The sequence below is a fragment of the Eubalaena glacialis genome, chromosome 15, assembly GCF_028564815.1.
Source record: "Eubalaena glacialis isolate mEubGla1 chromosome 15, mEubGla1.1.hap2.+ XY, whole genome shotgun sequence".
Taxonomy (NCBI): domain Eukaryota; kingdom Metazoa; phylum Chordata; class Mammalia; order Artiodactyla; family Balaenidae; genus Eubalaena; species Eubalaena glacialis.
In genome coordinates this window covers 85,308,332-85,434,506 of record NC_083730.1, presented here as the reverse complement: position 1 = coordinate 85,434,506, position 126,175 = coordinate 85,308,332, and the positions used below count along the sequence as shown (strand labels likewise).

The window sequence follows — 126,175 nt, the reverse complement described above, 5'->3', positions numbered from 1 at the left end:
GGCTGCACTGCGGAAGTGGATAGAAGGGGCAAGAGTGAGGCAGGGGTTCTGCCCAGGGAGGGAGTATAGTGACATGGAGGGAGGCTGAGGGCAGATCCGCAAAGAATCCAACACCAAGGAGACTAAGCGGAGGCATCAGGGAAGGCGAGGAAAACCAAGGGGGGGTGTGCACTCAGAAGCCAACCGGAGAGTAGTTCACAAATAAGCCAGGGACCACAGGAGATATTAAGAGTGATTATAATGCTGCAGAATTAAAGGGCACTAGTGAGGAAGCTGACAGGTAGCTTAATGGAACAGGATCAAGTCAAGTATTAAACCCAAAGATAGGTGGGAACTTAGCATATGATAAAAGCATTTTAAAATCAGGGGAGAAAGAAATTACTCAAAATGTGTTCTCACAGCAATTGGCCAGCCATTTACAGGAGGCAGGTGGAGGGGAGGGGATGTGGTATTCTAACTTTTCATATTTAAAAAGATGTGTAGCTGTTTGAAATGTAATAGAATCATCAAAAGTGAACAAAATCAGCTACACAAAAGGGATATTCAAGTCACCGTTCTGTTTGTGTTGCACACATTTTGCGTTATGGTAGAAATGCAAAGATAACTGGATGCCCTTTGAAATAACTCAACTGATAACTACACCACACCAGCACCTGGCTGATGCTTGGTTCTTTCTCCCACTCAGACTCCTCCTTGGTGTCAAGACTAGGTTGGAGGGACTTCCCTGGTGGCGCAGTGGTTAAGAATCTGCCTGCCAATGCAGGGGACATGGGTTTGAGCCCTGGTCCGGGAAGATCCCACATGCCATGGAGCAACTAAGCCCGTGCGCCACAACTACTGAGTCGCTCTAGAGCCCGCGAGCCACAACTACTGAAGCCCGCGCACCTAGAGCCCCTGCTCTGCAACAAGAGAAGCATGAGAAGCCCGCGCACCGCAATGAAGAGTAGCCCCACTCGCTGCAACTAGAGAAAAGCCCACGCGCAGCAACAAAGACCCAACGCAGCCAAAAATAAATTAAAAAAATAAAAAAGACTAGGATGGATTTGCAGTGATGATAAGATGATGATGAGAGCCTCTTACTCTCCTTCAAGAATATGTTTCAGCCAGGATTCACTGTGGTTTCTTTCTTAGTAACTGGAGCTACTAAAAAAAGCATGTCAAAATGATGTTAATTTCACCTATCTTTCTCCATGGCAATTTCTTGTGAACCTGCCTCTCTAACCCTCTCTTCCTTCCTTCTCATCACCTAATTCATAATTCTTATAATAAGTTGGTCAAAAGTCTACTGCTTAGGGATGTCACAGAGTTAGGAGAAATGCCCAGTGCCCTGGTATTCAAAAATGTTTTTCTTTGAGTTACACTAAATTGGTGCTGTCTAAGGGAGTGGCCACTAGCCATACGTGGCTATTTAAATTTAAATTAATTAAAATCAAGTGAAATTTAAAATTCAGTCCCTCAGTCGCACTTGCCATTATTCCAGTGCTCAACAGCTACATGTGGCCAATGGCTACCACAGTGCAGATGTAGAACATTTCCACCACCGGAGAAAGTTCTATCGGACAGCACTGCTGACTAAATCTGTGGGATAGAGGAAAAGGTGATATACAGTTGCAAGCAAGTGAGGAAGGTGAGGGCGGTCCCAGTCAGATGGCATCTATTTTTTTGTGTGAAATAGGAGGCAGAGTTGCCTGATGAGAGAGAAAGGGAAGGCAGAGGGGTAGGAGGGTCCATGAGAGTGAAGAAGATTCAAAACAGTTGCTATGGTAACCAGGAGAAGAGAGCCAACAAGGAAAACAGGAATTCCAGGGTGGTGCTGAGAATTAAAGACTATGAATTTGTTATTGCAACAGTCTGCATGACTGAGATTATGATAAGGGCCTTCCCACCTACAGGATCCACCTCCCACCTCCACACCCAGAGACCAACCAGCTCTTGCCAAGTGGTTCAGATAGTTTTAGAGTTTGTAATCACTGATATCTACTACCTTTATTCTGGTCTTCTACATTTGTTCCAGAAACATTGCGAGCAAAGCTACGTCTCTGCCTCGCCTTCCACCTAAGTCACCCTTTTCCTGGGGCTTGTATCCCTTGCCAGCCCCTCAATGCAAGGCAAGAAGCTCCTCTTTTCCCCCTAACTCAACCCAAGCACTAGGAATGTCTTGTTTCACTCAATGTATTCTGGGTGTAATTCCTGTATCCTTCTCATGGGGGCCGGATTCTTTTAATCCCAAGATCATCTCTCCACTCCACTCCATCCAAGCCAAATACACATGCTCTTCTTGGAAACTTTAAAAATCCATTTCCTAGTCAAGAGCTGGTCACTTCAGGTGATAACTGAGGTGTTCTGCAATCCTAAACACAGAGGATGGGGAAGGGTGGGGAAAACTGTCATTCTTCTTCTAATGGTGGATGGGAGAGAGGTGTTTGGGGTTTCTAGAGGACCAGGGACCTATTGTTTTCTCCATCAGTCTTAGCAGGACAGGTATGAAGACAGTATAGAAGGATACGTGGGCTTTCCTGGTGGCGCAGTGGTTAAGAATCTGCCTGCCAATGCAGGGGACATGGGTTCAAGCCCTGGTACAAGAAGATCCCACATGCCGCGGAGCAACTAAGCCCATGCACCACAACTACTGAGCCTGCGTGCCACAACTACTGAAGCCCATGCGCCTAGAGCCCGTGCTCCACAACAAGAGAAGCCACTGCAATGAGAAGCCCGCGCACCACAGCGAAGAGTAGCCCTCGCTCACTGCAACTAAAGAGAGCCCGCGTGCAGCAATGAGGATCCAACGCAGCCATAAATAAATAAATAAATTTTAAAAATGAAAGAAAAGAAGGATATGTACATTGATCCACTGCCGAGCTTTTGCTGGGAGTTAAAAACTATGTCATTTACGGTGTTTTATGTGAAAGTAATAGAATGCTTGAATCAAACTGGCTTAATATGAAATAAATTATTATCTTATATAATAAGATATTGAGAGGGAGGACAAAATTCAGAGCGGGTTGATCTTGTGGCTTGACAACATCATCAAGGACCCAGGTTCTTTCTGTCTCTCTGCACCACCACCTTTGTTGTTGCGTTCATCCTCAGAAAGAAAGATAATCAATTCTTTTGTCTCTTTCATGGGAAAATCTTTCCCAGACCCCCTCTCTTCCCACCTTACTCTACCCTCTAGTACTGGAATTGAGTCACATGCCTGTTCCTTTACTGACAAGGGAGAGGAAATGACCATGACCAACTTGGACCAATCACCTGTGTTCAAGTAGATACTGGGGACTCATCTATCATGTCCACTACTTGGGGACTGGCAAGAAAGTAGCTAAAGTGAGGACCACAGGAACTATGCTGGATAGGGAATGAAGTGGAGGAAGGAGGGTCCTGAGAGGGAGAAAGTAGAAGGGTCTGGGATTCTGGAGTTCAAAGAACTGCTAAGCCTGGAATAACTGAAAGAACAGAGGATACAAGAGTGTGGTCAGAGAAATGTAAGCCTTTGGAGGAAGATTAGTTCCAGGAGAAATTGAGGTCTAGGACATGGTCAAGGGAGGGGGTGGCTCAAGTAGAGTGGAGGTGAAGATCACTGGAATGAGGAGAGACAGGAGCCAAGGGGTCAGGAGTTTGGCCAAGTCTTCGGTCATCCTCATAGTCATCAAAATCATTAGTATGGTGGTAGGAACTGGGATGGGGAGGAAGGATGAGCCAGATGCTAAAGTCCTCTAAGAACAAGGATTGACTGATGAGTAGACATCAGCAGTGAGAAGGTATTGAAGGTGGTACACGTAGATGACTTGAGCCTCAGAGTTTAATCAAGATGAAGGACCATTGATCCGGAAATAGAGTTGAGGACCATGGGGGACACCGTGAGAGTCGGAGAAGGATTTGCATCCTCTGGGGAGGGCTTCAAGGACTGTCAGGGGAGAGCCAAGTTTACGGGGGGCAGGAAGTAGAAGGAACTCTGTATGCTGAGGTCATGACCTGAAAAAGAAAAGAGCATGCCTTCCACTCTTCTCTATTCCGTTCCCACAATTTGCAATGAAACCCAAAGGTGAGCCATATTTGATCCAGAGTATGAGAACTCATACTCCTCACCCACTGGTTAATAATAGAAGCAAGTCCAAAACAACCCTTCCTAAATGTCCATTAATCCCCCGAGCTTATCAGTATCTAGGGGTGTAGCAGACACTCAGCTACTCATTTGAAATCTGCTCTCTTTTTCTTTGTTAAGAGAATCCCCAATTTTGTCCAGGTTTCAAACCTTCAGGAAAGAGAACTCTGTACCCACCTCAGGGGTATCACGTTAATCCCATTCTACCTGTGGGTGACTGGTTTAGGTAGGAACGAACATGAAAGCTAATTATGGCCACCAAAACATGAAAGTTTATTAGAGGTCTTCTAAAGAAAGATGTCATTCCTAAGAGAGAGGCATGAGAAGAAATGGTCTTTCTAATGTGACATGCTCAGGATGGCAGAGCAGAACAATGGAAAAAACTTGTTGGCACCACTGAGTTAAGTAACTCTGGAGCCATCCTACCTTAGGACTTCTTTTCTTAAATATATTGTTTAAACCATTTTAACTGGGCTTTCTTTTACTCATAGCTAAAGCGTTCTGATTTAAGAAGCATTGCTAGGGAACTGCTATAAAGTTCATCAGGAGGCTGGCAGACAATACCTCTGAAGCACAGAACAGGCAGATATGCAATTTATGGGGTAATTAAGGACAGTGGGCTGCATCCTTGAGGTACAGAGACAGCAGGGACTCAACTGCCAAGAGGCAGCCTGCCCAACATCCGGGATGCATCTTAAGTCCAGCACCCTGACAACCTCCCCCCCAACCCCGTCATCTTTTCCTTGATGTCCTTGCCCTGGAATCTCCTGGTCATATTTGAACTCTGGACTATGTTGTCAGAATATGGCTCAGGTATCTGCTACCTTGTATACTCAAAGCCTCAATTCTCTTCACTTTTTTAATTCTCTGTGAGAGTTCTGCCAGCTTCTCCTTTAGACCAATTAACACAAGAGATGCTCTCACTCAAATGACAGATGGGTTGACTACCTCTAACTTTCCAAAAACCAAAAACTTTTCTAAAAATTGTTGTAAAATATACATAACAAATTTTACCATTTTAACCAGTTTTTAAAAAACATTTTATTGAAGTATAGTTGATTTACAATGTTGTGTTACTTTCTGCTGTACAGCAAAGTGATTCAGTTACACATATATATATTCTTTTCCATATTCTTTTCCATTATGGCTTATCACAGGATATTGAATATAGTTCCCTGGGCTATAGAGTAGGACCTTGTTGTTTATCCATCCTATATATACCAGTTCACATCTGCTAATCCCAAATTCCCAATCCTTCCCTCCCCAACATTTTAACCAATTTTAAGTATACAGTTCAGTGGCACTAAGTACATTCACCTTGTTGTACAACCATCACTAACATTTATGTCCAGAACTTTTTTATTATCTCAAACTGAAACTCTGTACCCATTAAACAATAACCCTTCATTCCTTCCCCCCCCCCAGCCCCTGGCAACCACCATTCTACTTTCTGTCTCTATGAGTTTGACTACTCTGGGTACCTCATATAAGTGGAATCATACCATATTTGTCCTTTTGTGTCTGGCTTATTTGATTTAGCATAACGTCTTCTAGGTTCGTCCATGTTGTAACATGTCAGAATTTCACCTCTTCTTGGATTGGAAGAATTAATGTGGTTAAAATGGCCATACTGCCCAAAGCAATCTACAGATTTAATGTGATTCCTATCAAATCACCCATGACATTATTCACAGAACTAGAACAAATAATCCCAAAATTTATATGGAACCATAAAAGACCCAGAATTGCCAAAGCAATCCTAAGGAAGAAGAACAAAGGTGGAGGCATAACCCTCCCAGACTTCAGGCAATACTACAAAGCTATTCAAAGTAATATTCAACAAAATATTCAAAGTAATCAAAACTGTGTGATATTGGCACAAAAACAGACATATGGATCAATGGAACAGAATAGAGAGCCCAGAAACAAACCCACAGTCTATTAATCTTTGACAAAGGAGGCAAGAATATACAATGGAGAAAAGTCAGTCTCTTCAGTAAGCAGTATTGGGAAAACTGGAGAGCCGCATGTAAATCAATGAATTTAGAACACTCCCTCACACCGTACATAAAAATAAACTCCAAATGGCTTAAAGACTTAAATATAAGATATGACACCCTAAAATTCCTAGAAGAGAACGTAGGCAAAAGATTCTCAGACTTAAAATGTAGCAATGTTTCTTAGGTCAATCTCCCAAGGCAATAGAAATAAAGGCAAAAATAAACAAATGGGACCTAATCAAACTTACACATTTTTGCACAGTGAAGGAAATCATAAACAAAATGAAAAGACAACCTACAGAATGGGAGAAAATATTTGCAAATGATGGAGGTTCCTTAAGAAAACTGAAAATAGAGTTACCATATGATCCAGCAATCCCACTCCTGGCATATATCCAGAGAAAACTCTGATTCAAAAAGATACATGCACCCCAATGTTCATAGCAGCACTATTTACAATAGCCAAGACTTGGAAGCAACCTAAATGTCCATTGACAGATGAATGGATAAAGAAGATGTTGTATATATATATTCAATGGAATACTACTTAACCATAAAAAAGAATGAAATAATGCCATTTGCAGCAACATGGATGGACCTAGAGATTATCATATTAAGTGAAGCAAGTCAGACAGAGAAAGACAAATATCATACAATATCACTTATATGTGTAATCTAAAATATGATACAAATGAACTTATTTACAAAATAGAAACAGACTTTCAGACATAGAAAACAAATTTATGCTTACCAAAGTGGAAAGGGGTGGGTATAAATTAGGAGTTTGGGATTAGCATATATAACTTACTATATATAAAATAGATAAACAACAAGGTCCTACTGTATAGCACAGGGAACTATATTCAATATCTTTAACAAACTATAATGGTAAAGAATATACACATACACACATACACACACACACACATACACATATATATATATATGTATAATCTGAATCACTTTGCTGTACACCAGAAACTAACACATGTTGTAAATCAACCATACTTCAATTTAAAAAAAGAATTTTGTTCCTTTTAAAATCTGAATAATTCTCTCTCTCTCTCTCTCTCCATTTAGTTTGTTTCCACCTTTTTGGCTATTGTGAATAGTCCTTCTCTGAACATGGTTGTACAAATTTCTGTTCGTGTCCCTGTTTTCAATTCTTTGGGGTATATAGCCAGAAGTGGAATTGCTAGATCATGGCAATTGTATGTTTAATTTTTTTTAGGAACCAAGTTTTTTGTTTTTTGGTTTTTTTTTAACTTACCAGGATATCCACATGTGCTTGAAAGCTTCCCCTTTTTAACCCCAAAGCTGAATACATCACCCTCAGGAGGGGAAGTACTTTCCTTGTATCAGTGAGTCACCATCTCTCTCATTAAAGCAGAGATAAAAACCATTAGTTTAATTCCAACAGGGCATTCTGTTACAGAGAATAGAGGGGAAAGCAGAATAAAGTTATGCTGAATAGATGGAAATTTAGGACATGAAATGAAAAGCAGAAGCAGGGAGACAGAGAGAAAGCACAGAGGAGCTGAGGGTGGGGCTGAGGCATGAAGACCCACCAGCTCCGAAGGTCCCTAGAGTGACCCCGAACAGAGAATTCCTCACTAATTCTGGAGTCCAAGAACCCTGACCCATTTACAACTTATTGTGGGTTTTTTTTTTCATGAAATCCCATGTTATATATTTCTCTCTGATCATATGCATAATAATTGTGACTAAAAGGAAAAGCCGCTGTCAGTCTCTACACTCACAACACTCCTGACACCAAATATGTGGGTTTTCCACACCAACCAATTTCCCAGCTCTCTGGACACCGAAAGGGTGTCCTATAATTCAATCATGACACTAACTACTTAGAGTTAGCACAGACCCCGCAGGTTAAGGGCTCAGTCCCACAAGACTGCCCCCACTTCAGATGCGAGTCACAAGTAGTGCGTCCCAGGTGTTTGACTTGGCTACAAATTGGGGGTTCTCATGACCCCTTCCTTGGGTTTAGTAATTTACTGTAATGGCTCACAGAACTCAGGGAAACATGTTTATTGGTTTACTGTAAAGGACATAAAAAAGGAGACAAAAGAACAGCCAGGTGAAGAGGTACATAGATAGGGCAAGATCTGGAAGGGGCCCAAGTACAGGAGCTTCTGTCTCCATGGAGTTGGGGTTTGCCACCCTCCCAACACGTGGACATGTTCACCAACCCAGAAGCTCTCCAAGCTCCATAGTACAGGGATTTTTATGGAGGCTTCATCACGTAGGCATGATTGTTATTAGCTCAATATCCAGCCGCTCTTCCCTCCCTGGAGGATGGGGGTGGGACTGAAAGTTCCAAGCCTCTAATCATGGCTTGGTCTTCTTGGTGACCATCCCTATCCTGAACCTGTCCAGGAGCCCACCAAGAGTGGCCTCTTTAGGACAAAAGATGCTCCTATCACCCAGGAAATTCTAAGAAATTCAGGAGCTCTGTGTCAGGAATCAGGGACAAAGACCAAACATTCAAACAAAAGATGCTCCTAGCACCCCTATAACTCAGGAAATTACAAGGGTTTTAGGAGCTCTGTGTCAGGAACCAGGGCCTGAGACCTAATATATATTCTTATTATATCACAGTGACATAGTGTGACTGAGTATTTATGCCTCACCATCAAACAAGTTTAACTAAAATAGTCTCATTCTCTTGGCCCCTGTCAAAATGACAGCAGTGGAATAAATAATGGAGCCAGTGATGTGGCATTCATCAGCGTAGTCTCAGTCTAGCTCAAGAGTTCCAAGCCAAATGGAGAAGCCAGTGGAATGGATAGGAACTGTGATCAGGCCACCAGGCTGGATCTGGATGCATGGAGATGGTGACGTGGAATAGAGCAGGTACAGCAAACAGGAAGTGAGGACCCTAGCTGAGGGCAGGCCAGCAGGCTGAGCTCAGGGTCTCTGGAGGCCCCAGGAAGAAGAGGTGGGGAGAGCACCCTAGTTCTCTTCTGATGGAAGAGGGAGGGCGTGGTGGGAGAGTCCATGATCTGAAGACCTCTGTACTTCTCCCTGCCCATTTCATTGCTCTTATCAAAACTCTCACTGTCCATTTTATCCAGTCAAACTTAATTTCCCTTGTCTGTCTCTTTTTCATTCCCACCCCCATTTCCCTTATGCCTGAACAGCCTCCTACTTACCATCTGCCTGCCCAGGAGCTTGCCTTCCTTTACAACTGCACCTACCACTTAGTTTCTCCAATTAAGTGAAAGTTGAATAATTATACTTCTTTTCCCAAAGCACACCTCTTAAATCCCAAATGTCCCTGTGTTGCCATACATGATGAAAGGTCTCTGACTGACTGACTTTCTTTAAAGGAATTACATGAGATTACTCATTAAAAGCACCATGGCTGGTACATAATAGTGTTCAGCGAATTGCAGCTTTTCATTAATAGTGATATGTTATTAATTATAGTAATAATAATAAGAGGATATAAGCTCCTAGAAGACAAGGAGAGTGGTTGCTCTATGCCCAGGTTCAATAACCCAATATTCAAAGATTGAATTTTAGCAGAGATTATAAATTTTTCTGCCATGCCTAACTTCTAGCTCAACCTGAAATCAGCAGGCCTTCATGTCCCTAACCAGGGCTGATTGGACCAGGATGGGCAACTGCCAAGCAGAGTCAGCACAGTGGCTGGCCAGTGACCAATTGGGATCTCTCTATCAAGAATACAAATTAAGGGGCTTCCTTGGTGGCACAGTGGTTAAGAATCCACCTGCCAATGCAGGGGACACGGGTTGGAGCCCTGGTGCAGGAAGATCCCACATGCCGCGGAGCAGCTAAGCCCATGAGCCACAACTACTGAGCCCGCGTGCCACAGCTACTGAAGCCCACACACCTAGAGCCTGTGCTCCGCAACAAGAGAAGCCACCGCAATGAGAAGCCCACGCACCGCAACAAAGAGTAGCCCCCACTCGCCACAGCTAGAGAAAGCCCGCTCGCAGCAACAAAGACCCAACGCAGCCACAATGAATAAATAAATTAACTTTTTTAAAAAAAGAATATAAATTAAGGGACTTCCCTGGTGGTCCAGTGGCTAAGACTCCACGCTCCCAATGCAGGGGACCCCGGTTCAATCCCTGGTCAGGGAACTAGATCCCACAGGCCACAACTAAGTGTTCACACACCGCAACTAAAGATCCCGTGTGCCACAATTAAAGATCCCACATGCCACAACTAAAAGATCCCGCATGCCGCAGCTAAGACCTGGTGCAGCCAAATAAATAAATAAATATTTTTTAAAAAAAGAATATAAATTAAGAGACAAAGGCATTAAGGGATCAAGTAAAAGGAAGAGCTCTAGGGTGAAAGTCCTCCAGCTCTAACTGTTGTGGTCCCTGGAATCACTCTGATTCTTGCCCTTGCTAAGGCTATAGCTTTTCTAGGAGATTCCATGAGAACTATGTCTTTAATATGAAAATCATTTTCTGGAGCTAATTTGAATAGGTGGTTCTGAGCATATACCACAACTCTGCCACTTCTTTGTGATCTGAAGAAAGTTATTTAACCTCCCTGAGCCTCATTTTCCCCATCTGTAAAAGGGGATGGTAATACCTACTTTATGGTGTCCTGGTGATTAAATGAGGTAGTGCACTCTCATACTAGCATTTATCAAGGATGTACGTCCTTGTTTTTTTCCCTTCTCTGCTCAAAGGTCATTGGAAATGTCCAGATACAGGCACTGTATCAGTTAGGATACAGAGCTCAACTGCATGCAATAGAGACCCCAAATAACAGTAGCCTAAATAAGGTAGAAATTGATTTCTTTCTCACATGCAGTCTGGATGAAAATGGTCCAGGGCTGGTATGGCGGCTCTGAGCAATGAATTCATCAGGGACCCATCTCTAGGGTGTTGCCCTCATCAACATGGTCAAAAATGGCTCCCCATCAGGATCAAATTCCAAATAGAAGGATGGAAGAAGGAGGAAAGGAGAAAGAAAGGGCATGTTCCTCCCTTCAAGGGCGTGGCCTGTCACTGCCACTTGCAGCTCATTGGTCAGAACTTAGTCACGTGGCCACACCTACCTGCAACAGGAGGTAGGAAATGTAGTCCTTATTCTGTTTGACCGTGTTGCTTGCTTAAAATCGGATCAGGAGTTTTCTTACTTTTATTGAGAAAGGAGAATGGATATTGAAGGACAACCAAGAGTTCCTGCCACTGGTACCAATGGAATGGTCCTTTGACCTGGAGCTGAATGAGTAGCCTCTCCCGTATGTGGAAGGAAATCTTTGTCTTCATAGGGGACCTGGACAGCTATAAGGCATGTAATACGGCCCAGCCTGGGAAGAGATCTATAGAGAATTTATTTGCCCAGGTAAATAATGACCTATTTGTGTTTTTCCCAAGGGAATGGGCCCTATCTTGGCACTGATGGGGGTGTCTGAAAGTCAAAGTCTTGGGTGTGGAGTATTGGAGTCTCCGATCAGTTCCTAAGCTGTGTCCTGTAGGAATGTTCTGGGTTCCTTAGGTGATATCAAAGCTCACAGACTCCACAAGATCCAAAAAGTCTTCCCTGATCTGCCAGCTAAAAAAGGTTGCTCTCTCCTTTGAACCCCCATCATACCTGGAGTAGACATCTGTTGGTTTTGTTGTCTGACCTTATTTTCTCTTCTGGTTTTCCTTTGACAGAACCGTGCCTTCTACATTCTCAGATGATTCGGTTCAGGTCAAGCTGTCCCCACCCACAGGCCCCAGGGGTGGATCCAGGACCAGTCTGAGACACTTCGTCATTGCTACTGTGCTCTGTTCAAGAGTGGACATGTGAGTCAGGTCAGTCTGATATGTCTTGGAACTTCGGTTAAAATTACTGAAACAGTGGTGCTCTCTTTTGCTGGAGTTGCTAAGCTGGTAGGATATGGGCCTAAAATTATTGGCAGCCATTTGCCAGCAGGGAATGAAGTCAACTCTGAGAAATCCAGAGGGAAATGATGGAGGGATTCCTGGTGACATTATTTGAACATCTGGATCAAGCCATGCCAGAAGGCCTGACTAGTGTCAGGAGCCAGTAACTTCCCTTTTCTGCTTAAGCCAGTTGAAGCAGACCCTCCTATCACTTTCAACCAAAAGAGTCTTGACTAGTAGAGCCTTTATGTGTACCTTCATAATATGGCTTATCACTTTGAACCTGAGGTTGCAATTATTTCTGAACACGTCTCATGTCTCCTCAAGTATCTTGAAACCAGAATGCCACAGGTACCAGGCACAACCCACGTTTTCAGGGAATGCTTGGTGAATGAATGAATGGATTGATGGATAGACCAAAGGACTGGTGGATGGATGAATAATGGAAAGAAGTAAAATAGTACATGTCCCTCCTGAGCATCAGGCCCCAAAATAGGAGCCTGTGCTTCTCCAGACCTTTCTTACAATCCTTTCCCCATCCTTTTGTTTATTAATTCAGACAACAAATGTTTACTGAACACCTACTATATTCAAGGCTCTGTGCCAGGAGCTGGGAATATGTAGTGTGGTGGTGAAAAGCTCGTGCTTTGGAATCATACAGAACTGGATTTGAACCCCAGCTGTGCCCGTTACTCTCAGTGTGGCCTTGGACAAGTTGATTAACTCCTCTGAACCTCAATGTCTTCATCTGTAAAATGGGCATTGATGGCATCTTCTTCGTAGGGTGGTTGTGAGAGTAATCGAGATAAGGGACTTAAAGTGTTGAATGGTGCAGGTTCATAATAATCATTATTATAATAAAGTTAACACTATATGCCCTTTACAAATGTTAGCTGTTATGCTCTCCCTTTCCAATTTAACTAGCAAAAGAAAGAATATATACATTTATGTATATATATATAGAGAGAGAGAGACAGAGACAGACAAAGAGACAGAAACAGAGAATGACAGAGAGACAGAGACAGAGAGATAGAGAAAGAAAGAGACAGAGACACAGAAAGAGAGAGACAGAAAGAGACAGAGAGGAAAGATCGAACAGCAAAAATAATTTTAAATGTGTTTTTCTTCTCTCTGATAATTGTGGTTTATCTGGGTTTGGGGAAAAAATACTCATCTAAACCAGTGGTTCATTACAGGGGTGATTGTTCACCCCCAGGGGACATTTGGCAATGTCTGGAGACATTTTTCGTTGTCATGATTGAGGGAGTGCTACTGGCATCTAATGGCCAGGGATGCTGCTATTAGATAGCAGCATCCCTGGCCATTAGATAGCAGGGATGCTGCTATTGTGTATCCAACAATACACAGATCAACGCCCACAGCAAAGAACTGTCTGGTCTAAAATGTCAATAGTGCCAAGGCTGAGAAACTCTGGTCTATACCGTGTTGGTGCCTTGGCTGTAAATTCAATTGTAAACTGAAATCAAGGGCCATAATGTAAGACCCATGGTAGGTGCTCAATGAATGTTTGATAACCACATAAGTGAATGAATGATCAAATGAATGATTATATCTTACATTTGTAATTTGGCCAAGTGGCTGGTATATGGCTGGGTCAGAATGGCTGTTCATAAATGGTTATTGACTCGTTCCTGTAAATTTCCCTCCTGAAGAGCCACCTGTGCAGCAGCTGGGAATGATGTCCTCCTGGCTGGGGGACAAGATGGCCTCACGGCATCAGTCTGGGGTTACAATCAGTTGCTGTGGGCAGCCACAGGGCGGCAGAGCGGATGGCGTTTCTCCACATAGTGATGGATTCATTGTCTTCTCTCCTGCCCCTCTTCTCTCAGACTCTCTGCAGAGAAGGCTTTAAAGAGCTGAGCTGAGAGCCTATGGATTTAGCTCTTTAGGAAAAGGAGGAAAAAATGAGCCGAGACTGAAGATTACTGTTAATTTGCTTGAGGATCAAGAGCCCGTTAGAATTAGAGAGGGGGTTGGGTTGGTGGGGCGGGACTCTGGTTCATCACCACACTTTTTCTAATTCATTTATGCAACAAATATTTACAGAGTGCCAGGGACTCTTTGGGGTGAGATAACTAAAGAGATCAAAATCCCTACCCTCTTAGTGTTTATATTCTAAAGAAACAGGATGAACAATAGATACTAATATATAGTATGTGAGAGGGCCATGTGCTCTATTGAGAAAAATCAAACAGGGAAGGAAGATAAGATGTGCTTAGTGTTGAACTTTTTGGTAAAATTGAGGTGAGCTTCACATAACATAAAATTAACCATTTTAAAGTATAGAATTCAGTGGCATTTAGTACATTCTCAGTGTTGTGCAACCACCATCTCTCTCTAGTTCCAAAACATTTTCATCACCCCAAAAGGAAAACCCTTACCCACTAAGCAGTCACTCTCCATTCCCTCCTCCCCCGTTGCCCCTGGCAACTGTCAATCTACCTTCTGTCTCTATGGATTTACCAGCCCCTGGTAACCACTAATTTTCTTTCTGTCTTCATGGATTTACCTATTATGGACATTTCGCATGAATGGAATCATACACTACGTGGTCTTTAGTGACTGGCTTCTTTCATTTAGTGTAATGTTTTCAAGGTTCATCCATGTTTTAAAGTGTATCAGTAGCTCATTCCGTTTTGTGGCCGAGTAATATTTCATTGTGTGGCTATATCACATTCTTTTTTAATTAATTAATTAATTTGTTTTTATTTTTGGCTGTGTTGGGTCTTCGTTGCTGTGTGTGGGCTTTCTCTAGTTGCGGCGAGCGGGGGCTACTCTTCGTTGCCGTGCGTGGGCTTCTCATTGCGGTGGCTTCTCTTGTTGTGGAGTACGGGCTCTAGGCGCGCAGGCTTCAGTAGTTGTGGCTCCTGGGCTCTAGAGCTCAGGCTCAGTAGTTGTGGTGCACGGGTTTAGTTGCTCCACGGCATGTGGGATCTTCCTGGACCAGGGCTCGAACCTGTGTCCCCTGCATTGGCAGGCGGATTCTTAACCACTGCACCACCAGGGAAGTCCCAGAAGATGATTTTTAAGTGAAGACCTTAGGAGGGTGAGGGAGCAAGCCACCAGGACGTCTGGGAAGAGCACTGCACGCAGAGGGAACAGTGAGTGCAAAGGCCCTGAGACAAGTCATTTTCACTTGTCTTTAACTCTATTTTCCTGTCTGCTAATGAGGAAGAATAAGACCATGACGAGAATATCACATAGAATATTGGCAAATTATCAACACCTGGGCTCGCCCACATACTTGAGCAAGATACAGTTGACCCTTCAACAACACAGGGGTTAGGGGCATCGACCGTCCTCGTAGCTGAAAATCCGAGTATATACGGAGTCAACCCTCCATATCTGTGGTTTGTCCACATCTTCAGATTCAATCAACTATGCATCATGAAGTACTGTAGTATTTACTATTGAAAAAAATCTTTGTGGAAGTGCATCAAGGCAGTTCAAACCCATGTTTATCAACGGTCAACTGTACTTCTCATAGCTTCAATCTGCTCACCTGTAAAATAGGGATAATAATTGCTATCTACCTCGCAGTGTTCTCTCAAGAATTAAATTAAATATATATCCAGCCAGGGCCTGGCACATAGTAGGGCTCAGAAATGTGTTTGACCATAATTCAAAAAGACACATGCACCCTAATGTTCATTGCAGCACTATTTACAATAGCCAGGTCATGGAAGCAACCTAAATGCCCATCAACAGACGAATGGATAAAGAAGATGTGGTACATATATACAATGGAATATTACTCAGCCATAAAAAGGAACGAAATTGAGTCATTTGTTGAGACGTGGATGGATCTAGAGACTGTCATACAGAGTGAAGTAAGTCAGAAAGAGAAAAACAAATATCGTATATTAACGCATGTATGTGGAACCTAGAAAAATGGTACAGATGAACCGGTTTGCAGGGCAGAAGTTGAGACACAGATGTAGAGAACAAACGTATGGACACCAATGGGGAAAACCGCGGTGGGGTGGGGATGGTGGTGTGCTGAATTGGACGATTGGGATTGACATGTATACACTGATGTGTATAAAATTGATGACTGATTTAAAAAAAAAAACAAAATTAATTAACATTAACATTACATTATAAAATAATAAAAAAACAAAACAAAAAAACCCCCACAAGATTACCTTTAATCATGTCTTCAACACAAGTTGCCATGATGTTTTGCTTTGTTTTGTTTTTTGGTGGCAGGTAGAATGTGGGCTTTGGCGTCTCAGGTGAGAGTTGAGATCCTGGTTCCTGTGCTTACTTGCTGTTGGACCTTGGGCAAGAGTCTTAATCTCTCTGAGCTTTAGTTTCCTGGCCTACCTTATAAAGCAGTTTTAAGGATCTGAGATCATTTTTGTGAAGCACCCAGCACCCAACAGGACTCTTAGCCTCAGAGCCGATGGTGGCCACCTTGGTATGAAGAAAAGGATGGGAAGTCCAAGCAGTTTGGGTGGTGAGGGAAGAACAGGAGAGAAAAGTCCCAATCAGACTATCTAGAAAAGCTCGTGAGAACTTAGCAAGAGTGAAGCCATAATGAGTTTCCAACTCTCATTTTTATCCCTTTGGAAAAAGCTAAGAATCAGGAGACCCAAATGTTCTGTCCAAGGCCAGCTCCATGCCCTCGGGCAAGTCCCTTTCCCTCTCTGAGCCTCAGTTTCCTGGGGTCCCTCTCCAAGGACCCTCTCTTCTCTGTATCTACCTGTGCACCGCTAATGACCAGTAGAGGGTAGCGGTGAGCCAACATTCACTGTGGAGTCCGTGTCTGCAAGTCTTGTTTGCCCTCTTGCTATTATCTGACTCGGGGCAAGAAAACTGTGGCGAAATAATGATAGTAGTATGTTTCTCTTTTTCAAAGAGCCTTATTTTATCCTCAGTGCACAGTCAGAATGAGGTCTTGCCCCAGTACACAAATGAGAAAGCAGAACCTCAGAAGCATAAGAAACTTAACAAGACTGCATATAAACAATCAACAGATAATTTTGTTCATACCACATCCTAAATTTAGAACATTCCAATGTTAGGAACAGCATTGCTGTATGTCTTGTCTGCTTAGTATTGATAACCCATTACCTACTTTATGGTTCATGAAGTATTTTCTGATCCTCAATATCAGGGGATTCTCCTCTTGTTCTCCCCAGCTTACAGATGAGAAAACTGAGGCTTCTAGAGGTTATGCCATCTGGCTTAGCATTTTCTTAATCAGCTCCATCTTAGAGGCTGTTTGGTAGACTCCCAGAAATATTAGCTTAACTACAGAACTTGGTGTTTTGCAGCAGTTTTCATATGATGGGACATAGTAGGTTCAAGGCCAGATATTGCTCCTTGTTTTGCAAAAGAAATTAAACTCCTCTCTCTGTCTCAGCATCTGCACAGGTTATCAGCAATTTCATGTAGAACTGGAATAGCTTTAGATCAGCAGTGGTACTCAAAAGGGACTATTAAGTGACACACCTGTCCCCAACTCCAGATGCTGATATCTGCCCTCAACCACCCAGATTATCGCTGTTTTTGATGGTCGTTTTATTTGTATGTGAGTGCAATGTCTTTAAGACATCCCTGGGTTGGTTAAGATGCTGTAACAGAAAGGCACAACTCAAATTAGCTTAAACACTTAAACATTAAGGAAAATTTTACTTCATATAACGAGTAAACTCCAAGGTGGCACGTACAACAACTCAACAAGATTAGCAGAATTATCCTGCCCAAAATGTCAATGGTACTGAGGTTGAGAAACCCTGGGTTAGACTGATCAGTGCAGGGGTTGGGACTGGAGTCTTCTTCCATGAAGCACATGGCAGTGAAGAAGAGGCAGAGGACACCACACAAAACTGGGGTTTGGAGAGTCTGAAAGAGGAAAGAGGGGCTTCTTCACTAAGAAGCTTTTGGGAAGGGAATCGATGACAGTCTCTGTTATAAGCCCTGATGCTGTTAATTTAGCTCCCAGTGAGCTCTCCCTAGCTCACTGTGTGTGCCCTGCTGCTGGGAGTTAGGAGGATATATCAGAATTAACACTTGGTCCTTGCTCTCACCTTGCTTGTAGTCTAGATGTTTAAACCAGACTCACATTACTTCCTTTTCACTATTATCTTTTTTTCCTCAATTGTAGAAAATACTGAAAGGAATAAAGAAAAGCCAGAATCACCCATAACCTATCAAAATAGCTACCACTAACATTTTTTATTATTTTGTTCTAATCTTGACCCTGCTTTCTAATTATTGCAACTCATGTAAATTATCCCCTCATTCATTCATTCAACAGCTATGGAGCTGAGTGCTGGTGTGTGTGGTTCAGATTCTCACTGTACTAGGAGTTCCCAGAAGAACAATTTCATTGTAGCCCAGAATGGTTGAATGGGGAGGTGGGGAGGGGTTGACCTGGGTCTTGAAGTCAATTTGAATGAAGAAAGAGGGTATGAGGGTGGCCTTCCCGTGAGAGGAAGGGAATGTCCCAGGAACAAGGCAGGGGAGGTGGGTGTGGAGAAGGAGACTGGTGCATATTGGGAAGGCTAGAGGAAGGAGTCAGTGGTGGGGGAAGATTCTAGGTGTAATGTAGAGATTTCTTATGAAATTGCAGGGATAATTTTAGGAAGAAGATTCCAGAAGGGCTTAAAAGGATGGCAAGCTTAAAGGTAAACTTGGATGCTACAGGCACCAGGAGATGATCTAAGTGAGTGAAGTAGGAGCAGGTACAAGAAAGAACATAGGCTTCCTGTTCTACACATTCCCCTTCAATAGGTACATGAGACAAAGGAATGTTATTCTACGAAGAACGGCAGCACAAACGTGGTGATAATCAGCAACTGACAATGGCTTCCGGATCACACATGTTAGGGAGCAGTGAGAACTGTGGCAAACAGGTCAGTGCATGTCCCATCTGAAGCAGGAAGCCTCTTCTCAGCTTAAGCCAACCTGCCACATAGTATATCCAGATTTCCAGAAATCCAGACAGTCCCAACAAATGCAATTGAGTCTCACTGGTTTTGATTGGCCTCATCCTGAAATATCTCGATTTTCAAATGTTGGTTCATTCTGCTGGTTTGTTTGTTTAGCGCTCTGTGAGCCAAACACAACTTGCCTATCTGTCAAACTTAGCCCTGGGGATGCTAGTCTGTTGTCCCTTGGGTAGATGCCAAGATGAATCTTAGTTGGAAGGATGAGAGGGTGGCTAGCAGGGAGATGTCCTTACAAAACCAAAGGATGGGCGGAAAGTTTGTGCAGGAGGACCTCCATCTTCTGAAAAGCAATTCCATGAACATTCATTCAATCCTCACATCAACCCTATGAGATAAAGCAGGTTAATTCCATTACATACATGGGGAAACTGAGGCTCAGAGAGTGCCCACGTTCACAAACTACAAACTAGACCCTCAAGACTGCACGCTTTACCTCCTTGCTGATGGTACCCAAGTTAGAGCTGACTTCAAAGTTCACTAAGAAGTTCAAGACATTGCAAGGAAAATGAACCCTTTTGCTTAAAGGATGCCAACCTGGCTTTTTTGCCCACTGCATCTCCAGTGCCTTTATCTCCTTGTCTTAAGGTGAATGTAACTACTGGGCAGCACTTCTCTGATGATGTGGCAGCCATGGATGGAGTGCACCACTCAGAACTCCTTCCTGAGTGTCTGCTTTGAAGAGCATGGTTGACTGACAGCACTAGTTCCCACCCCTCTGGATCCACCAAGTTCACGCCAAGGCCATACCTCCCCGGGCTGCTCCCAGCCAATGACAGAGCACACTGGGAGTGCTAGTGAAGCCCCACTGCTGCCCGACTTGGAATCCCTCTCACAGCTGACTGTGGCCGGGGAACTCCCGTTCAGCATGGCCAAAACTTTCTTAGAACTGTGCTGCTGTCCAAGGCTCTTCCTACCCAATCCTTCTGTCCCCCTCTCCTTCCAAGGTATCAGGCCAGCATCATAGTCTGAACAGTCTCTTGCCTATTCTCACTCCCTTGCCCTTTATCCCTCATAGGCATAAATAAATAAATCCTCAGTAAATCTGCAGATCTGTGCTCGACTTGGTGTCTGCTTCTCAGAGGATGTGAACTAACACAGATGACTTCCATTTTGTGAAATGAGCTAGTGAGGTCTACAATCATCCAAACCCAGAGTCATCTGTTGTCAAGGAAACAGGTTTTCACAATGTAATGGTTAGGCCCATGGGCTTTGGAATCAAAATGACGGAGGTGTGAGCCCTACTTGCCAGTGGTATGACCTTAAGGAAGTTTTATAACCCATCCTACTTCCTCATCTGTTGAAAAAAGTGATTCTCAACCAGAAGCGATTTTGTCCCCCAGGGACATTTGGCAATGTCTAGAGGCATTTTTTTTTTTTTTTTTTTTTAGAGGCATTTTTTGATTGTTACAACTGGAGGAACTGGGGGTGTTGGTTATTGCTACTGATGCCTAGTGGGTGGGGACCAGGGATATTGCAAAATATCCTACAGTGCACAGAGCAGCCCCCCAACACACACACACACACACACACACTCACACACACAGAGCACAGAATGATCCAACCCAAAATGTCCGTAACGCTGAAGCTGAAAAACCCCGTATAAAATGGAGATGGTCATGGTAGCTAACTCAAAAAGCTGTTGTGAGGATCCAGGGGGATCACTTGTTCAATATCTGTCATTTCTACTCCCCCACTCCCTTGTAAACTCCACAAGGGCAGGGAACAGATGATTCTAGGTCAACATTCAGTATCACCAATGACTAGAACATGGAAGGTACTAAGTAAATTATTATGAACTGAAACATTTACCAGATGAGTGCAAATCAACACATGGTAACTATTATTATTATTATTACGACTATTATCATCATCATCATCATCATCATCATCATCATCAACACTGTCTTTCCAGACCCTGGCTCAGTGCATGGGGTGTAATTGGTCCTCAATATTTGTTGAATGAATGAATGAATGTGAAATGAAGGGGTATTTACTCATTAACAACAAATTTATGTGCTTTGGAGAGATATTGGAAACAGGCCCCATCTTTTTTTTTTTTTTTTTTTTGCAAAGAGGAATTTTGTTCGTCAAAGAAATGACTTGAGAGGATTGAGACCTCGGCCAGCCAGAGTAGGGGGCCTGATTCAACGTCATGTAGCGTTTAGGACGCAAATCTTGCTTGGCCTAGGCTAAAAAGGAAAATGGGCCAGGTTTTGTGCGAACTCGCTGTGAAACAAGAGCTGTTTTCAGGGCCCAGGAACACTCTCTGTTCCATGTTTAATTTCTTCCATCTGTCTGGTATCTGACCTCTGCTACCCTCTAAGCCATTGCCACACATTGTCTGCGCACGTTCCCATATAAGGTGATCTCTCTCTCTCTTTCTCTTCCTCTCTTCCCCTCTCCCTCTCTTTCTCAGGGTTGGACTGCAGCAGCACTTCCTCCACCCTGCTCTCCCTCTCGCGGCCTTCCCTGGCAGGCTCTGCTGTGAGGATGGATGGCTGGAGAGCGGGAAGGGGCAGGGGGCTGCCAAAGAATGTGGCAGGTTTATTTTTGTTCGGGCTGCATTCTTTGCCAGGCCTGCAGGCCCCAGCCACTTGGGGATGTCACATGCCGATAAGACAGTCGGGGGTGACTGAGACCTGTGGCTCAAATCTGCAACACCCCAGGTGTGAGACGTCATCACAGAGTGGGGGGTGGGGCAGGGAGTGGGGGAGGCAGGGACCCTGAGGTCATGGGACTCGCCTCTTCCCACTACCTTGTGCCTGATTCCCAGAAAGATGTCTGATCCTTCAGAGAAGCAGTTGCAGGAATTGAGATCTGTAACCACTTAGGCCCATCTCTGGGCAAAACCCAACATCTGCGGCAGGGTAGAGAAGAGCCAGGTATCAGGGTGAAATTATTAGCTATGTGACCTTGGGTAAATTGACTGAGTCCTCTGACTCTCAGTTTCCTTATCTGTCAAAATAACATCAACAAATCTACTCAATACTATTCTAGTATCTTAGTCTAATGTAAACTCTGTGGCAGCAATTATTGTCTATTTTGTTCACTGTTGTCTCACCAGCACACAGTAGGAGCTCAAATGTGTTAAACAAATTAAATGAGATAATTCTTTTAAGTGCTCAGCACCTAACAAATAATAACTCTTACTACCTATTCAACAACAACAGATGTTTATTAAGCACCAATTAGGTGCCAGGCCCTGATAGGTGCTGGGGATATAGCAGTGAACAAGACAGACAAGCCCTCAGAGAGCTTATATTCTCATGGGGGAGATATAATAAAGTAAATTAAGTTCTGAGAGTACTAAGTGCTATGGAAGATATTAAAAAAGGGATGTGGAAGAAGTGTGTTTTTTAAACCTTTTGACTGTGACTCACTGTAAGAAATATGCTTATTGTGTGACCCAGTGAACACCCATGCATGTTCATTAAGCTGAAATGAAACTTTCACAGAACAGTTGTGGTAGATTGTCTGTGAAGATATCTGCCAGCAATTTGGCAAGCATCATTCCTGGTATGCACATGCCACTCCCCAGTCAAGAGGTAGAGTCTAGGGAATTCCCCTGGCAGTCCAGTGGTTAGGACTCTGCACCCGAGAGGGTCTTATGACTTGCTTTGACCAATGGAAATGATCACTGTACTTGTTCTGGGCCTCAGCTTTAAGAGGCCTGGTGGCTTTCACTTTTATGCCCTTAGTACCCAGCTGCCATGTAAAGAAGCTCAGGTTAGACCACTGAGTGATGAGAGACCACAAGGAGAAAGAGAGAGTCCACACGAGGGAGAAATGGCAGCCAGCACTGAGGCCCCAGAAAGGAGGGAAGCCATCTTGGATGTTCCAGCCCCAGACAAGCTCCCAGCCTAACTTAGTCACGTGGTGACCCAGGAGATACCACATGGAGCAGAAAGACTGCCCAGCTGAGCTCACCCACAGACTTGTGGGGGGAAAGGGTTTTTTAAAAAAAAATCTTTATTTATTTATTTATGTAGGCTGCATTGGGTTTTCGCTGCTGCGCGTGGGCTTTCTCTAGTTGTGGCGTGCGGCTTCTCATTGAAGTGGGAGGTGGCTTCACTCGTTGCAGAGAATGGGCTTCAGTAGTTGTAGTACACGGGCTCAGTAGTTGTGGCTCGCGGGCTCTAGAGCGCAGGCTCAGTAGTTGTGGTGCACGGGCTTAGCTGCTCCGCGGCATGTGGGATCTTCCCATTCCAGGGCTCGAACCTGTGTCCTCTGCTTTGGCAGGCAGATTCTTAACCACTGTACCACAAGGGCAGTCCCAAAAGATATTGTTTTTAAGCCAATAAATTTGGAGTGGTTTGAACGCAGCAAAATTTCTGACAAAGAAATATTTACCCTTATTCTGTGTGATATTTTCTATTCCACTTAATTTCAGTTTTTAAAAATGTTACTCAAGATTTACATTAAACTGATTTAAGGATTAAACTGATTTCAGTACCCACTAATGGGCCATAACAGACAGTCTGCAAAGCACAATGATGGAGAATGACTGGTAGGTGTATTACTTTAAGTAACAGCGTCAGGAAAGACCTCCTGACCTCCTCAGATGTTAGATGAGAAGCTAACATCTGAGCTGTGACCTGGATGAGGAGGCGGAGCCAGGCTGGTGAAGATCTGGGGAAAGAGCAGCCAGGCGGAAGGAACAGCAGTGCAAAGGTCTTGAGGCCGGGATGCGTTTGTTGTGTCTGAGCAACTGAATGGAAACCAGTGGTCGGAGGAGTAGAGAGAGAAGGGAAACCTAGAATGAAATCAGACCTTATACCGTGCAGCTCCTGGGACTTCCGCCATAGGGAGCAAACACAGCTTGGAAGACGGGGTGACCTCCTAAGGGCCTGACTGCCCATCATTTTTTTTTTAATTGAGGTGAAATTCACATAACATAAAATTAACCTTTTTAAAGGGAAAATTCAGTGGCATTTGGTACATTCACAGTATTGTGCAACCACTACCTCTGTCTATTTCCAGGTTTCCATTGTCCCCAAAGAAAATCTCATACCCATGAAGCCTTTGCTCCACATTCTCCCACCCCCCCAACCCCCCCAGCCCCTGGCAATCACCAGCTTGCATTCTGTCCTATGGATTTGGCTTTTCTAGATATTTCATATAAATGGAATCAATACAATATGTGGCCTTTTGTGTCTGGCTTCTTTCACTTAAAGTGTTTTCAAGGTTCATCCCTGTTGCAACGTGTATTCGTACTTCATTTCTTTTTATGGCTGAATAATATTCTGCCGTATGTTTATACCACAAATTGTTCAGCCTTCCATCCATTTGCCCGTCATTTTGATTCTATATTCCATCTATAGCACTCTTATAGACCTTGATTTGATGTCATCATCCCAGAAGGGAGAAAAGGTCTTGACAACATGAAGAAGAAGATTTGTGCCCTGATGCTCCTGGCCTTTTCTTGTCCCATCCCATCAACATTTTCCTGCATGATTCTGAGCTTCCTGATGTCCCAAAATGCAGCTCCACTGCTGGTTACCCTTAAATACTCCCCCTGAATTCTATAAATACACCAACACTCAGCTGGAAAAAAAAGAACTTGAAAGGCATCTGAAATGAAAATACACTTTTTTTCCATCATCAGCCAAGTGTTTTCTCTCCATCTTCTTCCTCTTTGATTCCAGGGTAAGCGCTTGGATTTCAAACCACTAGCCCTACCTGGGAAAGAAAAGAGTTTCCTCAGCACAGCCCTTGTAGGCAGAGAAAGCCAGATAGCATGTTAACCCTGGCCCTCCCACATAGAAAATCCCTCTGCCTCACACAGAAAATCACTTTGCCTCAGCGGCCTGATTTATGGTCCTTCTTCCAGACTCCGCTGAGCCATTTTTGAGCCAGTTTAGTGGGTTGGTGTAAATGGCTTTGGGATCAGGGAGACCTGTGTTTGAATCTTGGCTCAGACAGCTGCTAGCTATGTGACCTTGGGCCCTCTATACTCTCCAGGACTCAATTTCCTTAATTACAAAATGGAAAAAGCAATACTGTCCTTGCAGACCTATTGTGAAGATTAAATGAGATGACGTGGGTGTGGGCAGTGTGCAGAAATAGAATTAGACCTAACTCCACGCGATGCCTAGACCTTCAGCTGGAGAACCAGGGAAGCTTAGAGATGTGGCGGTGGTTTGGGTGGCCTCACAGGGCCTTCCTGCCCATCATTTTGACTGTATAATTCAATTTATAATTCAGTCCATCTGCCCCTCCAGATCCCCACTCTGCCATTTTCCCCCTTGGGAGGCCAGTCTGCATGGATGATCTTCAAGGGGTTGCCTGCTCCTTTGGTTCCCTGGTGGGTTTAGCCAACGCGAGGCCAGGCAGGAGATCAGAGAGTGGAAGGAGAGTGAGGTCAAGACTGGCTGTATCTAAAGGCTCCTGTTGGGTAACCTTTTCCATCCAGCTGCTGTGTTGGGCTTCTGGTGCCTGTTCCCTTCTCTGGCTGCTTCAGGTTTAGGGATGCAATGGCTACCTTTGTTGCTGGACCCTTGTTGGTTTCCCTAAACCCTGCCCACACCTTTACACATAGTCCTTTATTAAGCTCTCATCAGTTGTCCAGAATGTGCCATCTTTATCCTGCCAGGAAGCTGACTGATGCAGAGGTCACCCATTTTAGTTCACAACTCAGATTTGCTAGAGGAAGTATATTATTTTATAATCAGCTGAAATCCAACTCTGAGTCCCCATCCTGTCATTACTGAGCATCTCTCCCTCACACACTTCCTGGGGGATGCCAAGTCTCTGGGTTCTTTTGCAGTGACAAGGCCTCAGAGAATCACTTGCAGTCTTCTGCTGATGGCCCATCGTGGTGATTGCTTGGTCACCCACCCATCATCCCAGGCTGCCTGGTCCTTTTAGGTCTAATGGCATTGATGCTTCCATGTCAGACCTGGGACAAGGAAAGCTTCGGCCACACTGGAAGCCACCGGACTGATGGTGTGGCCTCCTCGGGGTATTTCCGCCTTCTCAAGAGCTGCCCCAAACTTATCCACCTGTGATCCTTTCCCAATCTTCTTAGCATCTCTCTACTCTCTTCTTACTCTAATAGGAACTCTCCTCTCCACTCCCCGCTTGAGGACAACCAGCATAAGCTCCTCTAAAGACTTCAGACCTTTACAAAAGACATAAGTACTGTTTCTAATTTCAGCCTATAAAACTCAAGGCAATGCAAATTGCTTCAAGAGGAGGGGAAACAGAAGGAGTACACACATAAATTAACATTTTAATAAATTCTGACACATACGTGAAGTATTTAACAAAGTTCCTGACGTACAGTAAGCACTCAATAAGTGATGCTATAATTATTATTTGAGCCCAGTAAGAATGTTAGGTGCATTCTACATTTCAACCCATAATTATAACCAAAGAACTAATATGAATTGCATATTATTTTGGCTCCTCTACATTACCCATTAATCTCACAAAATCCATTTTAAAAAACCATTTGACAAAAATGTAGTACCAGGCACGCATTTAATAAGACCTCTGGAATCCCATCCATTCAGTTTAACTTTTCACATATTATTTACCTTTTAACCTTTTAGGAAAGCACATTCTGCTACTAAACATACTCACAAGATTAAATTGCCAGAGCAGAGACAATTTAGGATATCTGCAAAGCTCAATTCAGGTTTCTGTTTAAATTTAATTTCTTTCATCTCCAAATAACCTAGATGGCAAAGGCATTAAATGACAATTAATGGATAACGAAATAACCTACTTCTGAATTTGTTCCTATGTCTGGGTCATTTTTCCCAGTTTTAAAAGAATGAGATAAAGTGGGCAGTGTGCAGAGTAGCCCCAGATGGGATAGCATCTTGAACACTGGCATTCGCTGAATACTCATGCGGAATCCAGAAATATCTCATGGTCAGGATGAAAGGTCTAAATTTAATACCAAAAAGAGAAAATTGGCTTGGCTTCCCTGTACTCTGCACAGGAAAGTTCTTATTTGAAAGTTCTGAAATGAGAAGGGGCTGGAGACATTAAGTTCATGCCATCCTCAGATTTTTACAGGGACTTGGAAGGTCTACTGTTATCCCAAGACCTCATTTGGCCCATGATGAAAGTCTGCATTGAAGAAAGATAATTTGTTGGAAGTAAATCAGGGAGAAGTTTCGCACTAATACACAAACTCTCCACAATAAGCAGACTCATTTCTTCCTCTTCTGGTTTTGCTTACCCAACTTTTGAGATTTAACCACCTTCCCTGACCACCTGAATGGGACATCTGTTGTTCTTGTTTGCACAGTGTCTCTACCTCTGGTAAGAAAATCCAGTCCTTTCTTTTGGGAAACCACCCTTACCCAATCAATTACTGTGTCCAGCAGAGTCATAACAATTGATTCAAGAATGATCTGACACATTTCAGACCAATGAGAATTTGCACTGGGAAATTGCTGGAACTATTGAAGCAAAGATTCTACTTTTATTGAGGATGCTATGCTTGAAGAAAGTAAGCCTCTTGCTACTAACAGCCTGTTCAGAGAAAAGTGGGGATGAGAGACAGAAAGATGGAGGGAGAAAGAAAGTTAAGATGACATCACTGAGCTCCTGGATCAAGCCATACCTGAAGGTAGTGATTTCCTTGGACTTCACAATTACATGAAATAGTGACCATTCTCCTTATTTTTTTATCTAGTACTAAACTCAGTCTTGAAAAAACACTTGACCAGGAGTGATTTTTTTTCCCCTCTGAATAACCAGAGCAGAGGTTCACAACTGTGGATGGTCTTTGCAGTATCTACAGGGTTAAATAAGGGAGCTAGAAGGGGCAGCTTCCAGTTTCTCTCTCATCTCCTCCACACTCCTCCCCACCTTCTCCTCCACTGGAGGCTGGTGAACATTTTAAGGATAATACCAAATAACAGCATTTTCTTATCAGAGGGTTTTGGCTGAGAAGCAGATTGGGAATTTTAGTGCTTTGGTAGCAAGGGTAGAGTAGCTTTCAACAACAGTCTGATTTTACAACCAAAAACTGCTAAAGAATCCATATCTTAGGTCCCATAGTCTGCAACCGTGAGCACCCAAGAAGCCAAAATTAACAAGAATTGAAAGGAAAAGACAAATCCAAGGAAGGCCACCCCTCCATTTACCCATGTCCCTGATGTGCATACCCTGCTTACCTGACTTAGCTAATGGAAGTGCTTTATCCATGAGACAGTGGAGGTATGTACATGAATGTTCATAGGAGCACTGTTTATTATAGCCAAAAAGTGGAAACAATCCAAATGTCTATTAATAGATAAATGCATGAACAAAAATCCATACAATGAAATATTATTCTACCATAAAGTGGAATGAAGTACTGATATGTGCTACAACTTGGATGAACCTTGAAAATATTACAACTAAGTGAAAGAAGCCAGACACAAAGAGCCACATATTTTATGATTCCATTTATATGAAATGTCCAGAAAAGGCAAGTCCATAAAGAAGGAAAGCAGATTAATGGTTGCCAGGGGCTGAGAAGTGGTGGTGGGTTTGCTTAATCACATTAAGCAAACTGGGAGATGATGGCTAAAGGGAATGGGGTTTCTTTTTGGGGTAATGAAAATGTTCTTGGATTAGATAGTGGTAATGGTTGCACAACTCTGTAAAGATGCTAAAAGCAACTGAATTGTATATTTTAAATGGGTGGATTGTATGTATGTGGATTATATCTTAATAAGCTATTAAAAAAAAGAGTCAGGGTAGGAGTGGGAATCTTTCAGAGAGGCTGTCTCACATGACTGAGACTTCCCTTCACCTGTTAAAAGTGTCAACTATAGTTCAGCCAAGAGGCATCTTTGGGGGTTTACAAGGAAGACTCAGTAAAGCATCTAAGGAAAAAAAAGCCTTCGTGTGTGTGGCTAAACTTGGGATGTACTCAGCAATGCCTCCACTGTTGTGAAGTTGTTGCTTGATAAGTTCTTCTTGGATACCTCAATGAATCTTTTTATCTTAAATGAGTCAAGGGGTGGTTACAAGTCTTCCTTTGGTCTGTGCGTGGGCCTGATAGATAGGCAGGGACCCAACATGTGCAAGGCTGCTCAATGCCTCTCTTCTTTGCTTCAAGTTGGAATATAAGCTCCTCAGCATATGGATCCCAGGAAGCATGCAGACTGGCTTAAAATTCTTTCCTGTGTTCCAGAGCAATCACATTAAGCATAAAATCAATTCAAGTTTGAGTGCAAAGAGTAGATTCCATTGCTTACTTGAATTTACACATTCTTATAACTGTAATAGCAGCAACAGGCAGAGGAGGAACTAAAAACTACTAGAAAAGCCACTCTTATCTTTGTATAGCTGACATCTGTAGACTATAGAAGGAGCAAATCTAACCATCTCATTTTTTTAAAAAAAGGGGACAAAAAAGGTAAAATATCCTTAGCTCTTCCAGTATCAGGCACTATTCTAATCGCTAAACCCATATCAACTCATGTAATCCTCACATCAACCCTTTTAGGAAGGTATTATTATAGCCACATTTTATAGATGAGGAAATGAAATCTCACGTGAGGCCATACAATGGCAATCCAAGATCCAAATCCAGGGAGCCAGGAGAATCTCCTAACACACCCAATAGGATCAAGTAATTATATAATCCCTTGTTTGCATCTTTTATTGTTTCTCCCAGAGTTATTCAATTTTTCAAGGTTTTAAGTGTTGCCTCCTCCAACTAGTCTTGAGCATCTGTGAGCTGGGACCTGTCTTAGTTTCTCTCCAAGCGCCCTGCAGCCAGCAATGTACCCATCTTGGAATGTTCTGTTCCCTCTGCCCAAAAAACTCTCCCCTTTCTTGTTTGGCTAATTTTTACTGACCCTTAAACATCCCATTGTCCGATGGAACCTCTCCTGACAGTACAATCCCTTCAGCTCCAAATAAACTTGAGACCCTTCGTCTGGACTCTCCCATCATTGGGTCCTTCTTTATAGCATTTGTCATAGTTATATTGGTGTTGCCTGTTCAATTGTCTCTCTTCTTGCATAGACTGTCAGCTCTGTGAGGACAGGGGCCAGGTAATTCCCTGCCCTCCACTGCATCCCCAGCAGCCAGCAAAGAGCAGGGCCTACAGGAGATGCCTAATACGGAATTTTTTTTTTTTGTCTTGCTTTATTTTGTAAGTCTGATGCTAAATCTGTAGTTGGTTTCTTCCAAGATGTTTGAGCAGGCAACTAAGTTTTCAGGGTGTGAGGAATTTCATTTTCTTTTCCTTCTCATTTCTCCATTGCCAGCTGACATCACGGAGTACAGTGGTTTCCACCCTAATAGGGGCAGTTCAAAATACCATTCATCAATTAAACTCTCCGCTGAAGCCAGTTAGTGCAGTCCCGGGATTCTCTCGGCTCCAGTCTTCCTGGCCTCCTCTGTGATCTAGACATGAAGATCTCCGCCCCCCACGCCTACCTCATAGAACGTGAACCGCATGAAAATGTAAGGAGGACTTTATTCATTTCTGCAGGTGCCTAAAAATAGACTCTCAGAAGCCAAAGAGAGCCTTAGGCCATTTCCTTTTTTTTTTTTTTTTTTTAGGCTCTCAGAATATTAAAGAAATTCTGGATGAAAAAAATTAATTCCCAGTACAGGCTATGTGGCCCAATAATGTGACAAAGAAGCTGACATCTATATGATGAATGTGCCTTCTGTTAATCTACAATTCACAGAAGAGACTACAATTGTTCCTACGTGTAACCTAATTTGGAGATACTTATGTCAAAAATCTAAATTTGAAGCCCAGGCCAAATGCTTCCTCAACCCAAATCCCACTGGCCCTGCCTCAAAGATGTCATCACCGATATTTGGTGAAGGAAGGAGGGAAGGAAAGCAGGAAGGAGGGAAGGAGGAAAGAAAGAGCACACGAATTTAACATGGGTGAATAACGAAGAGAGTGTTTTGTAAACTGCAAACTGCAGGACGTTTGGGAAAGTTTATTGCCACGGTAACAACCCCCAACTCTCTAAGCTGTCCGCAGTGGCTCAGAACCTGTGAACCCAGTTTGCAGGTGGGCCCTTCTCCCTCCGCCTTTCGCCTCCAGAGCCTTGGCCACAGAGCACGCGTCCGGTACCTCGCGGAAACGCGCCGACCCTCCCGCCCCCGGAAGTGATGTGTCCACGGCCTAGCAACCGTTGCCAAGGAGCTCGTCTCTAGGAACTCACTAGAGCCCGGATGACTCCTGGGGGGGCAAGTGGTTTCGTGAGGAGAATTTGAGGTAACTTCGCCAAGCCGCGGTCGGAAGCTCCCCCAAACCCCTAAGTAGGAGAGAACTCCTTCCCCTTCCCAGTGCAGCACCTCGAGAACGGAGGGGTAGCAGCAGTTCAACCCCAACATCGGGGGTCGGCCCCTGTGGTGCCTCGCAGTGATCCGGGCGGCTCCCCCCGCGGGATGAACCGCAGGGGAGCCCAGAGCAGCCCTCGCGAGGGTCGGACGTTGGGTCCTCTGTCCGCTCTCGCGAGCCCCGGGGGCCGGACGGGGTGGGGAAGATACTATTTTGGGGAATCTTGGGAGGCTGCTGGTCCAGCGCGTGTGCCAGCCTGGGACCAGGGCAGCGTCGTTTCTGTGCCGAGTTGTGCCAGATAAACGCATGTCCTGGTTTCAGTTCTTCTCCGCCCCCCCCCCCCCTCGGGTTCTTATGTGGGTGAGTGCTTGTGAATTAGTGTGGCGACTTTCCGCTGGAAGAGGGAGAGTGATTGCTTTTGCTAATTTTAGAGCGCAGAGCCCACTGGGCACAGACAACCTACCTGTTCAGTACATCTTTGTCTCCTGGGAACGTTTTACTCGTTTATCCAAGTATTCTGGTTTTGGCAAGGGAAAAAAAGAATATATATGTGTGTGTATATGTTACGTTTTATGTATGTGTAATTTCTACATGTATATAATTTCTAAAGAGTTAAAAATTAGTATATCCGTGTGTGAAGATTGTGACGTGGACTTATACTTAAAATACTTTCAACAGTGGAAAATTTGCATCTCCAGTGTGGATTTTTATTTAATTTATGTAAAGGTTTTCCTTTTATAGCTTAAAGGAAACCTCAAAATTTTAAACCGCATTGGTTATCTTTTCTACCGTCTTTTGGCTTATTTTTCAAAAATAATAATCATTTACTCATAATTTTATCATACTTATGAGGAAATGATAATATTTTTACATTTCAATGTTAGTTCTAAGTATCTAGCTCCACCCACCCACTTTAAAAAACCTATTTCAGAGCAAGGTGCATGCAGCTCCAATGAATGTCTTAAATAAAATAGCATCTCTTCATTTCATGGTTAGGAACTATTAGGGAGCACTGAAGTATTTTTGTCTTTATTTCTTTTTTTAGTAGTTCATTTTTTAATTCATTTTTAAAAATAGCTACTCTAAAAAATTGCCTGTCTGCAAATTTCTACCACTTTTCCCCATACTAAACAAGTGATATCTGTGTGCAAGAAACACTAATAGCCTTGATTAAGCTGTTTCAGCAGTTAAATAATCAGGTAATCAATTTTTTTAAAAGTTATGATCTTGCTCACTGCCACTCTATTCAGGCTTATGCTTATTTTCTGGCCTTGGGCCTGTGAACAAATTCAGTCTAGTGGAAGAAGTCACTGTTTTAGATGCAGTGGATATTCAGAGATAGAATTAGGCACAGATATGTCCTCATGGAATTTACAGTTTAGTAGAGAAGAGAAACTGTACGTAAGTAACTAGTACAAAATAGAAAAGTAACTCCACGAGAGCAGTGCAGATAAAGTGGTCAGCTTGGAGGGCAAATGCTGCTATTCTGATGCAGAACTGGGGGATAGCTTGAGAAAGATTTCCTAGAGGAACTTGGATTTGGAGGGCAGGGCTTGAAACACGGTTAGGATTTGCACCTCTGGAGACGGGGGAAAGGGAGAACAGTCCTAGGCAGAAAAAACAGCATTAACTGAAGGCAGAGATGGAAAAGCTATTTAGGGAGCAGTGCTTATTTCAGTCAGCTGAAGTTTGAAAGGGTGTAAGGTAACAATTGGAAATAATATTGAGAAACTGTAAATTGAGCTAGATCTTAAAGGGTCTCAAAATCCAAGAAGTTTGGACTTTATTTTGTAGGCAATGAGACGCCTACAAAATGATTTGGAATGGGAGAGGCAGAGACTGGAACTACTGAAGGCAAAGGAAATGAAGGCCTTAATTACTCAAGGGTGGCAGAGTTGATGCATCCATGTGTGAAGAGTACCTGGTGGAGGAAACCAAAACAAAACCAAAGAGCGCACCCCCAAGGCTGAAGCTTGCAGCCTCTACCCAGCTTCAGGTGGTTGTGGCCATGTACCTAGTGGGTCCAGGGTTGCCAGATCTGATTTTCCAGAGAAGTTGGTAATTTGGATTAATGTGGGCTGCTAATTAAAAAAAAAAAAAAATTAGAGGCATGTTTACAGGCTAACAAGTTTTTACCTCTAGGTAGAAATTGTGAAACTGAATGGGAGAAATGTTAATGTCGGTGGATTTTGTATTCATTTGTCCACATTAATTCAGTGTTAATTCAGATGATTGCTATGAGATGCATATACAAAAACAGGTCATTAAATATTAACAGTATGTACTGTAGCATTCCTAATAAAGTCTGCATATTCTTTTTCTTTCAACAAAATAACCCTCTTCACAGCATTTTATATGCCATGTAGAATACTTCCCATGCCTACTTCCTATGAACTTAATACTGACTTTCTGTTGACTGTATTTTGTTAATACAGAACTTTTGTTACCAATATTGAGGAATTCTTTTCTGTATTTTTACTCTTTAGTTTAAATTATAAGACCTAATTATGAGTGATCAAATCAAATTCATCGTGGACAATCTCAATAAGGAGCCTTTTGGGAAGAACTATAACTTAATCACATTTGATTCCCTGGAGCCAATGCAACTATTACAAGTTCTCAGTGATGTGCTGGCTGAGATTGACCCAAAGGTAAGAGTTTTCTTTTTCTCTGTGATGAAAAGGGTGGCAAGAAAGCCAGTTTCTGCCACTAAATACCTGTGCGTCTAGGGCAAATTATTTAACCTCTCTGGGCCTAATTTTCCATGCCTGTAAAGCTATAGATAGTAGATGATCTTTAAGGTTTCTTAATAGCTCAAAAACTAAATTATCTACTTGTACCTTATTTGGAAATTATTTGTCTACTTCCAAACATAAATAGATTTGGTCCTGGAATGAGGATGCTTTTACAAAACGTTTTATTGTGTTGCAAGTTGGCTCATGTCTCTCATGCACTGGTCTTTTCCACTGAGACTTTTTTAAGCTCGACCTTCTTAATATGAATCCTGATCCTACTTGTATGTACCCTCACTTGGAATCTGGGGGCCTCCATACTTAATCTGTTTTTGAAGAGACCATTGTGACTGTTATGCTCTAGAAGAACAATTTTGTCAGTGAGTTTAAATATTGTACTTTGTTAGATATACAATAATAACATTTTTTCAATTTCTTTGTTAGCAAGTTGTTGATATCAGAGAGGAGATGCCAGAGCAGACAGCCAAAAGGATGTTGAGCCTTCTTGGTATCCTTAAATACAAACCTCCAGGAAATGCCACGGACATGTAAGAATCTGATCAAGTGTTGCTTTCTTAGAGCTGTGCTTTAATATCCAAACCTTCACAGTCAGTCTTTCTGGCAATACCTGTTTTCCCTAAGTCAGTGGCCTCAGAAAATCACTGAATTTCAAAATAATCTTGAATTCTTAATTTTATTTTGTCATGCACTAGTCTTAAGTGAGTCAGTTCTTTCTCTTAATCAGAAAAGTCAGGCAAATCCATGATTCCATTTTATCATTTATCTGCCATCCTAGACAAAAACGACTTAAACCTGTCCAGTCAATGAAGTGAAGTATTTAGGCTGACTGTACCGGTTAATGGTTCCAAAACAACCTCCCTGTATATTCCAGTGATATATTAAAGGCCTAATTTTATGATTATTGTTAACGTGCAGACTGACTTTAGATTAGCCTTAGTTTTATCTGTTTTAAATAGTCATGGAAAGCAATCAGGAAATTGTAAATTGGATTTTGAGCAAATGTTACCTCTTTTCAAGGTTTACTTTTAAGCCTCTGTGTGTTTATTTTCTTTTTATAGGAGTAACTTTCGTCAGGGTCTGGTGATTGGAAGTAAACCTGTAATTTACCCAGTGCTCCACTGGCTTCTTCAGAGGACTAATGAACTGAAGAAAAGAGCATATTTAGCTCGTTTTTTAATAAAACTTGAGGTACCAAGTGAGTTTCTTCAGGATGAAACCGTGGCTGATACCAATAAACAGGTATACAATATATAAATGGTATTTTTAAGCTATCCGTAGTGGATTTCAAGGTGCACACGTTCAAATATATATTGATCTCACTTTAGTTTATTTGCTGTCTCCGTATTTCCAGTGGCATCAAAAGGTAAAATAGTTATCAACTAATGTTCAGCTGTAATCACTTGTGAAAATATTGACTTTTGCACACAAATACCTTTTTGGTGATAGAGTATGTGGATAGAAAAAAAAACCCTGAAATTTGGATCTTAGAATAATTTATTACTTAAGAATTGTGGTGCTCGCTCCAGCAGCACATATACTAAAAATTGGAACGACACAGAGAAGATTAGCATGGCCCCTGCGCAAGGATGACACGCAAATTCATGAAGCGTTCCATATTTTTTACTCAGCCATAAAAAGAAGAGAAATTGAGTTATTTGTAGTGAGGTGGATGGACCTAGAGTCTGTCATACAGAGTGAAGTAAGTCAGAAAGAGAAAAACAAATACCGTATGCTAACACATATATATGGAATCTAAAAAAAAAAAAAAAGTTATGAAGAACCTAGGGGCAGGACAGGAATAAAGATGCAGACGTAGAGAATGGACTTGAGGACACGGGGAGGGGGAAGGGTAAGCTGGGACAAAGTGAGAGTGGCATGGACATATATACACTACCAAACGTAAAATAGATAGCTAGTGGGAAGCAGCCGCATAGCACAGGGAGATCAGCTCGGTGCTTTGTGACCACCTAGAGGGGTGGGATAGGGAGGGTGGGAGGGAGACGCAAAAGAGAGGAGATATGGGGATATATGTATATGTATAGCTGATTCACTTTGTTATAAAGCAGAAACTAACACACCATTGTAAAGCAATTATACTCCAGTAAAGATGTTTAAAAAATAAATAAATAAATGTGGGTTGAATTAAAAAAAAAAAGAATTATGGGTAGATAGGATCCTGGGCTTGGGACTGCAGAATACTTTGTTGATCAGTTCTGTTACTGTATAATTTGTCATCCAAATCAGAGAGGAAAGGGGTTATCATAATAATTACACTGGAGCAAAAGGTATAAATTGACAGTATGCCAGGTGAATTGGGACATGTGAGCACCTTCAAAGATTGTGTGTAGACAAAGAAGCCAAGCTTATGATCTCAAAGGATGTTCCAATCAGGCAGAAGGTAGAGAAAGGACCAGGAATTCGCAATTTCAGTGTACTTTCCTCTCCAGGGTTTTGGGGTGATACTGGGTTCTGGCCTTAAGGTCTTAAAGCTCTTGACTACTCAGGATTCTGGCTGGTCTGGCTCCTGGTCCTGGGATTTCAAAGCACATTGCTGATCAAAGACTATGGAAAGAAAGAATTTAGGCTTAAGATTTCAAAGAACTTTGATTTAAAAGAAAAAAATTTGCCTCTGTTTAGCATTTGTGCTTTTGTTCTATAGTAGGTATGTAGACCGTTTTGTGCCAGTTTTTTGTGAGTAGTCTGTCAATCTATCTCTCCCAATAGATTATGAGATCTATGAAAACACGTATCATGTCTTATCCATCTTTGTTTTCCTCCAGGGTTTGGTAGGGTTGCTTCTATATGGTATGTGCTCAAAATTTGTATTAATCGAAACAATCAACTAAATGTTTTTTCATCCATATATTTTGTTATTTTTGGGTAGCCATAGCAGTCACTCAAAATAGAGTCAGTATTGATCTCTTAAGACATTTCTAGGGTTGAAAGATTTATGCAAATAATTATGTCAAATGTTACAGTAGATGCCTTGAGAAAAGTACAGCAGAATGAGACCACTGCAGCCCCTACCTTTGAATGTTTTACATAATGTAAGAAATAGAGAGGTGTAAATATGAAATATTATATCCTCCCTACCCTCCCACATCAATAAATTAGATAGAAACCAATTCCTCTGGAGGAAAGTTATTTTATTTTATTTTTTAAATAAATTTATTTTATTTATTTATTTGTCTGTGTTGGGTCTTCGTTGCTGTGCGCAGGCTTTCTCTAGTTGTGGCGAGTGGGGGCTACTCTTCGTTGCGGGGCTCAGGCTTCTCGTTGCAGTGGCTTCTCTTGTTGCAGAGCGCGGGCTCTAGGCACGCGGGCTTCAGTAGTTGTGGCATGCGGGCTCAGTAGCTGTGACTCGCGGGCTCTAGAGCGCAGGCTCGGTACTTGTGGCGCATGGGCTTAGTTACTCCGCGGCACGTGGGATCTTCCCGGACCAGGGTTCAAACCCGTGTCCCCTGCACTGGCAGGCGGATTCTTAACCAGTGCACCACCAGGGACGTCCCTGGAGGAAGGTTATTAATAGGCTTTTACTAAACACGCCCAGCTAATTATTAATAGAAGGATTGATAATAATAAAGACATGTTTGTCCTCGAAGCATGTTTGAAGTATATGTTTAAAATGACTTACACATTTAGCCATTTAGCAGAGAGCCTAATAAAAAATGAACATTGTCTTTCTAAATGAAGAGTTTTAGAATGATTGATTTACAGACTTGCAGAATATGATCAGTCAAGAAAAAATATTATTAATTTTCTGTCATTATCCACAAAAAAACCTATTTTTAAAAAATTTTGGCTAAGAGTTGTGATTTTTTTCATTCATTTAACTACTTTTTATTGAACACCTGTATAGGTTATGCACTATGCTAGGCCCTAGGAATGTAGAAGTCTCCACAAGTAATATGATTCTTATCCTCCTGACTCTCACTGTCTAAAGGAGGGAGACAGACAAGTAACTAGCAATTATAATTTTATATGATATTTACTCTGATATCATGGTACTCTGATATGGAATAGGTACAGGGCTAGAGAAGGCTTCTTTGAGGATAGTGGTGTCTGTGCTGAGATCTGAAGGATTAATAGGAGCTACCCTGGCAAAGGGTGAGGGAGTCATAGAGTATTCTCAGAGGGAATAGGGTGTGTAAAGTGAAGGTGGAATGTTCCAGGGATTGAAAGAAGATCAACAAAGCTAGTGAATAGAGTGTTAGTTAGGGAAGTAACCAGAGAAGTCTTTAGAGGCCAGATTATATACACCAACTTTTTTTGTGTCCTATATAAATGTTTAAGGATATATTTAAATGCTGTTCTATACCGATTAAGTAATCACTTTAAGTTAATAGATAACCTGATTAAGAAAAGCCTACTGGATCTAGTCACTAGTTTATAATTTTTTAACTTGTTCTTTTAGTATGAAGATTTGATGGAAGCCTTTAAAACTTTGCATAAAGAATGTGAGCAGCTCAAGACATCTGGATTTTCTACAGCAGAAATAAGAAGGGTAAAGGAAAAACACATAATAACCATTTTTTTTGTACTTGAATTAAATTCAGTATGAGTCTTAAGATTATGTGGAAACTAGTGATAGCAAATGGCAAATTTTCTTTTGTAGGACCTTTGCTGATTCTTTACTGAAGAAATTAATGAGGCCAGGGTAAATTCATAATTAGTTCTTATGTACTATATAGACCATTACCATGGATTAAAAGCAATTAAAATTTGGGTCTTTATCTAATATATATATATATATATATATGATATAGAAAAAAAAGTATATATGTGTGTGTATTTGGGATCATGCTATACATAATTATTTGTTTTTTTAATCATTACATGTGAATATATTCCCATTGTTATCTTTCTACAGTATGATTTTTCATGACTAAATTAATTAATATTAATTAATTATTAATATTAATTTAATATTCTGTGGTATGGATAGTCTAACAATTTTTGGTGTTTTGTTTTCATTTTTTGCTGTCATAGATAATGCTGTGATTATCTTCTACATAAATTTATTTGGGGGTACCTGTGATTGTTTCCTTAGAATAAATTCCTAGAAGTAGAATTGCTTATTAAAGCATATGAGAATTTTTAGGACTTTTGATGTATGTTACTTAGTGTTCTCCAAAAAATGTCTTTATATTCTTGCTAGGTGTGAAAGTTCTTTCTCTAAACAATTGCTAATTCTCACTTTCATGAATTTTGTATTTTTAGAAATCGCATCTTTACCTTCTCATTCAAACAGGAAACATTAGAAGTTGCTTCCTCAGGGAGGCCTTCCCTGATTCCCTAGATAGATTAGTTCCCCCCAGTTCTTTCTGTTTCATAATACTCATTACACTTATGATTATTTTAATGTCTGTCTTACCAACTGTATTTAAACCCAGTGAGGGCAGGGACCACATCTACGTATCTTGTTCACCACAGTATCCCCAGTGCATATCACAGTGCCCTGCATGTGGTAGGTTCTCAATAAGAGTTTGTTGAATGTATAAGAAATGAAAGATGAACTCACATTTCATGGAAAAGAAAGACCCATAAGTAGAGAGTTATCACAAAGTATGGAATAAGAGTGATGTCCATCTACAGTTCCTCCATTATGTCATGTGAGTAAACTAAAATGATAAAATAACCTAGAGTCTGTGATTTTAATTTTATTAATTATTATCAAAGTATTTTTCAACATATTCTTTGTAAAGAAGTATGATTAAGCAAAAAATAGAAAATAATTCACTCAAAATGCCATGCTCTAGTGATAACTGCTACTGATATTTTAGTGAATATATTTAAACCTTTTTCTTGGTATTGTATTATATATAAATGTTATAATCTGCTTCTTTCAAGTAATGTCATATTATGACTTTTTCTCATGTCATTCAACATTCTTCATAATTTTTAGTGATTTTCATTGTGTTGTGCCATAATTTACTTAATAATCCTCAGACATTTGGGTCATTTCCAAATTTTAGATATAATTGACATCTATGAGAATCTTTATAGATTCCCAGAGGTGAAATTACTGAGCCAGAATGCATACACATTTATTTTAAGACTTTTGATATTGTTCTTCAATATAATGCCACCAGTAGTAACAGTGCCTATTTCCCCAAATCCTGTCAGTACTGAATACCGTATATATTTTTCCTTTTATTATTACTGTGAGAGTTAGCCTATTAGTTTTTTGGGTTAGGAAGGATTTTTTGTTTGTTTTCACTAGAAACTATTGTGGAGCTGGTTAAAAGACATTTTTGAAATCTTTATTTTTAGAAAGGGAATTGGTTAATTGACAAAACCAGATACAAATTTATGTCTTGAAAACACCATAGCCTTAAAAATAATTTTGATGGAAAATTGACAGAATATATAGTTTGGTATTTAACAGAGCAGACGGGATGTCAGCAGCTGTTGTTCATGTTTTTAGACCTGTACGCTTTCCATTATAGAAGATTTTTGAAAAATCATGTGCCCATATTTGGAATCAGAACAAAAATGGTCTGTTTGGCAGCTCTACCTTGCTACTTTGTAACCTGTTTCAGTTGCTTTTCTAGATGAACACCAAGCTACCAAATAAATTACCCTGCATAAAGAACCCTGGGGTGAGGGGTGGGAATAGAAATGCCCTTCATCCAAAAGAGGATCTTTGTTCCTTAATGCTCTGGTTATAAATGATGGAAATGGTAGATGCATAATCATGTAAAAACCTTATCTGAATTCTACAGACAAAATACTTTTTCTTGCTGCGCCGCGGCTGGTTGACAGCGCCGGGTGTGCGGACAGCAGGAGACTCGGAACGAGGGGAGTTCTATAGAAATCCTGCCAAAGAAGATGAAGAAAAACAGAGAAAGATTCTGCAACAGAGAGAGGGAATTTGTGTATGAATTCAAAGTGGGAAGTCAGTGCTTAGAACTGAGGGTGCCTCTCAAATTTCCTGTTCAAGAGAATGCCAGTCATTTACATGGCTGTCTGATGCTGCTGCACAATTTACCATGCTTTATAGAAAAAGATTTAAAAGAAGCTCTGAGCCAGTTTATCGAAGAAGAATCCCTCAAAGATTATGACAGAGATGCTGAAGCAGCCCTGGAAGCTGTGAAGTCCGGTGAAGTAGATTTACATCAGCTGGCAAGTACATGGGCCAAAGCTTATGCGGAGACCACATTAGAGCATGCAAGGCCTGAGGAGCCCAGCTGGGATGAAGATTTCGCAGATGTGTACCATGACCTAATCCATTCTCCTGCCTCTGAAACTCTCCTAAATTTGGAACACAATTACTTTGTTAGTATCTCAGAACTGATTGGCGAAAGAGATGTGGAGCTGAAAAAATTACGAGAGAGACAAGGCATTGAAATGGAAAAAGTGATGCAGGAACTGGGAAAATCACTGACAGATCAAGATGTAAATTCACTGGCTGCTCAGCATTTCGAATCCCAGCAGGACTTGGAAAATAAATGGTCCAATGAATTAAAACAGTCGACTGCCACTCAAAAGCAAGAGTATCAGGAATGGGTGATGAAACTTCATCAAGACCTAAAAAACCCCAAAAACAGCTCTCTCAGTGACGAAATTAAAGTTCAACCAAGTCAGCTCAGAGAATCCACTGAAGCAAATGGAAGGATTTATGAGGAACAGAGAAAGTTAGAAGAAAGTTTTACCATTCACTTAGGAGCCCAGTTGAAGACCATGCATAACCTGAGGTTGCTGAGAGCAGATATGCTGGATTTCTGTAAGCACAAGAGGAGCCACCGAAGCGGTGTGAAGCTCCACCGACTCCAGACAGCACTGTCGCTTTACTCCACGTCCCTCTGTGGCCTGGTGTTGCTAGTGGATAACCGAATCAATTCATATAGTGGTATTAAAAGAGATTTCGCCACAGTTTGCCAAGAATGCACTGACTTTCATTTTCCCCGAATTGAAGATCAGCTGGAGGTTGTCCAGCAGGTGGTACTTTATGCCAGAACCCAGCGCAGGAGCAAGCTGAAAGAATCACACGATTCTGGAAACCGAGATGGAGGAAGTGATGATAAGACTAAGAATGCAGATAGAAGCTATTTAAATATTTTACCTGGAGAATTTTACATTACTCGGCATTCTAATCTCTCAGAAATACATGTTGCTTTCCATCTTTGTGTGGACGACAACGTGAAATCGGGAAACATCACTGCTCGGGACCCTGCCATCATGGGTCTCCGAAACATACTCAAGGTTTGCTGCACCCATGACATCACAACAATAAGTATTCCTCTCCTGCTGGTGCATGATATGTCAGAGGAAATGACTATACCGTGGTGCTTAAGGAGAGCAGAACTTGTGTTTAAGTGTGTCAAAGGTTTCATGATGGAAATGGCTTCATGGGACGGAGGAATTTCTAGGACAGTGCAATTTCTGGTACCACAGAGCATTTCTGAAGAAATGTTTTACCAACTTAGTAACATGCTTCCCCAGATCTTCCGAGTATCATCAACACTCACCCTGACATCCAAGCACTAAACCCCCTAGATTGATATCTGGCAGAAGAGGATGCGTAAACTATCCAGGAACTTGAGATGTGCTGGGATTCTGTCAAGCAAAAGATGCCCAGAAAGAGGACTTGCCACCCAAGCCACGAATCAAATCATGATAAACATCTGTTAAACGTTCCAAAATCCACATGCCGTACAGACTAGTGCTCAGCCCCTTACTTATACAGTTTTTTTTTTCGCACATACACACTGTGTTTTGTTTTTGCAGGAGATGGATGGGCTGACACCGGGCATTGTGGGTGGATGGCCGCGGCAGGGGCAATGGTGATTGCGGTTGCCGGGCACGGGACGCCCTCATACTATGTCATAGTGTTGACGTTCGGTCCAGTGGTCCTCCGCTGTAGCGGCTCCTTTGCTTTGCAGTGAAGGTTGTGTGTTTTTTGCCTCTGAGTCCTTGTGGGATTTTTTTTTTTATTCAAACAGAAAGTCACAGAAATTGTGATCATCCTCATCAGTTCAAAAAAAAAAAAAAATACTTTTTCTTATAACGTCTTCTTGACTACTTTTTAGGATATCAGTGCAATGGAGGAAGAAAAGGATCAGCTCATTAAGAGAGTTGAACGTTTGAAGAAAAGGGTAAGGCAAGAATTAGCACTGTAAGACTTTGGCCCCAAGTCCCAAGGACTTGCAAAGATTTAGGAATGCAAATAAAGATTAAGCAAGGCATGAGTGTACATCGGAGGCTGGAGTCAAATACATCGATGGAAAAGGAATCTCCCTAGGTAGTAGCCCAAAACTTGTTAAGGACCTGGAGTCTGAAACTTTAGTGTCATCTCTAGGGAATACTGTTTACCAAAAGGAAATGATAAGTGGATGTCTGAGTCATGTGATATGCTAATGTCTTTCTTAAACCTGATAGTAACATATACTATTTATTCCCTCACTGTAGGTGGAGACAGTTCAGAATCATCAACGGATGCTTAAAATAGCAAGGCAACTTCGAGTTGAGAAAGAGAGAGAAGAATTTCTTGCACAGCAGAAACAGGAACAAAAGAATCAGGTACCCACATAAAAGTTTTATATTCTCATTGTGAAAGAAATCGTTACTGCTGATCATTCAAATGTAAAGAAGATTTTTTAGAATTGTAGAAGTTCACATTTCCCTTTGTTAACATGATGAAATACTCTTTTTAAGAGTATTGTGTGGCACCAACAGCAAAAACAATACCGTCTTTTGGGTTCTATTCTCTGTAGTTATCTATTACACTATCTTTTGGCCCATGCTTAACTCATGTCGTTCCAGCATTACAGAATATCCATTGTAATGTCAAGCAGTAAGATTAACTGCTAATAAAACTTCTAGAATCTCTAAAGGGTGTCCTGAGATTCTGGGGCTATGAAAAAACATCCATTTTATTCCACTGATCACGGTATTCTTTACACTTTACTCCATGGGCAAATAAGCAGATCTTGAAAAGGCTCAAAATTACCCACACTCCACGTTTTTAGACTTTGCCTTAAAGAAAAAATAATTTGGCCAGAAAGTATTTCTTTTTTTTAAAAATTTATTGATTTTATTTATTTATTTTTGGCTGCATTTGGTCTTCCTTGCTGTGTGCAGGTTTTCTTTAGTTGCGGCGAGCAGGGGCTACTCTTTGCTGCAGTGCGCAGGCTTTTCATTGCAGAGGCTTCTCTTATTGCGGAGCATGGGCTCTAGGCACATGGGCTTCAGTAGTTGCGGCACATGGGCTCAGTGGTTGTGGCTCATGGGCTCTAGAGCACAGGCTCAGTAGTTGTGGCGCATGGGCTTAGTTGCTCCGCGACATGTGGGATCTTCCCGGACCAGGGCTCGAACCTGTGTCCCCTGCACTGGCAGGCGGATTCTTAACCAGTGCGCCACCAGGGAATTCCCAGCCAGAAAGTATTTCTTGTATTTTATTAAAAATCTATCTTAAAACTGAGTAGACTTGTACATTAAAAATATATTTCAAATCAGCTTCATTTCCTACTAAGTGAGCAGTTTAGATGTTTGGCTCTTTTGGAACTTGGCTTGGCATCATAATAATTACCCTGCAGCAGTAAGCTGCATTGCCCACGCCCTGAATGATTACTTAACATCAGTTTCTGATTCCTGAGCCATCATTTCTGAGAATGCTAGCATTCCTTAGAATAAAGAAAACCATGTTTTAACAAGAAAAGCCTGGTGCATGTACTTTTCTAACCAGCATTTTTCCTTGATCACCTAATTCAACAAATAACTAAAGAAAAAATGTCTGAAAGCTTTTCTTTTAAGTTTTACATGAAAAGGTATTGAGCAAACCAATTACATTTTGGGTTTAGCTTAGTAATTTCTTAGTTATTATCATTTGTTCCCTTTACAGCATAATAATTATGTGGAACTTGTATTTTTCATTGCATGTCTATATGAGTGGTAGGTTTCATTAGACTAAGGAAGTAATAGATCTAATTGTATTTTAAAGCTATTTCATGCAGTGCAGAGACTGCAAAGAATACAAAACCAGTTGAAAAGTATGCGCCATGCAGCAGCAGATGCGAAGCCTGAAAGTAAGTGGAAATTATATTATATGATATAGATGATCATATAATATGATATAAGTCATCATATTAGTGAGAATATTAGTTTAAATCAGTAGTCTTCCTTACTAATGGGAACTAATTATCGTCAAGTGATAGCTCAGCATTTTAGGTCATCATTTCCTAGCTAGTAAGTGACAGCCCTGATGAAGACATCCTTAAGTGTTCACCTGTGGTTTTTAAATTCCCTTTCAGTGTTTTGTCAGAGGGTAAACTAATGAAAACCACCATGGAGAGAGGCTCTCTGGTGTGTGAATGTATAAAATACTTAGAATGGATTTTATGAGAATGATGGATGGAAAAAATGTGAATATTGTTTTAGTGCCAGGGCTATAAAGAAAAAGTAAAATGCTGGACCCTTAAAACTGAGTGTTGTTTCATATTTTGGGTTGTGCTAATGACATGGGTATCCCTGGCTCTGTTGGCACATTAGCTTTACATAGAGGATACATTGTTCTGATATCCCAGATTATACCGCCAAACCTATCCTAGGCATTTTTTAAGTGTGCTCATCAGAAGGGAGACCATGTAATTTGGAAGAGCAGTTAAAAGTTCTCATTGGTATTGGAGAAATATTTCAATATAAATATCCAGCTATGGGAAGGTTAATTTATCTTTTTCTAGTATTCTGTGAAATATTATACTCTAAGATATAATATACAGAATGACTGTAATAAAAAAGACAGTCAATAACAGGTGTTGACAAGGATGTAGAGAAATTGGAACCTGCATACTTTGCTGGTGGGAATGTAAAATGATGCATCCACTTTGGAAAACAGTTTGGCAGTTCCTCAAAGTGTTAAACCTAGAATTACCATATGATCTGGCAATTTTATTCTACCCAAGAGAGTTTAAACATATGTCCACACAAAAACTTGTACATAAATGTTCATAGCAGCATTGTTCATAATAGCCAAAAAGTAAAAACAACCCCAGTATCCCTAAACTGATGAATGAATAAACAAACTGTAGCATATCCATACAGTGGAATGTTATTCAACAATAAAAGGAATGAAGTGTTGATACATGCTACAATATGGATGAACCCCAAAAACATCTTAAGTGAAAGAAACTAGTCACAAAAACATATTATGTGATCCCATTTGTATGAAATTTCCAGAATAAGCAAATCCATAGAGATGGAAGTCAAACTGGTGATTGCCTGGGGTTGGGGAACTGTAGGGGAGGACAGCTGTGTTGGTAGGTGGATGATGTGGGGAGGAAGTGACTGCTAGTGGGTATAGAGGCTTCTTTTGAAGCTGATTAAAATGGTCTAAAATTGATTGTCGTAATCGTTACACAATTCTGTGAATATACTAAAAGCCATTGAATTGTACACTTTAAACAGATGAATTTGATGGCTGTGTGGTAAGTTATATCTCAATAAAGCTGTTGAAAGAGATAATACAGTATTTCCTTGATTCTAGACACATGTTCTTTACCATTTTATCTTATACTTTATGTATGCATTTCACATGGTATTTGTAATTTAGTTGATGGTGTCTTATAATTGATGGCATCTTAAAATCAAGGAAATATGGCATATTTAATTGATATTTAAGAAACCAGTATAGTACTCCCTATAAAATGTATGGTTCATACATATTAATTAGTGGCTTTCCATAGAATCTCTGACTCCTCTCAGTCATAAATTCAGATTCAAGCAATACCTGGAAGCTGCCATGCATTTAGTTGTTGGTGTCATTTGATTCTTTATTCACTAGGTTTTCACTTTTTAGGAGAATGTTTAGGACAAAAGAAAGTAATTTTTTAGTGCTTTTTTCCTCCTTATTATTATATATAGTATATCTTTTTAGTATATGTTCTTTGGGTTTGATGTAGGTTCCTTCACATGTTTACTGTAAAAAATTAAGATAAATCTTCAAAAGAAATTCCTTAAATTATAGCCATTTAAAAATTGTATCAATAAGCAATTTGTTTTCATATGTCTATCCTTGCTGAGAAATTTCTAGAACTTAACATTAATAGTGAATTTTTGAAAATGAAGGTAATGTATACAAGAATTGAAAGATTTGGTATGCAGAAAAATTGATTGATCAGTACAGTTTAATACAACTTAAAATGTTAGCCTGAACATGTGTTTTTGCAGTGTCTGTTATCCTCAATTTTATTAGGTTAAATATTTCTTGCTATTATGTTTTAATTCTGGTAACTAAACAGAATATCCAAAGATATTTATAGTATTAGTAATATTTCATTTTTTGTTTGAATTGATAGACTTTGTTTTGCTTTGGCTTTCTGGCCTAAATAGAATTGTTTGGGCCAGGAAATACATAATTATTTAGTAATAAAATGGACAAATAAAGTTGTTCTGTTTTGGGCATCTCTCGAGATGTTGGTTTAAAATAGTAATATAAGCAATATGTTCGTAGATGATGCTAAACAATAAAATCAATTGCGTTGTTACGCAGTAATAGAAATAATTGGCTCAAAACCAATAGTCCATTAATTCAGTGTTTATTGAACATCTGCTACATGTCAGTTACTGTGCTAAGTGCTAGGAATAGAAAGAAAAGCTATTTCTATTAAAGTGCTCACAGTCTAATGGAGAAATGACAAGCAGTGGACAATTATAATGCAGTGTGACAAATACACTGATGGAGCTCAGCACAGGCTCCGATGAGAACAAAGAGGCAAAGAGCACTAAACGCTAACACAGAGTCAAATGGTTTCCTGGAGGTGTGGCAATTGAGTTAAATTAAAGCTGGAGAGGTAGAGGAGTGGAAGACATTCCATGCCAAGGCACAGTGACCTAAAAGAACATAAATGTAGTAGGCTAAGCAAATGATGGAGGAAGAAGTAGAGATAAAAGGGCAGGCTTCTTCTGACTGCTTGTCTTTGAAAAGAAGACGAGGGAGAGAGTGTAAAGAAGACGAGGGAGAGAGTGTGCAAATGATTGAGAAATATAGTACTGTGCATAGATTGAGGCAGGGTAGTGGTCTAGTGATGTTCACATTGCTGGAGAGCCAGTCAGACAAAGGAAGATTGGAAGATTCAGGAGGAAAAGGTGAGAATTGGTAACAACCTTTCCTATGTGCTCCCACTGTGTCCCTGTATTGCACTGAATGTTCTACAGCAATTGCCATAATATGTTAATTGTTGGCATATCTGACTCTGACACAGCTAAACTCCAGGCTAGTCACCAAGTCATAATTGTTCTTTCTATTTTCAGGCCTTAGCACACAGATTACACACAGCCAGCATTCAGTAAACAATCTGTTAAATAGTTGGGAGGTGGGAGTAGAGACCTTAACCCTGCATAGGAAGAAAATTATCTTTTCCACAGGTAGGAGGGAAATCAAGTAAGAAAAAAAAATGGCTGAAAATATAAAAATAAGGTATTATGTGTGCAATGTATGTTTTTTGTGGATGGACAGGGAGTGGGGAGCAGGAAGTTAAGGAGTTCCTGCTTTGTTGACATCTTTCTGGGAAGCAGAGTCTTAAGGATTATATTCATCAGCCTAGGAAAAGAGTAAATTAAACAGATGTTCAGTTGCTTCAGGTATTTAGTTTAATAAGGTCCATCGAAATTTTTTAGTAACAACAAATGGCTTACAAGAAATTTCTATTTGCTTAAATAACATAAGAGTATTTTTAGTATAACAGTGTAATTTGTATTTTTTCAGAGTAACAGCTGTATTATAAAATATTCACTTAAGTTAATTCATCTTTATACTCTACATATTCCTGAGATTTATTATGTAAAAGAAGCTACTCATTCAGTTGTAGTAGGATCAGTGAGACGTTTTCAGAGGGTTTTTAATCAAAATGTTTGCGGAGATCTTAAGTGACCTTATATTTAATTTCACCAGGATTTTCAAAGATAATTTTTTAAAAACTGCATAGAAACGTGTTCACTTTCCAAAGTATAAGTTAAAATTTTTAGGAGAAGAATTTAAAATGTGATGGAAACTCTGTTTTTATGTTTTTTAATAGCTTTACTGAGGTAAAATGGACATACAGTAAACAGCACGTTTAGAGTATACACTTGATAAGTTTTGACATACGTATACACTAGTGAAACTGTCAACCTTAATCAAAATAACAAATATATCCATCACCCCTAAACATTTCCTTGTGCCCCTTTGTAATATCTCACTCCTGCCCCTCTCTGCCTCTCTAACCCACCCCAGGCAACTATTGATCTGCTTTCTGTTACTATAGATTGGTTTGTATTTTCTAGAATTAGAAACTTTTTTTAAATAAGGAAAGTAATATTTAAGAATTTTAAATCTTTAAAAACATTTTAGATTTTGATGTCTTGCATCTCTGATTACATGCACTATGTTTAAGAACTTGAAGGTGGAAAAACTAGTCATCTAATAGTCAAAGAAGCCAGGTTGTAGAGCTAATCGGAAACCATATAGGAATGTCTGCCTAATTATAGTATGATTCAGTAAACACTTTCCTTCCTTTCCCCAGTCCCTAAAAAAAGAGGTGGAAAATTGTAGGGATGAATGGAAAACTCGTGAATTTGCCATTAATAAATTTTTACACATTAATATATGGTTAGCACAGCAGAACTAAAAATAATTTTAAGGCTTTGGCCGAGATTTATTATGCAATCTACGTACGTAGATTACTTAAACCGGAAATCCAGTGTTTTAAAAAGTCAAGCCAGAATTTGTAAATGTGTAATGGAAAGATCTGAAATAAACTTTTTAAAACTCTCAAGGCTGGGAATTTATAACAAAACCATTATTCACTGAAAATCTGTATATGTGTATGTTTGTTCACTCTGCCAGAATAAGAAAACTTAAAAATGTAATTTAAGTTGCCACTTAACTGTAAACTAATACTTTACAAAATCAAAACTACCAAACATGGAAAACTGAAAATGTTTATGAATGTAGATAATTTCTCTTTTTCAGATTTTAACTTATACCTTTAGTAATATCTTCATTGGTTTAAAGCTAAAAATGATAATGTATTACCATTTATGAAGTATTAGAATAGGAATATAAATTGTATCATAAGTACTGCAAAAGAAGAAGAATAAATGACCACTTATAGAAGAAATAACCTGGATTAGATTCCATTTGTGTTGTCATTTGGTTCATGGATTCCTTAAATACTTAGACGACAAAATATGACCCAACAAAATATTTGGCACCGTAAAGGTTATTTTTGCATATTGTGGACTGTAAAAGAATTAGGTGGTAATTTGGAAAGATCATAATCTTACTTTTTCTATAATTTAAATATTCTTCTATGTAAATTGTCCTTCATTATCACTCTAATTAACAGCAAAAAATTTCAGTGGCCAATCTTTTATTGTTCTATACTAGGTATTATACAGAATGCTTTCAATGGATGTGCCCTACTATCCAGGTCTTATGTTTTAAAATGTAGAAAGCATCACTTTACCTACTCTTTTGGGCTGAATATTCATTTATTTTATTTTTATAGGTTTAATGAAGAGGCTAGAGGAGGAGATAAAGTTTAATTCGTATATGGTAACTGAAAAATTTCCTAAAGAATTAGAGAACAAGAAAAAAGAATTGCAGTTTTTACAGAAAGTGGTTTCAGAGCCTGCTATGGGTCATTCTGATCTTCTTGAACTTGAATCTAAAGTAAGTAACAATCATCTTCTTTTTATAAGCTTCCAATTTTATCTCATCCCCAGTCCTGTGAAAATTATGTGAACTGCTTTCTATAGTGTCCTACTCTTGACTCTTAAGTTAACCTGTGCTAAGAGCTGACAGCTCTTATGAGGAGTTGTTCTTTATGAGAAATTATAGCATGTAATGCTGTCACTTAATCCACATGGTGTTATAAAAACCTAGTCAACTGATTAGGAAACTGGGTAACTTGGATATATAAATTAATGTATATGATTGACTCATAAGTTTATATATTCATAATATAATAATTTAGTTGACAATTTTTTAAATATCATAAATGTGATTACTTTTTATTTCCAAGAATAATATTATAGCAATTTTGTATTTAAAGCTAATGTTTTTTATTAGCTTTTTATGCCTGCTTTGGAATTACTAAACTTTCTTGTAATGCTCATTGAAACCTGGTATCATAACATTTTTCTTCCCTAAGAACACTAATCAGAGGTATATTTTTTAAAATAATAATTAAATATCATGAAAATTGATTGAAAGATTTTGACTTTAATGTGCTTAATAGCCACTACAATTAAATACATAATTCTAATGATTTTATTCTTTTAATTTATGTATAGAAATCAGTTGTCCAAGTCAGTTTTGGCTCAGTTTAATGTTATAGGATTAACAGGAAAATTCTAGTTTTTTCAAAGGATAGTTATACTGAAAGCCATGTAATTTTAAAAAATTTATTATAGGACTATATGCTTCTGTTGGCTTTATTCAGTTTTACTACATTTGAGAAAAGCTTAGATTAATGAGTAGGATAAATGACAGCTATTATAGAATCACAGATCATTCATTAGAACAGGAAGGGTTTTTAGATGTCATTCATGTCAACTCTCAGCTGGGTTCGTGAATTCCTTGTACTAAATCCCTGGGGAATGTTAGTCCAGATTTGCTTTATCACTTACAGTTACTTGAAAGTCACAGCCTAGGTGAAGGGATAACTTCAGATTTTTAGAAATCATCTTTTTGATAGTAATATATAAATATTTCATGTAGAATACTTTAGGATAATTTAGATGTGGATGGTTAAATCCATGTAAGTAATCAAATTGTGTAAATATATATCATGAACTGTGAAATGCAAGTTGTCTCTAAAAGTAATCGTAACAGCCCACTCATAATGTTAATGGAGCTGATCCTCCCATCAAATTACTGATAATAACAACTGTAAATTCAAAGCTTTGTTTGGCCAGATGTCCCTTAGTTTGGGTAATCGTAGGCAGAGTTTTAACCTTTTTATTTTCATACTGTTTTAGATAAATGAAATAAACACACAGATCAGTCAGCTGATTGAAAAGAAAATGATGAGAAATGAGCCAATTGAAGGCAAACTGTCACTATATAGGCAACAGGTAAGACCACTCCTTTTGGCTCACGTATTTAGGTCTGTAATCTTGTTGGTGAACATTTTCATTAATACCATGGTCTGTGTTATCGATAGTCTTAAAGTGAGAAGGAAGCAAAGAATAAATGTTCTCCTGTCATTGCTAATCTCCAGATTATAACAAAGAATTTGTGGAAAAGCCACAAAAGACACATGTTCAGGTTTGAAATTCAATATATCTGATAATGCTTAGTTTCCTTAGTGTCTGCCAACTGTGGTGATAGAGCTCTTTGTGGTTATATCTGTGAGTGTGAAATTTGATATTTTATATGAATGCTTACTTTAAGTGATATAAATAAGACTATTTATAATCTTTAATGAACTAAAGGCAATATACTTTTTCAGGTTTAAAGTTAGTTTGAAAAAATATAGAATAAATTGAATTTTAGTGCTAAGGTATTTATCATTTTATCCAGAAGTCATGAGGGTATATATGTTGTTATGTATTTCTACACAGAAGGCTCAAATGACAGCCATGGATTACCTGACAAGAACCTTGGCAAGAAGAGTTTAGTGTGAAGAGCATTCTGTAACCTCAGAAAATACTGAGCTACATAACAAAGCATTATTCAAGGATGCTAGAATTTTTTAGAAACCTTTTTATAATGGAAAAATTTAACCATATACAAAGGTAGAGAAAATAGTTCAGTAAACCCTCGTGTGTCCCTCAGCTATAGCAATCATGGCCATTCTTGTTTCATCTATACCCCCCACCCCAACTGGATTATTTGAAGCAAATCTTAGACTTCATATAATTTCATCTACAAATATCTCAGAACGTATCTTTAAAAAATAAAAACTTTTAAAAAACTTAACATACCACATTTGAAAATTTTATTACTTCCTTAATATTGGCAAATATCCAAACAATGTTCAGATTTCCTTGATTGTCTCTTTTTCTTTCTTTTTTTCCTTTCCTGTTTTTTCCCCCCCCAGTGGCTTTGTTTTAATTAGGATCCATACAGGATTTGTACACTGCATTTGGTTGATATATTTGTCTCTTTTAATCTATAGGCTCTCTTCCCTACTTATTTATCCATTCATTTAATAATTTTCTTGCAGTTTTTTTAATTGAAACTTGTTTATTTATCCTATAGCATTTCCCATAGTTGGTGTTTTACTGATTGCAGCCTGATGGTGTCCTTTTAAAATGTTCCTCTGTTTCCTGTATTTCCTATATATTAGATCTAGAAGCTTGAACAGGTTCTGTTTTGATATTTTTTTTTTTTTGGTCAAGAATATTCTCTAAGTGGTATTTTATACTTTCATTTGGAGGGAATAATGTCTGGTTGTCTCTTTTTTTGTGATTTTTTTGTGCCATTGATTATCAGTGCCTGTCCATTTATTTCATTAAGGATAATAAAATGTTGATACTATGATTCCTTCTTCATTTATTAACGGGACTACTTTTTTTATTGAAATATGGTTGATTTACAATGTTGTGTTAATTTCTGTTGTACAGCAAAGTGAATCAGTTATACATATATACATTCTTTTTTTATATTCTTTTCCATTATGGCTTATCACAGAATATTGAATATAGTTCCCTGTGCTGTACAGTAGGACCTTGTTTTTGTCTTTCTCTTTCTGACTTACTTTACTTAGTATGATAATCTCTAGGTCCGTCCATGTAGTTGCAAATGGCATTATTTCATTCTTTTTTATGGCTGAGTAGTATTCCATTGTATATATGTACCACATCTTTATCCACTCATCTGTCAACGGACATTTAGGTTGTTTCCATGTCTTGGCTACTGTGAATAGTGCTGCTATGAACATAGGGGTGCTTGTGTCTTTTTGAATTATGTTTTTGTCCATATATATGCCCAGGAGTAGGATTGCTGGATCATATGGCAACTCTATTTTCAGTTTTTTGAGGAACCTCCATACTGTTTTCCACAGTGGCTGCACCAATTTAGATTCCGACCAACCGTGTAGGAGGGTTCCCTTCTCTCCACACCCTCTCCAGCATTTGTTATTTGTAGACGTCTTAATGATGGCCATTCTGACTGGTGTGAGGTGGTACCTCATTGTAGTTTTGACTTGCATTTCTCTAATAATTAGCGATGTTGGAGCTGGACTACTTCTGAAAAGAGAAACCTCCTCTCATCAGCTATTTGGTTATCCTGGAGTATAGTTCATATAGGAAAGTCAGGGTGCATGCTTGATTCTTATTTTTATTTTTCAGTTTTCAAAATGAATTGGTTGCCTCTAACATTAAAAATGATTAATTAGGGTTAGTTTTTAATTTTTTTGGTTTCTTATCTATTTAATGTTGTTATGAACCATAGATGTAATGAAATTTAGGTTGCAAACATTTCCCTTAATGATGCTCAAATTGTCCCATTTTTGGCTGGTAGGAGGCTTTTCAAGTTAACTTCTGAGTCCTTTTAAAATACTATTTGTCTTTGATAACATCCTTGCTTTCTGGTATGATTAAGATAGTTTCTAGGCTCATGTTTTACATTTCCTACCCCAGTCTTGGAATTAGACTTTCTTCTATGAGCCTGATATGTTTTAGTAGGAAATGATATTTACAGACCACAATCTGGGTATTAGTACTTCTCATTGCTACTGGGGTGGCCATTGTTTTTAGGTCTTTTTAGTGGACAGAGCTAGGAAGTATTTTTTCTCTTTCTGTCTCATAAAGTACACCATGAGTTCATACTGATCCTTTCAGTTCAGATTCAAGACTACTGGTTTTTTTTGTTTGTTTGTTTGTTTGTTTTTAGTTTATGTAAAAATTTATTTGACCAAAATGTAGAAAAAGTGATAATATTACATATGACACAGTTGCAAGAATCTAAATGAGAAGTGTGGGTTTTATTCAGTTGCACAACTTGCTAGTGTATCTCCTGGATAGTGTAATGCTTAGTGAGGGGCAGAAAATTCGGATAAGCTAGAAGCACAAGGTGATTTTTAGTCAGAATTGTAAGCCTGAGTTGGCCCCCACACTGCTGGGGAATGTGGAATGTTTCAGCTCTGAGATGTTAACTGAGAAAGCAGAAATATAACAAAGCCAAAATCTGCAGCCCTGTCTACAAAATACTCCATATCCAGTTTAATCAGGAGTTTCTTGGTTTTTATTAACTTGGTCCTGAAGAATGAATTAAAATTCGAGGTAAGTAAATCTCCAATTTGCCATTCCCTGGAATATAGAGGAGATGAAGTTAGGCGAATTACTTTTTTATCTCTACTTTGCTGTCAGAGAGGGCCATTCTGCCCAGTATTTGTTTATAGAAAAACAGTTCTTGCTCAATTATTGATGGCGAGCAGTACTTTTGATATGGCTTCTCTGAATAGGAGGGAATTCTACAGTATTCATTCCTGCTCAGTAGATGGCCTCATATCAGAGCAGATAAGCATGGGTCATTATTGGAATAAGACATCAGCTCCTCAGAGAACAACTTTAGAATGAAAGAAACATATAGAAGGCATATCAAGGATCTATCCAGAAAATACTGGGTAATTATTATGACTCTTTTCCAAGCACTCTCATGCTGACTGCTCAGAGGATGTTTGCTTGGCACGGTGGAGTGTGGAAAAGAGCCAGGATGATTAGGTTAATCTCTCTGTGGTTTATGACTTCCCACAGTAAGCCCCACCTCCCCCTTTTTTTGCTCTGGATGGAAAAGACCCACCCATTTTAATATGATGGTCCCTGGCCTCCTGTAGTGTGACCAATGGTAGATATTCTTCAACCTTTTAAATTGACCCATGACTAGACATTGGAATCTGTGCTTTGAAAGTGTAGGGTTGTCTGTTCCACGAACCAAATGCCCTCAAGGACTACTGGGTTTTTACTTCACCTCATCAATCTCCCATTTTCCTCCTTATCCCAAATTGAAAATTCTGGTTCTCAGAAACACCAACATAATTGCATTCATTATTTGCTTCATTCCATTGACACCGACATAGTTCATCATTTGCTTAAATCCATGCATTACATGCAACAGTTTCAAAATAAAAGTACCAATACTACCATCAAAAATACGATTACTGGGCTTCCCTGGTGGCGCAGTGGTTGAGAATCTGCCTGCCAATGCAGGGGACACGGGTTCGAGCCCTGGTCTGGGAAGATCCCACATGCCACGGAGCGACTAGGCCCGTGAGCCACAATTGCTGAGCCTGCGCGTCTGGAGCCTGTGCTCCGCAACAAGAGAGGCCACGATAGTGAGAGGCCCGCGCACGGCGATGAAGAGTGGCCCCCACTTGCCGCAACTAGAGAAAGCCCTCGCACAGAAACGAAGACCCAACACAGCCATAAATAAATTAAAAAAAAAAAAATACAATTACTACTGAAAATTGTTTTTTATTTTGTTTTGTCTTTAGGATATATCCCCCTAGGGTTATATAGTCAAATTACTGTTTTAAAGTTACTGGGAATAATTCTTCTGTATGGTTAGGCCACAAAGGAAACTGGATAAATACATACGGTCTTTTTGATTTTTAGGGATTACTTTTTAGGGATTAATTTGTTTTATAATTATTTAAAATATTTACATGATTCCAAGTCAAAGCTACAAAACAAGAAGTATTTGAAGAAGTTTCTGGCATCTACCTCTGTGCTATCCACTCTATTCTTTCCTTCCCCCATAGGTATTTTTTAATTTTGTAGTTTATTATTCCATTAAAAATAATATTACATATACATATATTCATATACTTCCATCCTCAGAGAAAGAAGAGCATATTATACACTTTTATTCTCCATGCTTTTTTCTTAATATATGCTTGTGAATAGTAGAATAATCTTTATTCCTTTATAACTTTATTGAGATACAGTTTACATGCTGTACAATTCACCCATTTAAAATTTACAATTCAATGGTTTTTAGCATCACAGAGTTGTGCAATCATTACACAATCAATTTTAGAACATTTTTATCACCCCAAAAAGAAACCCCAAAGCCATTAGCAGTCACTTCTCATTTCCCCCAAATCCTACCAAAGACCAAACTATCTCTATAAATTTGCCTATCATGGACATTTCATATAAATGGAATCATACAATATGTGGTCCTTCGTGACTGACTTCTTTTACTTAGTGTAAAGTTTTTAAAGTTCATCCATGATGTAGGATGTATCTGTACATACTTTATTCCTTTTTGTTACTGAATAATATCCCATTGTATGGATATATCACGTTTTGTTTTTCCATTCACCAGTTGATGAGCATTTGGGTTGTCTCTACTTTTTTGGCTATTATGAATAATGCTGGTAGGAGCATTCTTGTACAAGTTTTTGTTTCAAAATAAGTTTTCATTTCTCTTGAGTATACTCCTAGGAGTGCAGTTGTTGGTTCCTATGATAATTCTGTGTTTTACATTTTAAGGAAATGCCAGACTGCTTTCCAAAACAGCTGTACCATTTTACATTCCCACCAACAGTGTAAGAAGGTTCTGATTTCTCCACATTTTTACCAACACTTGTTATTATCTGTCTTTTTTATTATAGCCGTCCTAGTGGATATGCTTATTCCTGTTCACAGACATACTGCATTGAGTGGGTATACCACAGTTTATTCAACCAATCCCCAATTAATGGACATTTGGGTTGTTGCCATTTTTGTGCTATTACAAATCATACTTAAATAAATAGCTTTTTGTTTATGTCTTTGCAATTTTTTGCCAGCGTATCTTTGGGATATAGTCTCAAAAGTGAGATTGCTACATCAAATGATAAATGTAGATGTAAGTTTGCTAAGTATTGCCTAATTCCTCTTCATGGGGGTTTTAGCATTTTACATTCCTATCTGCAGTGTATGAGAGCACCTGTTTCCTTACAGCCTCACCGATAGAGTATGTTGTCAAACTTTAAGATTTTTGCCATCCTTGTAGATGAGAAATGGTATCTTATGATAGTTTTAATTTTTTTTATCTTATCATAAACAAGGTTGAGCATCTTTTCACATGAGTAACAGTCATTTTAATTCTTTTTCTGTGAATTGTCCCTTCCTATCTATACCTATTTTTTTACAGGGTTGTAGGCCTTTTTTTTCTAGTTTTAGAAACTCTTTATATATCAGGAATATTTACTCTTTATCTAGCTTATAAGTGTAACATTTTCCCCAGTTTGGTATTTGCCTTTTTACTTTGTTTATGGTATTATTTTGCCATAGGAAAGTTCTTCATTTTTAGGAAATCAAATTTATTAATTTTTTCACTTATCATTTCAGGTTTCAAGTCATATTTAGGAATGTTTTTCCCTCTTGAAAGTTATGGAGAAATTTACTCAAGTTTCCTTTTTGGAATTCTGTGATTTAATTTTTGTAATTGAATCTTTGATCTGTTTAGAATTTTTCTTTGGTGTATGGTATTTATTGTATATGGCTGTCCAAGTATCCAGTTTTTCCAATACCAGTTGCTAAAAAGTCCATTTTTCCCCTATGGATTTGAGAGTCCTCCTTTGTTTTATTTAAATTTTTTAAATGCTATTGGATCTATTTCTAGATTTTCTGTTGTTCTATTGACCTGTCTGTTTATGTACCCATATTAACTGTTTTAATTATAGAAACTTTATCATCAAGTTCTAATATCTAATAAAAGTAGCCATTTTCATCCCCAGTTGCTTTACTTTTTTAGGGTTTTCCTTACAATTCTTTTTTTTAAAATAAATTTATTTATTTTTGGCTGCATTGGGTCTTTGTTGCTGCATGCAGGCTTTCTCTGGTTGCAGTGAGTGGGGGCTACTCTTAGTTGCGGTGCGCGGGCTTCTCATTGCGGTGGCTTCTCTTGTTGCGGAGCACGGGCTCTAGGCGCGTGGGCTTCAGTAGTTGTGGTATGCAGGCTCAGTAGTTGTGGTGCACAGGCTTAGTTGCTCCGCAGAATGTGGGATCTTCCCGGACCAGGGCTCGAACCTGTGTCCCCTGCATTGGCAGGCGGATTCTTAACCACTGCGCCACCAGGGAAATCCCTTACAATTCTTATTTGTATGTTCTTCCAAATAACTTTTATTATCAATTTGTCTATCTCTAGAAAAAAATCATACTTTTAAAATTATTAGGGTTGCTTTATATTTATCAATTACCTCAGAACTTACATCTTTACAATATTGAGTCTTCCTATCTAAGAACATGGTATGTCTCTCCATTTGTTCAAGTTTATTTTTGTATCTTTCAGGAGTGTTTAATAGTTTTCCTCATAAAATTTTGGAACTTCTCTTGTTAAACTTATGCTTACATATTTAATTTTGGTTTTTGCTTTTATAAATGAGGGCTTTTCTTTCCAAATGTTTTCTGACTGATTTGTCTATGAAAGCTATTGATTTATTTCCTGTAGATTCTTTTGATTTTTTAGGTACATAATCATATACTATGAAAATTCCGATTTTTCCTTTCAGATTCTTGTGCTTCTAATTGCTTTCTCTTGTCTAATGGTGTGTGCAAATACCTTCAACACAGTATTAAATTGTAGTGGAGGTGCTGGGCATTTTTACCTTGTTTCAGACTTTGGCGGGATATACGCTCATATTTCTCTATTAAATAAGATCCTGGTTTGGGCTGAGGTTTATATTTATTTATTTTGTCATGTTGAGGAAGCATACCATCAATTCCTATACAATTCTGGTACTCTAATCATTACTTCTCTTTTTTTTTGGCTGAAACAATTCTATAGAGGGAAACATTCCTTCATCACCTGTCTTTTTTTCATTTTTTAAACAGGGAGGACAATAGAGTTTTTTAAAGGGTTTGCACTAAAGATTTCCCCCTCTTGTCAAATTCGTTTGAGGAAAATATTTGTACTATTTCATTTGAGAAGACAGGTTAGCTAATGTTTTTCTTAGACTAGTACAGCCATGGTTCATTTAAGGAAATCCCCCATGAGTTGCTAACTAATATAAAATGCTGCCATTATGGCTAAGAGCAGCCATCTGGATTGTGTAAATGTTTGCATAATTCTGGTGAGTCAGATGTTTGATTTTGAACCTGCATTTTATTTATTAGATTGCCCCAAATATAATAAATGTTTTAACATTTTATTTTAAAAGTATGGATATTGAATTTAGATAAGAAGACCTGTGTTGTAGTTTTGAGAATAAAGCATTCTCGTTTTCTTCCAATGAAAGGAAACCGACCATGCAGAAAAACAGTAGGCCTAGTGTTAGCTTCTGTACTTACCTAGAAGGTATTTTCATTAGCATTTGAGTGTTACTTAACAAGATTTTAATATTTTTATTACTATCGCATTTCTGTTTCTCTGCTGATATGTCCTATATTTTCAGGGCTTTTGTCTTCCATAATGTTTTTAGGTTGCTATTTAATATACGTTGCAGGGAATTCCCTGGTGGTCCAGTGGTAGGACTCGGCGCTTTCACCACGGGGGCTCAGGTTCGATCCCTGTTCGGGACACTAAGATCCTGCAAGCCGCACAGTGCAGCCAAAAATGTATATAAATGTATTATATATATACAATGCCTACTCATACTAAATATATAACTGGTGATAGTAGATAGTAGGGCAAGGGGTATTGTCAGGAGAAGTCAACCTGATATTGAAAATTTAGCTCAGTAAAATCTAAAAAATACTTAATTTCACAAGATAATAGAAAGTTGATTGTATACCTTATTTTACATTCATATTTAATGCTCAATCAGGCATCCATCATTTCTCGTAAAAAAGAAGCCAAAGCTGAGGAACTTCAGGAGGCAAAGGAGAAGTTAGCCAACCTAGAGAGAGAAGTGTCAGTGAAGACAAATCAGACCCGTGAATTTGATGGCACCGAAGTTTTGAAGGGAGATGAAGTAAGTTGAGGTGTCTAATGGGACAAGGATATGAGTATTGTTTTTGTTTGAAACCATTAATTTTTTTTACTTTTCATTTTGACTGTCAATAATGGGAAGTTAATTTATTTTATGAAGCCTATTTATTTAAAACTGAAAACTCTTTGCAGTAATATTGAGATATTCTTGATATATAATGACGGAGGTTTTAGTGATTTTTATGAGATAATGTTCCAAATTTTCACTTTTTAATTAGGTGGATTTATATTAGATTTATTTATTATAAGTATTAAGTTATAAAGGTGAAACCAAATGAGTAGAAACTGACAGATAAGACAGATATTCATATTTTTTGATAAATATAATTCCATAAAGGGCTGAGAAAGTATCACTAAGTTACTTTGTCAGTAATGTGTAGTTGGCCAGTGGGACTGGCACCATTAAAATGACTTCGTTGTAAATGCTTACAAATTTTAAAAATATAATTATGTCTTACATTGCTATCTACTTTACATTTTGAACAATGCTTTAACAGCTCTTATTTCACTTATCCTTCTGTCAGACTCATGAGATTAGTAGGACAAGTAACATTGTCATTTATAGACGGTTAAACTTAAGCACCAAAAATATAATCCCCATCTCCTTTTCATAAAGGAGCTCTTTCGCGCTTTCTTAGCTCAAGAAAGAGTGAAGGAGCTCTTGAGCTCTTTGTTAGCTCAAGAAAGAGTGAATGACTGAAGCAAAATATCTTGCCTTTAGCTCAGTGCTTTTTTTTTTTTTTTTAGCAAATCAAGTGATAGGTCATTTTTAATTCCTAAACATTGCCTCACTTTACCACCTCTAACAGCTTTTTTTTAATATATTAGGTACTAGCCCTCAGCAAAAGCTACTTTGAAAAGCTGCTCAGGTCCAAACTTCATTTTTAGCTTTGAAAAGTTATTGAATTCATACCGTTACAAATTGGCAATGAACCTTAGCTATGCCAAACACAAATGAATTGTTTCCACAGCACCACTTTTCTCTGGTGCTTCTGATTGTAGCCTCCCAATATGCCTTCTAGCTTATTGGGAAGGTAGTAGAATTCAGAAGTCAACACTTGATTGAAAAATTCCTTTGGCTTTCATAGAAAAGAACGAAATTAGGTCATTTGTAGAGACGTGGATGGATCTAGAGACTGTCATACAGAGTGAAGTAAGTCAGAAAGAGAAAAACAAATATTGTATATTAACGCATATATGTGGAACCTAGAAAAATGGTACAGATGAACCGGTTTGCAGAGCAGAAATTGAGACACAGATGTAGAGAACAAACGTATGGACACCAAGTGGGGAAAGTGGCGGGGGAGGGCATGGTGGGTGGTGGTGGTGGGATGAATTGGGAGATTGGGATTGACATATATACACGAATATGTATAAAATAGATAACTAATAAGAACCTGCAGTATAAAAGAAAAAATTCCTTTGGCTTTTAACATCCACTTCCAGATTGCTTTAAGACATGGGAGTATTTTAAATGATACTTGGAAGCCAACAGAGTGTGCTTCATGATATCCTTGCTATCCAGGAAAAAATATTAATTATGCAGCAGTTTCGCTTTATAAGAGAACATGCTATCTCCTAGCATTTTAATTTTTTCTTAGGAAAATGCTGCCCATTTGACCAGAAATACCAATTGCTATGGCCATATTTGGCATGAATAGTGCTTATAATTCAGTATTAGATATTCCCTCTCTGCAAATGTGACGGAAAAGAACCTAGTGCCAAGCTATTAGCTTTTATCTTTGACGAATTATGGTGAATAGGAAAAGTATCTGATGACAGAAAAAGACACATTTTTTTAAAGGGGAAAAAGATAACTTTGGATATGATGAGGTCAACTTAATTTTTAAACAATGTTTGGTCAGAAACTAGAACAAATCAAGTAAATCATTTGGCAGTCACCTAAAAGAACAGAAGGTATTGGGGAACATTAAGCATAATTTTATAAAGAACAAATCTTGGTAGACCAATTTTGTTTTCTACTCTGATAAAGTGGTAGACCATATGGACAAAAGGGAGGAAGTTTGTTATACTTAAAATTATATAATATAGCTGGACTTCACTGAGGTTTCATTTGGTATCACATGGTAATTACCAAAAAATCGTGTTCTTTACCACCCATCTGTTAATGCAGTTGGTGAGAGGGTATCAAGAAATAGTAGCATGGTGTTTGAAAAGAATATTATGCCCGGAGTCACAAATAGGAGAATGAGGAAAAGGAGGGGTAACCTTTATTGAGGTTTTTATACAAGGCTCTGTGCTAGATGATTGGCAAACATATATTTCTCTTCTTTTTATAAGAGATATTATTGTTATTTCCATTTTACAATTAGTTGAAACTCAGGAAAAGTATAGATTTACACAACTAATAAGTGACCAAGCAGGATCCAGGTCTCTCTCACATGTTCCTATTGACCTTAAGCAAATGACTTCTCCATCCGTAAAACGGGAGAAGTTGCTCTTCATTGTCATTAGGAAGAACACATGAAATAATGGATGTCCAAGCTTCTGAGAAATTCCGAGGTTAGGTCAACATATAACATCTGGCATCCGAAAGTAATCATTCCTGTGGGCCCCGTGTTACTGCATGTGGGAGAAGCAGGATAGTGGAATAGCTAAGAGCGTGGTCTCTAGAACTTGGTTTGAGTGCAGATCCTGGCTTTGTCAGCCTATTAGCTGGGTGACTTTGGCCAGGTTCCTTAACCTCTTTGTATTAAGCTGTAAAATGTGACAGTTATTAGTATATACCGCCTAGAATTATTATTGTGCGGATTAAATGAGTTAATACCTGTAAAGTGCTTAGAATAGCACCAGGCACATACTAAGTGCTCAATAAGTATTAGCTCTTAATATTTTTATGTATTTATTTACCTGGATGAAGAATTTGAAAGTAAGTAATACAGTTTACAGCTTAAAAATTGATATTAGTATTTTCCAGATTGGGAGCAATACAGTAGAAATAAGTATGAAATAGAGATAAAATAATTTGCACAGATTCAAGACGTGAATAGCACTGAGTCATTTTAGCTGCCGTTCACCAAGCAATACCTGTGTGCTCAATCTTGAGCACTTTAAAAACATATCCTTGGGGCTTCCCTGGTGGCACAGTGGTTAAGAATCTGCCTGCCAATCCAGGAAGATCCCACATGCCGTGGAGCACCTAAGCCCGTGCGCCACAACTACTGAGCCTGCGCTCTAGAGCCCGTGAGCCACAACTACTGAGCCCACGTGCCACAACTACTGAAGCCCACGTGCCTAGAGCCTGTGCTCCGCAACAAGAGAAGCCACCGCAATGAGAAGCCCGCGCACCGCAACAAAGAGTAGCCCCCGCTCACCACAACTAGAGAAAGCCCGCACACAGCAACAAGGACCCAACGTGGCCAAAAATAAATAAATCAAATAAATAAATTTATTTTAAAAAAAACAAAAAAAACCCCATATCCTTGGCCTTTCTCACCTTCTGAGATGACCCACACTCTGTGGAGTGTGTTTCTAAGTAAATCTGCTTCTTACCTAAAAAAAATAAAAACAAAAACATATCCTTGGTGCTGGTTGCACAAGTTGCTGGTGCTGTGAATGCATTTAATGCCACAGAACTGTACACTTAAAAATAGTTAAAATGGTAAGTTTTATATTAAGTATATTTAACTACAATAAAACACACATACAACATATGCTAATTCATCCTCTCAAGAAGCCTATGAGGTAAATATTATCTCCATTTTATTATTGAGGAAATAGGCTTAGAGAAATTTAAGTAACTTGCCTGAAGTCACACAGTGAGTTGCAGAGCAAGGATTTGAATCCAAATCTGAATGCCTCAGCAGCTGTGCTCCTAAGTGAATGCTGAGCTATTCTTCAAGGCACTATTAGAATGAGTTAATTTTAAGATTCATATTTGACTCTAAATAGGACCACATTGTAGACAGTCATTAACTGGAAACAAAAGCTTGCTAGAAACTGTATGACAGCCATTTCTTCGGAAATAAACCTTCATTCCTTGGTTATCCATATGTAGATGTTTGATTAATCTTTTCTTGGAAAAATTTAGGAATGTGACTGTGTAAGGATAAATGTAACAAATACTATGCATATAGTAATTTATATTCCTCTGTCATTTTCTCTTTAGAGCTGTGCATTTTGAAGTACATTTTGATGCTTCCTACTGCCATTAAAGTCAATATTCCAGATGTTACATTTTGTCTAAGAATTTTAGCTCTTCTGATTGCAGATGACAAGTGCTACGGGCATTTGTTCTTACTAGACTTTTTCATTTGTGTTCCCTTGATTTTTCTTATTAAAAAAGATGAAGAGTCTAAAAATACTTCTTGCTTTCCTTATACTTTGGTTATCACTTTAACACTGTATTTTCATTGTATTGCCTTGTAGGCAATATACAGGAATAAGCACAGCAAAATCTTATTCTGCCAGACTTCTGACATAGGTAGGAATTTCTCAAACAGTTGAAATTATCTTCTTAGTGATGGAGATTTTCTTGCCAGTCTAGTCTATCTTGATTTCTTTCTCTTCAAACAAGTGTTTGGTACGTGATAAAAAGGTTAAGTTTAGAGACTACAGTTTCTAACATAACTGAAAATCTATAATAATGAATATCTAACTCTCCTTTATATCGTGAAGTTTTCTATATTGGATTTAAATATATAATGAAGTATAAGTCTCATGGAATAGATATTCTCAAAGAATTTTGACTGCCTTCATCGCTGAGAGAAATCACCCCAAAAATGCTATGGAACTTTGATCCTGACCTATTTATTATTCTTATCAATAACTTAGATTAATAATAATAAGTAATGTTTATTATGTAATTACAATGTGCCAGATACCATACTAGGTTTATTATATACATTATCTCATTTATTTCATTGAGGTCTATGAGATAGATATGATTATTATTACTAGTTTTTACAAATAAGGAAACTACGGGACACAGAGGACTTATGCTAACTTATCCAAGGTCACATTGCTAGTAATTAGTGGTACCATGATGTGAATTGCAGTAGTCTGGCTCCAGAACCCTTAATAATTTTCACATGACATGACAGGAAGCTAGAAGGAATAGTCAATCTGAGATGATAGAATTGTGATTCAAAATCATCTTGGTAGTTAAGAGCATTGTGCTTAAGCAAACAAAATGTCATTAATGGGATTATAAATAATAATGTCATAGAATCTGAGTTTTATCTGCAGCTCAAAAATCATCCAATAATAATGCAGCTTTAAAAAACAAGATGTTGGGAATTCCATGGCACTCCAGTGGTTAGGACTCGACGCTCTCACTGCCGGGGCCCAGGGTTCGATTCCTGGTCGGGGAACTAAAATCCCATAAGCTGCGTGGCTTGGCACGCGGCCAAGCCAAATTTAAAATTTTTTTAAAAAATTATACTCTATTAATAAAAATATAATATCCCATTTACGTGAAATTATGCCTGGAATATTATTTTACATTTTGACTTTTTTTTTTTAATAAATTTATTTATTTATTTATTTTGACTGGGTTGCGTCTTCGTTTCTGTGCAAGGGCTTTCTCCAGTTGCGGCGAGCGGGGGCCACTCTTCATTGCGGTGCGCGGGCCTCTCACTGTCGCGGCCTCTCCCGTTGCGAAGCACAGGCTCCAGACGCGCAGGCTCAGTAGTTGTGGCTCACGGGCCTAGCCGCTCCGCGGCATGTGGGATCTTCCCGGACCGGGGCACGAACCCGTGTCCCCTGCATTGGCAAGCGGATTCTTAACCACTGCGCCACCAGGGAAGCCCTGACTTCATGTTTTAAGAAAGACATAGTCAAGCCAGAGTCTAGATGAAGGTGACTAAAACAAATGAAAAGTCTGGAAACATTCACAGAAAGAATTAATTATGAATTAGCTGAGAACAGAAGACTAAAGAAAGACATAATAGAACTGCATTTTAATATCACAAGGATTATGGAAAGGATGGTGTGCAGAAAAGAGTTAACATAGCAAGCCTGAAACTGCTATTCTTAGAAAAACTTGCTTGCAGGATTGGCCCTTGGCTGGCATCTGGGAGCTTGGATTTTAGAATTCCCACCATTCCGTGATAAGAATGGCTCACGTGCCTAAACTGTATGTACAGAGTGTGGTTTATGTTGAACACCTGCTTTCCTTCTTGGAGTCTGGAATTTTGGTATGGGCTAGGCAGAGTATGCCTACGTGACCAGCCCCTAGTAAAAACCCTGGGCGCTGAGTCTCTAATGAGCTTCCCTGGTTGGCAGCCTTTCACACGTATTGTTACAACTCGTTGTTGGAGGAATTAAGGGAGAAGACTCTTGGAAGCTTGCCCCTGGTTTCCTCCTGACTTCACCCCATGTGCCTTTTCCTTTTGCTGGTTTTGCTTTGTACCTTTTCACTGTAATAAAGCATAGCCAAGAATATGACTTTATGCTGAGTCCTGTGAGTTCTCCTAGCAAATCATTGAACCTGGGGATGGTCTTGGGGACCCCTGATACAGATGGATTAGTATTATTCTTGTTTTTGGATGGAATGTTCTTTCTGGATCTATTAAATTCATCTGGTCTAATGTGTCATTAAGGCCAGTGTTTCCTTATTGATTTTCTGTCGAGATGATCTGTCTATTGATGTAGGTGGGTATTAAAGTCCCCTACTGTTATCGTGTTACTGTCAGTTTCTCCCTTTATGTTTGTTAATATTAGCTTTGTGTATTTAGGTGCTCCTATCTTGAATGTATCTATGATTGTTATATCTCCTTGTTGGATTGATCCCTTTACTATTATGTAATGTCCTTCTTCATCTCTTGCTGTAGTCTTTGTTTTAAAATCTATTGTGTCTGATATTAATATTACTACCTCAGCTTTCTTTTTGTTTCCATTTGCATGGAATACCTTTTTCCATCCCCAAATCAAACTGAATTCAACAATACATTAAAAGAATCACACACCATGATCAAGTAGGATTTATTCCAGGGTACAAAAAATAATAATAATAAAATAAAATAGAATAATATTTTAAAAATCAGATTATACAAGTAATATCTGAATACATTTTCATGGTCTGAAAAGCAAACAATACACATAAAACAAAAGTCCCTATTGATTACCTCCTATCCCCATTCCCAGTCCCTTAGACCCTTTTCCAAAGAGAAACCGCTGCCACCAGTTTTGTAAACCCTTTCAGTCCTTTCTCTGGAGATAGATACTGATATAGATAATACCGTTTTGTGAGTTTTAAAAAATATGAATGGTATTATACTGTGTGTATTGTGCAACTTGCTTTTAATAACACGTCTTAGAGATTTTTCCATGTCAGTAAATGAAGAGGCTATTCTCTAGAGGTTAAGAGGATCAGCTCTGAAGCCAGAACACCTATGTGCAGATCTCAGCTCTGCCACCTATTAGCTGTTCAACCTAACAGTTAATTACAGCAGTTACCTAACTGCTCTGTGCCTCAGTTTCCTTATCTATAAAGTGGAGATAATAACAGTACTCACCTCATACGGTGGTTGTGAGGGCTAAATGAGTTAATACAACTAAGCAGTATACAACAGTGGCTGGCTTATAGGAAGCACTTCATAAATACTACCTACAGTTATAATAATAATTATTATCATGTACTTTTAAAATTTTAATTGCTACATTGTGTTCTATAGAATGTATGTACAATTTCTTTATTCCATCCAAGGGCGTACAAGAGGATCTGTTTCCGCTGTTATTTAAAACAGCACTTGATCCTCAATCCTTTAATTTTTTGTCATTCTGACAGTATTTCATTTTAATTTTCATTTTTCTTGATTAAGATTGAACATCTGTCCACATGCATGTTTGGTCACTTATATTTCTTCTGTCGTTTGCCCTTTTATTGTCTTTCTTCATTTTTTTCTAATGGATTGAATGTATTTTCTTTTTTTTTAATTTTTTTTGTGGTACAAGTCACATAATATAAAACATACTATTTTAACCATATTTAACTGTACAGTTCAGTGGCACAAAGTACGCTCACATTTTTGTGCTAATTGAATGTTTTTCCTTATCTGTTTCTCATATTTTTACCTATATTCTGGATTAATCTGGGTAATTGTTTTCTTCTAGTCTGTCATTTGTCTCTTAGCTTTGTATACGCTGTGTTTTGTCACACAGAGGGTTTTCTTCCCTGTTTTTTCCAAACAGCCTTATTGAGATATAATTAACATACAATAAACTGCATATATTTAAAGTACAAGTTGTTTCTGTTGTTCCATGCTATGATAACTGGGGGCTACTGTATTAAATGGCAAATTTATGTTTCTGGTTAGGTATTTAAAAATAACTTTATATAATAAAATAAACAATTATGGTTAGGAGGAAGACTTACATATAAATAATTTTTCTTATCAACTGAAGTGCCAAGACATTTTAAATATTATCAATTTTCTAATGAAAAATTATGTATCTAGATTAGATTATACAGTTCTATTCAGGTTTTCTACACATTTACCAAGTGTCTTTTACATGCCAACTATTAAGTAAATGGTGGTGAAAAAGAGATATGGCCCTGCCATCACAGAGCTTAATGGTTTCTTAGGGGAGTCAGAAATTTAACAAGTGATCTTAAGTGAGCTGTGTGTTAGAACACACATTAACCAAGTGGTATGGGAATACATTTCAGGGTTATGGGGTGTGAGCTGGGAAAATACTAACATGGTATGATTCCTGGGAGAGATGCTACTTCAGCTCTTTCTGTTATCTTAAAATCATACTGATCACAGCGACCTTTTATTGACAACTCAGAGTCATAATTATGAACATTCACTATTATACTGTGCTATAACACTGTTTTTCTATCTCCTCTCACACTGAATCCTGCATAAAGCAAGATATTTCTATGTAAACATTTTTATAACACTTCAAATTATGGAAAACTAAGGTCACTTAATATTAAAATTCTGTCCCAAAATATGAAGCTATCATAGCATGGAACAACAGCAACAATTTGTACTTTAAATATATGCAGTTTATTGTATGTTAATTATATCTCAATAAATCTGGGAAAAAAAGGGAAGAAAACCGTCTGTGTGACAAAACACAGCATATGGTAAATATGATTTTTACCCATTCATAGGCAACAATCTGAGCCTGATGACTGTGTCTCACTTATGGACGAGCAAAGAATAGAGGCTCTACTTCTTGTAGTAGTGCTGCATAGCTACCGGTCTTTACCGTCTTCGTCACCTTGGTACCTCTGAATCTCTGCATTAATTATTTGAAAAGCAAAACAAAAAATTAGCCCCAGTGATGTAGTGCTAGTACCCTTCTCACAGCTGTGATTGAAATGAATGCATGCCTTTTGAGTCTGAAATTTTTTATAGCAACAAATGAACCTTTGGTTAAGGTTCCATTGGCATTTCATGCATTGAAAGGTCACTCCTGGTTTATGGTGTACGGGTTTAGAGTTCGTTACGTTTTCTTCCCAAACCTTACAAGAAGCTCAGCTGTTTTGCAGTTAATGGCTACTTTTAAAATGTGCTTGATCAAATAATATGAATAAGCAGCTTAAGAAAGAGCCAACCATGGGGCTTCCCTGGTGGCGCAGTGGTTGAGAATCTGCCTGCCAATGCAGGGAACACGGGTTCGAGCCCTGGTCTGGGAAGATCCCACATGCCGCGGAGCAACTAGGCCCGTGAGCCACAATTACTGAGCCTGCGCGTGTGGAGCCTGTGCTCCGCAACGGGAGAGGCCGTGATAGTGAGAGGCCCGCGCACCGCGATGAAGAGTGGCCCCCACTTGCCACAATTAGAGAAAGCCCTCGCACAGAAACGAAGACCCAACACAGCCATAAATATAAAGGAAGGAAGAAAGAAAGAAAGAACAGCAAACTTAAAAAAAAAAAAAAAAAAAAAAGAAAGAGCCAACCAATTCATTCTACAGCTACTGACAGAAATCCTAGAGCTAAATTGCAAAGATTATGAAATCTTTTTTAAATACTTCAAAGAGAAGCACAATGAAGATAAGGGGATCCTGGCAAGATTAGCTGCAGCTGTCAGATCCTGAAAAATTAGGAATCAAAGTTTGACACTTGTAATTGAATCATCCACCCTTCTAAGTGAGCCCAGGCAAACCTGTGATATTTTTAGAGCCTTTCAAATCACATTACACTCTTTAGAGTTCACAGCAGGACCTAAGGCCCCTAAAATTTCCCAGGAGATGGAACAAAACAGAATCAAATAAATTTGGCTCAATTCACTGTAATAGAAGTAGGGTATTATATATGCAGTTTAGGTAATCCCACAGTGTTAACCCAAAACGTGAAAACTTTTCATAGAAATTTTTTTTGAGAGTTAACTGCTTGGACAGCAGTTGAAAACCCCATTAGAGATATAGTAACAGCTGTGTGGTGGTGATTTGATTTACAACAGAAGCAGGGAGACCTTGGATGGTATGATTACCTGTGTTTCCCAGATGGATGTTCCTGTACCACAAGTTTCTATTAAGACAGATTTCTACTAGCATATATCATATTGCTTATTATAGACTCTCTCAAGAGAATCAGCAGTTAACTATCCACTACCATATGTAGGTAATTGCATTGTTTATGCTTGGCTTGGTGAGATTTTCTAATTTAAAGTTGAAAACATAATACTAACAGGTTGGAAAAAGGTTTGAATAGTATTTGTATGTCTATATATATTGCACTTGTTATGATGGGTGATTTGAAAAGACTAACATTTTAGCAGAAAACAAAAGTTGCTTTAAAACATTTTTTCTTGCCTTAAAACAAATAGCAACTCTGAGACGAGACTTCAGGGAGTACAAATGATTTATGACATGAAGCGTGACTTAAAAGATGGCCTTTTCAGGTTTTCTGCAAGTCTGAATTCAGACAAAATAGAAACACTGACAAATGGGCAAAAAAAATTATGGCCATTTGGGCATATTCGTTCTACTCTTGAACAGTTGGTGTTATCCATTTCATACCTAACTCTCTTGGGCCTATTTCTGTAGCTTTCTGTGCTTAAAAATCATTTGATGAAATACCTGACAAAGATGTGATTCAGTTAATAAGTGGAAAATGGCATGAATAGTGGACTAACAGGATTTGAGGACAGAAGTATTCATTCTATTCCAGTTTTTCTAACTTTCTGAACTTCGGTGAGTTGTATTAATTTCTCTATAGGTTTCTTCCCTGTAAAAGGGGGAATAGTATTTTTTAAAAAATGGTTCTTTGTGGTTCTTGACAATATAAAGTACTTATTATATAAAGTCTTCACAGCTAATTACTGTGAAAATAGTTTCATACCAGATATTGAGTTGGAAATTTGCAACAGGAGCAGAGATTCTTGTTTCCGCATAAATATCCAGAATGATGTCTGGAATCCAGTAATACATTTGAGTTCCAGATAAGCTTGAAAAGCATTTGTAAATGGTTACATACTTAGGGAAATAAGCTGCCTTGTCCTTTTAAAAAGCTTGCCTGGATCATTACTATTAAAGGTTCTAAAACATAGTAAATGGGTAAAGGAGAAAGAAGATCTGTCAAATACCATTTTGATCACAAAGGAGCTGAGTCTGTAAAATTGGTTCTAAAGTCAGAAGCTAGCACTATTAAAACATTAATCTTACTTATCTCAGCATCTAAAATGATGGCTGCTCTTTCATAAATGACAAATTTAGATTACAAACGTGTATTGGACCAAATGATTAGTAATAACTGCTATAACGGGCCTTCCTGCACAATGGCAATCTTTATAGTTCACTTTCATGACAAATTTGCTTGATTGGCCTGCTATAGTACACTACTGAAAGCTTTTTCCTTGATATTCCAAGGATTTATTGCTTATCTCCTATGCCAGAGTTCCTTTAAAATATTTTTTTTAACTTAACTATTTAAGAAATAAATCTCAAAGAATTCACTCATAACCCTACCTGCCCAACACAACAGCTATTTTTATTTCTTCATTCTCTCCCAATCTTGGTTCATAGACATATATACAAACATTTTACATAGTTGTACTCAGAGTATGCAGATTTGTAGTTTCTTGCAGTAGTGACTGTTCTGTTTTAGTTCTAAAGAGCATTGTGTCACACCTAGACCTTTACTCTTCTGTTTGTTCTAATTACTTGACATTTCCTTGTTTCTTAGTATTTAGAAGGAACAGTAAATTATCTCATTTTCTAGGTACTTTTTAACTGTGTTCAAACAAAATGACAGATATTATTAATCATTATCCATTATTCAATTTTTATAGAACTTTAGTACATTTTATAGATCTTATTTAAAAACCTCCCCAAGGTCACTTTAAGTGGTGGGGTCAGGATTTGAAATCATGTTTCTCTGACTCCAAAGCCCGTGGTCTCAACAACTCTCTGAACTGCTTCTGTGACCCTATTGTAGTGCTCCTAGGACCTTTAATGATTAATTTATAAATTTGTGAATTTTTGCTCAGATAAGTTATTATTACACAGAATTATGAGTAAATTTAATTCTTAATACCCGAAGTCTATTCAAAATAAAATCTATCAGCTGTTAGGTTTTTGTTGGTGATGGGCATTTTTGGGGTGGATTGTTCTTTTAATTATAATTGTTTAGATTAATAAAAATATGTAGTTTAAAAAGTAAAACGGGGGGGCTTCCCTGGTGGCGCAGTGGTTGACAATCTGCCTGCCAATGCCGGGGACACGGGTTCGAGCCCTGGTCTGGGAAGTTCCCACATGCCACGGAGCAACTGGGCCCGTGAGCCACAACTACTGAGCCTCCGCGTCTGGAGCCTGTGCTCCACAGCAAGAGAGGCCGCGATAGTGAGAGGCCCGCGCGCCGTGAAAAGTGGCTCCCGCTCGCCGCAACTAGAGAAAGCCCTCGCACAGAAACGAAGACCCAACACAGCCAAAAATAAATAAATAAATAAATAAACTTAAAAAAAAAAAAAAAAAAAAGTAAAACGGGGGGCTTCCCTGGTGGCGCAGTGGTTAAGAATCTGCCTGCCAATGCAGGGGACACGGGTTCAAGCCCTGGTCCTGGAAGATCCCACATGCCGTGGAGCAACTAAGCCCATGCACCACAACTACTGAGCCTGCACTCTAGAGCCCGCAAGCCACAACTACTGAGCCCACGCACCACAACCACTGAAGCCCGCGCACCTAGAGCCCGTGCTCCGCAACAAGAGAAGCCACTGCAATGAGAAGCCTGCGCACCGCAACAAAGAGTAGCCCCTGCTTGCTGCAACTAGAGAAACCCTGTGCGCAGCAACGAAGACCCAACGCAGCCAAAAATAAATAAATAAAATAAATAAATTTATGAAAAAAAAAAGTAAAACAGTATCAATATTCTTATGTATGTCTCCCAGTGACTATGAGCAAGGGTTATTCCAGGGTAGTGTTCCGTTTCTTACCTTTTTTCACCATATGACACTTAAAGAAAATGGTTATTGTTTAGCATACTGAGGTAAAAGGATAAGGCTGCTTATAGCTGAGGATGACTGGCTTTGGAGTTCTTTATAATATCTTGCACGTCTTGGCACACCCATAATATTTGTGCCACGTGAGTATACTGGAGCATACCCCATTCAGGATGATCTGCTCTGGAACAGTGCTTCTCAAAGTGTGGTCTGAAGACCAGTTCTAGTCTACAAACTGTTAAGTTACTAATCCACAACCATATAAATTAAGAGGAAGCATTTAGAAACATTTATAGTAATTTGATATTGTATAAACGTTTTTGTTATTTTATAAAAGTATCCAGTCTACAAATGGTTAGAAATTTTTAAAAACTGGTCCATCACCATAACTAAGTGTGAGAAACCCTGCTGTTTGTGGGAGTGGAGTTGATGGGGCATGGGATGAACACAGGTCAACTTTAGTAGGTATGCCAAGTTGTCTTCCAATCTATTGTTCTAAATTATGTATTCCTCACTCTCAGTGGTGTATAGGTGTTCTACTTCCTCCACATCTTCAACAATACTTAGTATTGAAGGACTTTTTATTTTTGCTAATTGGGTGGGTATTACGATGGTATCTTATTGTGGTTTTAATTTGCATTACTAATTTGATTACAGATGAGGTCAAATGTCTTTTAATATGCTTATTGGCCATTTTGGATTTTCTTTTCTATGAAGTGACTATTCAAGTATTTTATCCATTTTTCTGTTGGATTATTTGCCTTTCTCTCATTGATTTGTAGGTTTAATTTATGTATTTTTGGATACAAATTCTTTATTGGATTAATGTGTTGTAAATATATTCTCCCAACTTGTGACTTATATTCTTAATCTCTTAATATATATTTTGATGAACAAAAGTTCTCAATTTTAGCAAAGTCAAGTTTATCAACATCTGTTTTCAGTTTGTGCTTTTTTTGTGTTTTGTTTAAGAAATCCTTTACTATCTCAATAATCATAGTAATATTTTCCTATATTCTAGATTTTTAGTTCTGTCTTTCACATATAAGTCTATAATCCAGTTGGAATTGATTTTTATACGTTATGAAGTAAGGGGTCCAATAATTGAATATTCTATTCTTTTTTTTAATTGAAGTATAGTTGTTAGTCTCAGTGTTAGTTTCAGTTGTACAGCAAAGTGATTCAGTTATATATATATTTTTCAGATTCTTTTCCATTATAGGTTATTACAAGATATTAAATATATTTCCCTGTGCTGTACAGTAAATCCATGTTATCTATCTTATATATAGTGGTGTGTACCTGTTAATTCCATAGTCCTAATTTACCGCGCCCCCTTCCCCTTCAGTAACCATAAGTTTGTTTTCTGTGTCTACGAGTCTGTTTCTATTTTGTAAATAAGTTCATTTGTATCATATTTTAGATTCCACATGTAAGTGATATCATATGATATTTGTCTTTCTCTGTCTGACTTACTTAGTATGATAATCTCTAGGTCCATCCATGTTGCTGCAAATGGTAGTATTTTATTCTTTGGTATTCATAGTATTTCATTCTATGGCTGAGTAATATTCCATCGTGTATATATACCACATCTTCTTTATCCATTAATCTGTTGATGGATGCTTAGGTTGCATCCATGTCTTGGCTATTGTAAATACTGCTGCTATGAACATTGGGGTGCATGTGTCTTTTTTTAAATTTTATTTATTTATTTTTGGCTGCATTGGGTCTTCGTTGCTGTGTGTGGGCCCCCTCTAGCTGCAGCGAGTAGGGGAGCTACTCTTCGTTGCGGTGCGTGGGCCTCTCACTACGGTGGCCTCTCCTTTTGCGGAGCATGGGCTCTAGGCGCACGGGCTCAGCAGTTGTGGCTTGCGGGCTCTAGAGCACAGGCTCAGTAGTTGTGGCACACGGGCCTAGCTGCCCCGCGGCATGCGGGATCCTCCCGGACCAGGGCTTGAACCTGTGTCCCCTGCACTGGCAGGCAGACCCTCAACCACTGCGCCACCAGGGAAGCCCCATGTGTCTTTTTGAATCAGAGTTTCCTCTGGATATATACCCAGGAGTGGGATTGCTGGATCATATGGTAACTCTATTTTTAGTTTTTTATACAACCTCCATACTGTTCTCCATAGTGACTGCACCAATTTACATTCCCACCAACAGTGTAGGAGGGTTCCCTTATCTCCACACCCTCTCCAGCATTTATTATTTGTAGACTTTTTGATGATGGCCATTCTGACTGGTGTGAGGTGATACCTCATGTAGTTTTGATTTGCATTTCTCTAATAACGATATTGAGCATCTTTTCATGTGCCTGTTGGCCATCTGTATGTCTTCCTTAGAGAAATGTCTATTTAGGTCTTCTGCCCATTTTGTGATTGGATTTTTGTTTTTTTTAGTATTGAGCTGTATGAGCTGTTTGTATATTTTAGAAATTAAGCCCTTGTCAGCCGCATCATTTGCAGATATTTTCTCCCATTCCGTAGGTTGTCTTTTCATTTTGTTTATGGTTTCTTTTGCTGTGCAAAAGCTTATAAGTTTGATTAGGTCCCATTTGTTTCTTTTACTTCTTTTGCCTTGGGAGACTGAACTAAGAAAACATTGCTACAGTTTACGTCAGAGAATGTTTTGCCTATGTTCTCTTCTAGAAGTTTTACGGTGTCATGTCTTATATTTAAGTCTTTAAGCCATTTTGAGTTTATTTTTGTGTATGGTGTGAGGGCTGGGGTAATACAGCTCTCCAGCTTTCCCAACACCACTTCCTGAAGAGATTGTCCCTTCTCCATTGTATATTCTTGCCTCCTTTGTTAAAGATTAATTGACCATAGGTGTGTGAATTTATTTCTGGACTCTCTATTCTGTTCCACTGATCCATATGTCTTTTTTTGTGCCAACACCATGCTGTTTTGATTACTGTAGCTTTGTAGTATTGTCTGTAGTCTGGGAGGGTTACGCCTCCAGTTTAGTTCTTTTCCTTAGGATTGCTTTGGCAATTCTGGATCCTTTGTAGTTCCATATAAATTTTAGGATTATTTGTTCTAGTTCTGTGAAAAATATCATGGGTAATTTAATAGGGATTGCATTGAATCTGTAGATTGCTTTGGGTAGTATGGCCATTTTAACAATGTTGATTCTTCCAATCCAAGAGCATGGGATATCTTTCCGTTTTTTGGAATCATCTTCAGTTTCCTTTTTCAGTGTTTTATAGTTCTCAGCATATAGCTCTTTCACCTCCTTGGTTAGGTTTATTCCTAGGTCTTTTTTTTTTTTGGATGTGATTTAATTTTATTTTTTTATTTATTTTATTTAATTTTATTTTTTTGGCCATACCACATGGCTTGTAGGATCTTAGTTCCCTGACCTGGGATTGAACCTGGCCCCTTGGCAGTGAAAGCATGGAGTCCTAACCACTGGACTGCCAGGGAATTCCCTTGACGTGATTTTAAACAGAATTTTTTTTTTTTTACTTTCTCTTTCTGATATTTCATTGTTAGTGTCGAGAAATACAACAGATTTCTGTATATTAATCTTGTATTCTGCTACCTTGCTGAATTCACTGATGAGTTCTAATAATTTTTGTGTGAAGTCTTTAGGGTTTTCTATGTAGAGTATCATGTCACCTACATATAATGACAATTTTACCTCCTCCCTTCCAATTTGGATACCTTTTATTTCTTTTTCTTGTCTGATTGCTGTGGCTAAGACTGCCAATACTATGTTGAATAAAAGTGGTGAGAGTGAGCATACTTGTTCCAGAATTTAGTGGGAAGGCTTTCAGCTTTTGGGTGTGGGTTTGTCATAAATGGGTTTATTATGTTGCGATATGTCCCCTTCTATACCCACTTTGGTGAGAATTTTTTATCATGAATGGATATTGAATTTTATCAGATGCTTTTTCTACATCTGTTTAGATGATCATGTGGTTTTTGTCTTTTCTTTTGTTGATGTGGTGTTATCACATTGATTGATTTGCATATGTTGAACCATCCTTGCGTCCCTGGAATGAATCCAACTTGATCATGGTGTATGATCCTTTTTACGTGTTGTTGGATTTGGTTTGCTAATGAGTATTCTATTCTTTTCCCTCAAATTTATCATGCCAGCAATGTACATAAACAAAATCCCTTTGAGATCATCAATAAAGGGTTCCTGAGACCCAAAAGTTTGAAAAATCACTATTACAGATCCACAAGAAAGGCTCCAATTAAAAAATGAGCCAAAGACAGGCATATCATTTAAAAAAATCCACACAAATGCACAATTAACATGGCAAAAAGTGAAGTTCCCTAATAAAGAAATGCAAATAAAATATAAGATACTATTCTGCTTATTAAATTGACAATTATAAACAGTACTATAAATAGCCTTTGAAGGGCAGTTTGGCGGAAGGTATCAAAACCCAATAAAAATAAAAAAATAAAACTAAGTTAAAGGTAAAAAAAAATTTCCTTCTGACCATTTTTGGGAATATGGCCTATAGAAATTATTAAGAATGTGTCTGAAGATTTAGCTTCAATATTTTTATCATGGTTTTTTTTTTCAATAATCTGGAAGTTCAAAAATAACCTAAAATCCAAATGATAGTTAGAAAAAACTTCCAATGGAAGAAAATCATGGATAATGCATTTTTGTCCCTCTAATTCCTCTAATTCAGTCTAAGGTAATAGAACCCTTAGAGTGCTTTGATGGCCACCTATTGCTTAATTTTATGGAACTGTCATTAATCTGACCCCGACTCCCTTTCCCCTAGGTAGTTTGTCCAGTGAATGCCAAATAATAACCAATCGGCATAGAGCACATTGAGTAATCGGTAGGTTTGTTCTTTCACCAAAAACATTTATAGCTTTTAGCTTTTAAAAATAGTTCCAGAGCACAGCAAGATAGAGAAGGGGAAGATTGGCCTAGATAATACAGAGGATAGCAGATGAACAGGATTGATTTCATTTTGGGCACTTTGCCCAGGACACTTTTAATAGAACATATAGTTAGTCTGGGGATTCTGAATCTGTGGTTATGTCAGGCTTACACATTTATTCTTTAAAAGGAAAAATTGCAAGTAGTTAGATTCTAGGTACATTGGTATGACTTAAATTTTTTAAACTGTTTCTGTAATACAGCCATTGATAATTTGCTTTTTGTGGGCTGGATTCCTTAATATTAAAACGAACTCAGTCATGAATAGAAAAATATTTTGAACTTCCTCTAAAACACAATGTGTTCCTCATTTCTTTCAAAGTTTAAGTCAAGTTTAAAAAAGATGTCTAAACTAGGAATTAGAGGGTTATTTTTATGTGAAGAATTTTTAATCTTACTATTTTTAAGGACTTTGTATATTCAGGAATCAATCAAGTCTTTAAGAAAAAAAAAAAAACACCTAAATTTTAGAAATGTTCTCCTTCCTATTTTGCTACCTTACAATTTATAATACTGACCTTAGATTTAGCCTTTAAAATTAGGAGGTAAAATACCGTATGATAATAGAGCTTGCATTGGGATAGTGGCTTTGAGTGAATTTTTTCCTTTTTTCTGTTTTCTAAAATTTCAGTAATACATTCATTACTTTCATTATTTATAAAACTATTTATAACCCCCCCCAATTATCCTTGTAAAGAATTGGGCATTTAAAAGGCTAAGATTATCAAAGAATTTTCTCATATTAGGTAATATGAAGGCTTACTTTTGTTTTGAAGTGATGCGTTTAAGTATAATAAGCCAGATTCTTACCATGGACATTTTTAAAATAATGTAGTTAATAAAAGGTTGGAGCAGAAAAAATTATTTTATGTAGTAAAAATTCTTAGTACTAATGGTACATAAGAGAAAGTGATTTTTTTTATGTGTTATGTTCTGTTTCAGAAATACCAGAAAATTTTCACATTTGCTTCTCATATTGAGAAATACTTTTAATGAGCCAATGCCTTGGGACCTTTACACCTGCTGTTTCCTCTACTTGGAATGCTCTTCCTTGCTTCTTCCTCCTTCCTCTAATGTACTCCTGCTACTTCAGTCTTGGCTTAAATTATTTTTGAGAAACTTGTCAAAACCCACCTCCCTAAAATCCAACCCCACATTTCCTACCTTCATCACAACCCAGTTTAAACTCCTGTTATTTATTCTCAGGTCCCCTTCACTGCTTCATAATGTTCACCGTGGTTGTGAACATCAGTTCAATGTTTATTTCCCCCACTATTCCTTAAGCTTGATGAGGGCAGGACATGCGAGCATCTTGTTTAGAATTGTATTCTCTGCGTCTGGCACAGTGCCTAGTACATAATAGTTAATAAATAGTACTTGTCAAATGAATTCCTTTAAATATTCACTTCACTTGCTTTTCCAAACTCTTGTTGGTATTATTTAATAACGGGGTCTTTCCATTAGAGTAGTTATAACTTTAATATCATTAGTAGGTAAATAGCTGAATTAAGCAACTATGAGTTCCCACTAATTTGGAATATTTTTAGCTTTTTAACATTTGGGATGAGCTTCAGATGCTTCATAGGGTATATGGTCACAGTACCTTTCTTAAATGATAAATAGTAGCTACAAGTGTTGACTATTCTGGTTGGCTATTTTAACCCCAGTAGATCCAGTGCCACCAAAATAGTATAGTACATAAGAGATATCATGATAAGACCCCAACCAGAAATGGTCTTCTACTTTCTTATTCTTCTTTTTTAATATTTATTTATTTATTTATTTTGGCTGCACCGGATCTTAGTTGCAGCACGCAGACTTCTTAGTTGCAACATGAGCACTCTTAGTTGCGACATGCAGACTCTTAGTTGCAGCATGCATGCGGGATCTAGTTCCCTGACCAGGGATCGAACCCCGGCCCCCTGCATTGGGAGCATGGAGTGTTACCCACCGAACCACCAGAGAAGTCCCTTCTTCTTCTTTTTAACCTTTTTACTTTTATAGTGTTGAAGTTTCTGTTTTCCTAATCCTTATTTGTAAAGCCCAAAATAAATAGCTTTTGTATAATGATTTACAGTGTTTAATGGGTCCAAAAAATAAAAACATACACAAAGTATTTTAACTGAACAGTTAGTCTTTCCAACTTTTCTAATAAAACTAAGTTATTATTATATACTTGTGACCCACATGTAGGATGGTAGAAAAGAAAATTTTTCAATACATTGAGGTTATATATGATATTTAGCAACTACTTTTCTACTTATTAAACTACATGTTGTGTTCTTTTACAGTTCAAACGATATGTCAGTAAACTTCGAAGCAAGAGTACAGTTTTCAAAAAGAAGCATCAGATAATAGCTGAATTTAAAGCTGAATTTGGTCTCTTGCAGAGGACAGAAGAACTTCTTAAGCAACGTCACGAAAATATTCAACATCAACTGGTAATACAGTGTTATCTTGGGGTTCTAAAAGTACAAATGCCAGGAGGTTTATAGGTTATAGCTTTTTACTGAGGTCATTGTTTTTATTAGAAAAACCATAAAATTATTCATTTTCTCTGATTAATTACAGAGATGACATAAAAGCCTATTTTTTGTATTTTACTGTAGCAGTAGGCAGTAACTTTTTTATGTGTTCTGACTTTGGGGTAATTAATAGAAGTTGAATTCTATTAAGTAGGTTTTTCTTTTGGTTAGCTAGTTAATATGACCAAAATGATCATACCAAGAGATTGACTATAAAATAGCTTATTTATCGTGGCCTGCTGGGCAGAAATCTAAGCAGCCACTTCCATGGAGCTTTGGAAAGAAGTATCCAGGGAGGGTTCTATATGGAAGTTTGCCTGCAGGCTTGTTCCTTATATATTTGTGCCTTGGTTTTCAGAAAAAAGTTAAACCCAGAGAAATCCCTCTAGCAGCAAAGCTGTTCTCATCGTGGGTACCAGTTCCTCTGAGTTTTCTTGATTTGGCTTTTTTTTTTCTTTTACCCATGGGGAAATAATTTCGTCAGGATGTTGGCTTACCAGCTAGCAATAATCTGGTAGAGGTGAATGAAATTTCAAACAGTTGTAATTAGCTGGCAATATGAACTTTTCTGTCTCATTCTGTTGAATATTGTTTGCTTCTAGGGAACTTAAGATTGAAAATTTACAGTGCATCAAACATAGATTCTAACAGCGCTAAACATAGATTGTAACAGCACTTTTAAAATTGATATGTAGTAATTGCATTATTGCTCACTTTAAAATATTTTCTCATTTTCATTGTGATTTCTTTGACCTATGGTTATTGCTTAAAACCAAACATTTGAGGATTTTCTAGTTACCTTTCTGTTATTGATTTCTAGCTTATTTCCGCTGTAACCAGGAAACATACTCTGTGATTTCAGTCCTTTGAAATTTTTGAATGTTGCATTATGGCCCAGCATGTGGTCTGTTTTGATCATTGTTCCATGTGCAGTTGAGAAGAATATATATTCTGCAGTTGTTGGGGATGGTGTTCCATAAAAGTCAATTCAGTCCAGTATGTTAACCATGCTACTCAAATCTTCCATGTTTCTTTTTTTTTTTTTTTAACATCTTTATTGGAGTATAATTGCTTTACAATGGTATGTTAGTTTCTGCTTTATAACAGAGTGAATCAGCTATACATATACATATATCCCCATATCTCCTCCCTCTTGCGTCTCCCTCCCACCCTCCCTATCCCACCCCTCTAGGTGCTCACAAAGCACGGAGCTAATCTCCCTGTGCTATGCGGCTGCTTCCCACTAGCTATCTATTTTACATTTGGTAGTGTATATATGTCCATGCCACTCTCTCACTTCGTCCCAGCTTACCCTTCCCCCTCCCCATGTCCTCAAGTCCATTCTCTACATCTGCGCCTTTATTCCTGTCCTGCCCCTAGGTTCTTCAGAACCTTTTTTTTTTTTTTTAAGATTCCATATATATGTGTTAGCATACGGTATTTGTTTTTCTCTTTCTGACTTACTTCACTCTGTATGACAGACTCTAGGTCCATCCACCTCACTACAAATAACTCAATTTCGTTTCTTTTTATGGCTGAGTAATATTCCATTGTATATATGTGCCACATCTTCTTTATCCATTCATCTGTCAATGTATACTTAGGTTGCTTCCATGTCCTGGCTATTGTAAATAAAGCTGCAATGAACATTCTGGTACATAACTCTTTTTGAATTATAGTTTTCTCAGGGTATATGCCCAGTAGTCGGATTTCTGGGTCGTATGGTAGTTCTATTTTTAGTTTTTTAAGGCACCTCCATACTGTTCTCCATAGTGGCTGTATCAATTTACATTCCCACCAACAGTGCAAGAGGGCTCCCTTTTCTCCACACCCTCTCAAGCATTTATTGTTTCTAGATTTTTTGATGATGACCATTCTGACTGGTGTGAGGTGATACCTCATTGTAGTTTTGATTTGCATTTCTCTAATGATTAGTGATGTTGAGCATTCTTTCACGTGTTTGTTGGCTATCTGTATATCTTCTTTGGAGAAATGTCTATTTAGGTCTTCTGCCCATTTTTGGATTGGGTTGTTTGTCTTTTTGATATTGAGCTGCATGAGCTGCTTGTAAATTTTGGAGATTAATCCTTTGTCAGTTGCTTCATTTGCAAATATTTTCTCCCTTTCTGAGGGTTGTCTTTTCGTCTTGTTTATGGTTTCCTTTGCTGTGCAAAAGCTTTTAAGTGTCATTAGGTCCCATTTGTTTACTTTTGTTTTTATTTTCATTTCTCTAGGAGGTGGGTCAAAAAGGATCTTGCTGTGATTTATGTCATCGAGTGTTCTGCCTATGTTTTCCTCTAGGAGTTTTATAGTGTCTGGCCTTACATTTTGGTCTTTAATCCATTTTGAGTTTATTTTTGTGTATGGTGTTAAGGAGTGTTCTAATTTCATTCTTTTACATGTAGCTGTCCAGTTTTCCCAGCACCACTTATTGAAGGGGCTGTCTTTTCTCCATTGTATATTCTTGCTTCCTTTATCAAAAATAAGGTGACCATATGTGTGTGGGTTTATCTCTGGGCTTTCTGTCCTGTTCCATTGATCTATATTTCTGTTTTTGTGCCAGTACCATACTGTCTTGATTACTGTAGCTTTGTAGTATAGTCTGAAGTCAGGGAGCCTGATTCCTCCAGCTCCGTTTTTCTTTCTCAAGATTGCTTTGGCTATTCGGGGTCTTTTTGTTTCCATACAAATTGTGAAATTTTTTTGTTGTAGTTCTGTGAAAAATGCCATTGGTAGTTTGATAGGGATTGCATTGAATCTGTAGATTGCTTTGGGTAGTATAGTCACTTTCACAATGTTGATTCTTCCAATCCAAGAACATGGTATATCTCTCCATCTGTTTGTATCATCTTTAATTTCTTTCATCAGTGTCTTATAGTTTTCTGCATACAGGTCTTTTGTCTCCCTAGGTAGGTTTATTCCTAGGTATTTTATTCTTTTTGTTGCAGTGGTAAATGGGAGTGTTTCCTTAATTTCTCTTTCAGATTTTTCATCATTAGTGAATAGGAATGCAAGAGATTCCTGTGCATTAATTTTGTATCCTACTACTTTACCAAATTCATTGATTAGCTCTAGTAGTTTTCTGGTAGCGTCTTTAGGATTCTCTCTGTATAGTATCATGTCATCTGCAAACAGTGACAGCTTTACTTCTTCTTTTCCGATTTGGATTCCTTTTATTTCTTTTTCTTCTCTGATTGCTGTGGCTAAAACTTCCAAAACTGTGTTGAATAATAGTGGAGAGAGTGGACAACCTTGTCTTGTTCCTGATCTTAGTGGAAATAGTTTCAGTTTTTCACCATTGAGAATGATGTTGGCTGTGGGTTTGTCATATATGGCCTTTATTATGTTGAGATAAGTTCCCTCTATGCCTACTTTCTGGAGGGTTTTTATCATAAATGGGTGTTGAATTTTGTCGAAAGCTTTTTCTGCCTCTATTGAGATGATCATATGGTTTTTCTCCTTCAATTTGTTAATATGGTGTATCACATTGATTTATTTGCGTATATTGAAGAATCCTTGCATTCCTGGGATAAACCCCACTTGGTCATGGTGTATGATCCTTTTAATGTGCTGTTGGATTCTGTTTGCTAGTATTTTGTTGAGGATTTTGCATCTATGTTCATCAGTGATACTGGCCTGTAGTTTTCTTTCTTTGTGACATCTTTGTCTAGTTTTGGCATCAGGGTGATGGTGGCCTCGTAGAATGAGTTTGGGAGTGTTCCTCCCTCTGCTATATTTTGGAAGAGTTTGAGAAGGATAGGTGTTAGCTCTTCTCTAAATGTTTGATAGAATTCGCCTGTGAAGCCATCTGGTCCTGGGCTTTTGTTTGTTGGAAGATTTTTAATCACAGTCTAAGTTTCAGTGCTTGTGATTGGTCTGTTTATATTTTCTATTTCTTCCTGGTTCAATCTTGGAAGGTTTTGCTTTTCTAAGAATTTGTCCATTTCCTCCAGGTTGTCCATTTTATTGGCATATAGTTGCTTGTAGTAATCTCTCATGATCCTTTGTATTTCTGCAGTGTCAATTGTTACTTCTCCTTTTTCATTTCTAATTCTATTGATTTGAGTTTTCTCCCTTTTTTTCTTGATGAGTCTGGCTAATGGTTTATCAATTTTGTTTATCTTCTCAAAGGACCAGCTTTTAGTTTTATTGATCTTTGCTATTGTTTCCTTCATTTCTTTTTCATTTATTTCTTATCTGATCTTTATGATTTCTTTCCTTCTGCTAACCTTGGGGGCTTTTTTGTTCTTCTTTCTCTATTTGCTTTAGGTGTAAGGTTAGGTTGTTTATTTGAGATGTTTCTTGTTTCTTGAGGTAGGATTGTATTGCTATAAACTTCCCTCTTAGAACTGCTTTTGCTGCATCCCATAGGTTTTGGGTTGTCATGTATTTCTAGGTATTTTTTGATTTCCTTTTTGATTTCTTCAGTGATCTCTTGGTTATCAAGTAGTGTATCGTTTAGCCTCCATGTATTCATGTTTCTATTTATATTTTCATCTGCTTATTCCATCAGTTATTGAAAAAGATGTTTTAAAATATCTATGATCTTTATCCTTTTAGTTCCATCAGTTTTTGCTTTACATCTTTTCTTTTTTTTGTTGTTTTTTTAAAATTTATTTATTTTTATTTATTTATGGCTGTGTTGGGTCTTTGTTTCTGTGCGAGGGCTTTCTCTTGTTGTGGCAAGCGGGGGCCACTCTTCATCACGGTGCACAGGCCTCTCACTGTCGCGGCCTCTCTTGTTGCAGAGCACAGGCTCCAGACGCGCAGGCTCAGTAATTGTGGCTCATGGGCCCAGTTGCTCCGCGGCATGTGGGGTCTTCCCAGACCAGGGCTCGAACCTGTGTCGCCTGCATTGGCAGGCAGATTCTCAACCACTGTGCCACCAGGGAAGCCCCTGCTTTACATCTTTTCTTAAGCTGGGTTCCTTAGAAGCAGAGCCTGAGAGGGGAATACTTGGTGCAAGTGATTTACTGAGGGAGGGAGTACCTTCAGAAGAAGGGGAATGAGGGAAACAGATGGAGCAGCAGAAAAAAGCCAAGCAAGGATGTATTCCCAACTGAAAACAGCTTCATTTTGATCCCATGAGGAACTTTGGAGCACACATTGCACCATGGAGTTGATTCCACCTTGAGGCAAGGGGGCTGGCCTTTTATACTCCCATATCAGTCAGTCATTGGCTAGGGCATGGTATAACCTCCTAGATGAGGCAGCCCCCATTGGGCTAAGGGCGTGTTCTGGAGAAGGGGGCATCTGTGAGCCATTAGCAGTCAACACTCATTGCAGCTTGCAGATGAGGTTTGAGTAGAGCACCAACAACATCCACTATAAGCCACCCCTTGTACTACTGAGATCTACTTGTTTCTCACATTAAAGTCACTCCATCTTGTTATAGTTTATACAGGATTACAGTTGGTCAAAATTTCTAGGAAAACAGGAGGGTTAGGAGGACAAATTAAAACTCTCTTTGCTTCATTTGATCCCAAGGACATAATTGATACTCAATATCTCCTTCCTCTACCATCCATCCTAGATTCCCCACACCTTTGGCTAGCACCTCCAGTGGTCTATCAGGGGTCCCCAACTCCCAGGCCATGGACCGGTACTGGTCTGCAGGCTGTTAGGAACTGGGCCGCACAGCAGAAGGTCAGCGGTGGGCGAGCCAGCGAAGCTTCATCTGCCGCTCCCTGTCACTGGCATTACCTCCTGAGCCATCCCCCCCACCCCCACCCTCCGCCGTCTGTGGAAAAATTGTCTTCCGCGAACCCGGTCCCTGGTGCCGAAAAGGTTGGGACTGCTGGATGACTTACTTGGTGGGATGACTCAGTCCCTCATCCTTAAGAGGTATGAGATTCTAGTACAATGCCCTTATCAGGCTGTGGTTGCTAAACTTACCCATTTAGTGTTAAAACTGGGCATGAGAGTACCAAGATATGCCCTAATGGATCACCTGAATGCCAAACTTATTCCTATCTGTCCCTCATTATATAGCAGCATCTGTATATCCTTAACATGTTCTGCCAATAAATCGCTCTTTTCTTTGCCTGCTGGTCTGTGGGCATGACGAGCCCAAGTGACAAGATGGTAGGCAGAGCATGAAGTTTAAAGGGCCTCTCAATGTGCCTTCTGGTGGAATCATGTGCCTTATGGAAACCAGAACATTTATACCCACAGAGCCTAAAGTTGTCAAGAAGGGAAGCATAATTCCCTGTGGATGAGTGGGAATTCTGGTGAGTGATAACACTCATACTTTCATCTCATGGTTCCAAGACCCATGTATTTTTGGGTCTTTGGATCTATTTGGAACACAACACCATGTAATGGGCATTGGTTTAAGATATACACTCCATCATGAAGAATAGAACTTATCTTCACAGGCCATCAATTCCAAGCTGGCACCTTAGCTGTACGTTCATAGGGCCCTTCCACTATTCAGTCAGGCCATTAGCTTTCTGGATGGTGTGTGGTACAGTGACTGAATCCTGTGGTCATGTTCCCATCACCATACCTACTTTGCCATAAAGTAGGTCCCTTGGTCTCAGGTGATATTATGTGGGATTCCACATTAGTAGACCAGACATTCTGAGCCTTTGGATAGTGGTGCTGCCTAAAGCACTGTGGGCAAGAAAAGCAAACCCTTACCCAGAATATGGGTCAGTCTCATTCAGGATGAAGTGTTGTTCTTTTCAAGGTAGAAAGAATCTGGTGTTATCAAATTGCCACTAAGGAGATGATCAGTTTCCTCAAGGGATGATTCCATACCCGGAACTCAGGATTGGTCTCTGTTGCTGCCAGCTCAGACACTTGGCAGTAGCATTAGCTAGATGAGCATTAGTGAGAGAGCCCATGTTATTTGGTCCATACTTAGCCTCCATCTCTGCCAACATAGCCATTCTGTTCATGAGCCCATTGTCCACACACTGGGTGGCCAATGACAGAGGCTGGCTGACATCTACTGTCAGCCTTTTTTGGCCTTTTTGGAAAGGCCAAATCATCCTTTCCACTCGGCTGCTGAGTGCCTCTTCTGCTGTGGACATTGTCCAGTGGCCATATACATGTGATGAAAAGATCTTCACACTTAGTGTTAACTCTTATAGCTCTATCCAGATGCCTCTTCCCGAGACCTCCTTGTCCCCAGTCATTGAGTCTTGCTATCTTGCTTCCTCCAGGCCCCTGACCAACAAGCTAAGCCATTTGCCACTGCCCAGAAGATAAAAGATAATCTGGGGTTTTAAGGTTCTCAAGTGAGCCTATCCAGTTATCCCCATTTCAGGCTCAGCACCCTTTCCCTTCCCTGTCAGAGCCCTGACTTTGACATAGGATATATTCAGCCTTCTCTGAAGTTTTGCCAGTCTTACAATTTAAGTCCTGTCCGTGGTTTTCAGCTCTCTCTGCCCCATAGCCACAGGAAATGAGGGTTTCTTTAAAGCTCCTAAGGAGGTTCTCTGACTTATCACTTTGCTTTAAATTACTGATTAATGGATTTGAGCCTGTCATTTGAGCTTAGCAACAGCCACCCCAATTTCGTAGTCCTTATAGTTACTATTTCTTCACGCTTCTCGAACACCAGCAACACTGTACCAGCTAGTATGTTCCTGTGATAGTTCAGGTCCTCCAAGAAGCATACACCCAGATTGGATTAGATGTACAAGAGATTTATTGGAGGAAGCCTTTGTGAAGGGCAAAGGGAATTGAGCAGCAGGCGGCAGGGAAAGCCTTTAGGCTCTAAATGCCTTTAGGCTCTTCTGTGAAGGAAGAAGAAGGAAGGAGGATTGGAGAGGAAGAGCCTTGGGCTGTAAACACAGTTTTAAGGAAGTTTTGGTTGGGATGATGGGGAGTTCCTGAGCCAGTCACCAATTAGAGGAGTTCCCTGTCAGGCAGGAATGGGTCAGCCTCTGGCTGGGAACAGCCTGGGGGAAGCATGGCCTTGGTGTGAACGTGATGGTGGATCCAGAGGGGCAGCAGTTATGGCTGTCAGTCAACTTTGTTCCTCTCAGCAAACTCTCTTGAAGGAGACTCAAGCCATCCATTGTCATGCCCACCATAATCCCTTCCACCTATATTCTGCCCTAGTTCACCAGTCTTAGCAATTGTACTGCTATAACATGCCTAGGACTAACGATACTCTGCTTGCCCCCAATGATAGGGCTGTCAGTTCCATTCACCCGGTGAGTGATCCTACCCTAGAAGCCCATCCTTGTAGTCTGGTCAGGTTCTCTGGAAGCAGAACCTGAAACAAGAATTCTTATCCCTCCCCATATGATTAATTCAGTGAGTGCTCTTAGGAAAAAAGAAGTAAAGGAAACAGGATGAAGCAGGAGGAAAAAGTGGATTCAGTTGGAGTCCAATTTCATTCTGATTGCATAAGGAGCTCTGGAGCATAAATTGCATCACAAAGTTGGTCTCATCTTTAGGCAAGAGGGCTACCCCTTTGGACCCCTGTGTCAGTCAGTAATTTGCTATGGACCCTCTTACTACCACCCAAGAGTGGTGTGATACAGTTCCTGTTAAACCAAGGGTACACTTTGAAGAAGGGGCAGCTGTAAACCATCAAAATACCGACTCTCACAACAGCTAGGGGATGGGTACACTGACACAATAAGCAGATCAGGGCAGAGCACCCACAGTATCCACGGAAAATATCCTGAGATTAGTCCATACAGATTCATTTTAGTTATCTTCCTATTGGCAGTGTTTGACATAGTTCATAACTCCCTCTTCCTGTAAAATTTTTCTTTACTTGTCTTCTAGCACACTGCACTCTCCTTGTTTTTCCCTTACTAACACTCCTATTCCTACTCCATGGCGGATTTCTTCTCATTTCTCCAAAGCCTAGATGTTTGAGTTTCCCAGGCGTAGGCCTTGGATCTCTTCTCTACCCTCACTCCCTTGGTGATCTTATTCTCTTATGGCTTTAAAGACATTGTCTATGCAGACAACTCACAAATTTGTATCTCCAGCCTAGATTGCGTCTCAGATTCCAGTCTTGTGTATGTAACATCTTGAACTCTCTTGGATTTCTACTAGAGATTTCAGATTTTTAACACGTCCAAAACTAAACTTCTGATCTTTACTACTCCCTCACCTGTTCCTCCCAAGTCCTCCTCCTCTCAACAAATGGGCGCTCCATCCTCTCAGTTCTTCAGGCTGAAAACCTTGGAGTCATTCTTTACCCCTCACTTTCCCTCACACCCTACATCTAACCTGTCATAATATCTTGTTGGATCTGTCTTCAAAATATATACAGAACCATTTCTCATCACCTCTGCTGCCCCCACCTGATTCATGCTACTATCATCTCTAACTTGAATTATTGGAATAGTCTTCTAACTGGCGTCTCTGCCCCTACTCTTGCCCCTCTATAGTTTGATCTCAGCACAGATGTTAAAGTTTTCATTTAAAAATTCCTTTACTCTGGGGACTTCCCTGGCGGTCCAGTAGCTAAGACTCCGCACTTCCAATGCAGAGAGCACAGGTTCGATCCCTGGTTGGGGAGCTAAGATCCCACATGCCGCACGGTGCAGCCAAAAAAAAAAAATTCCTTTACTCTGAATCTTCCAACAAGCCTCCCATTTCATTTAAAATAAGTCCAAGCTCTTTCACTAGCCTAAAACATAAGATAACGATATAATTTATCATCTAAACTAGGACACTTTTGAGAATGCAAAAGACAATAGATGTAAGCTGAGACTATTGCAGCAAACCAGCTGAGTCCTGTATGATCCCTCCCCAACCTCCACCTCATTCTCACTCCCATCTAGCTATTTCTTGAAAAGGTCAGGTATGCTCCTGCCTCATGTCTTTTGCACTTGCTGATCCCCTGGGTATCTCTTTGGCTTGCTCCCTCTCTTCCTTTAGGACTTTACTAGGTGTCATCTTCTCAGGAAGACCTTCTCTAACCACCCTGTTTTTTAAGATTCCAACCCCACTCTTACCTCACACTATATGTATTTTACTTGTTTACCTATTGCCCGTTTACTCTCACTAGAAGTTAGCTCTGTTTTGTTCACTGCAGCATATCTGGTGCCTAGAACTGTACTTGGGACATTAAGGTATATAATAAATATTGGATGAGTGAGCAAATATGTACAGTTGATCACTTGAGAATTCATTCATTCACCAAATATTTAGTGAGTGCATCCTGTTTTAGATTCTGTGCCAACTACATAGCATTATTCTAAAGTCTAAAATTATAATTACTTCCTATGCACCTGAAGATACCATAGTAAAACTTAGTATAAGTTTATAACATATAAAGGAACGTAATTATTGTTGAAGTCAATAAAGATTGTTCTTTAGGATTCTAAACTACTTTATTTTATTTACGACTTTATTGTTACCTATTAAATCTATATACTTCTTATGTTTCTATATACTTCTTATGGAATCATCAAGGTTTTGACACCCATTTTGTGGACCCCATTTTTTACACCTATTTTTATTCTTTACTTTTAGCAAACTATTGAGGAGAAAAAGGGTATATCTGGATATAGTTACACCCAAGAAGAGCTAGAAAGAGTATCCGCCCTGAAGAGTGAAGTTGATGAAATGAAAGGACGAACACTGGATGACATGTCTGAAATGGTGATTACACAGGCTTTGTTTATTTATTTGTTTTATTGTCTACCTCTGAGGCAGATATTTTTGTGTTCTGTTTTCAGTGAAACATTCAAATTTTCATTTCTGCACATTGTTTTCTTTACATTCTTTCATCTGTCTTTATCACTCTCTTTTGAATTTTCCATTCTAATGAGGTTGTAAAGAGGTTGTTCAATGTTGTGGTTTTTGAAGTGTGTAAAAGTTACATAGCATTGGGAATTACCTGGCAGTCTAGTGGTTAGGACTCTGTGCTTCCATTGCAGGAGGCATGGGTTCGGTCCCTGGTCAGGGAACTAAGATCCCGCATGCTGCACAGCTCGACCAAAAAAAAAAAAGTTACATGGTATTAAAGAAATATTTAAGATAAAAAACAAGTTTTCCCAAATCATGCTACTTAAATTAATGCAATTATTTCATTTTTGTGTATGTCCTTAGTATCTTTCTGTATTCAGGACTGCTATTCAGCCAGAATGCACGGATACAGCTTCATCAGGCATTAAAATGTTGAAATCTTTCACTACTTATTGGTAAATAGCTGCTGCCCCAAACTCTCAGAGTACCCACCTCCACCTGTCTTGTCCACATTGGTCCCAGAACCCTCTCGATTTCACCACATTCTAACTCCTATAAAGATGAACATTTAGTACAGCAGAGGCCTCCAAGACCCTGTTCATCTCTATGGCTGGTGTCCATTCTGATTGGTCATTACTTATGCCTTTTGGGTTATTAAGTATTTTGAATATCACTTCATCTATGTTTATGTGTATTTTATATAACCTACATAATTATATACTTTTTACATAATACAAAGCTGTATAAAGGCAACTTTGTTATTTGTTTTAGTTATTCAGTGCTAGATTGTAAATATTTTCCCATAATGGTTTGCAGTGTTGATAATTGACATTTTGAACAGTTAAATGATATTCCTTCTTATTGAGGAATCAATACTTACTAAATGACTTCCCCATTGTTTGACATTGAAGTAATTTATAGTTTTTTTCACTCATATATAACACTTCAATAAATATCTTTATGGTATTTTTGTTCTTTTGAATTCTTTTCTTAGATTTCATATATTTTGTTTAAATGACAGGTAAAAAGACTAAATTCTCTAGTATCTGAAAAGAAATCAGCTCTAGCTCCAGTTATAAAAGAACTACGACAATTGCGTCAGAAATGTCAAGTAAGTGAATTTAATTTTGTGATACTTTTTTTTTTTAACATCTTTATTGGAGTATAATTGCTTTACAATGGTGTGTTAGTTTCTACTTTATAACAAAGTGAATCAGCTATACATATACATATATCCCCATATCTCCTCCCTCTTGCGTCTCCCTCCCACCCTCCCTGTCCCACCCCCCTAGGTGGTAATTTTGTGATACTTTTAATACTCTCTCTTGTTCAGATGTATTAGTTAGGTTCCCAAATATTTTACTTGGGTAATTTCTGGAAATAAATTATTATTTTTTATATGATTCTGCAAAAGAGAATAATATTGTGACCTACAACAGTTTTTGTTTAATTTTTGCTGTTTGTTTTGTCATAAATTTTTGGCGGAGGCGGTGGAGAGGAGGAGAGGAAGGAGTTTAAGCTAAAATCACAAGTGCAGCCAAATGAGATTTTTGCTTTAAATCATACTCATGTCAGAGTTATGAAGTCACATTCTTCTGTGGCCAGGTAAAAGTTCAGAGTCTGCCAACGAGTGGTGACAAGTTAATGTTAGATTAATGAACTTGCTTTGCTGGGGAGCAGGGTGGGGGGCAAACCATGATGGCTTAGGATTAAGTGATGAAATACAGTTACATGGAAGCTAATTCCAGGCACTGCTTTAAAGATAAACTGTGAGAAGGTAAATGCCCTCCACAAATCCAGATCAGGTGGCCTTCGCTGTTTGTCATTAACAATTGTTATTTTATCATTCTCCACGTAGTAATTTTAGGTTTGAATGTGAGCTGTACTGCATGTGCCTAAGGATGGAACTATAAAACTCTTCATGAATGCCATCCATCAGAGTCAGAGAAGCAGAGTGAGAAATCTCATGGACTTTAGAATCAGATGGATATTGTTTCCTTTTTTATAGAAAATGCCATGGAGTCTGAGACAGGTTGAGTGACTTATCCAAAGAGAGAAGTAGGAAGTGAGAGAGTTGGGGCTTGACTCTAGCATCTCTAGCATCTTATTTTAAGTCTCCTGCTTATTTCATTATACACTCCTGCTGCCATGAAAGAAATAGAAGAGACAAGTCCCTGTTCTCTGGGGTTCATACTGTCATAGGTGAGATGGAACAAACACATGAGGAAATTAGGAAAAACAAAAGATAACCCAACCTAAGAACAATATAGAAAAAATATAATCAGAATCGTATACTTAACTGGTAAGGAAAAGGGAAGGAAATAAGGGAATGAAATGATTGTCAGGAAAGGAAGATTTCAGAAAGGAGATTTTTGAGCAGGGTTTTCAGATTGAGGACATCAAGGATTGTTTTCATGGGTACTTTCTAAAGAATTGATTTTCTTAATGCTTTTCTTGAGTCAGCAACTTGCAGACAAAAGGGAACACTTATATGTATTTCTGGTAATGGTAAAATTTCTCCCTAATAGTAAAAATAAAATATATAATAAAATAAAATATAGTAAAATAAATCTGTAAATACAGGCATACTTCACTTTATTACATTTTTACAAATTAAAGGTTTGTAGCAACCCTGTGTCAAGTAAGTCTATCGGTGCCATTTTTCCAACAACATTTGCTTACTTCATGTCTCTGTGTCACATTTTGGTAATTCCTGCAATATTTCAAACTTTTTCATTATTATATATTTGTTATGGTAATCTGTGCTCAGTGATCTCTGATGTTACTGTTGCAAAAAGATTGACTTGCTGAAGACTCAGATGGTGGTTAGCATTTTTTAGCAATAAAGTATTTTAAAATATATACATTTTTAGACATAATGCTATTACACACTTAATAGACTACAGTATAGTGTAAACGTAAGTTTTATATGTACTGGGAAACCAAAAAATTCATGTGATTCGCTTTATTGCAATATTCACTTTTTTGCAGTGGTCTGGTGCAGAACCCGCAATATCTCTGAGGTATGCCCGTAGTTCTTTTATTAAGTCCATTTACATTTTAAATGAGGAGTTTTATTGAAAGGATATTTAGAACATTAAAGGAAATACGCTGTTATGGAAATCCAAGGATCAGAACTATAGTCTCTCTGTTTTATTGAAAGGATATTTAGAACATTAAAGGAAATATGCTGTTATGGAAATCCAAGGATCAGAACTATAGTCTCTCTGGAGCAGGTAGAGGTACTATACTTCTCTACCCGAGCATTTTGCTTCAGCGAAGCTTCAGGAACCTTAGCAGGAGCTTGTGGATAATGATGATGAATGTGATAGTAATAGCATTTATCAAGTGCTTTCTGTGTGCCAGGTCCTGTGACATTACTCATTCAGGCCTCGTAACCACCCAGTTAGATAAACCACCCTTTACACAAATGAGCAAATAGAGGCACAGAGGGATAAAGGACTTGCCCAAGGTTACACAGCTGGTAAATGGCAGAGCCAAGTTCTTCATACTCATACTACAGCAATAACGTGACACAGTGAATCACTCTGTATTGGCTTCTCACTGTGCCTGCCACCAGCTGTATGTCTGCCTATGTGCCTTTTCTCCATCTTTTAGTTTCTCCTCATTCTTTGGATTGGCATACTTGTAACCGTAGCTCGCTTATGGCTGCTCATTGTTCATATCTCACACTGTAGCCTTTCTCTCTACATACATGTTGAAGTTTTCACTATAACTGCCCTGTTTTCTCTGCCTTTTCTAATTTAAACTCCTGGGGCAGCTCCTCTCTTTTGGGGGCAGTTTTCCACACCAGACTACCTCAGAGATTACTGGCTATCCTCAGGTCAGACCGAGGATCCATCCTTAGTGTAACCGGCTGTGCTTGTGGGTAAGCATCAGAAGAAAGGAGGGTGATATGGTACTAAATATGGCTGCCTAGAGAATTTTCCCTCTGGAGAGGCTATGGGTACTTTGGGTACTTTACTTCAGGGGTCCCCAACCCCCGGGCTGTGGACTGCTACTGGTCTGTGGCCTGTTAGGAACCAGGCCACAGAGAAGGAGGTGAGCAGCAGGCAAGAGAATGAAGCTTCATCTGCCGCTCTCCATCGCTCCCCATCGCTGGCATTACCGCCGGAACCATCCCCCTCCCTGCCCTGGTCCGTGGAAAAATTGTCTTCCTCGAAACTGGTCCCTGGTGCCAAAAAGGTTGGGGACTGCTGCTTAACATCTTTACTACACCACCCATTATCCTATTATTAACAGCTGAACAGTGTTCATCTTTGCATTTTATCCTTGTCCTCTTATATATACTTTTTCTACATGGTTGGAATGGTAGTATACATTGCATTTAGTTACTTTAAGGTTCTATTCATTAATATATTTCCCTTGTTTGCCATAGTCTTTATAATTATTCTTTTCAACAAATAAAAGTGACATCAAGTGCCTTTTGATAGCCTAAGTTAGAGGGAATGAGGTCCCAAACTAGTGTTGGTGGAAGGAATGGACGAGAAAGAATAGATCTGAATGGTATATGGAAGAACACTAATTATGGACAAGGGAACAGAAGATAGCAAAATAATTTTGAGGTTTGAAACCACTAACAGTGCAGATTAGGGATGAGGAAGAGCTAGTTTTGGTGGCAGCAGTGGGCGAAGAAGAGGAGAAATGATGAATTTCTTATAGACACTTCAAAGTTAATATCCAGCAAGAGTTCAGGAGAAGATATCGGGGCTCAAGTTGAAGTGTGTAATCATCTGCCTAGATGTGATGTTTGATCACAGCTCAGGAGGAGATGCGGTTACCAAAAAGAGCATGGAGTAAGACTAGATGAAGTCTGAGAAGACTTCAGGAAAGACCCTCTTGGGTTTTGGTTTAATACTATATGATGCAAATGAAATTACTTCGTGTACTTAGAGTTTATTTTTATTTTTTGTGTTTGGGAGTTTTTTTTGCCACAACACGCAGCTTGTGGGATCTTAGCTTCCCGACCCTGGGTGGACCCTCGGCAGTGAAAGCACGGAGTCCTAACCACTGGACCACCAGGGAATTCTGTATTTTTGGAGTTAAAAAAAATTTGCTATTAAGGTCCTTACAGTAATATCTACCAGAGTTGTGAGTGTCTGGTTTATAGAACCACGTTTAGAACAATGTAGTTGTTCAATAAATATTTGTGGAATTCATTAACGGAACATTTTTTAAAGTATTTTAAAAATTAAGTATAAATATAAGTGGCGGGCTTCCCTGGTGGCGCAGTGGTTGAGAGTCTGCCTGCCAATGCAGGGGACACGGGTTCGAGCCCTGGTCTGGGAAGATCCCACATGACGCAGAGCAACTGGGCCCGTGAGCCACAATTACTGAGCCTGCGCATCTGGAGCCTGTGCTCCGCAACAAGAGAGGCCGCGATAGTGAGAGGCCCGCGCACCGCGATGAAGAGTGGCCCCCACTTGCTGCAACTGGAGAAAGCCCTCGCACAGAAACGAAGACCCAGCACAGCCATAAATAAATAAATAAAAATAAATATAAATATAAGTGGCAAGAATCTTCTAGAGCTAGAAGCAGACCTCTACAGAATTATATAAATAATTATTATTGAGCCCTCACAGTGTTCTCTTAATGCTTTCTCATTCATGCATTTAATATTCACAATTATAAAATATTTTCAGATTGTCCTTAGATAAGGAAATTGAGGCTTAGAGAAGTCAAATAACTTGTTTAAGATGACTTAAGTGTTGGCACAAGGACTCAAACTGCAGTCTCTGTGAGTTCAAAGCCCTCTTCCTCTATACTGTGCCATTCTGCTCCACACTTGTTAATTCTTTCGAAATATATTGATAATTTATTAGTTCAATAAAAGAACCATTTAATGTATGAAACTAAACTGTGCCATCTGTCAATATTGGGCCATTTAGGGCATATGTCACATAGATTTAGGATAAGCTTTATGCTAAATGTCAGCAGGTGGAAAGCAAAGGGTACCAATTGTGCTAATTATAGGGAGACAATATGGATAGAATGATTTAAGAACATGGGCTAGAGAATCAGGCAGACCCTAGATAACCTTGGGTAGATGACTTCATCTCTATAAACTTCGGTTTCCTCACCTGTAAACTAGTCCCTTCTTAATAGGGTGGTTGTAAAATTAAATAACACATATAAGGTACTTTGCAACAGCAATGACTAATACATAAGGACTTTTTTAAAAGGTATTTATCATTATAACTATTAAAAAATGGTTTTAAAGGAAGGAATACTATTGCTTTTCAACTAAATTGTTTTCTAAGTAAAATCATATACCAAATCTTTAATTCTGTAAAGTCATTTATTATAGGGACTTCCCTGGTGGCGCAATGGTTAGGAATCTGCCTGCCAATGCAGGGAACAGGGGTTCGAGCCCTGGTCCGGGGAGATTCCCACATGCCGCAGAGCAACTAAGCCCATGCACCACAACTACTGAGTCTGTGCTCTAGAGCCCGTGAGCCACAACTACTGAGCCCACGCGCCACAACTACTGAAGCCCACACACCTAGAGCCCGTGCTCCACAACAAGAGAAGCCACAGCAATGAGAAGCCTGCGCACCGCAACAAAGTAGCCCCTGCTCGCTGCAACTAGAGAAAGCCTGCGTGCAGCAACAAAGACCCAACACAGCCAAAAATAAATTAAAAATAAATAAATAAATTAGAAAAAAAGTCATTTATTATAATAATGTAACCAGAACCTGAAGTTCATTTTTATACGATTTAACTAGATTTCTCTGTATGTCAAGTACTTCCTGCCTCTTCCATTACAAAGAAATATAGCTGTCTCACTACTATTCTCAAATAATACAACTCTCCAGTTCTTAACACATTCATCAAGTCAGGGGGCACCTAGGTCCTCTAAGCATTTTCATCTCTGTCTTCTGCCATGTTGAAAAGTAATGGGTACTGAGTTTCAGTTTTAGAACATGAAAAGAGTTCTGGAGATGGATGGTGGTGATGGTTGCACAGCAATGTGAAGGTACTTAATGCCACTGAACTGTACACTTAAAAATGGTTTAAGTGATAATTTTTATTTTATGTATATTTTACCATAATTTAAAAAATCTAAGAGTACAGAACTTGCCCACATTTTCATTAACTTTTTAGTTTTTTTAAATGTTTGAATTCAGTGCAGTTGGTGAGTCCTTGATGCTCATTTTGCTTAGCTCCATGTGTTAATCTCCCACATCCATGTATAGTTCTTTTTTTTTTTTTTTTTTTTGGCTGCGTTGGGTCTTCATTGCTGTGCGCGGGCTTTCTCTAGTTGCGGCGAGCAGGGGCTACTCTTCATTGCGGTGCGCGGGCTTCTCATTGCAGTGGCTTCTCTTGTTGGGGAGCACAGGCCCTAGGCGCGTAGGCTTCAGTAGTTGTGGAGCGCGGGCTCAGTAGTTGTGAATTGCGGGCTCTAGAGCGCAGGCTCAGTAGTTGTGGTGCACAGGCTTAATTGCTCCGCGGCACGTGGAATCTTCCCGGACCAGGGATCGAACCCATGTTCCCTGCATTGGCAGGCAGATTCCTAACCACTGTACCACCAGGGAAGTCCCTATAGTTCTATTTTTACCCAGAAACCTTTTGTAATAAAAAGTATACTGAAAAAAAAGCTGATTCATTGACATTAAGCTGTGCCAAATATTAACTGAAATTCGTAATTGTTCTCTGCTTTGAATAGTGTTTATTTTTAACTTGTGTAAGTATATTTAACACTCAAAACTACACAGATTTATTATCATATTGTTAAAGTGCAGGAGTACTTAAAAATACTTTATACTTCTTGCTTTCATGGACAACTCTCAAATATTTAGGAAATTTTATAGTGAAGTGTTAGTACATTTCCATTCTTTTTATTTGCATTTCGTTATAAATTTGAATGTTCATAACTGTTTGAAAATTGTTTGAAAATCTCAAGACTTTGAAAATCACAACTTATATTTATCTAAATCTTTTATAATTATCTAGAATTAGATAGCATCTTGAAAATCTTCATGTTTGTTTTTTTAGATGCCGTTCCGTAAATTATATGTAATTAAATAACATAATACATATAATTGCTAATATATGGGAAAAAGCTAAAATACTTGTTTTAGAGTATATATACAATGTGGTAATTATTGATTTCATTGAAATATTTCTTGTTGATTGCTTTTTCTTATAGAAGTAAAACCATGCTCTTGGCCAGAATTCAAACTGTAAGGAATTGGTTAAGGGAAAGAGTAGAAATTATTTCTCTCTCTACACCTCACCCCTAGCATACTCCCCAGAAATAATAACTGATAACAGTTCCTTATATATTTTCCAGAAATTTTCTGAAAATTCATGAATGGATAATTATTTATTGGCTACCTGAAGTTTGATCTCCACACCTTTGTTCTACTCTCTAAAAAAAACAAAGGCTTCTTTTTTGGTGGGGTGCCAGAAGTCAACTCTGACTGATATTAATGTTTGCTTCCTTTTGTTTGCATTTGCCTGCTATACTTTTGCCCATCTTTTGCTTTCAGCTTTTAAAAATTTACCTTGTTTTAGGTGTGTCTCTGAATAGATCTTGAACTGTGTTTTGTGTTGTGACATAATCTGAAAGGTTTATTTTAATAAATAAGTTTAGCCAGTTCATATTTATTGATATGCAGAAATATTTGGTCTTTGTGCATTTCATGTTTTGCTTCTGACTTTAAAGCCTATAAAAATAAATTCCTCTGTTCATTCTCTGTGTCTGTGTGTCTCTCTCTCATATTTTCTGTCTCTGGTTTTGCTCTACTGGTTATATCTGTAATGCCACCATTAATCATCCATTTCTGGTGATAGTATGTATTAATCCCCACTATGAGTAGTGATGAAATTGGTATTTTTCCTCTAACTTCTCCTTCCCTCTGCTTTAGCACCTGATTTTGGTCATTTGTATTGTCTTTCTTACTGTTTGCCTTTATACTTGTAATATGCTTATACTATGACTTGATTCATCAGGTTTAAGTTATATCTTTTGACATTCCCCCATCCATCCCCAGCAATTAAAAATTGAGGAAGCTGGCTTATTCATTCTGCCTTCCACCTTCTTTTCCCCTTCCCCTCCCTGCAGGTTTTATGGTATTGTGTCTACATTGTCAGGGCATATAACATTTATGTTCTGTTCTATTACCCTAGTTCCCACTTTTGTCTTTAGTATTATACCTGTACTTGTCAGATTCAGTGCTCGTTAACAATCCTCTCACTGCCCATTTTCCTACTTTTTATTGTCTCTCATTTGTTTTCTAGTAGAGTCCTCAAAGCTTAGTAGAGCAATATTACCTGATGAGTTCTTGCAAATCTAGAGTTTGTTGCCTTAAATATTTCAACAACTGCTTGATTGAGCATAAAAACCCTTACATCATGCTTTCTTTCCTTGAGGATTTTTAAAGTGTAGCTCCACAGTCTTTGAGAGTTAAGTGTGGCCATGGAGAGAGCTGAGGCCAACATAATTTTTTTAGTGACTTGAGCCGGAAAAGAATGTATTTTCCAGTTGTTGAGTGCTGGGTTCTCCATGTGTTTGTCAGATCAAGCTTCTTAAATGTGTTGTTCAAAACTTCCTGGTGAATGGGGACTTGTGGTGTAATGAGTATAGAGTTTCAGTTTTGCAAGGTGAAAAGAGTTCTGGAGATTGCTTGGACAATAATGTGACTGTTTTTAATACAGCTGAACTGTAGCCTTAAAAATGGTTAAAATGGGGCTTCCCTGGTGGCGCAGTGGTTGAGAATCTGCCTGCCAATGCAGGGGACACGGGTTCGAGCCCTGGTCTGGGAAGATCCCGCATGCCGCGGAGCGACTGGGCCCGTGAGCCACAATTGCTGAGCCTGCGCGTCTGGAGCCTGTGCTCCGCAACAAGAGGGGCCGCGATAGTGAGAGGCCCGCGCACCGCGATGAGGAGTGGCCCCCACTTGCCGCAACTGGAAAAAGCCCTCGCACAGAAACGAAGACCCAACACAAGCCATAAATAAATAAATAAATAAAAATTTAAAAAAAAAATGGTTAAAATGGTAAATTTTATGTTATGTGTATTTTACCACAATTTAAAGATTCCTGGTTTTTTAAAAAAAACACTTAAAATTATTCATTTTATCATTATTTTATGACTCTTTATTCCTTGCAGTGCTTTTTGTCTGGGAGCCTTATTTTGTCTGCTATTAACATAAGTGTGGCAGCTTTCTTATGATTGGTGTTGCTTGGTATGTCTTTTTATTTGTTCACTTTCAGCTTTCTATGTCCTTATTTTTGTCCTATGTAAGTCTCATAAATAGCATATAGTTGGATTTTGTGTGGATATAGTTTCTTACATCCAGTTTGAGACTCTTTTTTTAAAAAAATTTTTGTTGGAGTATAGTTGCTTTACAGTGTGAGAATCTGTCTTTTAATTGGTGAGTTTAGTCCCATTTACATTTACTCTTATTGTTGATACATTGGAATTTATTTCTATTATGTACATCCTATGTACTGTGCTTTTCGATGTTTCTTTTCCTCTTTCTGCCCTCCGTTGCATCAATCCTGTTTTCTTTATATTCTTTTTTCCCTTTATTTCCTTTTCTATCTTCATCTATTCTGATATTGTTTACTCTTAAATTTTTAACATATTTTTCCTGCCTAAAGTTAATCAGCCGAACAATTGTTAATCTCCTGAACAATACAGGAACCTCAGAATAATTTAACACCCTCTCCTGCCTTACACATGTGTTGTTATCCTGTGGTATTTTATTTCCATTTTGTTTCTTCATCTCTAAAAGTGGTTGTCATGGTGGTCATTACTGTTATAATTACTACTTCATACAGTCATTTCCTGTTTAGATTTACCCACGTATTTAGCAGTTCTCACCATTGCTTCATGTACTTTATTCCTTACTTCTGGATTCAGTTTCCTTCTTCCTGAAATGAAATTTCCTTGTTTTATTTTTTTTTCTTTTAGTAGTTCTCTCAGTAAAGAATCATTGCCAAAAGTAAACCATCTTTGTTTTTCTTCTTAAATAGTGACTTGGTCAGAAAAAAAAATTATTTTCATTGCTTTCTGCTTTCTCTTGTTGTGTTGAGGGATCTGCTATCGGTTTAATTCTCATTTCTTTTTAGGTAATGTCTTCCCTATATTTAGTTTTAATTTTTGTTGTTATAGTCACTAGTTTGTTTTATTATTTAGATTCCACAGAAAAGTAATATCATACAGTATTTGTCTTTCTCTTTCTGACTTATTTCACTAAGTATAGTACCCTCCAAGTTCATCCACGTTGTTGTAAATGGCAAAATTTCATTCTTTTTAATGGCTGAGTAGTATTCCATTGTATACATATATCTCACATCTTCTTTTTCCATTCATCTCTTGATCGACACCTAGGTTGCTTCCATGTCTTGGCTATTGTAAATAATGCTGCTATGAACATTGGGATGCATATATCTTTTCAAATTAATGTTTTCATTTTCTTTGGATATATACTCAGGAGTGGAATTGCTGGATCATATGGTAATTCTATTTTTAGTTTTTTGAGGACCCTCCATACTGTTTTCCACAGTGGCTGCACCAATTTACATTCTCATCAAAAATGTACAAAGGTTCCCTTTTCTCCACGTCCTTACCAATATTTGTTATTTGTGGTCTTCTTTGATGATAGCCATTCTGACAGGTGTGAGGTGATATCTCATTGTGGGTTTGATTTGTATTTCGCTGATGATTAATGATATTGAGCATCTTTTCATGTTCCTGTTGGCCATCTGTATATTTTCTTTGGAAAAATGTCTTTTCAGGTCTTCTGTCCATTTTTTAACTTTTTTTTTTTTTTGAGTTATATGAGCTGTTTATATATTTTGGATATTAACCTCTTATCAATGATATCATTTGTAAATGTTTTCTCCCATTCAGTAGGTTATCTTCCGTTTTGTCCATGGTTTCCTCTGCTATGCAAAAGCTTTTCAGTTTAATTAGGTCCCATTGGTTTATTTTTGCTTTTGTTTCCTTTGTTTTAGGAGACAGACCCAAAAAATATGGCTGTGATTTAGGTCAAAGAGTGTTCTGCCTATGTTTTCTTCTGGGAGTTTTATGGTTTTTTACATTTAGGTTTTTAATCCATTTTGAGTTTATTTTTCTTATTAGTTTTTTTTTGTTTTAACATCTTTATTGGAGTAAAATTGCTTTACAACAGTGTGTTAGTTTCTGCTGTATAACAAAATAAATCAGCTATACATATACGTATATCCCCATTTCTCCTCCCTCCCACCCTCCCTATCCCACCTCTCTAGGTGGTCACAAAGCACCAAGCTGATCTCCCTGTGCTATGCGGCTGCTTCCCACTAGCTATCTATTTTACATTTGGTAGTGTATATAAGTCCATGCCACTCTCTCACTTCGTCCCAGCTTACTCTTCCCCCTCCCCATGTCCTCAAGTCCATTCCCTACATCTGCATCTTTATTCCTGTCCTGCCCCTAGGTTCTTCACAACCTTTTTTTTTTTTTTTCAGATTCCGTATATATGTGTTAGCATACGGTATTTGTTTTTCTCTTTCTGACTTACTTCACTCTGTATGACAGACTCTAGGTCCATCCACCTCATTACAAATAACTCAATTTCATTTCTTTTTATGGCTGAGTAATATTCCATTATATATATGTGCCACATCTTCTTTATCCATTCATCTGTCGATGGACACTTAAGTTGCTTCCATGTCCTGGCTATTGTAAATAGTGCTGCAATGAACATTGTGGTACATGACTCTTTTTGAATTATGGTTTTCTCAGGGTATATGTCCAGTAGTGGGATTGCTGGGTCATATGGTAGTTCTATTTTTAGTTTTTTAAGGAACCTCCATACTGTTCTCCATAGTGGCTGTATCAATTTACATTCCCGCCAACAGTGCAGGAGGGTTCCCTTTTCCATTTTGAGTTTATTTTTGTACATGGTGTGAGGAAATGTTCCAATTTCATTCCTTTACACGTAGCTGTCCAGTTTTCCCAGCACCACTTATTGCAGAGACTGTCTTTTCTCAATTGTATATTCTTGTCTCCTTTGTCATAGATTAGTTGGCCATAAGTGTGTGGGTTTATTTCTGGGCTCTGTATTCTGTTCCATTGATCTATGTGTCTGTTTTTGTTGCCAGTACCATATTGTTTTGATTACCATAGTTTTGTAGTATAGTCTGAAGTCAGGGAGTATGATACCTCCAGCTCTATTCTACTTTCTGAAGATTGTTTTGGCTATTCAGGGTCTTTTGTGTTTCCATACAAGTTTTAAAATTATTTGTTCTAGTTGTGTGAAAAGTAACATTGGTATTTTGATAGGGATTGCCTTAAATCTGTAGATGGTTTTTTGTTTTTTTTTTTTAATGGTATGTCTTTCTCTCTCATCTGCCTGCAGTATTTTTTAATTCCTCAAATGCATTTTTTTTTTTTTTTACTTTATGGCTGTGTTGGGTCTTCGTTTCTGTGTGAGGGCCTTCTCCAGTTGCGGCAAGCGGGGGCCACTCTTCATCACGGTGCGCGGGCCTCTCACTATCGCGGCCTCTCTTGTTGTGGAGCACAGGCTCCAGACGCGCAGGCTCAGTAGCCGTGGCTCACGGGCCCAGTTGCTCCGCGGCATGTGGGATCCTCCCAGACCAGGGCTCGAACCCGTGTCCCCTGCATTGGCAGGCAGATTCTCAACCACTGCGCCACCAGGGAAGCCCCTGTAGATGGTTTTAATATTTTTATCTTTGTCTTTGGTGTTGTCCAGATTCACTGCCATGATCTAAGTACAGATTTAGTTTTATCTGCTCTGCTGGAATCTGTGCTTTTTTGTCTCCCATTAATTCTGGAAAAATTCTACATGATATCTTCAAATATTCTCTCCCCTGGTCTTTCTAGTCTGTTCTTCAGCAACTCCTGTTAGATATATGCTAGACGTATTTATTCTGTTCCCTGTTGTTTAACCTCATTTTCATATTTTCATCTCTTTGTCTCTCTCTGTGATGAATTTTGGATAATTTCTTCAGCTCTGTTTTCTAGTTCATTATTTTATCTCCTGAGCCAATCTTATGTTTATGTCACCTACTTAGTTTTTAATTTCAGTGACTTTTTTTTTCATTTTTGTCTATTTTTACTCACTGTGCCTTTTTTAGTCTTTTATTTTCAGTTCCTCCTTTATAACTTTAATTATTTTAAGCATATTTATTTAATAGACTTTCTTCTAGTATTCGAAGTTCCTGGAGGTATAGTCCTGCTGTGTGTTTTATATCTTCTGATTCTCACTCATAATGGATTGATTGTTTCTTATATATTTATACTTTTGGATTGTGAGTTTATCTTTAGTAGGGTTTTGTCTCTTGAGTCCTGGCAGCTAAGATGGAGGGTGTGTCTCTCCAGAGTGGTTTTGCTGTTGTTCTGCCAGGTGTTTTAGGAATATCACAAGCTTGGAGCTAATTTTGAGTTAATGTCTCAGCTTGGGAGTTCTTAGACCACGTAGGTGGGGTAAATCCAAATCCCAAACCTGCCTGAGGACAGACTCCTTTTTTCCATCCTCCTCTGAAGTAACATAGCTGCATTTACTGATCAGTTTGGCCATCAAACTCACAAACAAAAAAAGGCTTTCATATACTATAGTATCTTCATCTCATTGACAGGCCCAGCAGCTACCCAAGTACACAGGCTGTGTTGCCCCTTCTCCCACTTGGGGTGTATGTGACTGTCAACCATGAGAGCCTTAGATGTCTGTAGGTCACTTTGATTCACAAAAGCCATGGCTCCTTTTTCCCACCAATCTTTTATACTGTGCTAGTCACCCCAAACCAGATGCAGTCCCACACAGCAGAAGCACCACACAATATTACCCATTTATGTTAACTCTCCAGTTCCCAAGGAAACTGTGCTGTATGAAACCAAGGTCATTCCCAGGCTGGCCTGAATCAATCCAGGCCTGATGTTAACCCTTTATTCACAGGTTTCCAGGTCTTTTGCCCTGCCTGGACATTATAATCATTGTTATCAAGATTGACTCCCAACTCCTTCACCAAGTGTAGCCATAGGCTGTCATCCTGGTTCTAGTCCTGGTAATTCCTTTTACTTCCTTGAGAGTTCAGTTAGCTCTGGATCTGAAAGGATGTTTGCCTTACCTTATCAAGCATTTGTTGATACTTATAGCATTTCCAGGTGTTGGTAGAAGAAGATTTTCAGATTATCTGTTTCAAAATATTATGTTAGAAGAAAGTGTGGAACTACTCAAACAGCCTGAATTCAAATTCTAACACATCTTTCCAGCAATACAATCTTTTGCAAGATACTTGTCCTTGCACAATGTGGGGATATTAATATCTACCTCAAGAGGTTGTTTTGAGACTTAGTTATTGTTAAAGGTAAAGCTCAAACACCCTTAACATGGTTTACAAAGTTCTGATCAGGCCTCTGCCAAAGTCTTCAGCCTCTTCTCACACTTCCCAGATATGCTCCAGTATAATAAACTACTTATATGTCCTAAATTGTCCTTCTCTCTAGTTCCAAGTCCCAGACTTCATACATAGTGTTCCTTTTTTTATGAACATTCTCCTCCTCTTGTCCCTTCTAACTATTCTTACTAATCCTTCGTACCTCAGCTTAGATATCAATTTCTCCAGGAGGTTGTCCGCACTGATCCCCAAGCCTGGGTTAGGTCCAGTGTGCATCCCATGTGCTCCTATAACACCTTGCATTCATCCATCATAGCACTCAGCCTGTTTACTTGTCTGAGCATTACTTGAGGGGAAGGATTTTTGGCTGTTTCGCTCACTGTTTTATCCCCAGCTTCTAACAGAGAGCCTGGCACACAGCTCAATACATGGCAGCTATTGTTTTTATCAGCACCTTCATCTGTCATAATTCTCAAATGTCTGATTGTTGTATAAATAACTCCTAAGTATGCCAAGAAGCTTAGAGTTAAGTTACAAGACTGACAAGGGCATGTATTGTTTCAGAGCTACATTTTAGGCCTTTGTTTTTTACTTATTCAATTAATTACCCTTTTCATACTAGGAATTAACCCAGGAGTGTGATGAAAAGAAATCCCAGTATGATAGCTGTGCAGCTGGCCTTGAAAGCAATCGGTCCAAATTAGAACAGGTAAGAAGACAGTTTTTATTTTAACAACTTAGCAGAAACTGCCTGTATATGCATATTTTCACTACCAATGTCAAAAGATTCCCAAATCTTTACCCTCATCCCCTGAGTCTGTCTCCTAAGCGGCAGAGATTTTTATTTCTTCAAACTTGATGTGTACATACTAAATTCTCCATCTGCACCCCTACCGCCAGAGTCCAGGCCCCCTAGACTCGCACTGTAACCTCCCACCTACTCTCCCCTTCCACGCTTGCCTTCCTAAGGTTTATTCTCCATAGAGCAGCCAAAGAAACCTATACCACACTTAGGCTACCCTCCACTGGCTTCCTGTTGCACTTAAAATCTAACTTCAGAACTGTGGTCTATAAGGCCCTACCTGCTTCCATGAACTTCATATCCACGTGCTCTACTCCTCGCCCACAGGGCCCCAGCCACACTGGCCGCCTTCTTGTACTTCAAACAGGCCAAGCTTGTTTTCATCTTGGGGGTTTTGCATGTATTCTTCTCTCTCTGGGATACTCTACCACCAACTCTTTGCCTTGATCTCTCCTTTTCACCTTTTAGGTCTCACCCTAAGTGTCACATCCTCCTAGAGGTCTTCTCTGATCACCTAACATTGCCCACTCAGTCACCCTATCACATTCTACTGCAGAATTTTCTTCATAGCACTTTTTCCCATCTGAAACTACCTTCATTACATGTTTCCTTGTTTATGTCTGTTTCCTCTACTTGAATGAGAGCAGGGACCTGTCTTGTTCACTCCTCTGTCCCCAGCACCTAGCACAGAGCTGGGCACACAGTAGGTACGTAATAAATAACTAAACTTATAGGTTGTAGAGTGACATGAGTGATCTCTAGCAAAGATTGCAACCTAGTCTATTATAATAAAGTTTCGGTTGCAGAAGAGGAAATACTCTGATGGTATTTCTTTTGTTGTAAATTTAGTCATCCTTTCTGTATCTGATTATTCTTTCGATAATGTTGCCCATTTAAAATTATATACATTAGGAAGTCAGAGGACTCCGTGAAGAATGTCTTCAAGACGAAAGTAGATACCATTATACAAATTGTATGATTAAGGTAAGACAAAGAAAGTGGATCAAAAATTTTTCTGAGATTTTTCTGTATCAAGGACTTAACCTAAAGCTTAGTCTTTCCACTTAGAACCTAGAAGTACAACTTTGTCGTGCTACTGATGAAATGAAGGCATATGTCTCTTCTGATCAACAAGAAAAAAGAAAGGCAATTAGGCAAGTAATTTTGTTATTTTTATATTGAGTCACTTAATGTTTTAATCTATAGACGTTTTATAAATAAGATGGAATTATACAAAGTCAGAGTACTTAAATAAGCAAATAGTAAGATATTATTTAGGATTAAATCTTGTTAAACATCTTCTGGATAGTCCAGCCCTGCTGACTAAGTAAGAATACATATAATTTTTCTTGCTTGCTTGCTTACTTTTTTATTGTGGCAAAAGATAAATAACATAAAATTTGCCATTTTTAAGTGTATAATTAAAAGTGTTGCATTGATTACATTAAAAATATTATGCAACCATAACCACTATATATTACCAAAACTTTTTCATCACCCGAAACAGAAACTCTTACAACCATTAAGCAGTTAATCCCCATTACCCCCTCCTCAGGAATACGTATAATTTCATACTTGCTTTTTTAAAAGCACTAAGGTTGGTCCATTTTTCAAGTCCTACATGGCCTGGCCTCTGGTTGTTGGCCTGCTCATTGTGCAGTGTGAGTGACTGCATTTCAGCTAGAAACTGTGTGATTGCAGTGTGTCAGCCTTTAAAACAAAGAAGGGTGTATAAATACTACTAGTCCTTATATGGTGATTTTTTCTTTTTGTAATCCTAGCTTGCAGCGTATTGTAATAAATCAAATGCTGTCTTAAAAAATGCGTTTATAGTTGAATTGCTAGCTTTGATAAAATGCAGTAATGAACAAGATAAGCTTTCTTTGCCCCTTATGATAATTCAAATGTTTTGCTTTTACCATTCGGTAAGAACTCAAATGAAGTGTAGGATTCACATTTATTCTAGACTGCAGTTGAGATTTTTAGTGGCATATACATTAATATTACAGAAAGGAATCTAAGAAATAGAATGTTTTGCGAAGTCTAAATTTTTTTTATATAATGCAGGCCAGACCAAAAATATCCTATAAATAGGATATTATTTTTTAATAGTCTAACATACTAAACATACAGGGACTTCCCTGGTGGTCCAGTGGTTAAGAATCCCCCTGCAATGCAGGGGGACACAGGTTCGATCCCTGGTCAGGGAACTAAGATCCCACATGCCGCGGAGCAACTAAGCCCACAGGCTGCAACTACTGAGCCTGCGCACTCCGGAGCCCACGTGCCGCAATTAGAGAGCTCGCGTGCTGCATGTACTGAAGCCCGCGTGCTCTGGAGCCCGCGCGCCACAACTAGAGAGTCCGCGCACCGCAACAAAAGATCCCAAATGCCGCAACTAAGACCCGACACAGCCAAATAAATAAATAAATATTTTAAAAAAATAATAAGTCTACATTAAAAAAAACATACTGAATGTACTTACTCAAATTCTTTCATTGAATGTAAACTTTGCTCATTAAATCTATATAGTCAATGCTAATATTTCACAAATGTGAGAAGTTAATTTTGTTCTTGAAAAATAAAAGTTTTAGAAATTGTTTCTTTTCTTCCAAAGTGATCAATATAAATAGTAAAAAAGGAAATATAGCTCCTGAACTATTGGTTTTCTTATCAGTTTTCTAGCTAGATATTCCTCTTCATCATTTTAAAAATCATGGTAAACCTTTACCATTCCTCAGTTTTCCAATAGAAAAATACTGCGCCCTGACTAGAGTAGTACATGATAAGAATGTTAAGAATAAAATGGAGTTAATTATACTCTAAACTCACTGATACATGTTTAAAATATTATTACTATTGTAGACACAATATTTTTAATGTTATTTCATTTTCTACTTTTATGGTACTTCCTGGTAAGGCCAAAGGTGTAAGAAATTAGCTTGGTTTTGAAAGATCATCTGCAAATTTTAATTTTATTTAAAGAGGCAGCATATTATATATCAAAGTACTAGAGAGAGACCATAAAATTGTTTCTAACCTGATTTTTCCAGTTCCTAGTTTTGTGACCTTGGACAAATCATTCCTCATCTATAAAATAAGGAGAATAATATATACCACAGAGGCTCAAGTTGAATATAATGTATGCAGCAGTATTTTGGAAATGATATAGTATGAATTCCTAGAGGGCAAGGACCCTGTCTGTCCTGTTTTCTTTTTGAAATCCCAGGGCATGCTTGGTACATAACAGGTGCTCTGTAATTATTTCTTGAATAAATTCATTGAATAAATTAAAATTACATATTAGTGTTATGGGGAAAGAGCATGTGCCTGTTGATTTCTTGATAAAATATAAATGGAAATTCTAAAACAGTTTGGACATTCCTCAGGCCTAGGGTAATAAATGAATTATTTAAAGCTCTCTTAATTATAACCATACATTCTTCTTGAGGGATATGTCATTTATTTCCTCCCAGCTTTTTTTCATTGGAGAGCTAGAAAGGTAAACGGTTTTGACTTAGTGTCTCATAAATTTTAAGGGCAAAATGAAGGTTCATCAAGATTGTGTCTATTTCCTTCCACTCTTATTCCTGTGCACAAATTCTACCTTCACTTCAGCTCTGTAAGGACTTCAGGTACTTTTGATTGCCATTCTCTCTGTCCTAATCATGTTTACCTCCCTTTTTACATAAATGCAAATCTTTCTTCACTTAAGCTGCCAGAGTTTGTCTTTGTGGTTTATGATTTCTTAGATTCCCAATTTTGTGTTGTTTAATTTCTTCTTAAGTACTACTGTGTAGCTTTACACAGAAATACAGTCTTTTTCCATACAAATTTGAGGTCTGAAGTCTCTTATCTTCTTGTCATTGGTTCCTTTGTCCTTGGTTCCTGTGTCCTCATCCTTCAATCTTTGTCCTTAACACTTTAAATCTCACTTTTTGTCTTATATAATATTAAAATATAATTATACCTTTGTTTAAAAATACAATATTATGTTATTTGTATTTCTATTTTTACATTAAAAATTTGTAACTTTTTTAGCTTACAAAAGAAATACTTATAAAAACAAAAAGTAACCATTATCAAGTATAGCACACAAAAATTGAATGTTGTCCACACTGCCATACCTCATAAATGTCTACTGTTAATATTTTGTTGTATATTACCCCATATTCTTTTCCCATGCTTTTGCTAATACGTCTGTATATGTGTGTATACATAAATAAAATTAAACTACATATACAGTTTTTTCTTAATAATTTATCTAGAATTTTCTCCACTTTAGTATTTATAGATCTACCTCATTCTTTTTTTACAAGTCTGTATTATTCCTTTGAACAGATGTACCATAATTTATTTAAACATTTCCCCATCTATCAACATTTAGTTGGTTGCAGATTTTCACTACTATAAGCAATGGTGAAGTAATAGTCTTTGCTTTCATCTTTATTAACTTATGAGAGTTTTTCTGTAGGATGACTTCCTAGAAGTTGGATTGCAGGGTTAGATGCTACTTAATGTTTTTTAAAAATGTGTATCCTTTCTGTCTTCTGCAAACCTCTTTAAGAGAAAAAGTGTAATTTAAGCAAATGGATTGCCATTGATCTAAGTGTAGATTAACTGGAAATAGTATTTAACTTCTTACATGATATTTTGCCTTGGTTTTTTCCTTATATTACTGTTTATTAGATGAACTGACTAAAGATTAGAAAAGGGAGTGTTTGATAATGGGTTTCATTCTGACTCTAGTACTCTAAACTGTATTGTCTAATATATTTAGATAGATATGTTAATTTATAATTTAGTTGTATGACCAAATCGATTGAAGTAAATGTAAACTAAATCATTATGTTTACTCCCCAGGGAACAGTATACCAAAAATATTGCTGAACAGGAAAATCTTGGAAAGGTAAGAATGCATTTTTTTTTTTTTTTGGCTGCGTTGGGTCTTCGTTGCTGCACGCAGGCTTTCTCTAGTTGCAGCGAGCAGGGGCCCGGGCTTCTCATTGCTGTGGCTTCTCTTGTTGCGGAGCATGGGCTCTAGGCACACAGGCTTCAGTAGTTGCAGCACGTGGGCTCAGTAGTTGTGGCACGTGGGCTCTAGAGCGCAGGCTCAGTAGTTGTGGCACACGGGCTTAGTTGCTCCGTGGCATGTGGGATCTTCCCGGACCAGGGATCGAACTTGTGTCCCCTGCCTTGGCAGGGGGATTCTTAACCACTGCACCACCAGGGAAGTCCCAAGAATGTATTTTTTTTTTAATGTGTCTATTCAGGCTTTCAGTACATGGTTATGCCATTGTCATTTTTTTTAAGGTTATAGAGGAAATTGGAACTTTCTTACTCCCTTTCAAAGAAGAAGACTCTTCCTTAGGAATTTAGTTTTATAAAAGTGAAGGCACATGAATTTGGGAGGAGGGGGGAAATCCAGTTTTGTTTTGTTTTTTTTTTAACATCTTTATTGGAGTATAATTGCTTTACAATGGTGTGTTAGTTTCTGCTTTATAACAGAGTGAATCAGCTATACATATACATATGTTCCCATGTCTCTTCCCTCTTGCATCTCCCTCCCTCCCACCCTCCCTATCCCACCCCTCTAGGTGGTCACAGAGCACCAAGCTGATCTCTCTGTGCCATGCAGTTGCTTCCCACTAGCTATCTATTTTACGTTTGGTAGTGTATGTATGTCCATGCCACTCTCTCACTTTGTCACAGTTTACCCTTCCCCCTCCCCATATCCTCAAGTCCATTCTCTAGTAGGTCTGTGTCTTTATTCCCGTCTTGCCACTAGGTTCTTCATTACCTTTTTTTTTTTTTTTTTTTCCTTAGATTCCATATATATGTGTTAGCATAAGGTATTTGTTTTTCTCTTTCTGACTTACTTCACTCTGTATGACAGACTCTAACTCCATCCACCTCACTACAAATAACTCAATTTCATTTCTTTTTATGGCTGAGTAATATTCCATTGTATATATGTGCCACATCTTCTTTATTCATTCATCCGATGATGGACACTTAGGTTGCTTCCATGTCCTGGCTATTGTAAATAGAGCTGCAATGAACATTTTGGTACATGACTCTTTTTGAATTATGGTTTTCTCAGGGTATATGCCCAGTAGTGGGATTGCTGGGTCATACGGTAGTTCTATTTTTAGTTTTTTAAGGAACCTCCATACTGTTCTCCATAGTGGCTGTATCAATTTACATTCCCACCAACAGTGCAAGAGTGTTCCCTTTTCTCCACACCCTCTCCAGCATTTATTGTTTCTAGATTTTTTGATGATGGCCATTCTGACCGGTGTGAGATGATATCTCATTGTAGTTTTGATTTGCATTTCTCTAATGATTAATGATGTTGAGCATTCTTTCATGTGTTTGTTGGCAATCTGTATATCTTCTTTGGAGAAATGTCTGTTTAGGTCTTCTGCCCATTTTGGGGTTGGGTTTTATTTTTTTGTTATTGAGCTGCATGAGCTGCTTGTAAATTTTGGAGATTAATTCTTTGTCAGTTGCTTCATTTGCAAACATTTTCTCCCTTTCTGAGGGCTGTCTTTTGGTCTTGTTTATGGTTTCCTTTGCTGTGCAAAAGCTTTTAAGTTTCATTAGGTCCCATTTGGGAAATCCAGTTTTAAATAACAAAGAGTTCATGCATAACAAACAAAATGCCACGTTTAATGAACTACAAGTTGCAGATTATTCCCAGGTATCTGGGAATACTGGGATTATACTTATGAGATAAGTATAAACTTATTCATTTATTTTATTTAATAAACACAAAGCTCTTACTATGAGCCAGGGGCTAGTCTAAGTCCTTTACAAACATTGATTCAATTAATACAAATAATCGAAAAACTTAAGATACTCACTCCCTACCTGCCAGTCTTATATGAGGGCTACTAAAAATAGGAGCCTGTGATTGAGTCTTGTTTTCTCAGTTCTCTGAGCCACTCCTAGTAGAAGAGGTGGTAGGGCCTTGAACATCAGGACTTAAATGACTAATTGATTTTTCTAATTGATTCTGATCTTCAATGATTTTAAATCCATGTTGCATAGTGAATGCTAACCATGCTTCACTATACGCCATTTTATCTGTTTCTTTACTTAGTTTCACTATTGAAAATTGAAGTTCCTTATTAGTTTTTCTAATAGGAGTGTCAAGTTTGTAGCATCAGAGTTAGAAATTGTTGGCTGCAGTTTTTCTTTTAAAATACTGATTATATATGGGTGTCTAATTTCAACGTTCAAATATTCTTGAGTCTGCAGCCTGGAAATGATTATATATATATATATAGGCTTGTCCATCCTGAAAGTACAAATGAAAAATATGGCTTTGTTTCAGTCTTAATGCATTGTACAGTTTAGCTATTGGTCTGACTCAATAAATTGGTGATAGTAAAATTATTCATTCTTACTTTCATTTTTTCATTTGAGTCATTATTAAAAACATATTTACATATATCTGCTTTTACATAAAAGCTGAATTAGCTCCCATAAACCTGTAAGTAATATTCTAACAATGAACTTCAGAAAAACAAATAGTGTAGAAAACAATGAAGTAATTGCTAAGCAGACTTTTTAAAAGTCTTTTTGAAAAAAAACTTTAAAAAGAACTAAAAAAATTAAATTTTTTTATTATGGAAAATTTCAAGCCTAAATAAAAAATTGAGGAAATGATGTAAAAAACTCACATGTAACCATCACTCAACTTCAGTAATTAAATTTGTGACCAGTCTTGTTTTATCTATAGTCCCACTCCCAGATTTGCCCATTTTTAGGCAAATCTCAGAGATTTAATTGTTTTATCTGGTCATATTTCAGTATGTATCATAAAGACTCTTTTTTTAAACATAACTGCAATACTATTATCATGCCAAAAATAATTTAACAATAATTGCATAATACCCAATACCCAGTCAGTGTTCAAGCTTCACCAATTGTCTTATAATTTCTTAATGGTTTATTTGTTCAGATCAGGATCCTAATAAGAGTTCATACATTGCTATTAGTTGATACATTTCTTAAGTCCCTTTTTCTCTAGGTTACTAGTCCATCTTTTTTCTTTACAATTTATTTGTTGGAAGAAAAAAAACTGATCATTTGTCATTTTCCAGCATTCTGAGCTTTGTTGATGGCCTCCCTGTAGTGTCAGTTAGCATGTTCTTCTGTCCCCAGTATGTCCTGTGAATTGGCAGTTAGGTTTAGAGGCTTGATTAAATACGATTCAATATTTGGGAAGCTCTCTTTTTGTAATGTAGGCAGCCAATGAAAATCACTTCCTCAATCCATTAATTCATTAGAGGTTGCAAAACAGTCATATTCTAATTATGTTGTTCCTTCTTCATTTATTGGCTGGAATAATTCTGTTAAGAGCAACTTACCAACTCTTTGGTTACTCTAAAGTACAGGTCATATAGGAAAGGCAGAATAACTGCTTGATTTGTTTATTACTGGTTTTCAAAATGATGAGTTCATTTTTTATCATCCTTTAAAAGTATCTTTATAACTCCCAGATTTAACATGTTTTATATGTTTCAATCAATTGCAATTATGATTCCTATCCATGCTCAAATTGCCCCATGTTTGGCCGGTGGAAGCCTCTTGAAGTGAGCTCCTGAATCCTTTTGAAACAATCCTACTAGGCTTTGATGGCTTCTTTATTTTCTGGAATGACAAAATGTTCCGGACAAAAGGCTCATTCTGTACATTTCCTGTCCCAAACCTGGAATCAGCCATATCTATAAAAAGTGTTCATCTGTTCTTTTTGTATGAATTGTGAATAAATGTCCATCATATTAATCTAAGTAAAAAATAAAAAGAAACATTAAAGCTGATTCTTCCATTTCATCAGAGAAATTGAGTTCTGTACACCTTATTCCATTTATGAAATGACATGCCATACTCAAAAGGAAAAAATAATTTTCATATTTGAACGTATGTATTTGAATCAAGTTGTACATTCATTTGTACAGTATTTTAACTAGAGATTTTGGGGGCTTTAGGATTTAGTATGATTGTCAATAATTGACTTTCATCCAGGTATTTCATAAGTTAAGTAATATATGTTTTTTTATATGAAAATATTCCTCTATTTCATTTGTTTTGAAAAGTATCTGGATGGATGCTATGTGTAGAGAAATATTTGTCAAACCTTGAATCCTTTCAAAGACCCAAACTTAATTGCTAAATATGATTAAAGATTATTCTTTCCCCTTCCAGTGTAGTGTTTTATTGCAGGATTTTGGGGGAAAGCAGTAGCAGCAGTCTGACATCAAGCATGTTCCAGCAAAATGAGCCACTGATTAGTTCATGCCCCGATTGTCAGGCTGTATCATTTAAGAAACAAAGCTTCTTGATCCTCTCACTCCTAGAGTAGATCTAAATTTTCAAGGCAAACACAGAACATACCTAGGCTTTGAAACTGACAATAGCGTATGCCTTCCAAACCAGCAAAGACTGGACATCCACAGACCTCCTCATGCCAACTGAGTTTCTGAAATTAGACCAAGCTATAGTGCTACAATTCACACTATCATATACTAGAATTTGCCTTACCAAGATGGAATATTGTACTGAAAGTTGTAACTTTCCTCCTCCTGTACCACCTCTTCCTTTTAAGAACAATGAAATCTGTGACAAGTATTTTTTGTACATTGCAACTATCCACAAAATAAATCTGTAATAAGTGACAGTAACATAATATTTCTGATACAGACAGTCCCCACATCCTGTCTTTGGTTCTTTAAATAACTTTTATAGGTTGTTAGGATTTTGACAAGGAAATTATTCCAATAATATAAGAAAAGTTACAGTTAAGTAGTACCTTAATCTTAAAATCATGCTCAGTACTCTTAAAACTCTTGATCTGACTTACTACTTTTGTTTTAGTTTATGAGGATAAAAATATTTGTTGTAAGATATTTTATTTGTAACGTAGACTTAAATAGATGTATTTTCATGCCAGGCATTGTGTCAAAAATTTGCTGTTATGTTTAAATTATATTTTCTTAATTCTGTTTTGTTTCCTGTTGCTATTTGCTGTTAACTTTGCTTTTCATTAACCATAGGTGGAGAGGGCAGTCTTTAGTAAGCGGTTTGAACCTGGCCTCAGTTTAGTTTAGCCTCTTATTTGGGCAAGTACCAATGACCAGCCTTTTCACTTGTGTGCTTAGGTCACCTGTTAGATCAACCGTGTATACTAAAAGAGGAAAAGATGGAGATGTTCCTGTGTAATCTGTTTCTGTGTCTTTGCTTGTTTTTCTGCCCTTCTTGGTGATTTCTCACACTCTGTGTCAGTGTATGTATTTCTGTCACACTGTTTCCTTATGTGTGTACTATCATCTCTGTTTTTCTCTTCTTTCCTTCCTTCTTTTCTTTCCTCTCACTGTCTCTGACTTTGTGCCTCCCTTTCTTTGTCACTCTCCTCAATTTGCCATAATACAGAACCAAAGTATAGTTTTGCAATGTATTGAAAAATTTTCTTATTCCTATTTATAATTTCAGAGTGAGTAAGTAGAACAATTTTGGCAGGTGGAACTATATAGGGTAGTAGTTACAAAAACAATTCTGATAAGGATTTGGGCCTTTTTAGAATATCACTAGACCTTCTCCCTGAGGAATATTTACATACAATTTGATTTATTTGGGTATAGAGCATACCCTTAGAGCATACTGATTCAGGAAAGAATACAGTATTTAATAATAATAACATATATAACACATGGTAGTTTATAATTTTTTCCATATCTATTGTCATGTGGAAAAAATAATCTTATAAAGCAGATACTTTTATAATTACCCCTATTATTAGCCTTAATTAACAATTGAGAAAACTGCAGTCCAGAGAAATTGTCTTCCTTACAGCTGGTGACAGAGCCAGAGTCGGAACTCAAGTCTTCTGACTTCCAAAATCTGCATATTTTTATATACCATGTTACTGCCCCACTTTCCAGATTCCCTTTATTTTTTCCCCCCTTCCTTTCTTTTACATTTTTCTGTTCTTTTTAATTTCAGGTTGTCCTAGGTCTATCACAAATTTAGTTAACTTTTATCATCTTTGTTTTCATCTATCATAGGAGAACCTGGCTTAGCTATTATTCATCAGATGTACAAAGCATACCATATTCTTCTGATTAGAACAATAGAAGTAAATCCCTATATGAGATTTAATTATTCTTGATTTTTTTTTAACAATAGAAACTCCGGGAAAAACAAAAAGCTGTACGAGAAAGTCATGGTCCAAATATGAAACAAGTGAAAATGTGGCGTGATTTTGAACAATTGATGGAATGTAAGAAACAGTGCTTTCTGAAACAACAAAGCCAAACTTCCATTGGTCAGGTAATTCAGGAGGGAGGAGAGGACCGGCTAATACTCTGAGTTCATGTGTCATTGTTTGGGGTTTTAGTTGATACTGCTAGCTATAAGCATAATCCCATGGTGTATTCCCTTTCTTGAAAGTGATTTGTACAACATTTTGCTTTCAGATTAGCCATTCCCTATTAAGTTTTCTTGGAAAATAATGTTAAGGTAGATTTAGGTTTTAAAAGTTTTTAATATGAAAAAGAGGCTTTTATTTTTTTGCTTAGTTTAGACATCAGTGGTGTCTTATGAGACAGGAGACTGAGTTTACTATCTGTAAATGTAAACATATGTCCATTAAGAAACATGTAGGTTTTTTTTAACATAATAACCAAGTGGCTTAATGTTTTTCTTAATCTTTTTTTAACTTTAGAGGAATATTTTAGGAATTAATATCTCTTGTTTTGAAGAAACATTTATCTGAAGTTCAGCAATTCCTACAGTTTCACTTCAGTTTCTTTTTCTTCTGTAAAATTCAAGAAGATTTATTATTTTGAATAACATATTTGTTCTATTTGTATTGTTTAAAGGCAAATAAAACTTGGTGCACATATCATGGCTATTTATTTAAAATTTATATAGTGTAAATTTTTATTCTTTTTTAAGTAAGTATTCATGTTATAGTACTGTGTTAAATTTAAGGATTATTACTTATTTTCACCAAAAGTCTAATATAGTATTTAGGTTTGGGGGACTATTATTTTAAATATAAGAAATTGTCGAAGTGCCTCCAAGTCTCTGCTTCATCTGGACAAGGTATTTGAAGATTTCTTTGGTTTTTCCTTAAAGAAAGATACTAAATTCATATGCCACCCTTTACTTCATTTCAGTTTCAATTTACTTTTCAAAATTTCTTTTAGATTTGAAAACTCAAATTTCAAATTGTTAGCATGTCCATCTTGGGTTCTTTCTTTTTAGCTATCCTGGAGAAAACAAAACAAAAACATTTTAATGAAGAAAGTTGTTACTACCCTGTGCAAAATATACAAACTGGATTAATGGCTTTGGGTGTCTTTGTTCCCACATGTGTTCTACTCTTGATTTTTGTTAGAAAGTGTCTTTCTTGGTAATCAGAGAATCTTACTAGCATGGAAATTATTCGTAATTCTAGGAGCTATTACTGAAAGAGATGGGATCCATCAGAATATGGAAGAACTTACCAGGAAAGTATAGAAACAAAGTTCTTTTAACATATTTTAAGAAAAAAAGAAGCATTTCATTGTTATTAAGTGGTTTGAATCTGGTCCTCAGCTTACTTTAGCTACTTATTTGGGCAAATATCCGTTACCAGCATTCTCATTTGTGCCCGTAGATCAACTATTAGATCAACCATGTACTAAAAGAGGAAAGGCTATGTTCACTGTGTGGAAGCAAACCCTTATTAACTCAATAATCAGTTTTTGAACACTGAGGTAAATGTATTTGTTCAGTGTTGGCTACTGCCTTGTTATTTTTAAGCCAGTAGTAAGTGATATTCCTTTAACCAGAGTATGAATTCCTTTGCAAATATTTGAAAAAGACTAGATGCCCTTCCCAGAAACAGCATTTTATTCCCCAAAGTTATGTCAATTTGTAAGATTATTAAGCCTAATGGTTAGTTTTTTCAGCCTTCACTGTCTTTGATGCTCTTCTCTTAATTTTTAAAATTGTTAGCGACAGATACTCCAAGGAATGCTTATAATTCTAATTTGATTATTGCTTGCCTTCTTTATTCCACACAGAAAGAGTATGTGGATTAAACTCTAAGGCAGCTCCAAAATTACTTTATTAACTGAAGCCGAACATCATTATTATTTTAAGAAAAGCAAATTGGAAAAAAAAAAAAAAGCCCTAAAAGTACAAAGTTATTTATAGTTTTTATGTAACATTGGACATTTAGTAACACAGCTTAATGGGTTTTATACAGTGACTTTCCACTCATTTTATGATTTGATTGGAACATTGAAAAGCTTTGACTAACTCTGACAGGTTTTGACAGCTGGCACTTACAGAAGAAGAATTTATTACATTTTTCCTTCAGGATTGATACTCTAGCTGGCTAATTGATGAGAGTACTTAATCATTTTGGAAAATAATCTGTCTTCCACATGATGGCCCAAATAAAGGAAAAAAATGTAGCCTGTGAAATCTGCTTCTGCGTTCACAGATCTTCTCCTCCTAGGACCCAGTATTGCCAGCTGTTGCATGGGACTGACTGTTTAAACTGTAAATTTCAAAAGGCCACTGCTTATCTTGCTTCCTGTATTAGTTAAGTAAATAATCCAACTTTAAAGGTTGTCCTTTAAGAAGAATCTTATAATAGGATAATGTCTTTTCTGTTATAAATCTATTAATAACTGAATCCAAGATGATGTATTTTCCCGGTCCAGAAGGTGTAGCAGAATTGTCTTAGAACATTGTTCGAAGGCATGTGGAAATTAAACCAGATCTCAGGAAACTGTAGAACATTTAACTTTCTTCTTTAGATTAATATTTTCTATCATTTTGCTTTAATGCAGCAGGCAGCAGTAATAAAAGAAGCCATTTCATTAAACTATCAAATAATTAGTTTATGTAACATATATAATTTTTTGGGAAAATTTTAAGCTCTGTGAATTTTCCAAGTGTGTTTCTTAAGTTTTTAGGCTAACGTAATGCAAAGAACTTTTTGGTAATTTGAGTAAAGGAAGAGACTGAATATGTTGTTCAAACTAAAAATATATAAATTTGCAGAATTCTTCTGAATTGAATTTGAAAATATGCACAAATGGGTAACTCGCTAAAGCTGCCTTTACAAAGGCAAAAATCAAATTTGTATTGAAAAATGACTTCTTATGGAGATGTGTGTCTTAGTCTCATAGAAACCTCCTTGTCTTACACAGGCATTCACCCAACATTAGTGACTAATAATAAGTGTGAATCAAAGACTTGTTTCTACAAAGGGTTCTAGGCGCTTATATCATTCCTCTTGCTTGGCAAGAAGGAGTGTTTAGCCCTAGGAAGTGAGTAAGTTAGCACCACCCTGATGATTAACTTTCCTTAAACTTGGTTATATCAATAACTTCTCCATTGTTGTAGTAAAGGTGAGATCTAGCTTATATATACAATGAATCCTTCTGTTTAAACAATCCGTGGCAGCCAGGAGAGAAATAAAGTTGTACTTTTATTAAATATGTAATTGTTTCCCTACTCAGGAGAAGCTGCTGGCCTGAGCTCCTCCTCCCTTTCCTTTTAATGAGAGCAGTTTAATTAGAGCTATTTGATGTGTGGCAGCCAGGCATGAGGTGACTTTTGTCTGGGGAGAATGGAGAGGGATTGTTTAAAGTTATGTGTCTATTTTCAATCTTTGACCCTTCTGTCTGAAGACAATCTTAAAAAGAGAATATTGTCTGTAACTGTCATTTAGTCTCATCCCATCCTTGCAAAAGAAGTCAAAAACTAAAGCACAGAATCCAAACAAGTATTTTTTTGAAGACTTGGACAAACATGCTTTCTGCTCCCATGCTCCCTCTTTTGGCAAACTGTAAGTACTTTCTCAGCAAACACCGATAATTTCACAATTTCCTTTCTAGAATTGCTAAGAGACTTGAGTCACCAAATTTGGTTTCAGAACACAAAATTCACTGTTCAGAACACAGAAGGAAATTAAAGATTTCTGCTTTTCAGTGAAAGTATTTGTTTCCGCCTCAGTTCAGAGCGTTAATGGCAGGTTCCTGGCAAGACTGCTGCTTAACACTGCACGTGAGAAGCTGGTAAATAGGCATAGAGTTTTGGAGCTTGAAAGGAACCTCAGAATGAGTCATGTAGTCATTTATTAGATTGGGACCTTTGAGGGACCTCTTTCAGCCTCTCTACAGTGCAGAAATCAGGACGTTAACGCTTGTAGCAGATCACTTTCAGCCTGGGTAGAGTAACCGCAGTGCAGCTCACTCCTCACGAGGGAGCCTGTTCCATTGTTAAAGAGCACAGCCTGATTGGTTTATTGGTTCTAGAAGCGAAGCAGACTTACAGAGGAAGAGAAATTTTTTTCAACAGCAGTTAGGCAAAGCGAGATTGAACAAATTTTACTCCCTGTAATCTGAAGCTCTGTAATCATAATAATCATAATCATGATGATGATGATGCTAGCAGCTAACCCATTATTAAGCACTTGGTGTGTACCAGACACTGTCCTAAGTGCTTTATGTGTATGAATCAATGTAAATCTCAAAATAATCCTATGAGATACTATTATTCTCATTTTATAGATGACGAAACTGAGGCACAGAAAGGCTTTCACAGTATTACACAGCTAATAACTGTGGCAGAGCCAGAGTCCAAGACCTGTGCTCTTAACTACTGTGTTGTCCTGCAGTGTGACCCATGAATATACTGGTTGTATATATCCATAAAGGTTAATGTCCATTTATAAACTATAATATGTGTGAAATTATTTTTATTGCTTCTTTTTTAAAATATTTATTTATTTATTTTTTTTTTTTGGCTGCATCGGGTCTTAGTTGTGGCATGCAGGATCTTTTGTTGTGGCGCGCGGGCTTCTTTCTAGTTGTGGTGCAAGGGCTCCAGAGCACACGGGTTCAGTAGTTGTGGCGCAAGGGCTTAGTTGCTGCGCTGCATGTGGGATCTTAGTCCCCGACCAGGGATCGAACCCGCGTTCCCTGCATTAGAAGGTGGATTCTTAACCACTGGATCACCAGGGAAGTCCCTATTTTTATTGCTTCTTATAATGCTTTTTTTTAAATGTATTTGCTTACTGTACCTGAAGAACAAACTTTACTACTTAACTAAATGATTAAAAATAAGCTCTACCAACCAGATGAGGGAATTATAGTAAAAATGATTGTCAAGTAAATACATGAAAGAAGCAATAGTTTTAGATACAGAGCAAATAGAAGCTTTATAGGTTATAATTTAAAACTTTCTCTGTGAAAGTCTTAAAATCATGTGTCTCCTGTTGCTGGACATTTAGATTGATTCCAGTTTTTTACTTTATGAACAATGCTGCAATGAAACTTAAAGATCGAAATACAATAAAATATTAAGCAAAACCACAAAATTTATTTAATTTGGTCAAATCCAGAATCCATTGAATAGTTTTATGGACATTTCTTGCCTTCATCTATGAAAATGCCAAGGCTAAACCAAAGAAATTAGCAAGATATTACTTGATTAATTGGAGAATGAATTTGTAAGTTCATTCATTTACTTATGTGCAAATATTTATTGAGTATCTTCTGTGTGCCTGACACTGTGCTAAGTGCTAAAATAGAAAATGAACACGACCCGGTTTTTGCTCTCAAAGAGCTCACAGTCTAGAAAACTCTAATATTAGGCAGCAAAAAGAAAAGTTTTTTTTATCTATAGAACAAGGAGCTCAGAGGAAGAAGCAATTAATTCTAACAGAGGGGTTTGAGGAAAGATTAATGGAAGAGGTGGGACTTGAGCTAGATTTGTAAGAATGAGTTAATATTTTGATAGGTATAAGAAAAGTGGAAGACGGAAAGGCATTTAAGGACATGGCATTTTCAGGAAATGACAAGTCTAGAATGGCTCAGTAAGTTACCCAGTTGCATGGGGCCAGGGTAAGGAGTTCCTATTATGTGCTAAGCTCTTGTGCTCTGTAATTTGATATGCTGGGCATTCAGCTGGACTCTATGAAAAGGTACAGTAAAAGTATAAGACATGGCCCCTGTCATTAACAGGAGTAACAACAGTACATTAAACAACAGCAAATATATCGACTCCTAATAACCAAGTGCTAAATTTTGTGTGCTATCAAAGTTCAATCAAAATGGAGATCTAGGGAAGACTAAAAGGTCAAAGGGGAGTCCAGGAGGCTTCATCAAAGAGGGAGGAATGATCTGGGCCTGGAAAGATGAGTAAAATTTGGATAGGAACCAGTAATCGAAGGAGTTTACAGCACTGGATTATCCAGTAGGCAAACAGATGTACCCCAGATATTTGATATTTCAGAAATCAAAGAAGTTTTCATTAGAAAAATCAGAACTCAGACTTCCTTACACTCTTTTTAGGGTTTAGGGTCTCTAAAAGTTTCAATTTAACTTTTTGGAATGGGATCAAGAGTTAATAGTCCTATGGGAATTCAAAGGAAAAAAAAAAAAAAACAACAACACTGTGGGCTGGAGCAGTCTAGGCACGCTAGAGAAGGAGATAGTACAAGTTTCAACCATTCTGGAAGCATGGGTAGAATTTGGCTTAGGGAGGGAACAAGAGCTCCATGGGGAAGAGGAAGCCCCAAGAAAGGGATGCCCTGAGGTACAAGCCAGACAAGGCTGGAGAGAGTAAGAGAGTTGAAGCTGGAAAAGGAGTTGGAAACCAAATTGCTGAAGGTTTTGAGTTGGTACAGTT

At 38.3% G+C, this 126,175-nt stretch overlaps 2 protein-coding genes and 1 non-coding gene across 8 annotated transcripts; all 3 read left to right on the top strand.

Annotated features, from left to right (window-relative positions):
* The first annotated feature begins 31,061 nt into the window (after nucleotides 1–31,061).
* IFT81 (intraflagellar transport 81) lies at nucleotides 31,062–120,060 on the top strand. Of its 6 annotated transcripts, none has more exons than XM_061169525.1 (19): nucleotides 31,062–31,160; nucleotides 33,713–33,877; nucleotides 34,403–34,506; nucleotides 35,038–35,218; nucleotides 38,394–38,483; nucleotides 43,012–43,077; nucleotides 43,391–43,501; nucleotides 44,922–45,006; nucleotides 50,467–50,630; nucleotides 51,941–52,036; nucleotides 60,664–60,810; nucleotides 81,391–81,540; nucleotides 92,080–92,208; nucleotides 93,317–93,406; nucleotides 108,290–108,376; nucleotides 109,382–109,453; nucleotides 109,538–109,623; nucleotides 113,333–113,378; nucleotides 119,663–120,060. In XM_061169525.1, the coding sequence occupies exons 2-19, from the start codon at nucleotides 33,734–33,736 to the stop codon at nucleotides 119,843–119,845; spliced, it is 2,031 nt and encodes a 676-aa protein (XP_061025508.1). In that variant the 5' UTR covers nucleotides 31,062–31,160; nucleotides 33,713–33,733; the 3' UTR covers nucleotides 119,846–120,060. The 6 variants fall into 6 exon arrangements, with proteins under 6 accessions (XP_061025508.1, XP_061025510.1, XP_061025511.1 ...); XM_061169526.1 differs by lacking the exon at nucleotides 31,062–31,160 and adding an exon at nucleotides 33,157–33,222; XM_061169527.1 differs by lacking the exon at nucleotides 43,012–43,077.
* On the top strand, nucleotides 35,493–35,600 carry LOC133076038 (U6 spliceosomal RNA). Its single transcript, XR_009697459.1, has one exon. It is a non-coding gene; the product is annotated as a U6 spliceosomal RNA (small nuclear RNA).
* On the top strand, nucleotides 40,737–42,669 carry LOC133075558 (protein C12orf4 homolog). Its single transcript, XM_061169862.1, has one exon. The coding sequence runs from the start codon at nucleotides 40,811–40,813 to the stop codon at nucleotides 42,467–42,469; it is 1,659 nt and encodes a 552-aa protein (XP_061025845.1). The 5' UTR covers nucleotides 40,737–40,810; the 3' UTR covers nucleotides 42,470–42,669.
* Nucleotides 120,061–126,175: the final 6,115 nt, after the last annotated feature.

Coding starts and splice junctions, on each gene's coding strand:
- IFT81 (XM_061169525.1), top strand. CDS start 33,734: ATGAGTGATCAAATCAAATTCATCGTGGACAATCTCAATAAGGAGCCT. Junction 43,078..43,390: donor TTGAACGTTTGAAGAAAAGG/GTAAGGCAAGAA, acceptor CCCTCACTGTAG/GTGGAGACAGTTCAGAATCA. Junction 81,541..92,079: donor AAAATATTCAACATCAACTG/GTAATACAGTGT, acceptor CTTTACTTTTAG/CAAACTATTGAGGAGAAAAA.
- LOC133075558 (XM_061169862.1), top strand. CDS start 40,811: ATGAAGAAAAACAGAGAAAGATTCTGCAACAGAGAGAGGGAATTTGTG.